Source organism: Thunnus thynnus, chromosome 10 (genome assembly GCF_963924715.1).
Source record: "Thunnus thynnus chromosome 10, fThuThy2.1, whole genome shotgun sequence".
Taxonomy (NCBI): Eukaryota; Metazoa; Chordata; class Actinopteri; order Scombriformes; family Scombridae; genus Thunnus; species Thunnus thynnus.
Window position 1 is genome coordinate 24,003,679 of NC_089526.1, and position 127,669 is coordinate 24,131,347.

The 127,669-nt window shown below is 40.2% G+C and overlaps 7 protein-coding genes across 8 annotated transcripts in view; 4 read left to right on the top strand and 3 right to left on the bottom strand.

Moving 5' to 3' along the window:
• LOC137191782 (eukaryotic translation initiation factor 3 subunit H) overlaps nt 1–1,627 on the bottom strand; it is a 69,413-nt gene extending 67,786 nt beyond the window's left edge. Inside the window, exon 1 of the mRNA XM_067602170.1 lies at nt 1,472–1,627. Coding sequence (XP_067458271.1) covers nt 1,472–1,573 — 102 coding nt within the window. The 5' untranslated portion in view covers nt 1,574–1,627. The remainder of the gene's footprint in view (nt 1–1,471) is intronic.
• Nucleotides 1,628–2,927: 1,300 nt separating this feature from the next.
• LOC137191783 (double-strand-break repair protein rad21 homolog A-like) lies at nt 2,928–12,391 on the bottom strand. Its single transcript, XM_067602171.1, has 14 exons — nt 12,235–12,391; nt 9,045–9,232; nt 8,522–8,651; nt 8,107–8,206; nt 7,853–7,959; nt 7,430–7,627; nt 7,172–7,297; nt 6,814–6,939; nt 6,179–6,402; nt 5,514–5,667; nt 5,182–5,327; nt 4,752–4,934; nt 4,267–4,350; nt 2,928–3,888 (listed from the first exon to the last, which is right to left on the bottom strand). The coding sequence occupies exons 2-14, from the start codon at nt 9,186–9,188 to the stop codon at nt 3,697–3,699; spliced, it is 1,914 nt and encodes a 637-aa protein (XP_067458272.1). The 5' UTR covers nt 9,189–9,232; nt 12,235–12,391; the 3' UTR covers nt 2,928–3,696.
• A 6,341-nt stretch (nt 12,392–18,732) lies between these two features.
• LOC137191784 (exostosin-1a-like) lies at nt 18,733–58,491 on the bottom strand. Its single transcript, XM_067602173.1, has 11 exons — nt 56,464–58,491; nt 29,762–29,855; nt 27,185–27,292; nt 26,729–26,848; nt 24,144–24,276; nt 23,069–23,187; nt 22,109–22,204; nt 20,790–20,879; nt 20,447–20,607; nt 20,143–20,314; nt 18,733–19,562 (listed from the first exon to the last, which is right to left on the bottom strand). The coding sequence occupies exons 1-11, from the start codon at nt 57,414–57,416 to the stop codon at nt 19,377–19,379; spliced, it is 2,232 nt and encodes a 743-aa protein (XP_067458274.1). The 5' UTR covers nt 57,417–58,491; the 3' UTR covers nt 18,733–19,376.
• Nucleotides 58,492–66,610: 8,119 nt separating this feature from the next.
• washc5 (WASH complex subunit 5) lies at nt 66,611–82,033 on the top strand. Of its 2 annotated transcripts, none has more exons than XM_067602174.1 (29): nt 66,611–66,756; nt 67,436–67,679; nt 68,512–68,657; nt 68,914–68,998; nt 69,212–69,312; nt 69,933–70,125; nt 70,318–70,470; nt 70,675–70,788; nt 73,043–73,214; nt 73,513–73,640; nt 74,028–74,157; nt 74,518–74,630; nt 75,637–75,803; nt 76,161–76,236; nt 76,409–76,519; nt 76,996–77,136; nt 77,778–77,858; nt 77,954–78,055; nt 78,439–78,618; nt 78,737–78,861; nt 79,065–79,227; nt 79,377–79,479; nt 79,563–79,642; nt 79,807–79,910; nt 80,279–80,408; nt 80,626–80,722; nt 81,006–81,159; nt 81,338–81,425; nt 81,651–82,033. In XM_067602174.1, exons 2-29 carry the CDS (start codon nt 67,494–67,496, stop codon nt 81,705–81,707), a joined length of 3,480 nt encoding a protein of 1,159 aa, XP_067458275.1. In that variant the 5' UTR covers nt 66,611–66,756; nt 67,436–67,493; the 3' UTR covers nt 81,708–82,033. The 2 variants fall into 2 exon arrangements, with proteins under 2 accessions (XP_067458275.1, XP_067458276.1); XM_067602175.1 differs by having other exon boundaries at nt 66,632–66,760; nt 67,439–67,679.
• A 771-nt stretch (nt 82,034–82,804) lies between these two features.
• nsmce2 (NSE2 (MMS21) homolog, SMC5-SMC6 complex SUMO ligase) lies at nt 82,805–86,759 on the top strand. The gene is made up of 6 exons (XM_067602176.1): nt 82,805–83,143; nt 83,668–83,780; nt 84,095–84,248; nt 85,353–85,444; nt 85,678–85,784; nt 86,339–86,759. Exons 1-6 carry the CDS (start codon nt 83,029–83,031, stop codon nt 86,448–86,450), a joined length of 693 nt encoding a protein of 230 aa, XP_067458277.1. The 5' UTR covers nt 82,805–83,028; the 3' UTR covers nt 86,451–86,759.
• A 3,734-nt stretch (nt 86,760–90,493) lies between these two features.
• Nucleotides 90,494–92,365, top strand: lratd2b (LRAT domain containing 2b). Its single transcript, XM_067602177.1, has one exon. The coding sequence runs from the start codon at nt 90,663–90,665 to the stop codon at nt 91,485–91,487; it is 825 nt and encodes a 274-aa protein (XP_067458278.1). The 5' UTR covers nt 90,494–90,662; the 3' UTR covers nt 91,488–92,365.
• Nucleotides 92,366–118,747: 26,382 nt separating this feature from the next.
• On the top strand, nt 118,748–123,560 carry LOC137191788 (kelch-like protein 38). The gene is made up of 5 exons (XM_067602178.1): nt 118,748–119,163; nt 120,096–121,316; nt 121,471–121,612; nt 121,750–121,855; nt 122,147–123,560. Exons 2-5 carry the CDS (start codon nt 120,097–120,099, stop codon nt 122,431–122,433), a joined length of 1,755 nt encoding a protein of 584 aa, XP_067458279.1. The 5' UTR covers nt 118,748–119,163; nt 120,096; the 3' UTR covers nt 122,434–123,560.
• Nucleotides 123,561–127,669: the final 4,109 nt, after the last annotated feature.

Here is a 127,669-nt window from a genome sequence, read left to right on the forward strand (position 1 = left end):
AAATAGACCAAAGAAAAAGTGGTCATTGAAGAATTTTTGAAAAATCAATCTAGTGGCAATCAAGAGTGATTTTGTGCTGTACGGGCAGAATGAAGTGGGGTTAGCATATCAGTTATATTGATGTGTTTTTTTTAAATTGATCGCTCTAACATTGCTGTATTTGAATGTGTAAGTCCCCCTCCATTCAAAAATGTGTTTTGCTTATTGTGACTCCACTAAGGTGTTTGACCCTCACTGTGCAAGGGCAATGAAGTTGCTCTGTGTTCACCTTAAGTCTGAGTTTTGAAGCCTCAAGTGCAAAATATCTTATGTACAGAAGTTAACCTTTTAAAACAGCATATTCATAGCTTCTGTTTGTTTTTTTTTTACAATTGGAAAAGGATCATTTTAATAATTTTAACTTGGTAATTGAACTTTGCTGTGGAAAAACCATATCAAATTGAAAATATTATCTAAAGCAGATTAAAGCATGCCTGGATGGATCTTTAAAGTTAATCAAAGACTAAGTGTGGAACAAAGCCTAGACCTTCTAATGGATGCAAGTGAAAAGACTACTCCCTATGCTTACCATTTAAGTTAAATTGTGCTCAGCAAGACGCATTCACCTGTAACATTTCTTTAAGTGGGAAACAAACCGTAGCCTATAAGTTGGCAGTGCAGCGTTAACGTTAGCCTATGTTGGGATGTTATATTTATCCTCAATCGGAAAGTGCCCCGTATACAACAAATTAAGCCGTTTGTCATTGTGTACACACAATATGTTCAGTTTGTGGCTAGATATTGTATTGTATTGTATAAACTCTGGTCACGCGGCCAGTAGCCACTCGGTTTGACCAGCCTACCGTCCATTTAATTTGTGACCCATCATCAGTGTGAGCTACTGCAAACAAACTAAGCGTTTCCTCTCAAACAAGCTACAATTTAAAAAGACTAACTTCAGGAAAAATAAGTGAAGAAATGTGAGTGCTTCTTCTTGGCGACACCATTTAATTTACATAAGGTGAGATAAAACGACCATACGAATATACTATATATTGTATTGAACATTCAATTTAAGAAAAGTTAAGGCTTTTAAGAGGACACATACGTGTTCTGTTCGTGTTTTCAACAGCTGCCGTCACTACGAGCAACCACGGACATCAGTTAAAACGGTCACTATTTAAACGGAAACACCGGTCCACTGTTAGCCTACTATTAGCCTGTTACCTAGTTGGGAGGTTGTAAACAGCAAATACAACATATATATTGACTTATTTATTATGTTGATCTATTTTGTCAGTAAAGTACTGGATTAAATACCGTAAAATACATTATAAACATCGGGTAAAGTATTAAAAGCATAAGAAACTGCTTAACATTATCAGTCCGCCGCCATGATGATGCTCACACTTTAGCATCCACATCAAGTAACTCTCAGCATCCTCACATTTCTCTCACATCCGCCACCGAAATTCATCTGAGTGTCACTTACCAGACCCTCAATCTGGATCTGTTTGACGGGAGAGTCCAAAGTGCCGCCTGTAGAAGTCATCACGGTGCTAGATACTGAACCAGAGTCTTTACGTGAAGCCATTTGTGAGCCGCCACACGCGGAAAAAGGGAGGAAGGTTTTCTGTGACGGACGTTTTCCGTTAAACACGGGTCCGTTTTCCTGTCCGTAAAGCAACAAGAGCTGAAAGTGAGCAGTTCCCCCTGTTTGTGTCACTCGTGAATTGTGATTAATTAGAAGCTGTTTGGTGGTTGTTGAGGGTAGTGGTGGAAGAAATATTCAGAAGCACCAACACAGCAATGTAAAAATACTCCACTATTAAAAGTAAAGGTCCTGCATGAAAAATACTACTTAACTAAAATTACTTAAGTATTATCAGCTCGGTGTAGTTTAAGTGTTGCAGTAAAAGTAGTGGTTTGGTCCTTCTGACTGATATATTATTATATATGACGTCATTAGATAATTAATACTGAAACATCAGTGTGTCAGCAGCATGTTACTGTTGTAGCTGCTGGAGGTGAAGCTAGTTACAGTTAGCTAGTTGATGGTTCCCAACCTAGGGGTTGGGCCCCTCCAAAGGGTCACCAGAGAAATCTGGCTTCATCTTGTGTTATATTTTAAAAGTTTTACTATCCATTGTGTCACATCTTCATCTGAAAAGTAACTGAAGCTGTCACATAAATGTAGTGGAGGAGAAAGTACAATATTTCCTTCTGAAATGTAGTGAAGTGGAAGTATAAAGTACTAGAAAATGGAAATACTCAAGTACAAGTACCTCAAAATGTTACCTAAGTACAGTACTTTTTAGTAATTTCAATGTGAAAGCAGCTTTTTGTCATTTATTTTATAGCAGATGTAACACTGTAATTTCCCTTAGGGATAAAAAAAAAAAAAGTATTCTCCATCTATCTACTTCAGTAAACCACTGAGTGAGGGCTTCATTTTCAGTGGAACATAGATACACTAACACTTATAGTAGATATAACATTTCACCATGAAGGACCCAGTTATGATTTTCTTTTTTTTCTCTTTGTCGTACACAACTGGCTGTGCTGGAACTGGGGCCTGAAATCTGCCATCTATTCCCTCACGGAGCTTCTTTATAGTAATCAGTAGTGGACCTGGACTACCACTTCCACTTGAATAGTAGAATACAAGACGTATTTGTATTTTTCCAAAAGTATTGGTGAATGTTTGCATTTCTACAGAATGGGAGGATGAAGGCCTTTTTTCTCCAGTACTGTGGAATCACACTCACAAATACCACCATAACCATTTGAGTTTTGGCACCATTATATTGGGGATATAATGTATAAAATGTAAATGATTGCCTTACACTACACATTGCCAAAAGTCAGAATATGGTTTCTTTAACATCTTCATAACCAGTTTAATAAAGACCAGTGTAAAATAACACTATAAATGAGTAAATATCCAGTTACCAAGTACTTAAAACACTTTATTTCAAATCTTTACAGATGTATCACAACTAGAACTTACCCGAAGACTAAAAAGGTGGGATACTGAACTTAACTGTAACAAGTACATTGCCTAGTTAGATAATGCAAAAAGGTGAACAAGCATAAACGTAAGGTACAAAAGAAAAATATTACATGAAACTTAACTGATAAACTGCCTGAATTATACATCTGAAACATGATATTTAATGCCAGGTGAGATTTACCAATTTTTTGACTGATTAACCTTTTTGTTTATCAAGTGCAACACAGAGGAGGTGGGAGAGGTTACACTTCTGAGCAATAAAACAGTACCTTTCCATAACATGTACAGAGTCAATACGGGATTCCATGTGAAAATACAGGGCAATCTGCAATATTTTGTGAGTGGGGCAATGGTACAAAATTTATGGAATGAGAAGACAATGGAAATTTAACTTACAAAACAAAAAAGGAAACAAAATGAAGCAAAGCTTACAAATTGGTGACTGAAAAATGTTGCTTTATAAATATAATTGTTTAACATTCTTCCTCTCTCCATTTGAACCAAATGAATACTGCATGATTCCATCTGTATTACAGTAAAATGCTTTTTTTTTAAAAGTTTCCGACCCATTCCCCATTAATCCCACCCCTTCCCCAGAGAAAAAAAATGGGCTGACAGGAAAACACAAAATAAAAAGGCAAAAAGTCGAGTAATTAAAAAAGTTTGTCTGTTGCAAGCAGAGTGTTTGTCTGTTCTTCCAATGTCTAAATAAGGTGGAATCTTGGTCCAGCAGTGGCGATGATGTCGCTGTAGGGCTCAGTCTGGGTGACCTCGATGGCTTGCTGCTTCTTGAGGACCAGGAAACTGTAAAACTTGGCAGCTGCCTGCTTCCTGTTGTTGTTCCGGCACAAGTCAAGCAGGCTGACTGAGTCTGCTCCAGTCTTAGCCATGACGCGCTGTGGGAAGAAAAGCTCAAATCGTCAGTTTAAGTACTTTTTTGACCCAAGGTGAGCAATTAAATACATGTAAATGATACGAATTTCCCCTACCTTTTATCAAGAGGGAAATATATTATATTATATTATACACACACACACACACACACACACACACACACACACACTAGGCCAGGTAGCTGGGTTCCCCTAGAAGATGCTTTTCCAGTTTAAACCTATACAGACCTATTTTGTACATGGCAGATGAATGAAAGGAATATAGCTTGTGAAATCTGCACACAAAATTTTACTAACAAATACTATGAAACAACTGTTTCCATGTACTTGAAATCTGTTTTCAAAAAAAAAAAATTGAACATGGCAACAGTATTTTTGTACCTGCAGACCGTGCAGCATCTGCTGGGTTCTCTTGTTCCATCTCTTCTCCTCCTGGTCCTGGTCTCCAGCCTGGCCATCCTCTTCCTGAAAACATTCAGTCATGAGCATCAACTGACCAAGACTCACACAACAATACAATCACATCTCTCTACAGAAAGACATTTCCTTCAGGGTATTCCCATACATTAATTTATTCATATAATTAATTTTTTTAAAATCATAATCTAATTCGGGGGAACACTGTCCTTTGAGTTACTAAATAGCTAACAAGAATTGCCATGTGATATTCTGCTGTTTGATTTTCTTTTGCTGCGTGTTTTCTCCTGTATCACTTTTGTGTTTAAACAAACTGATGGAAACAAGGCATCACTATTACATGACTGCTACTACATATAAAATGACAACATTAAAAGTTGGGAAGAAAACTTTTTCCACAATATAGTTAACTTTTCAGTGTCATAGAAAAAGCAGTTATTTGTCCCCACCTCTTCTTCATCACTCTCATCCTTCTTATCTTTGCTCTTTTCACCAAGCAGGTCAAGTTCAGGAACAAGCTGGGTGAGGTTGATGCTCTCCTCTGGGGGCAGATCCACCTGAGGCATGTCTAACCTCTGAGACAAGACTGAGCGGTCAGCCACCTGTTGTGGCTGCTGCTCTAAGGGAGCCATCTGAAAGAGAAAACATGATCATGAAGGCCATGTCAAGATTCAGTACATAATTTATAACTGTTTAGAATAAAGTCATTTAGTATCCTGTTTTCACATCAGATGAGACCAACATGTTTATCTGCTAGAAATTAAACATTATATGTTACGGCTCTGCCACTGAAGCATAAATCAAATACCATTAAATGCCTTTCAATGTGCTTTGACAAAAGAAAAGCCGAGATAAAAAACTTGGGTGTCAAGTACTCACAGGAAGGGTGCTGTCTTTGTCGAGGGTCTTGCGTTTGACACCGCGGGGAGTGGAGGGAGGAGGCATGACTGTCTCATCCAGGGTCGTCCTACTGCCTTCCATTGCAGAGGCTGCCAGCATACTGGGCTCCTCCATGATAGTCTGGTCTGAGGGACAGATCAGGGAGATTGTTAATAGAATGTAAAAGGAAATGCGAAGGCGGACACAGATTTATTCGCAAACTGATGGTCTCTCAGTTAGAACGTCTGCCATTAGTTTCTTTCTCTCATACACAACTGATGACTGGGATCACCGGGATATGACCTCTTCTCACATCCTACTGCATGACTTACCAATAACATCTCTGTGCTGACTCATGACCTCCTCTCTAGGCACCTCTGGGTTCTCAAGCTCTTTGAGGAACTCATCCAGACTGTCTGCTTCACCACCCTTTCTCCTCTTCCTCAGCTCATCTGGCACCAGAGGCGTCAGGCAGCGTGTGAACATCTGGGAGAAATAAGCGTGAGAGTTAACAGTTAAATTTAGAGAGAAGTTTGAAAAAAAACTTTATGCCCAGCCTGTGATTCAATAAAAATGTTAAGGACTGATGCAAGACAAAAGGAAAAGAGGTCTGTTAAATTATGCATCGACACACTTTTCATTCAGTATTCTGGAGGGGTACATGTAGGTGTGAAAGGATAGGGAAAGAGACAGACAAAACCAGTCATTTCCTTCACCTCTTCTTCCTTCAATGTTCTCATTTTAAATCCTACAACCTGAAGTGAATGTCAATGAAAGATACAATATTATAAGTCTTCTCTCTCCCACTATCATTCACCAGTATCTGAGTCTGACCTTCTTTGAGAATCAGACCTCTAGAGGGGCTTGTTTATTACTATTCTCCAAGCTGTAACATTGCATGTAAGTGATTTCAGACACACAGCCGACAGTTTTAGAGTGGATGTGTGCATGTTTTCCCACAAATACATGCACAAATATTCTATCAAGCATTTGTCACCTTGAGCAGCCTGGCATTCCAGAGGGGCTGAGCAGGAAGAGAGAAGAGTTTCTCCACTCCTCCAGTCTCCTTCCACATCATAAGCTTCTTCGTGGGAGGGGCAAGGTCCAGAGTGGTGACAATGTCTGAGTAATCGGAGAGCTGGGCCCTGATGGTCTTACTGTCCAACTCCTTCACACTGTCCACAATCAACTTCCTCTTACGCTTCGCCTTGGTCTCTTTCACTAGGGATGAGTTAAATAAAAACAATCAAAAAACAAACAAAAAAACACAACTAGATTATTGTCACCATCATTAAAAAAGGTAAGGTTTCAGCTAATATGCTTTAGTCATAAAACAGTGTTAAGCTTAAGGGCTCTGTAGGCAAATTTTATATCAATGCTATGTTGGTCCAATTCTTATGGTAAAAAATTGCTTAATACAGCTCCATGAAATGAGCACACTTCCTTTTAAATGAACAAACTACACAAGACAAAGACAGAAGACTAAATCCCTAGCTGAGATACTGACCTACAAAAACAAGAAAAATAATTAAAAAAAAAAAAAAAATTAAATACAGAATTTTATTTGAAATGGGAAAAAAATGTTTTGAGTAAAGCCTTGCATCTCTACTGAAAGGTGAGGGAGAATCTTACCAGTGATGTCGATGGGCTCCAGGGCAAAGGCCTCCTCCTCGTTGTGAACCAGTGTGGTCTGTTCTGTCTGGTCAGCCATAGCTGGCAGTGGCTCTGCTGGGCCAGAGTCTGGGCTGTCTGGACCCGCTAGACACACAAATTGCAAAAATTGAATTGTAGTGCTCCTTAAATAGACACAATGTGCACTCCACCCGTAATGGCACACGACTGAGCAGGTTTTCCAGGTCATCTCTGCAATGTGTACTCAATTAAACAAGTAGCTGAGACTGTTCTTCACATGAGTTTGGGTACAAGAAAAAAACTGAATTTACTGTTTCATCTCTTTTGTATTTAGGAAAAACAACTTAGCTTTACTTACGTGACTGGAGGTTGTCAAAGTCATCCTCGTCATCTCCATGATCTGGAGGCATCATGACACTCTCTGTGATGGCTGGAGGGTCGTCAAAAATACCACCTCCATCTTCAGAGCTCAACAGCTTATCAACTGAAAAATCATAAAGTCATTTAAAATCAACCATCATTCCTCATTATGTATCAAATATCTCACAGAACAGCTACTATAGTTGTTCCATATAGTCTACAATCAGATTCTATAAAGACATCTTAAACTGCTCACCCAGCATTCCCCCATCACTATTGCCCATGGAGCCGTCCCCAAAGTCATCATACTCCATGTGGTTGGACTTATCAGGGAGATTAGCTGGACCAGGCTCAGCCTCTAGCAAAAGGTTGGAGGCTGTGGCTCCATGCATGATATCCTCCTCAAACGTGCTGGCATCACGCATCATCTCTCGGTCATCCATACCGAAGTCAGCTGAAGAGTACAAAGAGTTATTATTAAACATGAAGAGGATGTCTTTTTTCCTTTTGTATAACAATTATGTTATTGTGTTAATCTGAATTTAACGTTATATCTAAAATGATTCTGCACTTTCACACACTCATGTTGAAATTTACCTTGATATAGAAATGGTTTTATCAACTCATGCATATGTAGTGGGTGGTGTAAGTGTACACATCAGTACATTAGTTGTCGTACCAAAGTCATTGTCCTGCAAGAGGCTGAGGTTGCCAACATCTTCCCTCATGGTGATCTCTTCTACTCTGCTCTGGTTCAGGGTGAACTGCTGGGCCACATCGATATCACTGTGTGAAGAACACAAAAAAAGACAGCATAGTTGGGTACAATGGTATAAACTGAATCACACGCCATACCAGTGTAAGAAGAAAGAGTCTCACCCTACAGACCAACATGAAGAGACAAAATGAGATCAGTAGATGTAATGAACTTACTCCAGATCAGGAAGTGGCTGGTCAAAATCATGGAACTCCTCAGGTAAGGTGATGGCATTGTAGGCTGCCTCTCTGTTTTCCTCAGGCAAATCCACCACACCTGAATACAGATACAAGTAGCACTGTTATACCACTGAATTGTACTCCATGGTTCTATGCCTCAAACAACCATATCAAGTCAGTGCCACTGCAAAATTTAAGAAAATTGTTGAATCCCTACATCACATGTAACACAGCTGGCTAAAAATGGAAAAACCACCACAGCATTTACATATTCAGTTTTTCTATTCTGCTCTCAGCCTGCTCTCAACTGTTTCAGTACAGAAAAACGTACAAACTTCTTTCTTGAAATGAAAAAATTCTGAAAAAAACTTGACAATACGTGTTTTTATTAATGAAGGAAATATCTCCTTACCTGGCCTAAAAGCCATTTTGATCTTGATAAAGGCTTCATTACAGTCAGCAAGCAGGTACTTGGCCTTCCTGTGGTAGATTCTCACCACCCCAAGGAGCAGGTGGCCTGACGTACGCAATGCCATCTTCACCTAAGAGAAAAAAAAAAAGAGAGAGAAATACCAAGAAACTTTAAGTTTAAGATATATTTTCATTGTAACTGTTGTCAGTGCAAACTAACATTATACAGCAACAAAGTTCTTTGAATCAGAGCGAGACACAATAAAAATAAACCAGTTTTAAATAAACACAAATACTGTGTTAAACTGTGAAAGCTGCAAGCCAAAATTCTGTTGTGTTTCTGTTCATCAACCCTGCTTCAGTTGTTGGTAGAAAACATTTTTAATATTCCTGTTTTTATTTATTGAGAGGTAACGATAACGGCGGGGGAGACAAGCCTGCAAAGAGAACACAGCATTATACAGCAACAACGTACTTTAGACCATCATAACCAGAATGCAGAAACTACAGTTTTGTGTTGTTACCTTGGGTGAGATGATGCTCTCCACACTGCTCTCTAAGTTGCATTCGAACACATGGGCCTTGGTCAGCTTCTTGTCCCAATGGGCCGCTAGCCAGATCTTGGCCAGCGGCCCACGTTTGCTGAGGACAAAGTGGGCGTAGAACATTGCCCTGGTTCCCCTGGCTCACACTCACACTGGGGTAGGTTCACCTGGGAAACATAATTAATCATAATTAATCAATTTACAGTTGAGATCAATCATTTACATGCAGTTTTAAGGGACATGTATACTATGGCAAAAAAAAAAAAAAAAAAACATTCACAAATTTGGTTTCTTTAAAAAATACATTGTTTCATCAGAAAATATAAAATATACAAAACAAAACAAAATACAATGGGGTGAAAAATATACAAACAGTCCAGCAAGTATTTGTTTGCATGTTCTTTAGCCCTTTTCACAAACGAGCCTCTGACAGAATTGGTGGAGTTCAAACAAATTTCAGTTTTCTTACATGTATCCTCAGGGCGGACCTCATATTTTCAATAAGGCTGAGTTCAAAACTTTGGGATGGCCATTCCAAAATCTTAATTTTAGCTAAATTTAGACTAAGATTTAAATTTCTAGCTGATGGGTTGGTGTTGTCCTGGGGTAATCTTCATCATTTTGACCACTTTCCACAATCTACTGGGATCAAAGTAGCCCCAGAGCACATTAGTTCCACCACCACGCTTGACAGAAAGTACAGTGTTCTTACAGTTTTTTGCCCCACTTGATCAGCACTAACTTGACTCACACTTTGGAGAAGGGACTTCTTTCTTGCATGGCAATCTCTCAGCCCTTGTCAAAGTGAAACTTGCTTGACTGAAGATGGTGACACCTGTGTTCCAGTAACCTATAAAATCTTGGCCAACCTGTCTTTTGTTGGTTTTTTTGGTGGGGGTGACTCTTAGATTACATCTGATCACCTGGACCAATTCTCTCTCAGCAGAGAGTGACAGTTTGGGTTTTATTACAGACCTTGGCAAAGAAACCACTGTTGCTGGTACTCTGTACTTAAAGCAATTGATTGCACTGATGATCTTGGGATTTCAAGTTGCTTTGAGATGGCCCCAAGACACTCCTGACTTGTGTTAATCTATTATTCGATTTCTCAGTTCAGTACTGATCTCCTTGGACTTAACCATAAAGTTTGTAACTCAATCTAATGTATGCAGTCAAGCAAGCCATATTTATAAAAGGCAACAGGGAAGTTACCAACTGTAATCAATCACAATCACTGACAAGAAGCAATGTCAAATAACATTTTAGAACTTTCTGTGCCACCAGTTAGGGCTGAACAACTAATCTGAATTTTATCAAAATCATAATATGGCCTACTACAATTTTCAAATCACAGGAGGCAAAATATTTGTTAAAGGCGAAGTGTGTGTCAAAATACTGTTTTAAATTAAATATTGTTATGCTGCAGAGATGTCCTCGCCTACACATAATATGCTATAGACTTAAGAAAACATCCTCATTTGGTACAGATCCCTGCAGAAATCACATTATGATCATTTTAATGTTTTTCAATCAATAATGATGTAAAAGTTACCATTCCCTCTAATATCACAAATCATATCAATCAACATAAAAAATAATCGTTTTTTTTTTTCAAAATCGATCAGCCCTACCACCAGTATTTATAATATACAGTATGTACGTTTGACACAACCTTAATTCATCATATTTTCAGAAGAGACAACAAATAAAGAAACCAAATTTGTTTTTTTATGATCCAGAATTAAAGACAAACACAAGCAGAACAGTATCATCTCTTTACCATGGCAGCCTTCCTACACAGATTATCTAGTTTTAAATGCATTTTCATAAAAGCAGCAAGTAACGTCGTGTTTGAAAAACAATCTTGATCTTCAGCAATACCATCTTTCATATCTCTGACTATCAAGAATTGGTTTTAACTTGATTGCTGCAAAAATCAATGCTCTGTATTGATAACAATATAATATTTTCTACTTAAGATGTGTAAGAGACAACAACAATCTTGGCCGAATATCCTGTTAAAAATGCCATTGTTCAGTTAACTGTTACAGTAATCCTGTGGTGAACCTCGCTGGTCCAACATGGCCTGTAATAACCAGGCTATGACATGTTATTGTTGTTATTGTTAAGATAGTTTTTTTTTAAATCCATATATTCTTGGCTGATGAACGAAGCCCAAATAATAAGGTCGCACATGCCTGAACATATCCAAAAGGGCTACACATTGTTGTTAGAGATCTTTTTGGTCTTTTTAGCAAGTTCGCCAAAAACGAAAGATGAGGAACGTTAATCCCCAATTATGCGGATTGTTTTTTATAGCTGATAAATTCGTTTTTTAGTGACATTAGCCTGCAAATTATTCGACAAAATTAACTCTCTTAAAAACTTTTTTTTGTTAATACGCTGGCGTTAGCTAACCTAAAAGCTCCCTTGAAGCACTTCCTTTGCCTTTTATTACGTTAAATTTAATTAACTTCAACCGTTGCTCATCGTTAGTAAGACACGGGCACTAAACACGACATTAGTAAAAGTAACATTTTATCAAAACAAGCGCCGACTTCATTCAAGTTCCGCCTATTTCCCAGTCAGCAGGGCAAACACTGGAAATGCACATGTCTGCTTAACGTAACGTTTTAACGTGTTTCTTGCTTCAATCAATTAAAAACGTTGAAATTTCACAGATATATACAAGTAAGTTAAAGTGAAATTACATAGTTACCTGCGTCTAATACAGAGTAATATTAAAAGCGCCAACGGGTTGGTAAACGCCAGTAAATAGTCGGCGCCATCAAGTGGGATGAACTAAATTAGCCGCCAGCTAGCGTTAACTACAAAAGGAGCAATGAAATCGTGTGAAGCACAAACGTCTACTACGTTACCGAATTAACTTCACGCTACTTCAAAGTAAAATTATACATTCTTGAAAACGGTGGACAGAAATACAGTTCGACCATGAAAAAGAAAGTAACTAAAGCATACAAAAACAAGGCGCCCGTCAAACCTGCTCATACTTTTTTCCCTCTAGCAGCACAACTGTGTTGTTAGCTGGCGGCTAACGGCTGCTTGTACTGTGAAGGCCGCGGCAAATAAACACTAACGTGCATGCTCACTTCATCCTGTAAAATACACCAAACAACGCGCACATAATTCCACTGCAAACCTCACTTACCGGTAGTTTCCCCTTTTTAGACTGAAATTCCAATAATTATGTTATTTCTCCCAGCGAGCTCTCCCCTGCTGTACTCATTAAGACAGCCAAGATGGCGCCAGTCGCCTTCCTCCCGCTCACCGCTGTCCTTTTAAAATCGGCAGGATGTTTACAGTCAAAAATGGCGGAGGAGGAGTCTGCTGACACTGACAGACAGCCCGCTGTGAGCTGCGAGAGGCGACTGGGGGCGCTGTGGCACAGTGCTCACCACAGACACGAAGGCGCCCCACTCATAAATCAGTAGATTTGGTTTTACTGCATTATTGTGAATTTAATAATATTATTATTTAGTATGTGTTGTCTATATTATTTTTTTATATGTTGTATATGTATGTTCATATAGCCTAACATATATTTATAATGTGTGTTTATATTATGTGTCTTACAACCTCTGTTTACACTTTCTTAAAATTAAAATTTGCTTTGTTTAGGCTACATTTTAATTTAAGTTATTATTAAGCATGCCTCTATGTGTGTGTGTGTGTGTGTGTGTGTGCCAGGCATTCCTCATGTTGTGGGGACATAAATCTTTTTACATGTTGTAGGGACTCGCCTCCCTAATGGGGACAAAAAGCAAGTCCCCTCAACGTAAATCATTAATTTTGGGGTGAAGTTGTTTTAAAGTAAAGGTCAGTTTAGGGTTATGTTAAGGTTTGGGTAAGGGTTAGGGTTAGGCATGTGGTGGTTAGGATAAGTCTCCAGGAAATACATGTATATGTGTGAGAAAGAATGAGGTTAGCTGATATCCAATGCAGTGAAGCCATAAAAGTGTATGTTTTTTATGGGGTATGTTTGTCTGACTATTCTACTCTCATCCCCAATTGTCCCATCTGGTTTCTAATCTTTTGAAAACAACAGAATCCATGTGACATCAGTTGTGATCCACGCCTATTGTGAATCATGTCCCCGTACATCACCAGGGTAGCCTAAAACCAACTGGGGTCTCCCAATAGGCCTTTTTTACAGCAGACGTTTTGACACGTCATAGCAGGAAATGCACTGGTGTAATTAATAACACTGATTATTAAGCCCAATTAATACCATTGTGTCCCAGTTCTGGGTATCTCATATTGCGCATGCTGTCTTGATTGGCACAGTTTATAGAGGAACACTCCAATGGGACGGAGCCATCTTTAACATTATTGGATACACCTGTGCTTTCTGGCTGTGATAAGTCAAAATGTCTGCTGTGGGAAAAGGCCAACAACAGCCTACCAAACAAATTCAACCCTTTAAGAAAAAAACAACTCAATATAACCGGGAAGTGAACATCCATGCAGGCAACAAAACCAATTCCCAAACAGTATATTAGATACAGAGATGAGGAGAAACATGCCTGGCAGAAAGACTTTCTCATCTACAATCAAATTGCAAAATTGGTATGCAGTAAAGCGGATTTGTCTCATAGGCTACAGCATCTGTTGCACTGGAACTGCTGCCAGTTGAGCATGTTTATGATTTACCAGCAGCAGGGCTTTGTGTCACTGTTTTGGGGGAGGTGGGGCTGTTAGATAACCGACATAGCACTCACATATCATTAAAGTAATGATAAGTTTTGTTTTTATGATGAGAATGGTTTGAGAATTGATTCATCAACATTTATTACATCATATTCAATGAACATCAATGCATAACTGGATATTTGTGGCGTTGATGCAGATGGAAAACAAGGTAAAGTCACATGATAATAACACTTGCAGTAAGCATTCATTCCATTTAAGAGAAGTAATTCCCTAAATGTGATCCAAATCAGTCAGATCATATTTCTCACACGTATTTCATAATTGCACAGCCTCATTGCAAGACTAATAAATTATTGATCTAGGTCAAATTACTGAATGAAATTTCACAATTGAAAGCTAACAGATGTAAGAGAGACATTAATGAATTTAAAATGGTGTTAAAACTAGAAGGAGACTTTCAACGTGTTGCATCATTAATACATGGGAAAATCAAATCAAGCTTTTTTTTTGCATAGATACCTAATGCAACACACATAGAAACGAGTGTACGACACATTTAGACACAACACTGCACAGCCGTGTCAGGGTGGTGACACAGTTTTGTGTTAAACAAGATCATTTCATCCAGATAGCTGTTTTCTGTCTGCTGTTATCATGCAGCAGATGGTATAGCAACACAATACTGACGCTTTAATGCTTGACATGAGTTACTTTGTTGACGTACAAGGTGTGAGTCACGAATCCTGACCATGCATACCAAAACAGAGGTGTATCATTATCTAACAGCTGTATGAAAGAAAATGTCTACTGAGGCATGCTTATATGCACACACAAACACACTCAGAGGAGATGTGTTTATCTAGGCAAATACTGATTGAAGAATTAGATTCCTTTAATCCTGTGAAATGAATTGTTTCTGGCTAATAGTGCCATAATGTGCCTAATCTTAATGCTTTCAATTATGCCGCCACGGGGAGCCCCTTCTGCTCTTCTGTAACGTAAGTGTCCCCGAGGCGCTGTATGACATTCAGCGGGTCTGTCACTGAAAATGCACTCTTTAAATTCTGTTAGTTACTCAGACCTTTGATACTTAGTGCTCAATAAATATATAATTTATTGATATGTCAGGTATAATCAGAGATGGATTTCTTTTTTTTCATTATTAATCATCATGGTTTGAAAATTTATTTATCTAATGACCTTTAATCCCATGGCAGTCATCATGATACAGTAACACTGGAAATAAGGATTTAAGGTTGTATGATAGAAGATGATGTTTTTCCTCCTAACTGTATGCATGAAGCAATGCTCCAAACACCATTCCAAAGTACACAGGGGGGAACATGTGGTGACAGCATCATCCATCATAGGGTGTGTTTTCAGTTAACATGGTCCAAATAAAGTTAACTCAAACAGACAGATGCTAATATGTTGACATAATGTCCCACATACCAAGGGAACAGTGTGAGTTAGGAGACCAAATGCAGTTGAAAAAAATTCTCTTTCATATGTCTGAGTGTATTTTCAAACATTTCAGTTTGCATACAGCAGTAATGTGTAATGTAAAAATTTAAAAAAAGAAGAAGCAAAGAACATTGTCAAACTTGGCCCCAAGTCACAGCACTTAATCCAACAGTAGGGAAGAGCCCTGACTGCACGCATGCTGAAATCCATCTCCACTGCAGATACACATCTTATCAATTATTAGCATACCCTTAAATCACACAAGCAGACTTTTGGCATTGGATAGGCCCCCCTCTGCTGCAGCAATGTCTCAAAACACTGAGTAAAATCACTTTTGCTCTGTGCAGTCACACCCCTTGTGTTAATCGAAAATCATTTATCTCCACTCACTCCGTGCAATATAGCGTCTGTAGATCTAGCTCTACAAACCATACAGAGAGGAGATGGAGGATGTGGTCTTCTTATGACTGGCCAAATGGTTTTCCTTTTGGCATGACACTAGTACTAGTCCAGCTTTTACATACTGCACATCTTTTTGCTTTCACCAGTCTCTGTATGTGTGTGTGTGTGTATTTTGGGGGTAGCAATCTCTCTCTCTCTCTCTCCCATAGCTGTTGCTCCAGCTGAGTTGGCAGTGCTCTTGCACCATGGGATCATCCTGGATAGATGCTGTTATTTATGCAGCATGTCTAAACCAATCATCCTGACACAGATTTATGTAAACACAGCAGTTTCTTGGCATAGGATGAGGTTCACACATGCACAAGGAGGAAGCTAAAGGTATTATTTAGTTTGGCTCTCCCTCAGTGGGTGCAGGGCATAAACCTAATACGCAAAATATGTTTGGGAAGCCTGAGAAATGGATTGCCAGCAGGTGAGAGAGAAAAACAAGGTGAAATGGGGAGAAAGGGATATTGCTGTACATGCATACAGGCAGGCATGTCTTTCACAGCACACTGAAGACTTTAAGTATGAGATTGTAATATTGGAGAAGTCTAATTCAAATTTAGTTTGGAAGACCACAAGACATTCAGTACCAAAGCATTGTGAAAGATCAAAAACACACAGACACAGTCAATTTATATCAAACATTTTATTTGTTGATTTTTTTTTTGTTTTGTTTTTATAAAATTCTTTTACAAAATTGCGATTTTTTTCCTCTATCTTTCCATTTAATCTCTATAAAATTAGGGTTTGAAGTTACAGAAGAGAGTGAAGGAAGCAGGCAGAGATTCAGTCGAGAAACAATCCTTTCTGATAAGTACTCTGTGTGTGTGTATATGTGAGAATTATGTATTACATGTATTACTATATCTATGATAACCAGGAAGTGGGGCCTAGCAAGTATAGTAATACAAGGCAGTAGGCGTGTGAGTGAGAGTCAAACGAGACCTTGAAAAGATTTTCTACAACAGAAAAAGAAGGAATGTCAGTAACAGATGTGTGTCGATAAGTCTTAGTAGCTTTCCAGTGTTAAACAAAATCATTTAGGGAGCCGGTGGGAGTTACTGGATATTGATTAAGAAAACAAAAAATAACCTACTATGAAATGAAAACAGGGACCTGTTTCTTGGACAAGGCAGATGGAAAAAAAAAGTGTATTTCTTCTGAAGGCACATCAATATATAACCCCCTTGCCCTCTGAAACAACAACACAAGGGAAGAGAAAAGAAAAAGATAGAGAAAATGTCATCTTAAATATTGCACCTAGTTCATTTCTGAAATGTGATTCTGTTTACCACCATATTCACTTGTCTTGATAGCGCTGTGTTTAGTAATACTAGGATTGTTTATTTGCTGTCAGCTGATAGCACATTCTCAGAGGTGAAAAATACCATGCAGCAACTTCCTCACACATACACCCTTTCCCTTCCCTCCCCCCCGTATTTCTCACATATTTTTTTACTTTCTTATATGGACAGGAAATACTTAAACAAACCAAATAAATATGGGAATGCATGGCATTCCTCATATCAGAGATGAAAAGAATATAAAAACAAAACCAGAAACGATCTATTGGCACATATTGGGGTAAAGTGTACAGGATTGCGAGGCTTACCGAAGTGATCATTTGTTTTTATCTTCCACCAATATAAAGCTGGAGCTACCAACGGAGGTGTCATGGCAGGTGTGGTCAGACTCCTCGCTGGCTTTACAGGGATACTTCATGGACAGTTACATCAACTTTAACTTAATGATGCACAGTGATTTTAAAACATGGGTGCTGATTCTAGATGAATCAAATTACATGAAGATTTTCAGACAACCTGATATGACATATCAATACAGAAATATGTCAATTATTCCATTCACCCAGCTGCCAAAAAAAACCCAATTTCATGTTCTCCTGAAACTTGGCGGTCAACGTATAGATTTGCAGCAAATGAGATACGCGTGTCAGATTTAGAGGAGAAACATACAGACACTGATCAAGATGTCATTCATGAGACATACTGAATTATGGAACATATGTCTAAACATCCTGGATTTACATTTTGCCTCTTGAATGTGGCCCAAGTATAATAACACATTGCCAATCTGACTCTCTCAGAGATGAATGGCTGCTTAAATCTGTGATTTGCAGAGATGCAAATGAGCATTCTGCAAATACACAGGAAACTGAAAAGCTTATAATTACATGTATTGGTGTTGAATTAATACCACAAAATGAGAATAATTTCTTCATGGAGCATTAAAAGGTATAAATTTCTGCCCTATGCCTTCCAGTCATATTTGTTCATAGCCAAGTGGGAAAAATATAGCAAAATATGCTCCTAGATGTCAAGTCCTTGTCAGCCTGTGATACTGCCAAACTCATCAGTGGACAAAATGAAATTGGGTTTATGGCATAAAGACAATAACTGTATATACTGTAAATATCCCTCGCTAACCAAGCCCAAAAAGATCAATTTCATAGCTTTCACAGTGGTGTTGTGTTTCAAACAGACCATTGGTTGGCTCAATTGGCAAACTCAGCCTCCCATAACCACCCAAGGCAACTCATATGATCCTCAATTGTTCTTCAGGCCAGCACATATTCAAGTACCAATTGTAGCTTGTCACATAACCCTTAACAAATATAGAGACACAAAAACGGAGAATGAAAAGTGGGAGAATCAGTGTCTCCATCCACAGAATTTGCAATGGATTACAAATTTAGTGGAATCTAATGAGGTGTGTCAGTTGGATTGTAGACAGTTATATATATTTTTTAACCAGGAAATAAGTTGTACAGAATGGCACAGGATAACGATTTTGTTTGTTCATTTGAATCAAAATACATTTTCATTATACTTCAGTGAGGAAAACATGTGGATGCTGACCTGAAGAAAAAGTTACTACGAGATCCATAATTCCATCAATTATAAAGAAAATCACAAATCATGAAAAAACAAAACAGAAAGCAGCAAGATCAAGGTGCTTGTTCTGCACCATGTCTTTGTTTTTTTCCCCCCCAAGACTCCCAGATCCCAACGCCATTGGATAAACTTGAGGCACTGTGAATGTCAGATCAACTATCATAACTCAGCTCTGTGGTTGAGGGGTTGTCATTCCTGCTATTTGTTTTTAATTAAGACATTACAGAGAGTGTAGTGCTGGCCATTCATTCACCATATAAAAAAAAATAGCTAAACACATCCAAAATAGTGTTATCCTCTTCATAGTCATAATTATCAATAATATCCTGTCACCAAAAACTTTCATGAACCTGTGCATAGTGTACAGACAGTCTTTTTCAGCGGGTTGGAGTTGGGAGTGGTTTGCCACTGTGGGGACACTGAAGCAGCAAGCTATGACTTCCAGCTCCATGACTTTGGCCACTTCAGTTCAAAGTGGAGCACTTTTAAGTCCTCAGGTGTCCTTCAGTGGGTGGTAGTCATGGTGTACACAGTAGGAACTGTGTGCTCAGCTACCCCCCCCGCACCCTCCCCAGTACACACAAGAGAAAGGGTAGAAAGGAGAAATGAAGTACGAAGGACATAACAGAAGAGACCAACGGATGTTGTGTCCTCCACATTTGTTCTAGTTTCCTTTTCCTCCAATCTCCCTGTACCCAATCCCAACTGCTTCTCCATTGATCATCCATGCAATCATGGAAAGGCTCTGCGTTTCTTTACGTGTCCGCCCCCTCGCTCCATCTTCGTTGTGTCCAACGAGCGGGGGGGCTCTGGAAGGTTATAGCCTTTCTATGTCCCTGTACTTCTTCCGCAGTATGGACACCTGGTCTTTAAACAGGACTGGGTCCAGCCTCATCTGAGAATGGACCAGGGGCATGGTGCCAAACCAGCTGGCAAACTTGTTCATGCAGGTCTGACGCTGGGCAAAGTGGTCCGGGTCGGCCCAGCGAGACGCCCGGGAGCTCTGGTGGGGTGGAGGAGAGAGAGAGAGAGAAAGAGAGTGACAGAGACAGGGTGACAGGGTCGTGGTAAAGGAGGATGGGGATTGAATGGGAGGGAGGTGAGAGGATAGGCAGGAAGGAAAATGAGCAAAGGTGGAAGAGAGAGAAAGAAAGGACAAAGAAAGATACAGTCAGTGCAAGGAAGACAGACACCACATGAATAATGCATCACCAATTATTGTGACCTTTTAGAGCCTATTGTAATTATTCATGAGGTATTTATTGAAGGCCATATTGCAAGAAAACTAATTTCAATTCACAAATGACTGATGTTCTGTTTATTCTCCTAACAGAAATCACCACTTGGGTCTAAAGGCCATCAGCGGCTACAATAAATCAGGAAAGACATGGATCTCTGTCTGTTCAATACTGACAATCATTGTGAAAAATACAGCTCAAATACAGTTTAAAAGAAAAGGTAACAGAATTCGTAAAAAGAGCAAAACCACATTATTGGATATTAGTAAAAAACAAGTGGATCAACAAAAATCCCTAATGCAATGCCTGTTCCACCAGTTTTACAGCATAAATGTTCTGCCTCACCTGTCCCATCATGGTCTCTTTGTATTGTTTCTTCTGGGTGACCTTGATGGGTGGTAGCTTGGAGACTGAGGACACTAGGAAATTCATCAGAATGTCCTCGCAATTTGACATCTGGTCAACCATAGTCTTCAGACTGGCTGGAAGGTATGTGGTGTACAAGTAGTGGTAGTATCTAAGGGACAAAGTGAGAGTGAACTGTGTTATCATTGAACTAAACATAAACACAATTACAACGAAGAGGAGTAAAACACAACAGAGCAGCAGAGAGGAGTAAAAACAGGAGTGAATAGAGCAGAGTCAGTACTTGTGATAGATGGCAGCCCCAGTCAGCACCATTGAGTAGTCATTGGTCCATTTGGAAGTGTAGCCCCAGCGCTCCTTGTTGCTGTCCCAGAAGTGGCTGCGGGCTGGGTAACCAACAATGCGGTCTGGGAAACTCTGCCACACTGTGAAGGCAAAGTCCACCTGGATCGAGATGAGAGAGAAACACAGAGGGTCAGAAAGTTGGAGGGAGAACATGAAGCTAAGAAACCAGGAACAGATTTTGGGAATTGTGTCAAAAAGGTACATAGATACATAATAGTGTATACTCAATTAACTGATTAAAAGTGCTGTATGTGTTTGCTGTAGTTTTCAGGCAGTCTGACCTCTGTGGTGGAGAGCACAGTGTCCTCATCCAGACTGAGTACAGCATCAGTGGGGATGGTGTCGTAGGGCAGAAAGCGACTGCTTATTACCTGTTATGATTTAGAAAACAGACAAACAAGCAAAAATGTGACAGGTTGCTAGAAGAGAGTAAACAGTTTTACCATGCAGCTCAACAACACCAATCACTGTATAAACAGGTCCCATATGAGCACATGCAAGGTAAAGCTGCCTGACAAGCAGCTCTTCATGTCTGTTTGTGCTTTCATCTCGCTGTGTTAACAGCACAGTCAGCCAAATATACAAGCTGACATAACACCGTTGACAGCAGAAATACACCATTTTACTGATGAGCTAAAACCACGGATAGAAATCTACAAGCAGTGGAGTGTGTTTCCTTCCCCGATGAGCCCCACAGCTTCTGCTTTTTGGCACATATCTATGCAAATAACTCTATTACAAGTGCTTGGGATTTCCGATTTTAGAAATATGTGCACATTGATCCAAATGTCAGTTTCATTTGAAATATGGTGTGTGGGGTTGTATCAATGACAGCAGTGACCTTGTAAATCATACCAGGCACTCAACCTTCAGAGCCTTAGCAAAATAACATTCATCTTTTATGCAGTTTTCTGTACAATTGCAATATGGGCACTTTCTATTAGAAAGTAGTCTTCTAACATTGCTCTGAAAACTCACATGCTTAAGTGTTGATTAAGACTTTTATTGCTGGCAAATGCTACTGATAGGCAGTGACCCACCTTGGTAGCAGCATTTGTACTCCTTTTAAATTACCTTTGAATTCTTTTGCTCATGTCCTGCCAATATTACGATCAGTCTTTCATATTAAAGCGGGGATGTTGTGGGTTAAAATGAAGAGAAATTATGGAACAGGTTTAATCCACATTCTTTGTTTCTGAATTTAAGCCAAGAAAAACTGAATGCCATAAATAGTGATTTAAAAACCTGCAGTGTCTGAACTCCTTTGAGTTAAAAAGGACCTGAAGCTTGGGCATGACAGCATTTGATGTCTGCGCTTTTTGCAATATGAAGAGACCAAAATATCGATATCTGTTATTGCCAATTTGGAGAGAAAAGATGAGAAAAGTACTGGTTGTGCAAGCCACTAAGAAATGGGCTGGAAACAGCAGAACACACCATGCACTTTGACCACTTCAACCACTTGGAAAGAAACTCAAGGCTGCTTGCAGTTTTATATTTTATATTTCAAACTGAATTCAAGTGAAGGCTTCCAACACAGGATGTGAAAAGGCTTCAGTAACATAGTCTAATGAGAGAAGGATACTGCTAAGGTTTTTACCTTGCTTTCTCCTTCAATAACAATGACAGGGACTGAGGTGGCAGGCCAGCGGTGCTTGGCAGGAAGCGGCTTGTCACAGTTCCACAGAACTATCACCTGCACAAAGAAGAAAAAAAGGTAAAGCTTAGTCATCATTCTGAATACAACATGCTCAAATTCATCTTTATGGCTGTGTTCAGTATGTACTCCTAATGAGAAATATATTAAAACAGAAGTCTATTTATGCTTGACAATCCTTGTCTGGCGTAGCAATATATGTAGAGATCAAAACCTACAGCAAGTCCTTGTTTCAATTCAAAGCACCATGTTTTATTTACTTCCAATTTATGTGGAAGACAATAACTTCTTTTATGCTGCTGCAGATCTATTTTCAGAGCTGTCGCAACACCCACAGTTACATGACAGTGACACTTTATTGCTGTAAATGTTAAAACAAAATGTGCTGACACCTTCATGCTAGCAGCACAGTCCTAAATCCAGGGAAACTGAATTCACATTATTAGAGATTTGCAACATGACAGAATAATGGGTAAAACAAATCCATTAAAAAGACAGGATTAACTGTATACATGAAAAGCACTGCTGCAAAACATAACAGAGACCTAGTAGCTAAAAGACTAAACACCATAAACCCACCACTGTCACTGTTCATATCTTAAACAGCTTTTTATTGTATCAAATATTACAATTATTTTGAGCATTTTCAATGTTTGACAGCTAAACAGCTCTGCGTTACATCGTTCCGCCTCTAATATTTCATACATTGTCCATTATTGTGATATAATAGTATCTGTGTGAACATATTACTGCCACAATACTGTAGGTGTCATGGATCATCTCCTCACATCACGTCATTGTCAAGTAGCAGTGACAGCAGATCAGGTCGATCTGACCACAGCGGTGTGACCTGTAGTGTTGTTTAGTGTGTAGTGTAGCGGTGTGTGTTGGGTTTTGAATTACCTGAGCACAGTACTGGGATTTGGCCACAGCCACAAGCAGCTTCATGACTGGCTGGGACTGGGAGACCAGTGGGGTCACCACATGAATGATAGCTGTAAACTTGGAGTATGGCTTGATACCTGCAAAACAGCCAGGAAACATCAACAGGTAAGAAAATAAAGCTATTCAATTCTGTCAGGTAAGATTTCAGTACTATTACTTGTGCATGAAAGTGCACTTAATGAAATGGACATTAATACAAATTCAGCTGCAGTTATATGTCCTATGCAGCTTATAAGTAAGTAGTATCATTCAGTTCTGTTTTCAGACATTGATGTCAAACTTCCGTGCTGCCACAAACTGATGACAAATTCTAAGAATATCCTTCTGTAAGTAACACTTGTTTGAGAGCTGTGAGCATCTCTAAATTTGTGTCTGCTTACTTGGCATACAGTGTAACTGAACAGGTCTAGTTAGGCTTGTTAAGGAAAAGGTGACAGTTAACCAAACCCCAATTTCAACAACAAGCCTCATATATGGCCAATTAACCAAGCTCATATACAACATAGCAGGTCTAATCGGTGAGTTCCTGTGTGACAAACCATGAATTAATAAAGATATATCACACTTCCTGTAAAATCTAGAATAGAATGGGGGAATTGTTGGGTGTCTGTAAATTAAAGAGTACGGTCTTGACCTGCTGTATGTGAAAAGTGCCCTAAGATGACTTTTGTTGTGATTTGGCGCTATATAAATAAAAATTGATTGATTGATTGAATGTATGGCAATGTCACTGATTCACATGTTAGTTTACGAGTTATTTAACAGCTGCCACACACCAGCTGTTCCTGTGTTGTGTCGTAAATGAAAGTCAGTCTATCAAACCTTAGGGTGTACCATCGATGCAGGGATTAAAGCAAGAAAAGATTTGTGAGCCTGAAAAGTCGTCCAGGAGGAAATGTGCACAATGTATTGAATTAAGTATTATATGAATTTAAATCTGCTCTACGCCTGACATCAGGCATGGTGCCTGAGAACTTTAACCCCTGTTAATGTGGTTCTTAGCATATACCGTGTCCAGAAATAATGAACTTACCCAGCTTAGCGTAGTAGAAGGGGAAGTCTCTCAGATATGTTGAGTACTGAGGCAGGGTAAACAGACCTCCAGGCAGACTGTTCCACATGAGGGTACTCCTTGAGGTGTGCTGCAGCACCCGGTCCTGGATGATCTGCACAAACAGAAGAGGAGAGGACATCCAAATTTATGCTGTGATGTTCAATACTCCACTGTGAGTCATAGGAAAAAGAATCACAGAGCCAAGCCAAGAGGCTTTTATTGTATGACTACTGTTGATTGTCAGTGAAATGTCAGTAGAAAATCAGCTTTGTGCCAATATCCTCCATGTCCTTTCACTTAAAATTAAACAATAATTATGCCAGTCCCACATCCTGTTTAGAAACTGAAGGCAGACACAGATCCTCCAGCACTTCCCAAATTAACATCTGAAACAATGAGTCACTCTGAATAAACGGCCGTCCTGCAGACTACAAATGAGTGGTTCCCATTATGCTGTCATGTCTTCTCATTAAACCAGCTAATTCACCAACTAATTAACATCATAGTTTTTTATTTTCTTTTTATTGTTTTGATGTAGAATTTTCTATCATTTTCCTCTCCCATTGATTGATTTCATATTACAATTCACACCACCTAAAAATGTATATTATGTACATGTATTTAGAAATTTTAATTTGTTAGTTATAGATTGAAGCTATCCATGACTACTAAGAATAATACTGACAGTAACAAACTGTTCTTGACAAACCACAGTGCCAAAACACAGCTGCAATATACAACGCCACAAAATCTTTCTACAAGGAGCACAATTTCCTTTCTGAAATGGAAAAATATTTGTCAAATACGCTTTCTCTTGGACTGTGGTGTTTTCAAGTTCCTGAATCTCAACATTAGTGGCATGTCTACATACAAACTAGGAACAGTTACATTAATGCAAAACACCTAGCGTTTGTTTCATATGATCCTGGATGTAATGTGTCTATCTAAAGACATTTATGACTTCAATTAAATGACTCTGGCAGGGCTTATATGGCAGGCATTGCAGGCAAGGAGTTTGCTACAGGACTGCATTCAACCTATTCTATTAAACATTAAGGCACTATGATCATAAGTATTTTACTTTTATAATGGGTAAACACATTTTTTAGTATTTCACTTATGCAGTTGTGTCTGAGTCTGTACATTAAATCAGAACAGAATTAAACTTAATGTCAAATGAATTGGATTGTCATCAGTCAGTGCCTAACCCAAATTTACAAGTAAAATCACGTTTATTTTTTTAACCCAACATCACATTGTCAGCAGGCTTTGCAGAATCCTCTGTTCCCACCACACCAAAGCTCTTGAAGCTTATACAGTGAAAGGATACCTTGATCAAGTATCATTCTCAGTAGCTATGGGGTAGCTACACAGTAAAGTAGGCATAGTTCACTGATTTTAGGATATTGTGGTAATAAATAGATTCTTGAGGTGGAACTTTACCTCATGTATAGTACAATATCTAGAATCATGGTAGCTCATGAATAAATTTGAAGGAAAACAATGACCTCTAACTGGTCTTCTACTATGGTATGTCTTGGAACAGGATTAAGATACTGAGAGTGTAAACAGATCGAAGATGATCTTCTTGGAGCTGTAACTTTACCTTGTTTGCAGAGAAATCCCAGCCCTGCTGTCTAGTGCCCTGACTTCCTGCCTCTTGGGACGAGGCCTGTGTAACACTATCTGAGGACAGCAACTAATGGTGTAAACTGTAATCAGCGACGAGGATTACATGTAACACAACTGAAAATCAGCAGCACTTTTCCTGCTTGTTGCATTAAACTGAAAATGAGGAAAAAAAACATAAAAACCAAAAAGATGTAAACATTCATCCGGCTAAATATATTACAAGCCATAATTTATAGTTCCTCTGCTGTTCTAACAAAGCAGAGTAAAAATAGAAGCTAGTGACTTTGGGGATGCACAAATGCTTATTCATGTCGTGAGCATGGCTTGCAGTGAAAAATCCTGCCTTACACATCATATCCTTTCCTCTGTCTTGCTCCCTCATCCTTTTTCATTCCTCTCTGCGCTCATCTTTGCTTGTTTGTAATTCTAGCCCAAGAGCAGTATGATAGCCTGGTACTCACCAGGAAGAAAACAGATAAATGGACTCTGACAGGAACAAACTACTGACACTATTGATAGCCAAGCCACAGCACGAAACAGCCTCAAAAACATGACAGTAGTGTTTAACAATATATAACATCCTTCTTGGTTTTCAGTCTTGTCTGGAGGAGTGTCATTGTGGGTATTAAGTATACTGCTGCTGCAGGGTCTGCACTTGTGAGCTTGTCATTACAAAGTCAATAACTGGGATGAACAGAATTGGGTGATTTGTTGTTTCTTTTTCTTGTGAGTTATTGTGTGCACACATGTTTAGTTGTTCCCAGACAACAGAAGTTTCAACACAAGTGCAGTTTCACACTATAATATATTAACAAATTGCAATTAGACAAATTAAATATTACATAGCCCTCATATGCGCGTGTATATAGATGCTAGCTGGCATGTACTGTGTATTTGTGTGATTGTGTAGTATTGTATGTGTGTGTCTGTACCTCCAGCGTGGTCAGTACTATCTTCTCCACAGAGTTGAAGTAGGCCTCCCATAGAAACTGAGTCTGCTGTCTCAGGGACAGGATCTTATCCTGGTGGATGCAACGCACTGTTGAGGGGATCTGGGACACAAGTGAACACATGTTAACATATTTACCTCAGATAGAACAAAAAAGCAAAAGACACAGAGGACACATTATACAATAATATAACATAAATATAAATATAAATACAAGGCCATATAGCAATGTTGATTTCAAGAGGCACAGACATCAATAATGACTTTGTACATCCTGGGTCACAAACAAGCAGACTGGAAAAAGACACAAAGAACACCTGCACACTGCTGACAAACATCTATGGTTAAAAACTGAATATGACAGCAGTGTGTGGATATACTTTCCCTTCTTTTTCTTTTACCAGTGTTGACAAAACTAAATCCAACTCTAGGTTTCTACCTGGAGTAGCAGCCTTTCATCCCCAATCACAGCTGCTGTGTTCCAGTCGATGATCTCTGAGAAGGGCAGCTCCCAGCCATTACTTAGCATCACTGGCACACAACCTGCCTGTAAGAGTAGCACACACACACACATAACAGAAAATCATATTAAATCAGTGGTGTGGAGAAGTTGGATTGTTTGCCAGCGCCACATCTCCTGTGACGTCCATTTTAAAATATTTGTATTTAAAGGCATCAACCAGGCATCGCCCTTGTGGGATCATTTGTATTCCTACAGGCAATAAAATGAAGACAGACTGAAGAGGAAAAAATTGAAACAATACCAAATGGTTTATATGTTCTGCAAGCCCATGCCATCACTGAATATGGTCCATTTCCCAAGTAATCAAATCAGGCAGTTTAACCAATAGGGGCAACCCATATTTCAGCACATTTTCATTAACTACAGAACTATTGCAGTACCTTGATGACTAACTTTCAAAGTGACTAGGCAGTGCGGCTTCATAAAAATGATCATTATACTCAGCGAGAACAAGATACACTTCAAAATATACTTGAACAGTAAAGCCCTGAGTGTGAGAGATTAACGGAAACACACTGAAGAGTGTATCCACGTATGCAAGTCCTTATGGACCTATTCACCCAGTTGTGTGTGTTCAAATGTGTGTGCATATTTGTGTTGGAAGTTAATGGCTATATATGAGTGTGTGTGCAGGAGATGGAAAGTACATGCAGCAGGCCATTGTGTGTTCTGAGCAGCACTATAATCTGTTAAGTGGGGTACCATTCACTGATTGGCCTTGGTCACTACACATGCACACTACTGCATCACAGTGCCTGTCTAATCTCCTCGGTATCATTAGCAAATGCAGCAATCTGCACACTGCTTTCCCTACCTATCTGATCCCACAGAGCAATCAACCAAGCCTCCTCTAGCTCAATCCTCTCTCAGTATCACATTACACACACACACACATACACAACGACACACACATACACGTAAAAAACAAACATTCATTAGTAAAACGTCCTGCTATGAATTCCCTGCATTTTACATCTTTTCATATCTTTTCTTCAGTCTCTTGCAGTGGTTAATGCCTTCAGTGGTCCTGCATTACACTCCAGTCCACTATCTCACTTTGTTTCACTGCTCGCTCCCCAGTGGTCCAAATATCTTCCAGTCAGTACAGAGTCACTGCTCATCTTCTATTGTAAACTCAGAAGTCATTCATTCTCATTCTGCTTGCTCATAAATATCTCACTTCCGTAACTATTTCTATGCTATTTTCCCCCGCACTAGTGCTTTCAGTACTTGACATGAACACAACTCCCACAGTGGGAACTAACACCATGTCTTCTGCAGACTTCAGCTTTGATTGCTTTTGATTTTTTCATCAAATACTGATTCTTTTCACTGTTGCGCTCAATGTACTGCTGAGTCACTAGAGGAGAAAAACAGCTAAATATCTAAAATCTAATTGTACACAGAGGGAGCTCCAAATTACTCTCCCTTGTATATTCACTAAAATATTTTACATGGGGGCATATTCTCATACTGCTACCCAGAGTTGTGAAGGCAAAAATGCAGTTACAAACACCCCTTTCACTCCTTTTTGCTGATGTGCCAGACATTGCCTAAACAATGTCATTACTTGTGGCCATCAAAAATGAATTAAGCTATAAGTCAATCAGCATGATCAAGTTCTGAAGCACAAGTGTGACTGCAGTCCGTGGGGAGGAGAGGGTGACTTCACGAGGCGGGTGAATAAACTGAAAGAAATGGAAATATCAGAATCGAAGTGGAAAAGAAGAAAACAACAAGAGAGGAAAGATGGCAGGGTCAGCAGTGAAGACCCTGAGTCAGAGGCAGCTGTATTAACACTGAATGCACAATTACCAAATAACTGGCAGTGGGTGAGAGGGCTACTGGGAGTAACACAGCACATCACTTTTTCCATTCTCCACCACTATTTCATGGCTTTATTGTTTGGTCACCACAGCTTCAAGGCTGACGCACTGCAAGATTTCTTGGACCAGTCCAACTTGTGTTCGGTCATTTGGGTCATTCGCTTGCTGACCCATTTTGACAGATTGTACCTTATTGATGTGGATACTTTAAAACCTGAAAACTGAAGTTCTTTTAACACAGTTTGGAGAAGCTATGTGGGTCAGTCTTTTGTTGGGGTTTAATCACGTCCAAATCTTGTAGTAATTCCTGTGACACAGAATCAGTGCTAGCAAAAAAACCTATTGTGGCTTACGATGGCATAATTTGATTTTGGCCAGAAAAGGTACTTAACATGAATTATGTTCTAATTCTGATGAAGTATTGTGTCGAAAAACACCAAAGATGAGACAAAAATAGTTTCGTCTTTGGCATTTTCACTTCAGTTCATACTGAGGGAAAGGGTATATGGGAGAGAGCAATTAATAATAAATAACACAACCTGGGGGTGGAATCAAATGTTGCAGATACACGGCATGCATATTCTGAGTTACCATGATGCAGCTCCTGTAACAGTTTTAGATTGAATAAAACCTTGATGTTGCAACATCTGTGCGTGTGTCAACTGACCTGCAAAGCCTCTAAGAAGCGAAAGGAACCCAGCCGTCGTCCTCGAGGCACCAGACAGAACGTGGAGTTGTACAGCATCTCTCTGTAGTCATACCTGCAGGATGATAATAAAAGAGAGGAGACATCAGCAACAAATTAAAACTGATCCCTAACATTCATCACCCAGCGCAATGGAACAAAGCGCTAAAGTACCACACCCATATCATTGCTTTTAAGCTAATGCAATTTTGTACTCATAGGTACAGGATACCAACAGAAGATAACTTAATACACATCCAAACCCTCACATTCCATCTGTGTGTTGCTTTGTACAGATTTACCTTATAAAGACAATAAAATCTCACAAAAAAACCTAACTTTAGAAATGCAGACAACTGAAACAGTCTCAGCACAGCAGACGACGGAACAGAAAAGCCACCTCTTTTTAACAATGGAATACCTGGAAAGTAGATGTACTTTCAGGGGGGGAAAAAAAAAAATCCCACACTTTGATCTTGACTCCTCTCTCTCTTCCCTCCTCCCCGCCCATCTTTAAACCCCGTGCCCTCTCACCTGCACATCTCAACATCTCTCGTTTCGTCGTCTCTCCCTCCATCCAATCTAAGCCTCAGTCAGCACTTGCTAGGATTAAGGAGCTGCTTGGAATTCCTTCCGTGTCAATATCATATGTGTGCATGTGAGTGTGTGGAAAACTGTGCGTTTGTGTGTTGTCTGGTTACGCATCGGACTGGCTTTCATTGGAAGTATATCATATTTATTTTATTTATCGTATGTGTGTGTAATACAGATTTATTATACCTGAGGCTGCATTCTTTGGTATTTCCTGTGTACAAACAGCAAGAATTGCAGGAATACCGTAGACACATAAGGAAGACATTTGAATTCACAATACAGATGAATTTACATTAAACAGCAAGCTGAACTATAAGCAGTAAATACAGCTGATTCCCTGGTCTTATTTTCTGAACGCTCTTGAAAATGCATTCAACATTTGCTGAAAAGCACGAGTGAACTACAGAGCTGTGATCATTCTCACATATTTCCATACTCCATATTAAAATCTGCTGGGTTTTGTTTTCTGCTAATGAGTGCCTGCCAAATGTCAAGCAAAGGATTTCTGAATGCATCTGCTAACAAGAGGTTCTATCTTTACCCCCTTTTATTCAACAAAAAAAAAAAAACAAATGATGCCAAGCCAGCTGGAAACCAAGTTCTCAGTAGCTTTTAAATGAATGGTGAATATGCATGATTGGACTGAGTGAAATAACGCTGACACATTGAAACACCGCTAGTTAACATAAAAGTGTTGTGGCAAAGAGAGAAAAAGAGAATAACCAAGCAAAATGTTTTATACATGCACTGACGAATTTCACTTTACTTGTTGCGGTTTGGAAATACATATAGATATTTTGTTGGGTTATAAGTGTAAGCAATGTTAAATAAACAAATATATTTGACAGTGGATGAAACCATTCAGATTTATAAATAATATTTTGTTTTTATTCTGCTGGGCACTGTGCATTGCAATAACACACAAATCAAATGTGCTGTTAAATCAACTTTGGTGATGATGCAACATCTATCTGTATAATCCCACTTTAGACTACACACACCATTTACAATTAAGAGTCACTACAGTTGAGTTAAGAGAAGATTAACGGATACAAAAAGCATAAAAGCTACAGTTAAGCTTGATATCATCTATAGTAATACACTATAATACAAACAGAAATCCACATTCTGGTTGGCAGGCTATGGCACTACAGGATAGGTAGCTTTGATCTGATTCATCTGTCTGTCTCCATCACGGATATGATGGGCTATCATTAAGCATGACAAACAAATAATCCAGCCAGAGGCACGTAACCACTGACCATTTCGCAGGCCCATAAAAACAAAAGTATAGGTCCATATCTGGGCCTGGCTGGGTGTAAATCTCCCATCTATCACATTTCCTGTCAGTGCAAACTCAGAAAAGACCAGATGTTCCTCTCCCTGCATACCTCTATTCTTCTCTTCTCTTCCAGATGGCTGCATGTGGGGCGGAGCGGTCTCACAGTATGCTACCGCATATCAGCGAGACGTTCAGGATGAGTGTTCCAAAAACATCTCTTTCATGAACCAAATCCTGTCTTGGTGTGCATTTTAAGTTTTATTTTATGCAGATTTTTAAGTGCACGCGCATGTAGGTGTTGAGCAGATTGGTGTTATTGTAAAGAAAAAAACTAAACAAAACGGGATAGATGGGATAGATTTTTTTAGTTTGTCCTGCATCTCTCAGAAACATGAGCTATTAATCCTACATAATATGAGGTAGTAAATGCTGCCATGTTCTATATTTTCAGTGTTCAAACATGCAGATGGTTACTAGGGAGCAGCACTGTAGCAGACTGGTCATCACTGCACAGTCACACCGTTATACCATTGCAGTAATGAACTTGAATATGTCTTCTTCTCCACCTCTCTATTATGACATCATTCAAAATACTAGAATAAATAGTGTGATAAAGATCACAGTTGGCTTAAAATCCTTGATTGATAATCTAATTTGAAATTATACTACTGTACTACCCAGTGTATCCTATAGGGGTGGGAATCACAGATGAACTCATGATACAATACCATCACAATATTCTTCCAAAGATAACTATATATCACAACAAAGGCCATTTGGCTATGCACAATATATCACAAATAATCTACAATACATGATATCTGTAACTGAAGAAAAAAGAAAAAAATATTTCAAAGAGCAGGAAATAGTCAGATAATGTACAATGCTTATTAACAGTACATTAGTTTCACTGAAAAGAAATGTAGCCAAGTATAAATATCAGCACACTGATAACTGTAGCCTCAGTTAGTATAAATGTCACAACACTGATAACTGTAGCATTCAGTTTGTGCCTCACACAGAGCTGCTGGTAGTGTTAAAAAGTCTGATAAGAGAACAGAGAGGCGACGTCGTGCAAATAACCCAAAGATTTACTCCTTTTCTGTGGCAGCAAACAACACACGACCTGCTGATAACTAACTGTCCTATATTCAGAGCTTTACAAGATATTCAGGGCTGATAAGCGACGATACGTGCTGACACACACACACACACACACACACACACACACACACACACACACACACACACACACACACACACACACACACACACACACACACACACACACACACACACACACACACACACACACACACACACACACACACACACACAGGAGAGCCTCCGGTAGTAGAGCTGCCAGCTCAGCCACAACACAGGTACCACACAGGAACTTTTACAAAGGGCCATGAATGTGCTTCTAGTGACTGTCAAAGCTGCAGCTGTGTTTCCAGCGCAGACACAGAGAGTCTGACAGCAGCTGCTCATGCAGGGAATTCCACAAGGACATGGAGTGTCTGGGGGACACCTTGACTCTAAGGTTTATCAAGACATGCCACAATGATGGTTTATGTATTGTTTTACTAGAAACATATATGCACTCTTATTAATGAAAATAAGTAAGATTATTTTAAGGGAGAACATGTGTTTAATCCAATGCCATCTAGTTTATGTACCTGCTCTATAAAACAAAAACACATTTGTCTAATTCATGTAGCAAATTATAGGGGATCTAAAACTAAATCACATAAAAATATTACACATTTCCAATTAACATGGCATCAGTCCTAAATTGATATATTCTTCACAGTAGTTAAAATTAAAACCAAATCAAAACTTTAATTGGCAATGTATTCATTCTAATATACTTGATCGACAGACTGACAATTTTCTTCTTTAAGAAGCCTGTCGGTCTGTTGATTTCCTCTACACTCTAGCTTCCTGTTGAGTGGCATCTTTTTTCTCCCTTTTCCTCTCTATTGATATACTCTACACCTACGGGCAGTAAGCAGGTATGATTTAAGAATGAACATTTACTTTGTTACACACAAAGGAGGAGAAAATTACTCAATGACAGGATAACCAGAAATGAAAACCATGAATATATACTTATACTATATATACAGATATATTTGAACATATTACATACTACTGCAGTAAGTGTCATTACATCATATTTTATTTTAGAAACATGATTCGGGGTATCTGACATTAGTTTGCATATTTGGTCAATGGCAAAAAATACAAAAGTGTTTTAGGACATTTTCAACTGTAAAATTACAGTGAATTACTGTGACAAGAGATGGATCTGCTGTAAAAAGCACAATGTAAATAAAGACCATTCCTTCATTCATTAAGCCCATAAACGTCTGTGTGGCATATATAGAAAATGCAGTGCTTTCAGTGGACTTTTTAAACACTTACTGCACAATTGTCAAGTCGCTGCCACCAGTGTTTTTCTAAGTAGCCCGTCTAATGAGGATGTCCCGTCAATGCGATCAATGCAATTCTTAATGTGTGTTTTCATCAATCTCTGCTCTCTACACGGCAAGAAACAAGGTCTCAGCTGAGCACACGCACACACATTCATATAGAGCATGTGGGGGCGGGACTGATACAGACAGATAGGCACGTTTCTCTTTTATCATGCTCGCATTGTTTTGAAGCTGAGGATGGTGGTAGTAAATGTAAACACCAAGTGAATCACAACTTGTTGATGAAAATCATTTTATTAATCTAATAAAGTAGACAGTTTAATCTATTAGAGTAGCCGGCTGCTGGCTGTTTGGTGCTTATGAAAAGCTCTGGTTCATGGCTGGTTATTTTGCTTGCATTTCTTCACTGTCACCTACAACTGCTGTCCATCTGACTGTCACCAGTCTGTCCAGCGACTCCTCATAAGGAGGAGGAGAAGGGTAGTGGTGCTCTGAGCCGTCCTATGTTTTTTTTTTTTAAAAAAGCGTATTGATACTTGGCACCAGTGCATCAATAATGTATCGCAAGTGGAAATATTGCAGTATGTTGCAATATTGATTTTTGGTCTCACCCCTAGTATCCTACTGTAGAGCTGTGTACAAAGCTTCAGCCTCAGAGAATGCATGCGGTGGAAACAGACACGTTCACCGGGGATTTAACCTCAACCAACTGTTCAATCAGACCAACCACACTATTGAGGTTTCCTTACTATCCAGTTACTGTCGGTTACAAACTACCTTCTTTTAGAAATCACAGCTGTTTCATATGACAGCTCTGTGTGTGTGTGTGTGTGAGAGAGAGAGAGAGAGAGAGAAAGTTATGTGAGTTATGGATATAAGAAAAAAGAACGTGAAAGTCCTCAGTGTGTTTTAGAAGAATAATCACACTTCAGTGATTAGCTTTGGTTCAACTGTGAGAAAGAAATCCTGTCTGTACTGTCTTGACTGGAAACACTGTCTGGAAGTTGTGGGTATGATGTAAGAGCAAAGAAACGTTAGGCCCATATACACTATACATATGTAGTATACATATATAGCTCAATGGCAAACAAGAGAAACTAACTATTAACTCTTAATAAGTCAGGGGTCTATAGTAATGTTTGGAAATTATGATTAGCCATGGGTCACTTCTTTCCAGAAAAATGTGCCAAAAGTTATGCATCATCAGATCATTTAACTTTTAACTGGTACCGTATATCAAATAAGGAGTAAACATCAGACATTAAGAGTCAAAATGCAACACTGAAATCCATTAGCAAAGTCTGTAAAAGGGCTACACACTTACTCATACAACCGGAGTTACATCCTGGTATTGCTTTAGCATTGAGATTTAATACCAGAGAAATGAGTGAAGTGAATCGCCTTGGTAGGAATTTCATACACTGGTCTTGGTACATGTCTCAATTTTCAAGATCTCTTGGGGAAAAAGAGAGAATGGAAAGCACCCGGTAGTGAAATAATAAACCATCTACCTTTTGTTTTTTTTAATGCTGTGGGAGATAAACTGTTGTGCTATCTTTATACAAACATGTTCATTCATGGATGTAATTAAATATCATTTATCAATTGCAGAAAAGGAACACAGTATGATTCACAGAAAACTGAAAAGAATAACAGGAAGTGAGCTGGGTCAAGAAAAACGATCAACCAGTCTCCTAGCAACAAGAATAGATGGTATGAAAAAGAAGCACATGGCACACTCTGTCAAGTGCCTGAGGAGACTCAGAAAAACAGCCCAAGTGTTTGTCTCCCATATTCTATGTAAGAGACCACACACATTTGCAACATTACGACTCAGAGAGAACCGCAGTCAAATGAAACACTGCTAGAGCTGCTCTATGACAAGTCAACGTGCTCATGTGGGTTCCCGCAAACTATCTTCTGTCTCAGGGCAGCATGTGGATCCATCTCCTTTAATTAATGCATATTTGTTTGTTCTTTCACTACACACAATGCCATAGAAATAGATCATATCATTTTTATGAATCTTGAAGGAATAATGCATATCTTCAGTATGTTGTAATATTTTCAAAGGCCCAGTTAGCTGCAATGTTCTACTTTGCAACATTTAACACTCTCTGTCCTGACCCCTAACATCAAAAATAAATGAAAATAACAAATAAAAACATTTAAAATAGCATTTCCTTTTTGAAACGAGACAACAGCTAACAGAGGATGGATTCACACTAATGCCTTTACAATGGTAAAATCAAACAATGTCATTGTAACTAAAAACTCTACTGTAAAAATAATGTAATCATTGTAGTTATTGTAATCTAACAATGATCCTATGAAAGCAAGGCCAAGATCATAAGCTGATGTATAACTAACCAGACAAGAGCAAGTAAACGGATCCCATACTGTCAATCATCATCAAAGATGAACAAGGATGAAGACAGAAAGCAACTCACACAGCAGCCAGTGGTTTAGTTGAGTTAAACATCGCTCCTTCAAATGATTACCTGAACAATCAATCCATAAAGAAAAAATGCATAGGCTCTATTCTTTAATATACACTGTCACAGCTCATTGTGTAGCCATCACTCATCTTTGTCAAATCCTCAACAACAGAGAATTCTCTAACTTCAGAGGGGTAAATGAAGGCAGCTCTAGTACAACCCTGCTCTCTCACTCCTCTCCTATCCCGTACAGACTTCATATCTTATTTTCTGCTTCCTCTTTTTTGTCACAGTTGAGCAAAGTTGATGGGCAGTTGGCTGTTGCCAGGACTATGAGTTCAAGCCAGAGAAATTTCATCCTGAAAGACGGCGAGTGAAAGTGAGCGTCATCACATGAGAAAGGGAAAGAAGAAAAAACAGCAGTTGACAACCACACGCTGTATCCAAGCCCCGCGCAGCCAGAGCCACCCGAAGCAAGAATGTCACACGCAACGCAAACACACACATAAAGACTTGTCAACCATTGAAGTTGAGAAACTTCAATGGTTCAAGACACTGCCAGACCCTCGTAGACTTAGCTTCTTTGTTTCCCCTGAAAAGATCGCACACCAGGAAGTGATATGTACAACACACATTGACAGGCCCAGCAAGGAAAAACTAACAGGCTATACTTACAAACACAAAACACACAAATTTGGAATAAATACAAAATACACTCTATTTGTGGGAAGACTTGCATCAGACCTGCATGTAGAAACAAAGATACATGCATGGTGTTTACAGGCATGACAGCAGTCATTACATGACAGTTTAACCTCCATGAGGCAATCAAGCAGCTGCTTGTAATGAGGGGTTAATGAGTGCCCCTCATACTCATGTTACATGGGGATAATTAACCATCAAGATAGATATTAGAAAGCGGGCTAGCCTCTGGTACAGGGAGAGTGAATTAGACCTCTGTAGAAAGTGATCCCTGAGGAATGAGGAAACGTCAGACATTAGCAGGGGTTTTATTGAGCTTGTAGGGATCTGGTACACCAATCCTGCTACAAGATAGCCCTCACACAAAGCTTATTGTGTGTGTGTGCTGTGTTATGTGTGGATTCATATTACACTGTGATATGGGCAAGGTAATGCAGTCAATACTTAAGAACTGCAAGAAATGTGGATACAGTGCAGTGTAGTGGCCAGGATAACTGACTAGCATGACACTAGCACTAGGTGATATATCAATTTAGTTTCATTAATTTGTGCACAAAAGTTTATTTTTGGTCAAAAAGTGACACAGATGATAGCTGGCTACATTAAATATCTTGAGTCACAACAATCCAGTAAACTGTGACTGTTTACGGTGCTGATGTGAATCTATATTTTTTGAATAATCATATTGATGGAAGCCTTGCAGGTGGTGCAGGTCTATTATTATTCTTTCTCAGCTGTCTTGCACATTGAGTCCTAAAAATGATGATTCAATCATGTTTTAGTCGTCCTACGTTTGAAAATCGTGGATTGTCCTTGAGCTTGAAAAAAAAAAAAAAAAGCAATTTTACTTTTTGGTCATATCGTGCAGCCCTACATTACACTGCCTTGCCTAAAGTTATGGAGTTTAAAATACTCCAGTGGCCTCAGGATGGGAGCATTAGAGATTAATGGCCAACACTATTATGAATGAAATTCACTGCACTATCTTGTACTTAATGACATAGTTAATCCTGACTGTTTTACCTGCAGCCATGATGGATGAGAAACTTTTTTGAAGCAATGGAGCTGGCTAATGTTGCCTTAAGCAGGGATAGGGACATGCTACTGGGACAAAAACAAAGTGGATGTCAGCAGAGCTACAAGGAAAACTAAAATCTAATTGAAAATATAGACTGTACTGTCGTATAATAGTGTTGGTAAAAAATACACATATACACTGTCACACAAGCTTGGCTGTGTCACGACACCTCAACGATGAGAGTGCTTGTCCTCAACTTCTGTCTTGTCTTTCCAAATAGAAATTGCTACAAGTCATCCACTGGTGAAGATATTTCCTGTGGTCAGTATATAGTCAAGTCATGGTTTTTGAGAGGTAATCTGAATGAGAGGCAAATAAAGCTTCAAAATGCTAGGTAGAGATTATGGAGAACACATGACGTTTTTTAATTGACGTTTAATTTTTAATAGTAATTATTGTTGATAATTCATGTTTAATGGAGAAAATGTGTTGTCTGATTAGGCAGGAAAAGAAAAATCTGATGCAACTGAACACAGGCATAATGTTTATTTCTATTGGCCCTATTTGTGACAATGAGATGCATTAAATGGACTAATTATTGTTTTTAGTACACCTATTAAACAGATGAAAAGTCATGGTTGTTGCACTTCCTGAGAGAAGAGGACACTTTACCAACAGTGCAAGCATTGACATTGCTGCTTAATGGAGTTTTAAGGAACACTATCTGCCCCACCCTGAGTCAATGGAGCAAAAATAATGGTAGGACCAAAATGGCTGTTTGGAAAACAAAGCCTGTACCCATTTCCTCAAGGCACACAGAGCTCACTCATCTCCTTCTGTTAACGAGTTCAAAGACAGCTTTATAAAACATTTACAGGCACACAGAGGGGGGTCTCAAGCTCCACCATGGTTCTACATGACCCCAGGTTAATTCACCTAATTACTAAGCTTTGAATTTTCTATCACTCTTCTTTTTTCTTGTTCCTTTACTCGGTCTCCATCCATCTTAAGCCCTCTCTCACCAAGGGAATCAGTAAGCAACAACCTCATCTCTATAACTAACCCTCAAAATTGAGTCATACACACCCTACGGTCGGCTAAAGCACGCACATCACACAAACACACGCTGACCATAACGTGCCGATTTATCAACATGCATCCAGAAAATGTTGATATCATAAAAGGGGCTGCTGCATTTCACTGAATCCTTTAGGAGTTTGCAGGAAGCATTGCCCACATCCCTAATCAACCATCCATCAGCCTGATGAGGTTGATGAAAAGGATGCTTTGAAGTGCTCTCCGGATACCATAAACCAGAACAGGGGAGTCTTAGAGATAATGAAATGACTGTTGTTAATGGAACAGCCATTAGCGCTGGAATGTCAGGCCTGACTTGTAAACTCAGGCAACATAAAGATGTCTGATTGGACAATTCGGGTCAAACTGTTTGACTGCAGCAATCAGGGAGAGACTTCCTTCCCTGGCAATAGCTGATGGTGATTGGGAGGTATATAAATTTATTATACCGTGCTTCCAAACAGGCTATTGGTCTGTGTAATATAACATCTCCTTAGATCTAGACCAATATTTATTTCACTGTATCACACTCCTTTGTACCCTTTGCTAGCAAACTGACAAATCTTTGGTCCAGCTATCAAACAACAACATGGCTCTAGTAAATGATCGACTGAATGAATGAATGCATGCATGAATTAACTATACAAGTCCCTGGATGGCCAGTAAGTGTGTCCCATTCGGAACAAAGGTGGAAGTTGAGCAGATTAATCTGAGAGGTCCCTGAGCCTGAAGGAATGCTGTGAAACAGCCAATAGCTGACTTCTGTTGGAGACAGGGCCTAGCTGGTGCTGCTGTTACAGTGACTGCTCTGCACGAGAGATAAGTCCAGGTCAGGAATGTCTCTGTTCCCGGGCCAAACAGGGACGGATGAAGGAAGAGATAGAAGGATGTGAGGAGGCAGATAGTGATGGAGGAGAGGAGAGAAGGATTGAATGACAGAGAGATGGAGGGTGAGGCAGAGGGAGATGGGAAAGGAGAGAGTGATGAATGGATGGGAAGGGAGGGGGGGGGGGACAGAGGAAGAGGGAGAGTGATGAAGGGTGGCGTGGGATGTAGGGAAAGAGGAGAATAACAGAGGCAAAGAAGATGAAAACATGGGAGAGAGCAGAATACAGATGGAAATGTAATCAGCAAAAATGAGGAAGGGAAAAGCAGGGTGAAATTAAATGAACGTACATCCGTACGCCTGTGTGAGTTCTGTGAATGCAGCAGCATGTGGACTGCTTTTTCAAATATCAATTGTTTTATTTTGTTTTACCAGGGCGAAAAATCCTGTCAACTCACAGACAGCCGCCTCCCTTTAATGGCGAAGCAACCATGACAATAGCCATGACAGGGAGAAGGGGGATTTGTAATGTCTCTCTTAGTTCAGAATATGGGATGTTCTCAACTGAGTTTGCTATCAATTCACCATCAAATGGACTTGTGGGCTGTGTCTGATCTGATCCAATATCCATCATGCCGAGAGAGGGATTTAGATAAAGCCTGACTGCTGAGGCCAGGATCTGCCAGGATTGAGAAGTCTGTTTTGGAGCATTTTGTGTTTGGTGTGGGTGTGATTTGGGACAAAATCTGAAGGGTAATGCAACAACAGAAGTGCAGGACCATGTGCGGGAGTGTTTGCATGTGTGAATGTGTACAGGCTTTTTTTAGGACATACCAGGGGACTGCCTTATGCAAGTGTTTCAGGGGAGAGAGACTGCTAGAGAGTAGTGGGGGAAAGAAAAAAGTAGACAGAAGCCCCTTTCACACATGCATTGCAACCCCGAAGTTATCAGAATATTACCCAGAGGAGCTGCATGTGAGAACACAAATGTCTGAATCTGTTGGACCGGACATTAAACGGACTTTAACCTGCCAGCTCCCTAGCAGAAAGTCAGTGTAATGTCTGATTGAGCCCATGTGTGAATACAGCAGGTAATTTTCCAGAGAATTCACAGCGAGTGGGCGTGTCGATGATGTTTCTATAATGCCACTGGCATGAAACTGAAGAATACAAAACACCCGAGGGTGAAGAAGAAGGGTCATTTACACGAAGATGCCAACAAAAATGTCTAACTGGAGAGATGATGAGATTCAGGAACTTCTGTTGGTAAGGACCGACACCGAAATTGTCAGACAAATTCAAGGAACAGCCAGAGACTCTGTTGTTTATGACCAAATTATGAACCAGCTACGTGTACTTTTTGTGGCATGTTCTACCTCCTGCATGCTCTACCCAGGCACCTTACCTTTCCAGTAGGTGAGAACATGTCTGACACAGACAATCTCTTGTTGTGTGCTACATGTGTCAAAGAGCAGCTCCAGACAATGTTTTGACCTGATTCTCCGGACATTGTCTGGAGTTCATATGAGAAAACTGCTAGAGAGTTAAAGCTGTGTTTAAACATGTTGGCCGTTTCCATCTCAGTGGACCTTTGCACTTTTGGACTCTAAGTGTGAGTGTGGCCATGAGTGTGTTTGTGTGCATGTGACAGTTATGATCAAGGACCCAGCAGGGGATGAAGCAAGAGCCGAATATCTCAGGGGGGTTGGATGGGGTCAGGCTGAAAGGGTTTGGAGGGTACAATGGAGGTGATGGCACTGCAAAGCCAGCTTGGATTATTTTAACTGCCCCCACTAAATGTCACAAAACCCTGTGCAGCGAATCAAAATACAGCTTTTGCCCCAAAGTCCAAGCTTTCAAAAAGGAGATCCACTGACCTTGAGACCAAACTGAAACCCTTAGCAAGCCTTAGCAAACAAAATAAACCAGACTTGGATTACCAAAGGAGATATTTTCTAACTTTCCTCTAGTAGATTGGGTTTTATATTCTCAGGTTTTGAAATATCTGTCTGTAAGGGTCTCAACACAATACAATAGAGGTGAATTTTATTTCTTTTGAGGTTATCACATGATTGGAAAAATTACAGAAAAATTCAATAGCAAAATTTCTTTCCTGTCAACAATTTCACAGGTATTATTTCTTGAACACAAATAGTGTGCTGTAGATTAACCAAAATAATCCAGACATTAATCCAGACATTATTTCTGGAAACAGACTTTGCTGCCAATGTTTTAAATTCTCAAATTTCACAAAAATTCCATTTACTTTCGTGGTAAGCAAAAATCTCAGAGACCACAATGTCAAAACTTGGATGACTAAAACCGTGGATGGATACATACCACTTAAGGTAAGTGAGAAAGCATTATTTTGTAATTTGGGTGAGGCAACCATTGAGGGAAAAAAAAAAGAGAGAAAATTGAGTTTATCCAACCTGCTGATGACAACCAGCCTCAAATGCACTGGGAAAAGAATGCCTGAGAGTGCAAAGCCAGTGTGAAGTAATGAGAAGAGCTGCTTCATTCTGCCGCTGAGAGAGTAAATTAGTGTCTCGCCAAGTTGAGCCGCCAAAAACGAAGTGTAAACACAGTCTTTTAGCTCTCAAGAGGGAAAAGATGATTACCTCACAATTACGACAACACAGAGGAGAGAGAAGCCCCATTGCCTCAGTGACAGAAAGAGAGATTACAGGGTGGCAGCAGTACTAATGATGATGGGGAAGGGGAAAAGTACTGCAGTTTATCCCAGAGGATGCACAAAATTGCAGTAACTAGCAGAAATTTGTGGCACTTGGCTGTTGTGTTGGCAATGGTTCTCAGATGAAAGATGAAGAGGGAATGCCTTATTTGTTACATGTTGGCAACTGAGTTGAAAAATCTTTTTTCTCAACACATTGAGACATCATCATCCAGAAAGGCGTTCAACAGGTTTATATTTCAGTAAAGCTATACTGTGTTGCACAGCAGCCAGTGAATGTCAGAAATATTTCAGTTCTACTTTCATGATTGTGTATCTTTTTCAGAGTTCATATTAGGCCTGTCAAATTGTTTAATACATCTGTTTGCCGTCTGTTGATTGGCATTACAAATGTGGCAGTTTCCCATTAATTACCTAGACTGTAGCGGCCTGCCACAGTTTCATGATGAGCTGAAATATTTTTACACTTCTCATAATAACATAAAAGATCTCTTGTGTTTCGCGCCATTGCTTCAGCGATGTTGAAGCTCATGGTACTTGCGATTTTATTGTCGGGTTTGTCTGAAGGTGAGTTGTTTATGTGAAATGATTCAGGTGTGTTGTCACTCAGCTGCCGACACCAGAGCCCCGCTGTGGCTGCATACAGGTTAAATACAGATAGCTTTAGCTACTAGCAACTGCTACTACCTACAGGCATGTTAAGCTAGCCATCACGGCCCAACCTGCACCTGTGGACCACGGTCGTTCTCATTAAGACTGAATGCAGGGCCAGCTTTGCCATACGCCACTGCCTACCACCCCTCAGGTTCTAACCCATCTAATAAATCCTCACCCACTAATGTGATGACAGTGGGGGAGGGTCACCTAATCCTACTCTGATACCATGATACACCACACACACAACCACACCCACACCTACACCATCTACTGTATATTACTGACACTAAATGAGACCCTAATACTGAGTAAGATACAGTCTTAAAACATTTTCATATCATTACATTGACTAAAAAATGCAAAACATATGAAAGTAAGGGGCCAACATAAAACTGTATAGTACTCAGTAAACCAAAACTGCCAGCCAAAAACATGTAAAATGGTTATACTGTCAGCCGCCAATAACCACTTGAGGTCAAGAAGAGGGCAAGGGGAGGATGAATTGGTGGTTTGACAAGGGTCATAATTACTGTGAGTCACTTAAAACATTAGCCTCACCTGTCTCACCCATCACCTCTTATTCACCAGGATATACACACCACGTCTAAAATGTTAGCATGTACACAATCCTGAGTCACAACCTCTTTTGTACAGTCATGCTTCAACTGTCAAAAAGACTGTAAACATCTGTCATAGTCAATTGCAGTTAATATTCTCCATGACTAAGATACTCACAGTCTATTTCATGGAAAAAGACAGTGCAAGAACAAAGTGATTTGAAGCTACGTGGTGTCCTGTTGATATGAAGTCAATCCAACGGATGAATAGCTAGTGAGCTGAACTGACCTGATATTGAATGAGACATGTAGTCTCATTCAATATCAAAAATATCAATCCATTCTTTCCACTTTGGTCAGTTTTGTAAAGCTGACAAAAGCATCTCAAGGAATATTTAGAGTTCAATGGGATGGCAAGACCTTTCAAAAAAAGAAAAACACAATTATTAGGTAGGGTATCACACTGGAAGAGGAAATGCAGCTGCACATCATCACTAGCCTCTCAATGTTACAGACAAGGACAAGTTAACCTGATCTCAGAAAGGAGTGTTGACTGCTCAACAAATAGCTCTGTGAGTCAAATGAATTCCTCTGTATCCTCTCGGACACACTGGCCCAGAACAAAGCTTCATCATCTGTTAATGAATTCCATGGCCAGCATTACTTGCTGCTGCAGGCAGGTAATTAGTTTGAACAGCAGGAAAGATCAAAGACAACACTTCCTGCCTTGCCCTCTGGTTGTGACCTCACAAGGGGAAGTCGCAGATTTCACCAGAGTGAGAAAAGGCACCAAGTGTATGAAGCTTAGCCAACAGGCACAAAATCATAGCCTACGTCATTTCAGCTTTAATTACAGCAGATTTGATAAAAACAGAAACTAGTTTGCAAAGGAAACAGTTGCTTTGAGTCTCTGTCAATATTAATTTGTTCGCCACCTATTTCCCTATTTTGCCTGCATTCAACTAGCTTTTCTTCTTGACGTGATTTGAACAATTTTACATTATTGTCAGTCTAAATGGCCACTTTATCTGTTAAGGACTGCGACAAAGAACATGTTGAATTAGGCCACCATTTTACGGAAGACTTACAGACTATCACACACTCAGGGTTATCATCATGTGTACTGGAGCTTCCCTTTCCTCACAGTGCCAGTTGAAGCCCTTATCTCACAGACTGGAGTCCAAAGAGGACAGGGGTAGATAGCATATCTGAATGTGTGTTTGTATGCCAGTTTTATCTGATGATCCCAGTCACTACCCAGCCAAGCCTCGCAACATGGTGGCTGGTAATATTTCCAGAGTGGTTGCATTATAACGGCACAACATGGTCCCACATGGTGATGATGACATATTGCCAAAGTACCTTTGAGGAGACGCAAGGACAATCACACTCATGAGGTCCAGCTCTTCATGATAAGTCAGTCATTTCCTCTCTGCAAATCTCCGAGAAGGAATACTAAGGCTATTTGTTATTGTACCATAATCCCCTTCTTCTCAATTCCAAATATAATTCATGAAATATTAAAAAATATTTTGTGGCACTGATTCAAGAGTCATAGACATTGAGAGACTCCATATCTGTGTGCCTGGCAGCTCTCCTCTCCACAGTGACTGAAGGATTAAAAACCCATAGGATTTGGCTGGCCTTGGTTTTAGAGTGCTGCTTAATTCTGCATGTAGCTTTCATAACATATTTCATTGTACATGAGGGATAATTGAGAAAGTCCCTGTCATGCCGAGCAAGCAACTTATCTGAGTGTTTGAAAAGACTGTAAATGTGCTTCAGGGGTCACGCTAACACTGGCTTGCTGTATGATGAGTCAGTTCCAGGAAGTTTGATCTGTGTCCTTAGATGCTTTAGATGACTTTGGTAGTGATATCTATCAAATATTTATTTTTAAATCAACTTGCCATTTCTTTTCTTCTTTTTTTATTCCATACCATGTCACTTTCAGATTTGGTCCACATACTTGAGTCTAGATTCGGGTGCTTTTCTCTTCTTTCTTTTTTTTGTGGCACATTCAACCAATCACATTGTTCACTTCATGGGACTGCACCAAAGTTAGATGGAAACAGACCGCACCCAATGGTTTTGAGGTGGACCAGAGAGCAGGCTACACCTACATCCACTATCGATACTCTAGTACAACAGCAGCTTTGATGCTCAAGGGGAAACTCTGCTGATTTTCCACCAGCATTGTATCTCTACAAAGTGGGTATTATATGCAAATTAACAATGTTTAACTTCCCTCTGTGTTGCCTGCAACCAGAGCACCCCACTCATTTGCTGCCAAAAGTCCGCTGGGTGATGCAAAATGCATCATCCAGCAGACTTTGGAGATCTGCATTAAACTACAAGCTACATTTCCTCATTCGTCTCCTTCAGTAGTGCTGCCTTCAAGACGGTCAGAGGTGGGTCTCCCAATACCCTCCTGGCTACCATGTTACACCAGCGATAGAGAAAAGCAGACACTAAAATACAATACTATTAAACACTTAAAAATATCAGTATATTTGGAAGAAAACTAGTTTCATGATACAAGGCTGAATATGTGAGGATCATCAGGAAGAATGGAGACAGACTGAAAACTTTGCTCTACAACAAACTTTTTGGTGCTTTGGTAAACCTGAGTTTGTCTTCTAAAAGAATATTATATCGAACTTTGCCAACCCTGAATACAGAACAGCACATCAGTGACTGTGTTACTTGAAACTTGTGGCTGCATCCAGTTTTGAGCACAATCCGGTCCTGCTCATCATCGTCCAAAATAGGTAAAGAAACCGTGGTTAGATTAGAAACACCAGTACGACATATCCAGACTCAATGAGAAAGAATGTTTTGTTGATTAAACCTCAGTAAAGATACACAACGCTGCTCACTTTGTCTTTGATAACCGGCTGCTCATAAACACACCGTGAGTAGCTCACTGGAAGCTCATTGGACGAGATGCACACGATGCATTCCGGTTGTTGTAGGATCCTCCCTGCGGTATAGGGCTCTACAGCCTTTTTCTCAGTTTTCTTTAGCCATAGGCACCAATTTCAAAAATAATTGCACATTTCTAGTACATAGGTGACCTAGTTTTAAGAAATCATCATATTCACAGCAGTGAATTTTTCCTTTAAGTAAATATACCAAAGTCTTGGAAGAAAAAAAGGCCGCCTGAGGTCTGGCAAAACCCTCTCCAATCAGGCCCCAGTGTCAAAACCATAAAAATGGATTTTACATCAATTATCTGTTACTACCCTTCATGAAGGTCACCCTCATCATCTCAATCACCATTAGGCGCTGCTTGTGTTTCATTACCACTTTAGTTTCACTTTTTCAACACCCGAACCCTCTCAGATCTGTTTGTTTGGCAGCACTTCCTACTTTCTGCCTTACTGTTTCATCCAGTGCAACTCTATCACATCTGTCAGGGAGCATGGAAATGGTGATATGCGCCTCCACATGATGACAGAAAAGCTCCTCCTGCAATGGACCACACTCTGTGCTTGGCACATGGTGATCCCTTTCCTTATTTCACTCTCCCAGCATTCCAAGTGAAATACATCACCTGGACACGGCTGCCAAGGATAAGACATACATCATCCTGTCAGGACAGGAGCCGAGATAGAGAGGGAGCATGGCAAACAAATGGCATTGCCCTCTATCCTGAACAGCTAGCCTCCTAAGAGAGTGCAAGAGCAGTTAAAACCCATTCAAGCGAATGAAGCACTTTATAAAATCACACTATTCACAGGCAGAAAGGCTATAAAATCTACATGCACATCAGAGAGCTGTAACAGCAGACGTGACATGATTATGTTGAATGCAGGACATGTGATATCCTGGCTGCTCACTTATCCGCTTTCCTGTATTTGTTTCCTTGGCTATCACTTACCATAAGCTCTGTAAATGAGCAGTTTATAATCCCAACACTCTATAGGAAACAGTGCATTATCCATCTACTTCAGCCCCACAACTCAAGGCTATGGGCCATCAGAACTATAGGCTGAATAAATCTCTCTTACACAGTAGCCAGGAGATCCACTATGCACATCTTCTGGTGAACCTAATCCACGTACTTTGTTTGCTTTTGCTATAATAAAAGAATATCTCAAAGGTGTCACTATTTTTTTTTTAAAAATCAGTCTTACAAATCTACTTGCAAAGAAGCCATTTAGATGTAAACAAGCCATTCACAAAGGAAAAAATACAGAAAACACAAAGAAATATGGTGAAAATGGATTTGCAGAGGTAAAGATGAAAAAAGCTCAGTATGTCATAGTGACATACATTTCCTGTTGTATTGTCCATCTTCATTACAAAAGATGAACATCAGCGGACAAAGATGTGAAACATTCAGAGGAGCTTATCTCAGCTCATTGTTGCCGGTGGCTGACTGTACCAGCATTTTCCTGTGTGGGATTCAACTTGTTTACATCCTCAGAGACAAGACCTGGGGAAATGAACAGCAGGTGGAATAGGTGTCGAATGATGCTGAATTTATTCCACCGTCAGGTGTGAAATCAGCAACATAAATTAAACTGACAACACAATGTACTGGTGATATGTACAGTATATTGCAAAATGTAGCACAGTCACTTCAATATTGTTTGTTTGATAAGCTACAATACATCATACTGTTGACCTTCACCTGCTCCACGACCAGTACTTTCACATTCATACACTAACTGGCCCGGCGTACACATCCGAAACACCATTTAAAACAATGGCTGTTCCAAAATTATCGTGTGGTCATGTAAGTGTCATTTCTCGGCCTGTGTTGATGAAGAGAAAACATATAATCTAAGTGGACTGGTTTTGTGGTTTACCAACCTCCTTCACCATCTGCTGGATCATTCCACTCTTTCCAGCGAGGCCAAACGTAGATACTTTACTGGCAGAGCTGAGTAGGAAAGGCTGGCAACTGGAGGGCCCTTCCAGAAAAAGGGATCATTGTCTAAACTGAAGTCAGAATTGTCTACTGCAAGGCTTTTTTGTAATTAAGTTACCCAAAACCACTGCATAATAATAGGAACAATGACCTGCAGACTGAATATTATAACGACTCCTAGAACAATGTGATTATCTTAAGACAGAAATTAGACTAGTGGTGTAAAAGTTTCTCAAAATGAAACCTACATTTCAATTCAATCTGGTGAGAAAACACACCATCATGAGAGCACTGCATCTCCTCAGTCACCTTTATTATACAGTAGCTCGATGGTCTACTAGCTTGCCTTAATGGATCTGAATACTGTAACAATGACGAATGATGAAAGAAGAAACAAAAAGATAAGTAATTCAGTCAGTCCAGCCAGGTGCTGCTATGGGCTGTGAAATTCCAAGCCAACTGTCGGCCATTGAGCAACACTGGGCTGTTGTTAAATGCTTGCGGCCAAACATCACCTGTACTTCCTGCAATATGCACAACACTGTTGGCACTAGTCTGCCTGTATGTGTGGACCTTTAAGCCACGCTAAATCAGTGATGGAGGCAGTTGGTGAAAGAGAGCTTTTGGATGAGCTCTTCAGCTCCGTGTGAATCAGATTTGTATTGCTTCCATTTGTTCTTGTCTACCAAGCGCAAGATAGCTGGTTGACAACTCCACACAAAACTATATGTATTTTTGATTTTGGGGTGAACTGTCCCTTTAACAAGTGAGTGCAACACTTCCTGGTGAGACTGTCTGAAAATGTGAACAGTTAATCCCATACTGAAATGATACTGCGTCTTTCCCTTTATACGACGGTTGGTTGTTCACTCTGCCTTTGATTGTGGCCGTTCACAACAACTATAAACACATCTGATTTCCCAAGAGGCTTGGACAATACATTGTGCAAACTACCTCTTTTCTTGCATAATTCTCACTCATATAGACAGGAAACATTCACGTACGGTATGTTGGATGTTGTCTTACCATCAACTGCAGTATGGGTGCTTTGTTCAAGTACAACTTTTACCACAAGACATGACTTAATGCAAACCAATTGATCAGTCTGCCTTTGCCAGCACGAGTTCTTTGAGGTCAGCTCAGTGTCAGGGTCCTAAATGTGATCTATGCTTCTGTGTCAGGGTGTTATGTTTATAGGATCTGTAACTCTACCTGAGGTACCACTAGGGCTTATGTTTACCTTCTCCAAAATGTACCTACACTTTTGGGCTGAGGGACAGTGATACTGCATGGAGACCTCAAGAACTGAGATTACTACAGTGTTTCCCCTATATTCAGCAGCAGTGCACCGCCGCTGCAAAATTATGAGCGCCGCTGCTAAAATTTCAGATGATCATTAATGTCAACGAGCAACTAATGGTTTTCTCTCGCACACTGTGCAACACCCTACGTTATTGTGGATTTTTTAGTCATCCTCACTCTCTCCGTTCTTCAAAGGACATCTACGTATTTTTGCAAGAGTAGCGTTACTCCGTTAAAGTATAAGGCGGTGCGTGTGTAGTTGCGCGAGCGCAGCGGGCGAGCGGCAGAAACATGACGTGAACACGAGCCAAGCAGAGGAAAAGTTTAGCAGTAGGTTGTCAAACTGGCAGTCAATGTACCCCCCCTCGCCCCGCCGCTCCAAAGCAGTCAACCTAGGGGAAACACTGTACTGTGAACATGTTTCTGATGCTGGTAGACTGTTAAAAGTGAAGATCCTCTCTTTTTCAGTGGAGCTATACGAATTTATATTCTGTGATCTTTCAGCACCTTTTCCAGTGCAATGCAGCGTTACTGGCTTTTATATTTGCTTGGCTAGAAGCACTATGAACAAAAGAAGGATAGAAAAATAGGGTATATTCAGGCTTTAAGAAGAAACAAGGTTACAAAATAAACAGTATCTCTAACCAAGTATACTAAGAACCTACCGATTTCATGTGTTGAAACAGTAGGCAAGACTGTGAAAAAAGGCACTTTATAGTTAATGTGCAGGAACTCTGAGATCGACCATCCTCCCCCAACGATTATCGTTTTCCCCGAGCTCGGTAAAGCCTGCATCAAGTTGGCTAGCAGCCCTCTGCCAGGGGCTTTGGCCAATACTGAGGATTAAAACTCTGCAAGTCTATAAATACACCTAGCAGACCAACGTCAGCACCCAGCCAGCTACTGCACTCACCTCTCACTGCTGGATGACTGGCATTTGTTTTTCTTCTTTTCTGCTTCTCTCTTGCCTTTACTTTCTCTCTCTATCTTTCAGTTTCTCAGACTCTCTCTTTGTGTTCCTATTTTCCCTCCAACTCACTCTCAGTTTGTCTCCCACTCTTCTATGTCTTTCCCCTCATCTCTCACTCTATCCCTCTCATACTCTCTCGCTTGGCAGGGCCTCTTAATTGGAAACAAGCTGTGAGAGGGCTTTCAGTTTGAGGTTAAAATTGCATCTGACCTGCCTCCTGCTGTATCTTTTTCTACTCTCTTTTGGCTGTATTACAGGCTTGTACACAGTGGCTGAGTGCAGATGTATGAAGGACAGAGTGTGGTGAAGTGGGAACAGCAGGGACACTGCAGGTAAACAAGCGAAGTGGAGACATATTGTAGCTCACTTGCAAAACACCATAATATGTGAAATATATCACTTGACATTTTAGTCATTGAACAAAATGCCAAATCAATCTCAAGATATTTCAATAAGATATGCAGATAGTAACAAGGAAGTAGCCAAAAGACATTGATGCATCATAGCTGATACAGTCAAAATGTGAAACCTTTTGACAATGCAAGAATACAATAATACCCCTGGACTTAATTGTCCCTACTTAGGTAATGTACAAGTAAATGCTAGAGTCTGTGTCATGTACACAAGAAATATTCATTATAGCAGTAAGGGAGTGCATGGATGAAAAAGAAAAACTTCCTTTCCTGTCCTGTCCCTGAATCCCAAATCCTATCACCGCTAACAGAAACTAAATGAGCTACAAACAGACATAAGTAATGAACTTAAGCTAGTTAAAGGCAGATTGTTTTGTTTGCTTTACTTGTAGTGTACAAGCTATTAAAAGCCATGAGATCTCAAGACTGGATAACAGAGTTAATAAACATTATGCGCTGGCAAAAACACACTAAAATCACACCTGACACAGTACAGTCAGTCAGACAGTATACCATGTACATGTTAAGACATTTCTTCTACAAACAGACCCCACATGTCCTCACACAGTACATCAAAAACACATGATGCATACCAAGCCAACATCTGGAGAATAAAGTCTCAACTATTACACAAAAATTACATGGCCATTACATGGTAATTATGGTGAGAGGCTGCATTCAGTCTGTCACAACTTCCTTGTTGTCAGTGGGAGAGGATAAGAGGGATTTGTTGCACAAAGGGCCACAGCCAGGCACAGAAACTATTACTTCCACTCAGTTAGACCACAGACTGCACTGTCTGACCCATAGGGCTATATAACAGGACAGTGAAACTCACAATCATGAAAAGAACTCAATACTACCTAAAGACAGTGCAAATGATAGTTTGATCATTGCTATATGTAAGTGATACGGTACTGTATTATAAATTCAGCACACCTACAACTGTTAAAATATTTAACACATTTTACAAATTGGCTGATGTCTTAACTCAAGTCTCAATCTGTGTGAAACACAGCTGCTTACTCCAGGGAGATATTCAGCCCATTTCATACTTTCCCAATTTTCAGTAGTTTATTCCAACTACTGTGTTGTTTACAGGACAGTACAAGTCAGAGACATTTTTCATTTGGAGGTCGAGTCATCATCTAAGAACAAATATTGATCTCCTTGGCAACTGGCTTCCATGACTACTGTCCCACCCACATCTTTGGCCCCTCACAGTCTCACTCCCTTGGAAAGCCCTGCACAGCTGGATGCCAGGCCTGGGAAACAGAGCAGGTCTGGGTACGATTACCAATTGAAAATAATTCAGCTTTTGGGAAATGATGAATCAGTCCTGTCAGAGATAATGCTAACCATTTGGATTTTCCCCAAAAGCCAAAACCCCACCCAATTTGCACTCCAAACAGACTCAATAAAATCTCAGTGTAATGATAGGATTTTTCATGGCCCGCTGTACTGGTGACAAGAGCCAAGAATGCAATTAATTAATAAAGCCTAATACAGAAATAAAACCAGGGAAGATGTCATTTGTAAAGACTTCTGCTGTGTGCAATATGCAGAGATCAAGGCTAAATGCTGCACCCATACCACAGTGACTGTAAATCTGTTTCAAAACACCTTCTGGAGGACTATCTACACTGATTACATTAGACCAACCATAACTGGAGTATCCTTAATTTACCAGCCACAGCAGAAAAAAATATCTGGAGAGATAAAATGTGATTGATTATCACAGCTATTACAACTGCATATAGACTGTCATCTGGGGTGATCTACCAAAGTCCAGTGTAGGTATAATATGAACATGTAAAACGTGAAAGTGAGGTATTATTGCAAACAACAAAAAGATCTGAAAGTGGAAAAAGTCCAAATAGCCTCAAATTGGTTTATTAAAAATCACTGTACACTGCAAGATATTTTTACCGGATCCGGCCCAAACAAACTTCTCATAAAAAATGTATAAATATCTGACTGAGAAATGCACTCTTCACTTTGCTTCCTAAATGTACACAAGACATGAAAAATGTGTTTGTAATGAAAACTTTGCTGCTTAATTTCAGACTTTGTGGTGTAGTGCAACAGAAGACTACTACAGTGGACCTTATGCCATTTGTCTATGCAAGAACTCAGTTGAGCCCACAATGCAAACTCTCTGCACTTCACTGCAAAAACCGTGAAAATTTGTTTGGAAATGTGATCTGAAGATGTATTGTCAATTATGTGGACGATAAGGCATCCAGATAATGTTGAGATGGAGATCCAAACACTTTAGGATGGATTTCAGATCATTGGATTATATCGTGATTAGGATCTGATCATGGATTGTACAGACCAGTGAGGTGTTGCAGCAAGATATAAGTCGCACCATGGTCATAGCCATGGTCACACAGGAGTGCAGACCATTAAGTTTCACTCTCATGTATGCCCCAATATGTGCAAGGGCAGCTGCAACACTAGCAGGCTGAGGTGGACAGAACACAGTAGAGTACAGTACAGAAAGGATTAGTATTTGATCGCTTTTATCATAGACGATACCGAACCATTAAAAATATACCCATATCGGCCCTGATACCAATCCTTAGTAAAGGCTCAGGACATCTGTATTTGTTTTAGTAAGTTACAGACTTTGTTCGATGTTAGGGATGTAACACCGCAAGGAGAAGATAAGGTCAGGATCAGTAAATTAATTTTATTTAATTTAGCAGGAATTCTGTAGTGGACTGGGGATCAAGTCAAAGCCTGTTGACTGATAGTGATGTGGCTTACTGAGGATGTACTGACTGAGAACCACCGAACACACTGTAGCTTTGCAATGAAGCTAAGCTGACGAGGGCTAGAGAGATACCCAAAGCCTGCTTTTCCCCCAATGCTACTTAATGACAGGAGGATTAATTTTTCCTTTGGGTTATGGCTCTGATGCCACCCATCTAACTGTGTGAAATCACTCCCTGGCAGCGCTTGGCAGCAAGCAGTGAGCTGGCAGAAAGAGGCAGAGTAAGAGTGAGAGAGTGAGAGAGAGAGGGAGAGCAGATAGCTCATGTCTTATGAGTGATAGGGAGAATGTTATTCTGCTGAGCCAACGAGTGAACCTCCTTAAGCTGAAACCTACCTTCACAGACAGACACAAACATGAGAATCCTCTGAGGATCGACGCGTAACAAACACATTAGACACCCTAATATGAAAAAACACATCAGAAGCAGTTTATGATTTGAACACCTCTCGCTCATTCTCGCTGTAAGCCATCTTACAGCTAGGTTTCATAGCAGACCCCTTAACATACAACTAAATGGTCTGTCACCCAAAATGAATAATTGACAACAACATAGTAAAAAGTTGACATGGGGGTCAATCACAGCAGGTCCCCAAACAACAGAGGGGTCACACAGGACACGGTTTGGGGCCAGGGCATTCCTGGCTCACGCAGTTGGGTTTGTCTGGGAAATGACTGAGCAAACAGGGGCCAGAGTGGCTTCCCCTTACTGGCACCAGCGCTTTGTCCCTGCTAATCCACTCCAAAGAGCCACAGTCAAACACCCAGCGCCATACAGTCACCAGTAACAACACAGCACAGTCTGGGGGGACACGAAATGAATCCCACTGGCCAAAGCACGGAGACAGACGCCAGTTTGCTCATCAGATTTGGGCACAGAAAACAGTACGGCTTAGCCGTAGGACTGATGATGGGTGTGGGTGATGATCACAGAGCAACTTTTCGAGGTAGTGGAGCTGTGCAATATTGCTTGTTACCTGTCTGCATCTTCATGAGTAACATCCATGGGGTTGCATTTTTATATTGAGAGAGGATGACAATTTCTGCCACGGAGTGTCAGGACTCATTATACACTGATATAAAGAAATGTCGAGAGCAAGAGAAGCAGATTTATCCACTGCTGAATAGCAGGCTGTATAGACAGATGGGGATATCAATTGAATTACATTAATATCGTAGCTGTTGTGGCTGACATTAAAGCAAATCCACTTATGTGTGCCTCGTGATGTGTGATTTGGTAAATAAAGTCATATGACATGGGAACTATTTAAAAGTGACAAATCAAATTTGTCCGCCGAAATGTTTCTATTGCGGTTGAGTAAATCAAATGTGCAAAATGAAAAGGAATCAAATCAGGGAAAAGTGGGCTCTCCTAAGGCCACGCTGAGTTTAGAAATACTCCCATCACACCGCCTCATATCTGGGAAGTATAATGATTAAAAAAACAAACAAAAAAAACAAACTTAAGGCTCCTGTTTCTAAGTAATAGAACAGCGCCCTTAAATTTATACAGCACCACATAATAACATCAAGTCTTAAAAGAGAATAAAATACACAACAGCATGGGAACAACACATCAATAATTCAAGAAAACTGAAATACTTAGCAGTGTAATGAATGAGTGTTGTAAGAACATGAACCTGACCAGACTTCTGACGAGTGTGAGTGTGAACTGTGTGAGTTGACTAATGTTATCCATGGTCACAGAGACCATCCTGAAAAATCAAAGCTTCAATCCAAGAAAGAAACAGATTTCCTGTCAAAATGTTGACACTTAACACCCACCATGTCATTGATAAGAGTGGATAACAGATGGATAACCGTGCCAGTTCAACCAGTCAAATGTAATGTAAAACCACCATACTGACAAAACATTAGGACAAGATGAAAAGACAAGACAGAGCGGGAGAAAACGGAAATGAAACAAAACTTCCAATGGGTATTGATACTGTGCATCATCCAGAAAAAAACAAACAAAGACCCATAAATCAACTGTATGGAGTGACATGAAAAGGACTGAGACGTTCTTGCTGTAAAGTTAACTGGATAGTACTCACTTGTCATATTCCGCGTTGTCTTTATCACAGCGTGCATCCTTATGCTTCTGCCAGTCCTTCCCATGCTTACATGTGGTGAGGAGGACTACATCCTCTGAGTTATGAACATGATATAAAGCATTCCTAGTGTCTGAACCTATTCCAGTTAGGTACCTCTTCCCCTTGAAAACAAGCATGTATTTCCTATAAGGGGGAATGGTGTTATGTTTCAGGTAGCCTCTTTCCCCTCCTGTCCTAGGGTGGTCTTTAGAGAAAAGAGGGATGGAAACATCAAAGTTGGGCCGAAAGTTCTCCGTGCTGATGCTGGCTTTGGCCAACATGGCGAGGCCGATGTCGAAGCCAAGATCTTCTGTGTAGTCTGGCCAGGTGCCAGAGTATAAGTTGAAGATGATGTGGTTTTTGCCCCCGTTCCACAGAGGAAGGCTCTGGATTTTTGCTTTCAGGTTGTGCACATATTGGGGTGAAAGCTGGTCCCGGTCCAGAGTGTCCAAACTCAGGACAAACAGACATGCCTGTCCTGGGTCAAGTGTGAAGAACCTGGACCCTTCAATAGAGGACAAAATGTTCTGATAGCTCTCTGACATCTTCTCCCCTTTCTGCTGGGGGTAGATGTAAACTTTAAATCCATTTCTCTCACAACGGGAGAAATCAAAACAGGAGTCCATTCTGCAGCGTTTTCCAGAGTTAACGCCTGAGTTAGCGTCCCTCTTCTGCCTCGGAGATATGTGTCCGATGTGATCGTCGCTCCAGTCTCGCTCCCAGGTGCTGTAAGGCTGCAGTGCCCCCGGGAAGCGACGCCACCGCGCCCCGGGGTGATAACCTGTGAGGCTGCGGTCATCACGCCGGCTGGGACTCCGCCTGGACAGCGGGACTTGTATCCCCCCAAAACAAAACAGCAGAATGAGACAAGCACCGGCGGAGAACAGAATTAAGTACCGTTTTTTGGCCTGCATGTGTACTACGATCTAGGATTTGATGTCTGGCGATAAATCCAAGAAGTCCCCAAGTTTTGGCTTCACCACCTCCTGCGGGAACGCTCCGCCATCTTCCCGCGGGCTGCAAGGATTGTGCGCTCACGTCTCCCACCTTCTGCTTCAGATGCCTTTCACAAGTCCGGGAACTGATCCAACGCATGTGGGCGACTGATAATGTTCATCCACCTCGTCTCCTCGTCAACAGTATATCGATTACCTGGGAAAAGTTTCTCCTATAGGGAGAGTGTCCAGATTTGATTGGCAGCCTACTTTCCTTCGTATAACGTCACCTTTGCTTTGGACTAAACGTACATTTTCACCACATTGTATGTGTTTGTGGTTTACCAAACCCGTACGACCACTAATAACAACACTACGAAAAACGAGTAAAAACTTGAGAGTGTAAAGCAGCACTGTTTGCCAGACTTGTTGCCTGGACAGTTAACAATTGTCCCTAAGTTACTGGAAACTGGCTACCAAGCGGGCACCGGAGCTCTAAACATTCAACACACCCGGTCTCCGACGTTGCCTCGGTTCTTTAACTGAATGTATCGAAAGATAAAACGTATCATTATATCAGTTTTGCTGCCTCTATACGGCGAATTTCTCCAGCCGATTTACGTTAGCTAGCTAGCAAGCTAACTGACTGGCTAGTTTCGGAAAACATTCCCAGTTAGCTTGTTAGCTCATCAAAGTAGCTTTACCGCTGGTTGGAAGTCAAAGACAGCCGGGCAGTCCGTCTTCTCCTTCTGAAAAACATGTCTCTTCGTGGGTATACAACTTGTCTTTGGCTCTTCTCGTGAAACTGGAACTGGTAATTTCTCAGTAAACTTCTCTAGTCATGTGTTAGTGTTCAAGCGATGGCACACACAACACAAAAACAAGAGGTGGTGTTCGAGACTTGGAGCCCGAACAGGAGCAGAGCCGCACGGCAGTCCTCAGCAGGACGACTGCTGATGATGATGTGACCGTTCTTCCACCGCGCACGGTGCGTTACCATTGGCTGCCGTCACATCCGAGGCGGGCGGGTCTTCCAGGGCACCCGTTCACTCCCAGTGAGCACAGAGCATCTCTCGGATTTATTACAGAGCGAGTTGAGATTTGTGGTTTGTCTATTGAACCACATTAGACCATATGAGTACTTTCTTGGTTGCAGATTTTATTGGCAGCCCATGATGGTCAAGTGGGAACTGAGCATTATAGTAAAGTATATATAGTAAAGTATTAAAGAACTTTTAGAGTACGGTAAAAATCAACAACGTTTAACGTAACAATCTCAACTGAAAGTCCACTTTGTAGCTGTTCTAGAGCTTTTGATCACATTACATGATCTTCATCAGCAGTTGTCATGGAATTATGGATGTTAATTTTTTTTTTCCTGAGCACTTCGAGGACTTATTGTCCATGTTGGCCTTAAAATTGACTGTGACGGTTTTCAAGGTCAATAAACTCTGAATTTAAAACAATATATTTTAGAATATTTTTCATGCAAAATCATTTTAGTGGGAATTAAATGCCTCTCAGACTATATTTTGAGGTTAAGAACAATAATTAGGCAACTAACTTAGTTGATTCGTAAGATAAATCAGGTAAGAAATCCCTGTCTGTTCTAACCTAAATCAGAACACCATATTACTTAAAATTGCACTTTTTGTTTTATTTCTTTTTCAAAGACAAATGACCACTAGCAGTTTGCAGGTCTACCAACCACCCATAAACCAGGCAGAGGGATTAGTGGACTGAGACCATGCTTCAAAGAGGGTTTGGGTTAAAGTTGCTGTATGAACAGGTAATTCAGCAGCTGATAGATTTCCACTCTTGTTGAGAGAGCAAAAAGCGGGATGTCAGGCACAAGCCCTGCATCAGCATGCAGTTTATCTTGCTGAAATGCCCTTAAGGAAGACAGTGAATCAGTAGCGGTCATGCTGTGCTGCTCTGTAGCAGAACATGACCTCCGACCTCTTTGTAGAAAGTGTTAAACAACAAGAGAACTGAGCCTTTCAGTCTAATTAGAGACAGAATGTGATAGAAAATGTTAGAATATATTAATAGAATAAAATAGAGTGTTCCCTGAGACGAATTGCACCAGTGAATGAGGACCCGCAGGACAATGGTACTGCAGTGCATTAGCCAGGTCTTTTCTGGCAAGTATTAAGCCATGATGTGTTTTCACAGCTGCTCTGGTCTGAAAGACTAGAAGTGATTTTGCAGAAGCGGGGAAAGAGCAAGGAGGAATGTGAAGCTGCGTTCCTCAGGAGCTGTGGACCAGCTATCTGCACTCCCTCAGTTCCCCATGGACCACTGATCAAAGACAGGGAGGGATATGATGGCCACCTCCTCATTCGCTACCTCCTCCCTTTCTCTTTGTCTCTCCTCTTTCTTTCTCACTCACTCCACTCCTGCCTTTTCCCTCTTACGCTCTCTATCATCCCCTCCGCTGCTCTCTGGCATTCCTTCCATCTCCTCTCCCTTTTATCCTTTTAACCGATTTACAAGGGGAGTGCCGCTGGTGACTGATGTGAATAGATGGATGTTCCCCAGCTTTTGTCACTACCATGATCAGATGTGCTTTGTTTATATGTCACTGAAGTTTAATTCATGCACTTTTATGTGGCATATCCGTGTGGAATTTGTGACAGTCACTTTACAGTCTGAAAATTATTGTTGAACTTCTCTAGGCTTATTTGGATGCCTCCCCTCAAAACCAGTGCAATGACAGAGTAAGGACAAATCAACAGAAAATACAGACAATTGGATTCCATGGAAAACACATATATCTGTGGGTTCTGCTTTTGTCTAGTTATTATCTGCAGCTGCAGTTAATGAGAATGTGGAGATGCTGTCTCCCTGCTGTTGCATTGTGTTTGCTGAGCTGAGCACTGGCAAGATTTGGAACAGCAGGGTGACTGAGCCAGAGCAGCACTCCCACTGTGTAATACATGCAACCATGCCAATATCTAATTTGGATGCACCCAGGTCAGCATAGTTTTTTCCCAGCCAGCCAGTGAGTCAGCCAGCCAAGCAATTAAACAGCCAAATGGAGATTTATTATTTTCTTCTGAGTACATTTAGAGGTCATTAATTTGCGGTTTGTTAATAATTGTAATGCAGTGTGAATGTGTTTTTGAAAATTCCATTTGCATATTCACATGAAAAACATAAATGTGTGGTAAACAGTGCACAAGATGCACGACAACACACACAAACACACGCACACACACATTTGTGGTGCTATGTGTGTGTGTGTCTCTTTTATATAGAGCATAGCCTTGGATGTGATAATTTAGTGTCCCCTTCTGACTGAGACTGACATCCTTGGTGAGGAACCTCATCCATCTGTGTTGATGCTGAAATGCACAAATCACATCTGAGTGTGTCAGGACGAACAGCGAATTGAGGGGTTCATGTGACAAATCGAAGCGTCAGTGTTTCAATGCAGAAAGGGCCAACAGGATCACCCTCAAGGATTTAAATGTACGGCCACCTGATATATTGTGCATAGCAGACTGTTCCCAGGGGGAACACAAAATGTAGATGGATATTTTCTAAAGTCACAGTGCAGTGACTCCAAAAGCAATTTTTTTTAAAGGAATAGTGTCAAAATTGGGGAAATATAAAGAGTTAGATTAGAGGATCGATACCACTCTCATGGCTGTTAAATTTGATGTTACAGCCAGGAGCTGGTTAGCTTAGCTAAACATGCAGAAAATTAGCCAAGAAGTAGTGCATCATATAACCACCTGTGAAACAGTCAATTGTTGCTTTTACACTTAAACAAACAAGATATAATGTGTTAATTTAAGAGCTTTAGAGGTGGTGGTAGGTGGATTTTGTTACCCTTGGACAGAGCCAAGCTAACTCTTTCCCCATGTTTCCAGTCTTTATGCTAAGGTAAGCTTACTGGCTGCTGTTTGTAGCTTTATAGTTAAGTATAACAAACGTATTTCCCAAAATGTCAAACCATTCCTTTAAAACAGTTATGTACGGATTTAGAGGTCAATGAGAGTCAAAGGAACAAATGGGTAGTTTGCTGGCAGTCATCATTGTTCCCATTTAAAAATTCTCATGCCATGAGGGAAATGTTATGTTGATTATAAGTGTGACTGATGGATTCACAGGAGAATTTTAGGTTCAGATAAGACATTGAGATCAGCACAGGATGGCTTCTAATTCATGTAGCAAATGTACATTCCACAATTTTTTTTTGTTTCAAATTTTAAGTCATGAGACATTTCTCAAAACACAAGACTATATTCAATAAATCTCTCGTTCACGGGGATCATAGACTTTTCAAATGATCCTAAATCCCTGGCGGAAACCTTCTATTTATTCGGTAAAAATAATTCTGTGTCTCTTAAAGATAAAAAAAACAGAGATCACCTTATGCCAAAAAGAATATTGTCTCCTTCTGAATCCCATTTCACCCTGTTGACTAATGAGGTTGATTGGTGGTGGACCGATGAGGCCACGATAACAGCTGGACTCCACTGAATTTTGAAAGTCTGCTTCTGTTCTTCACAATCATTTCTGTGATGTGCTACAGTCACAAGGACCTGTCACATAAATTTGAGTGGCAGCTACAAAAAGCTTTCATGACCCTGTTAAAATTAATTAAAAATGAAAAAATGAATTACCATATTCTATAAAAAACTAATACTCAGTCGCGTCTTGATAATGAATAAGAATACAGATACATCCTTGGGCAGGAAGATACAGATGCATTTTGCATTTGCATTCAGTAGTTTGGCTGAAATGTTGATGATTTGCATTTGCATTTCTAGTTTCATCCACGTAACATTCCTTTTTAAATATATTCCTTTTTCTTCATTCTCTTTTTCCTCTTATACTGTTATATGTTAGAAAAAAGAACTGTGACTGTTAATGAGAAGAGCAGAGGAAAAACCAACAAGTCCTCCAAATGTAACGACTACATAGGTTGTTTGTACCACGCACTCCAGAACAACCCATTGGAGTGTAATATACCGCTTTCCAAAACCGTGACAAATCGCTATTAAAAAATTACGATGTTTTATGGTGTAACAACGCTGTGGTTAAGCTCTGGTTAGGTTTAGGCACAAAAACTACTTGGTTAGGGTTAGGGAAAGGTCATCCTTTGGGTTAAAATGATCGCTTGAAACATGGTTATTACTTCCTTAAAGGTGCAGTGTGTTCAATTTAGTGGCATCTAGCAGAATGGACTTGGCAGAAATTGAATATAATATTCATAAGTATGTTTTAATTAGTGTATAATCACCTGAAAATAAGAATTGTTGTGTTTTCCTTACCTTAGAATGAGCCCTTTATATCTACATAGGGAGCGGGTCCTCTTCCACGGAGCCCGCCTTGTTGCACCGTCATGTTTCTATGGTAGCCCAGAACAGACAAACCAAACACTGGCTCTAAAGATGCCCTTTTGCGTTTTTCGTGAGTTTCGTGGCCAGTGTAGGTTGTCCATGCTTTGGAGGGGGAAGTGTAGGGAGGGAGGGGTATTCATTCATCACTAGATGCCACTAAATTCTACACACTGCACCAGTAAACACCACGTTATGGTTTTTAAAAAAATGTCCCGACTCACAGTTGAAAACATGTCGACACTGAAACTGGAAGTGAACAGTGGGCTCCTGCAGCTAAGTCCACTTTTCTAAGTCCACTAACTATCTAGCCATCCACCCAACCCGCCTTCTCCTAATAAGGAAGACACCTGTGTCACTTCCCCAGGTCATAATTAATACAGCCTCTAGATGGCGTCTGTCACTCAAACATATCTATAGGTCGTTTTTGGCAACTGAATTTACGACGTGTAGTGTCATTTTTCTTGGGAGGACAAGCTTGTTGGAACATCTCAATCACAGAGCAGAGATCAGGTTCAATTACACATGCAATAACTTTTAGGTCTCCATAGGCCTAGAAACCATTTATATGCTAATAAGTATGACAGCAGTAATGACTTGCAATAAAAAGACATCTGCTGCTTGATCAAATCTGATATTAGAGCATTACTGCAAGCAGCCTTTGCTATTTGTCCTGAAACCACTTGTTAATCCTGAAACTCCTTGTGGGAAGTGTTTTGGCATGGAGCTCTGGTGATGTAATAACCTTTCTCCTGGCCTTTTCTTGTCTCTCTGCATTGTGTGAAAGTGTTGTATTTGAGCTTTAGCTGTGTAGTCTTGAGGGAAATTTGAAAGTGGACATGTTCTTCTAGAGTCAAGTCAGATCTTATTTAGACTGTGTAGCCCAAAATCACAAATTTATCTTAGAGGGCTTTCAAATCTGAACTATACACTGTACAACATCCTTTATCTTTAGACATAGATGGGAAAAAAAACCTTCCTAAAGGGGATACACTTCAATAGAATGGCAGAGGAAGGATCGATCCCTCTTCCAGGATGGACAGACATGGAATATGTGCTGTATGTACAGAGCAAACAGATGTATTAGTGAAAACAAGGAAGATCAGTGGACATGGTTTCAACTGAAAAGTGATTTAGAAATGCTAGCTGTCAGTTGGTATAGACAAACATTCATGTCCCTCTCAGGAAGAATTGTAATAATAATAAGATTTTCCTTCTAGCACCGCCATCTGGTCCAAGGTTTATGGTTGATACCTGTAAAAATCAGCCTCAGTTGTACTTTGTGTTTAGTGCTAATGAACAAAGGTTAGCATACTAACATGCTAAGTGGTGGTGAACATGCTAAACATGACACAATTCTCTTTGAAATGTAAAATGCATACTGTTCAACATGAAAGAGCTTAATTCAATTCATATAACAGTATCATAAGAAACACAACAAAGTTAATCACATAATCATTATTAAATACCAGCTTGGCAGCTAATTGTAGCTGTGATTAGATTTGAAACATGTCTGTGAAATCTTTGCTGACATGAGAGTGGTGAGATAGGAAGAGAAGGGCAGAGTATGTATCCTGTCTTATTCCAGTGAGAGAAGCCTGCTGTGTGCAGCTCTCACTTCAAGGGCCTGAAAAAGATCAATGAGGAAGAATAGCAGTGGGACTGGACTACAAATTGAGCAGCCTTTAATCACCTCACACAGTTCACAGTGGTGTGAAAGTTCCCGGCCATGAAAAGGTTTAATCACAAGCTGAATGGAGTCAACTTGCTGCTAATAAAGGGCACACAGGGCCTAAGGGGATACATGCACACATGCATACGTTTGCAAATGCACCTTGACACGCACACACACGCGCGGACGTCCTTGCATTTATGCATTCAGACCATCTTTTGCATACACAGCATTTTAAAATCACCTACTTATAACTGCTGCATACTGATAATAACCTCTCGTTTATATATCTCTGAGTCACTCTTTCTCAAACATGTTATCCAAAGTCCTTAATTTGGTGAGTTTGTTAGCACATAAAGACGCTCGCAGGTAAGAGGCAATCATCATATGTCCCATTCAAGGGCTTTTCTGACAAATGACAATTACCTGACCCAGCAATCAATGACCAACAGGCTACTCAGGGAATGAGAAGTGAGATCTGTCAATGCTCTTAATGGGCAGAGATGTTAGGATCACTCTTCAGTCAATGACTGAATGAAAATACACTATGTGTCCAGAGTATCATACTATGGGCTAAGATTATACTACACCCTGTCCTTTAGCTGTTCAAACCTTTGATTCAGTATTTTACAATAACAGCTGCTCTACAAAGACCAATCAGGATAACAAGAAGGGAAAAGCCTTGAGGCACCAGAAGGTTAATAAAGTTGGTGTGTAGTAAGAGACCTCATTAATGAAAACCTTTCATGATGCTTCCCAGGAAGCCCATATAGCTGACCCAGGTGCCGCTGAGAATGTGACCTTGGTGTGATGGCAAACGGGTAATAAATCCAGCGGCTTCAGGGACACAGTGTGTAGTTTGTGGACAGTCGGGTCAATGAGGAGGCAAGCTATGAATCTAAATTGCACCTGTCTGTCTTTCTCCCTTGTCCCCGCTATAAAATGCATTGAAATAATTGTGCTCCAGTGGCTTGGCGAGATAAGAAGCGTGTTATTCAGGACGTTAAACGTAGCTCACCTTGCCATATGTCACACTCTCTGTCTCCCATTTTTCTGTCAATCACCACTCATCACTCTCACCACTAATAAAGTAAAAGCGTTATTAAGATAAGAAAACACTGAAGCCGAGAACCTTATCTATATCAAAGCTAGATGCAATTAAAGTGTTGTATCAAATGATTTACAATATGTTTACCATATGAAAGTTGAATGATTACAGCGGAAAACTATGGCATCAATTGGTACAAGATTAAGACGAAACCTCACTCTGCCACGCACAGAGGTGACAGGTCAAACAAACAACCCTATCCATATTACTGTTATTAACCTCTGGCTCACACTGCTTAAAGGAAGTGCCTGCCAGCGTGTTAGACTTATTGGCAATAAAAGTCCAATTCAATCACAATTTGAAGGAAACACAAGGACTTAAGCTTATTCATCCATGTTGACCACATGTCGGTCATGAACAGTGGGTGGTGGACTCCAGTATTTACAAGCAAGCTTAATTGTTTCTCTGGCTAAATTGATTTTTAATGTATAGATGATTATTAATATTGAGCAATTTGCTGTAAAAGTGAGGAAATTCCCTTCAGAAGTCTCCAAGAATATAGATTTCAGGAGGATATAAGGCTGGAGGATATTACATTTCTTCTCTGTGAATTTATCTCTGAGGTTTTCCACGGCAGGTTGGTTAAATTTCTGTTCAGGTTTATTCTCACTATGACTCAATCCCTGTTGAGCCAGAAATCTGTTCTCACAGACCCGGCAGTGTAGTGGAGCAGCAGTGAGATGGAGAAACTGAGACTATAGTGGATCTTTGTCGCCATCTAATGAAACATGTACACACAACTGATTTTCCTGAGTTGGGCGCAGTGGAAGATACAGTAGTTAAAACCAACACAGCTGAGCCCCTTTCTTATTTCCTCTTGAGTAGATTTTAGTAATTATTTAAGCTGATAAATCTGTATGATTTACATGGAAAACATGATACTGTTTCAGATTTATATATTTGTATAGGTATGATCCTTTGAAAAGGGGTATTGGAAACATTGCTTTCTAAAACATAGCAAAAATTACTTTTAATCGATATCTTCTATAAGCACGGACCAGACTACACTTGTTCCCGTCCGTCTCCGGCGCGCTGAATGATCAGAATCAAACACACCCAGCTGCAGAGTCATGTGGTTGGTCATGAGGAAGTAAACAGGGAAGGAAAAATCCAGAGGCAATCCTTTCTCTCTGTACAGGACTTTGAAAATGAGAAACTATTTAAATTAAGCCATCAAGACGTAAAAAAGTGAGTTTACTATGACATGTTCGCACCTTTACATGTAATGTCTGCAGCATCAAGGCTGATCAGAGTAACTAGCTATCAGGCTACGTGCTAACGTTAGCTTTCTAATGATGCAAGGAGCTTATGCATGAATATAATATCAACACTACTCTAATTCTTCCATTTAGAAACCAAACAGCATGTTTATTGGTAGCTAAACTACTGTTTTCTATGTTCCCTGATGTGTCTTTAAGAAAGCTGGATATTAGGAAACCTGTGGGTGTTTAAATGCTATGAACACATGACATTTTATGACTGACGTTAACATCACGTTAGTGTTGCATTAAAGCATCATTATGTACAGTATTATATTATATGATAGTATTATTATATACAGTATTATATTGTATAACGTTATTGTCAGAAAACCTTAATTCTTATGCATATTACTCGACCAATACATTCGTTGAGTGAAAGTGATACCAATGTAAACTGTCCTCATAGGGAAGTGCTTGTCTCTCTCAGTTCAGGCACCACAGTAACATACAGTAGCAGGCAGTCAGTTTCTCGCTCAAGGACACTTCAGCAGGGCGGATGCTCGCCGTAACAATGATGAAACTCGTCTGTCTGGTTTAAAACAAAAACTTTCTTTTCTTTTAGACTACCTGTTGTTCTCAAACATCCTTTTCTTCTCTTACAACAGGAGTGTCTGAGCATTGTGTGCACTTTATCCTCCTCCTCCTCCTCTTCCTCCACCCGCCATGGTGGACTTTCTGGCGGAGAACAACTTGTGCGGCCAGGCCATCCTCAGGATAGTTTCCAGAGGAAATGCCATCATTGCTGAGCTCCTGCGCCTCTCTGACTTCATCCCTGCAGTTTTCAGGCTCAAGGACAAGAGTGACCAGCAGAAATATGGAGACATTATCTGTGACTTTAGCTACTTTAAGGTATGAATTAGGTCATGGCAGGAGTTACAAAACATTTGTAGGCCTGAAACAGTTTGGTTGTCGTTTAATGCTCATAGTAGCCAACCAACATCATCTATAAAGTTCGATTGTTTAAGCTTCCAAACTACTTCACGTCTCTTCTCAGCCACATTCCAGTAACTACTTAACCTTAGATATCCTTATGTACCCAGTAATCTTGGCAGAATTGGCTTCAGGTACTATACACCTTTTAAATTAACTGCAAACCGCCCTTAAACTAGATTCTTTTATTCCCCTTTGACATTTTAAACCTTAATTATCTGATGTTTCTTATGACTCTTGTAAATGCTTTTATTAATTCTTGTTGATTGTGGCTTTCTGGCTGTAGTTATGTTGTTCTGTATGCTGATTATGCGCTTGTCTGTGTATGCATGTCATTTGTTCTCAAGTCTCTCAGTGAGACTACCGGATTAAATAAAATAAGAAAATAAAGCTAAGAGGACAACCTACTTTTATTCCAAGTTTGTGATCTGATCAAAATACAGTAAGAGCCATATTTGATTGGAGGTACTTAATAGTAACTAAATACTAAATAGAGGTGGGATTTCTTCCAACTCCAATTTCTTTCAAGTTGGAATAAGTACTACATCACCGCATATCCAATAGAGGCTGTGTAGGGCTGCTGTAAACGCAATTGTAGCTCTGTGTATGATTTATGAAAATAATTGCTCTCTAAAGGGAACACATTTGTACTGCTTCTCCCCATATTTGTACTGTTGGTAGCTTTGTGTACAGTACAAAACAAGACTATCAATTTCACCTGCATTGTTACAAAATGTTGCTTCCTCTCCAGGGCCCAGAGTATTATGAGGGGAAGCTGGAAGCCAAACCTGAACTTCAGGACCTCGATGAAGAGTTTAGAGAGAACAACATTGAAATTCTGTCGAGGTTCTATCTGGCTTTTGAGAGTGTCCACAAATATATAGTGGATCTTAACAGGTAAGACAGGGCCGGGTTATGTAGGGGTGTGGTTTAGTTTGCTTGCAGTTCTGATTACAAAATCATAATGTGAGTTTGTCCGATTCAAATAAAGTAATTTATCATTGATTGACTGAATGTATTATGGAAAGGCCCAAACATAGTTCCTGACCCGTGTTTGATGCCCCTTCCTCTGTCTTTTTCCCCCTTTTTAAACCACAAAACCTGGCAAAGACAATATCAAAAGATGTTCTGATACTATTTCTCCTGTCTCCAGATATTTGGATGACCTACATGAGGGTGTTTATATTCAGCAGACCCTTGAGACTGTGCTTCTAAATGAGGATGGGAAACAGCTCCTAGTAAGTAATAAAAATGCAAATCAGTTTTAATTTTGTAAAAATTACAGGGACAAGCTAACGTTATTCTTCCAGATATCTGTTTGTGATGAGTTCACATCAAAATTAATTGTCTGTGTCGCTCATTTGCAGATTGATTTTCATGCCTAGCCCTTAAAATTACACATTAAAGCGACAACACAGAAGTTGATTGTGTGTGTTTTCTTTTCCACCCAGTGCGAGGCTCTCTACCTTTATGGAGTCATGTTGCTGGTTATTGACCAAAAAATTGAAGGAGAGGTCAGAGAAAGGATGCTTGTTTCCTATTATAGATACAGGTGCGCTTGTGACTCAAACACCCACACAAGCAAATACGACATTATCTCACTGACTCACACACTCGATGCTTTCTACTCACTCTTTAGCCAGGGATATCGCTCACAGCAGAGTTGATGAGTCATTTTACTTGACTCATACATGTATCGGCTTAAAATTTTAGACAGAGTAAACATTATAGTTGTTGTACCTGATCTCTTTTTTTTTCTCTCTCTTTCTGCCTCTCAGTTGCAAACTTCCTTTCTTCATGTAAATATGCATCAAAGAAGAAAGTTAATTAGTACAGATGTGGATGCACTTAAATTTTTCTTACTGTTTGAGTTTACATCAAAACATAAGTTTAAATATACATTTATTGCTAGCATATTCACAAATGTACATCTTATTAGTTCCTGATGTTAAGTGTACAGAAAAACACATACAGAAGCAGGATGAATCATTCACTATATCAAATTATTATACCAACGTCAACACCAAGAAACAACATACAGCCTCAGTCTCTAAATTGTCTCCCATAATTTCCCATAACTCTTAACACATTAATTTTTTCTGTGCACTAATGCATCCACTTAAATACATACCATCTTTTGAAACATGCTGTATTGTTTCACATCTTCTTCAGTGCCGCACGTTCATCAGCCGACTCCAACCTGGACGACATCTGCAAACTGCTGCGTAGCACCGGCTACTCCAGCCAGCCTGGAGCTAAACGGCCACCCAACTACCCAGAGAGCTACTTCCAGAGGGTTCCCATCAGTAACACTTTTATTAGCATGGTCATTGGGAGGCTGCGCTCAGACGACATATACAACCAAGTGAGAAACATTTTACCACCCCCTGTTTAATGTATGAGCTGTAACAGATCGGACTGCTGAATATGCTCAACTATTGCATTTTTGCCTTGATTAGACAGTTCAAAGTTGAACAAGGCAGAAAAGAGAGTGTGGATGGATTGTAGCAAATGTCCCAGTCAGGACCTAAAACAAAACTTCTCCTCCTTCTATCAGGTGTCTGCTTACCCTCTACCAGAGCATCGGAGCACAGCGCTGGCTAACCAGGCAGCCATGCTGTATGTCTGCCTTTACTTCAGCCCCTCCATACTCCACACCCAGCAGGCCAAGATGAGAGAGATAGTGGACAAGTACTTCCCTGACAATTGGGTGAGACACTTGATGGGTTTGTTCACTGGTTAGACTGTGCACCATGTGTTAGGCTTGATCTGTACGGATAATGTCATGCAAGTAGATTTCATGATAATATTATTTTCACTGAGTTTATCTAGTCTGTCTCATTTCCTCTCAGTTTTTCATTGGTGTCATTTATTTGTTGTTGTACCAAAGTGTTTTTATGTTGTCTAACTGCAGGTTATTAGTATCTACATGGGGATCACGGTGAACCTGGTGGAGGCCTGGGACCCATACAAAGCTGCCAAGACTGCTCTTAACTACACCCTGGACTCTGCCAACATCAAAGAGCAGGTATTAAGAAAACTGGATTGGCTGTCGAGTTACAAAATCAACTGGTTTAAGTCATCACTACTCCCACTCAACTTATTTCTTGTCCCTTCCACCATACCATCTCATATTCCAGTGGTGACGTCCTTCAAATACCTGGGTGTGAATATCTTCTCCTCCTTGTACTCAGTTACAATTAAAAACTTCAGGGCATCTTAAGTAGAGTGGAAGCTGACATGAAAAAATTCTCTCAGTAGTCTCCCTAGCACATATTTCCATTATAAAAATGGATATTTTACGAAGGATAAACTTTTTTTATTTCTATATGTTACCCCTTTCTTCCCCCCAAGGGTTACTGGGATAAGATCCACAGTCTCATCTCAAAATACATTTGGAGGAGCAAGTGTCCTCGCCTCAAACTGTCAACTCTGCAACGTGGCAGACAGGAAGGAGGACTAGCTGTCCCCAATTTCAAGATATATTTTTGGTCATATGTGTTGCGCCCATTATCATTCTGGTAAGACCCCAATACATCTGTTTCATGGCGGGCTATAGAGGAAAATCTGGCCTCTCTTCATCGTTTACAAGACTTGATATACTCTAATCTGTCTCTTAAATGCTCCAAATGTATAAAAGGAAAGACATTATGGGGCCCCATAATCTTTTATCAACTTGGCACACTGTAGAGAAAGCTACTCATTCTCAGTTAATGTGGCACACCCACAGTCCCATTTTCCACAATTTTGCTCTTCTTAACGGAGGAGTCTCTTTTTCATTTCCCCAATGGAGCAATAAAGGTATCTATATTCTGTCTGACATCTGTAATGAGGAGGGTCTCAGAATGTTTAATGACTTGTGAATATCATTTGATTTACCTGGCCCTTCATTTTTCCTGTACCTGCAACTCAGATCTTCCATGTGTGCTTATGGTGTACCCTTGGGACATTTGTTATACACTCATGAGTGTCATGTCGTGTGGGTGTTCAGACAAGTGGTTTAGTCTCTAAGTTCTATACCTTGTTACCGAACTCCTCTTGTGGGTCTCTCGCTGTTCATCAGGTGTGGGGAAAAAGGTCTTGACCATTATGGTGATGTGGTCTATTGGTTTACTGTCTAAGACAATTTGGACTGCACATCTAAAAACCCTAATCACAAACGTATTTAATTCAATTTTTTACCTCACTCCTAGAAAATGTCACCTGATGAAACTCATAACCTTTCCAATCTGTCATCTATGTACTCTTGGCCTCATGGGCTCATTTATGAATATGTACTGGGAGTACCCTGGAGTGGCTTCATTCTGGAAAGTAGTATCGTCTGCTCTATCAGATTTACTGGGTTTGCATATACCTTGCTGTCCCAAGTTGTTGATTTTGAATGATACCTTATGACCTGATTTGTCAGCCTCCAAATCTCAGATTTTATTTGCTGATCTTACAGCAGCAAAAAAATGCTAGCTCTAAGATGGACTCCTTCTCATTCACTCACCCATACACAATGGCTAGTGTCTTTTCTGAACATACTACACATGGAACAATCTATAGCGAGAATACATGGGGCTAGAGTAAGAACTGTCCATGCGTGGGCCTTTGCAGCAGCAGATGTTTAACAGCTGCTGGCTTGAATATGTACAAGTATGGCATTATGATGTATGTAAGTGCACTTTGCTGTATTGTTGTAAATCTATGAATCTATGTATTAAGTAATATAGAACTATCGTGGGATGGGAGGGGAGGGTACTGGTCGCCACATAGGTAGGAGGGAGGGACCTTTTTTGGTCCCAGTGGGGGTAGTTATACTCTGATACTTTGTGTTGATTATTGCAATGACTATTAGTCTACTTTTTTGGATTGGCTTCGATGTCACACAGTCTTCAGATTCTTCATTTTGCAGTCTGTTAGTGTGGCACTCTATTGTATGCAGATACTGATAACTGTGTTCACAGAATTAGTGAGTCATTCTCTGTAACTGTGCAGAATCTAAATTGAACCAAAAGCAAATTAATGACATCAGTGACTTTTGAAAGACATTGTTTAACTTTTCTCCAAAAGTTTTGTTAGATAAAAAGATAGTGAATGATTTGAACCACAAAAAAAAAACCTGCACTCACATCAGTAATGCACAGAGGAAGCAAATGATTGATCCTTGCTTGGTGACTGGACTGTGGACATTACTATATGTCTTAAAGACAAGTGGGAGTAAATGAATGAATAATTAATCGTCTGAGGAAAGATCAGTTATATATCTCCCAACATCATCAGCATAACTGTGTGTTTAGGCCACTCGTTATGCAGCCAGCATGGAGAGCCTGAGGCCTCATGTGCAACAGCTGCTGAAGGAAGGTTTCCTGAGGGAGGAGATCATCCTGGACAACATTCCCAAACTGCTCAACTGTCTGAGGGACTGCAATGTCGCTATCCGCTGGCTGATGCTGCACTCTGCAGAGTCAGGTGAGAGTGTTAGAGAGATTTTCCCTCAAAGACTAGAGTGTAAATTAGTTAAGAGTAAATAATGTCACTGTTGTCATGTGCCACCTGAATTTTACATCTACCAATTTCTAGCTGGTTTGAGCTGCTTCGGTAGAGATGTCTTCATCTGGAAAAGTCCATACAGTACATTGCTCCAGTGCTCCAATTAAGCCCAGATTTTCAAATCTGTGGCTTTGCCTTTAAACAGGATTATATTAATGAAAATACTTTATATTGTTGATTTGCAGTTTACTTAAATTAATCATCTTCTGTCTCATAGCTTATGACCCAAACAACAAGCGACTGCGTCAGATCAAAGACCAAGTGCTCAACGACTCCAAGTACAACCCCAAGATCCTCTTCCAGCTCCTGTTAGACACTGCTCAGTTTGAGTTCACACTCAAAGAGGTGAGAGTCTCTCTTTAGTACTGGAAAATGCTAATGGCGACAGGGTAAAACATGGAAATAAGAGCAAATTGTCACTAATAGTATGGGAGCTTAATCAAAGGAGGATGAACTGGTGAGTGTTGAGGTGCTTTCAAACATGTCAAGCTTCTTGCTTCTTTAGACAGAGTGAAAGTGTGAAATTAAAGCCAGAATAATTCCACAGTGATGCAACCAACTGTGTTTCTTGTTAGGTGTGTCCTCTCTGTTGTTTATTAGCATACTGTGAGACAACATATGGCTAGCCAGTCTATCATTAGGAGAGGACACAAATTTAATGTTCTCATTACACATCTCATCTGACTAATCCTTCCTCATCGACTCCGCATCTGTGTTGTCCCCCTCTTCCAGATGTTCAAGCAGATGCTGTCAGAGAAGCAGATCAAGTGGGAGAGCTTCAAGAAGGAGGGATCAGAGAGAATGACAGAGCTGGCCGAAGTCTTCTCAGGCGTCAAACCACTTACCAGAGTGGAGAAAAACGGTGAGTTACGCTGTTAGGATGGATAAGATGCAGGATTACACATGCAGGGAGGAAGTGGTACTGAAGCAGCCACAGCTGTGTGCCGTGCATGGATTATTTCAGTCTTGGAGCACAAATACATAAATGAGTTTAAGCTTGAAGCTTCTGAGAAAAAAATGTTGAGGCAGAGAAACATCATGGAAAAAAATCATGAAAGACACACATGCAAGGAGAGGTGGATTAAATTTACATCAGTCATGCTTATTTCTGCCCATTGAAACTCTAGCTCCTCTCGACCCATTTTTCTTAACCACCACTTGTGAGACACTTTGATAACATTCTTTCTCTACTTGTACTGCATACCTGTATTAACCTTCACAGAGAACTTACAAGCCTGGTTTAGAGAAATCTCAAAGCAGATCGAATCTTTGAACTATGAGGACTCTACAGCTGCTGGAAGGAAGACAGTCCAGCTCATACAGGCTCTTGTTGAGGTGAGTGAGATAATGATAATTCATCCTGTCTTTAAATCACTTTAAATAGTGCTTTTCAACAAGTCCAGTTGCCCTCGATTCAACCCTCCTTAGACTGGGAATCTTCACAGATGTATATTGCTTTAGATTCATGCATATAGCTAATAAGGGAATCCAAGAGCAATTCATGCAAACAGTAGCAAAACAGAAAACATAATTAACTGCTATGAAATGCATATTAATATGGTCACATCAGAATACATAATAGAAATGTTTTGTGGCTTGCAATGCCCTCATTTTTATACCTCCTCGCTGGCAATAGCCGTGGCTGAAGGCATTATGTTTTGGGGTTGTCCGTCCGTGCATCTGTCCGTGTGTCTGTCCGTGCGTCCATCCTATTCTCATGAATGCAATATCTCAGGAATGCCCTGAGGGAATTTCTTCAAATTTGGCACAAAGGTCCACTTAGACTCAAGGATGAACTGATAAGAGTTTGGTGGTAAAAGGTCAAGGTCACTGTTACCTCACAAAACACATTTTTGGCCATAACTCAAGAGTTCATACACTAATTGTGACTAAGTTCCCACAAATGTCTAATAAGATAAAATTAAGTGATGACATTTTATATCCAAATAGTACCTAAGTGAAGACAGCATGTTTCTCACTGCAAATTATTCACTGGAATCATACATGTCAATATAGTGAGAATTTCCATTTCACCAGAAAATACACTTGATACCTTTTTATTAGATTCCTTGAAAGTCTTCACTACAAATATTATGAGTCTGGACAGACATGGAGGTAAACTGCAACTTGACTGGTTGGCGGAGGCAATAGAAATAGAAATGTGATTTTGTGCCTAGAATCCTCATATACAGACATGAGATTGTAACACTGAGACAGAAAGTGTGTATATTCTGTAACAGAACAGAATACACACACTTTCTCATTCGAGTGAATAGGAAAGTGTGTCCAAACTTTTGACTGGTACTGTATGTCTATAAAATGTTTTTCCCTTGGTCTTCAGGTCCAGGAGTTCCACCAGTTGGAGTCTAACCTGCAGGTCTGTCAGTTCTTGGCTGACACCAGAAAGTTCCTGCACCAAATGATCCGCACCATCAATATCAAGGAAGAAGTCCTCATTACTATGCAGATAGTCGGGGACTTGTCATACGCATGGCAGATAATTGACAGGTACTTAATTCTGGCTATACAGAGTGATTCATTTGTGCGGTGTCGTATAAATATCAGATATTAACATAACCACGAAGAAACCAAAGATTAATCTTTGATATTATGACCACAATGCAATATTAATAATTGATTGCCTGGTGTGTTTTTCTACTTTGATTGTAATTCACATTATTTTTCTCATTAGCATGCAGGTTGTAGCAAAAGACAGCAACACAGGTCACAAGAAGACCACAGTGCAGCAGTTGTTTTGTCTTTTATTTAACTCAGTAGTGCTTTTGTTTTGTCTGTAGAGCATATTTTTCTCACCAGTTTTTTCTCGAGTGTAATGTTTTTTCATGCTTATGTTTTATTCTGCAGCTTCACATCAATTATGCAGGAGAGCATCAGAGTCAACCCGTCCATGGTCACAAAACTGAGAGCTACATTTCTGAAGGTGAAGAATATTTGTGCCCAACACACACACACACACACACACACGCATGCATGCATGCATAACTTAGCCTTAGTGTAGAGAATTCTTACCTGTGATGTTAAAGGAATTCTGTTTTAACTTGCTTTTGTGTGTGTGTGTGTGTGTGTGTGTGTGTGTGTTTGTGTGTGACCAGTTGGCATCTGCATTGGATCTTCCGCTGCTGCGTATCAACCAGGCCAACAGCGCTGACCTGCTGAGTGTTTCACAGTTCTATTCAGGAGAATTGGTGGCTTATGTCAGAAAGGTACATTGCAGCATATTAAATTCATGTTTAAACCTGAGATCTTACAAAAGTAGCTTTTGTTTTTAGTTGAGAGATAACATAACTTTTTATGTGACCTCATAACTGTAACAAATGAGCTCTGCATGCTGTAAATTATTGTTTGGCAGCTGTACAGTAACAACTACAGTCATGATTCATCTTTCTAAAACCTCCTAATTCCAAAATTTACCCAAAAAGACCTGCTTAGCAGATGTGTACTTTAAGATGCTGTTGCCTTCTGGTGTCATCAGCCACATGCCATGTCCCTTAATACTAGAGGATTTGCTCCTACTAGCTGTCGACAGGATTGTTCATCTACAGTATCTTGTACCATCTGCTTTTGAAGACTAATCTCGACTCTTATTTCTTTATTATCTTTCTATATTCTTTCTTTATTTATAACTCAAACATAGATTGATGTTGATGATCAGTTTAGGTGTTTTATTTCATGTTTCCAGGTTCTGCAGATCATCCCAGAGAGCATGTTCACCTCTCTGGCTAAGATCGTCAAGCTTCAGATCCATGACATTATGGAGGTGCCCACACGGCTGGACAAGGACAAGCTAAAGGACTACTCCCAACTCGGGGCTCGCTATGAAGTAAAGCAGCTGTTCTGTTTGAAATTGTCACAATTTAGTATGTGCATGTATCCATGAGTCTTGTTCAGAATGTCATTGAAGTTTTAAAAAAACATTTGATCTTATACAAAATCAAAAGCAGACTTATCAGAAGAGAGGCCCGAAGTTGTTCTGTTTCGATGTGGACTAATTTATTTGAGTCGGAGGCAATCATACAAGCTGTCATATCGGAACATTTTTCAATCTCACCCACAGCTTTTGATGTGAAATAGAAATTAGAAAAGAAAGTTTGATATGGAAACAAATTTTGCCAGCAGAGCCTTATTTGAATTGCACTCATTTGAATTTGTATGGCAGATAATGAATTGTTGAAGTTCAAATTTAATATTGTCGGGCATATCTGTAATATTAGTCAAATGCCTTGAAATTAAATGCGACCGTTATAGAGTTAAGCTTTTGAGTAGAAATTCAATTTAGATTGTGCTCTCTCAGATATACAGCCTCGGATTTAAAAACAGAACAGCAAACATTTAATCCAGCAGCATGAAAGAGCACACTGTCAATGTAATAAATGCAATGCAATAAACTTGTTCAAATTTAAATTCACTGGATTGTATCTGTCACTGTGTGCCCAAACATCTTTCTGCTTCATGTGATTATAGGTGGCTAAACTCACCCATGACATCTCCATTTTCACTGAGGGCATCCTGATGATGAAGACCACTTTAGTTGGAATCATTAAGGTAGGTGGTGTGATGAAGGGGTTTGGACTTGGGAGAGGGATATAGTGTTGGTATCGTAGTGGATTTTAGTTTACTAACACACTCTGACGTTTTAGGTGGATCCTAAGCAACTTCTGGAAGATGGCATCAGGAAGGAGCTGGTGAAGAGGGTGGCTTATGCTCTGCACAAAGGATTGATCTTCAACCCCAAAGCTAAGGTCAGACATCAGATCTGCTATGTGTCTTACAGATAAATCAAACAGTAGGTTTCTGTACTTGTTCATCTGTTTTTGATAGCTGCTTGTATTGACAATCATATTTTACAGTTCATTATCAATCTGGAGTGAATTTTGGGAATTATTTCATGTCTGAGAAGAGACAAATTATTCTATTTATAATAGAACTGGACATCTTTCTCCAGGACAAACAACCAAAACAATTTACAATCAAGTGGTTTTGTCCAGAATAGCTGGCTCACTATAATGTATATAAAAATTTAACTGAGTTCCATATATTCCCTGCTGCAAGATGCAGGGCTAACACAACTGTGAAATACTAAAAGAAGAAATTAAACAAGAATATATATCTTCCACTCTCTCAGCCCAGCGAGCTGATGCCAAAGTTAAAAGACATGGCGGCCACCATGGATGGGTTCTACAGATCATTTGAGTACATCCAGGACTATGTCAGCATTTACGGCCTTAAAATCTGGCAGGAGGAGGTGTCCCGCATCATCAACTACAATGTAGAACAGGAGTGCAACAGCTTCCTCAGGACCAAGGTCTGGCTCAGCGCAGTATTGTGCCCTTTTACAGTTTTCAATCACTTCTGTGAATAGTGCACTGACATCAGTTCAACGCTCTGGTTGTTGAGTTGATTATTTCCTTGCTTCCAATCAGATCCAGGACTGGCAGAGTGTGCACCAGTCCACCCACATCCCCATCCCCAAGTTTCCGTCTGTGGATGAGTCTGCCACCTTCATCGGTCGTCTCTGCAGAGAAATCCTTCGAATCACTGATCCCAAGTACGTCTCCTTTCATTTAACAGTGAAATTGGAAAAGAGGAGTGATTACAATCCTATGACAGAAAATCCTATAAAAAATTTTTTTCTCCTAAAACTACCTCAGCTTGAAAATGAAGATGAAGATAAAAGCATTGGTCATATTTGTAGGCGCCAAATCTTGCAATATTTATAAGCTGTCTGAAAAATATTGGTCCTTTCTACAGGGTAACATGCTACATTGACCAAATGAACACCTGGTATGACCTAAAGAGCCACCAGGAGGTGACCAACAACAGGCTGTTCTCTGAGATACAGAACACCCTGGGTACATTTGGCCTCAACGGACTGGACCGTCTGCTGTGCTTCATGATTGTTAAGGAACTGCAGGTAACTGGCTTACACAAAAGGTCTCACTGAAATAAAGAATGGTGACAAATTGCTGTTTCCAGCACTGTGAGGGCTTTTATGCCATCTTCAGTGCACGTAGTACAGTAAGTTTATCTTAATATGTTTAACAACGTGTTTCTCCCAATCAGAACTTCCTGACGATGCTTCAGAAGACCATCCTGAGGGACAGGGCTGTGGTGGATGTCTTTAAAGCCATGCTGGGTGCTGTCAACCCAGTTCAGGGCATTGTGTGTGGGTACTCATTTAGGAAAAACTTCTAACACACCATGATCTTTTTACTCCTTGAGAAAAATCTATTTTTCTTTCTGCAACAGCTAATGCCAGCAAAGTGTATGCCACTGCTGTCGCCAAAACCCAGAAGATCTGGGGCGCATACTTGGAAGCCATAATGAAGGTACTGGTCTATGTTATTGTGTCATGATTGCAAATAAAAAAATAAAATGAATGAACTTAAATTCAAATATTTATGGGATGGACTTACTACTCTTCATTGGTGGCAACCTTCCAATAAAGACAAGATGACATGAAAATAATGTTGACTGCATATGTTTGTTGTAGGTTGGTCAGATGCAGATTCTCAGACAACAGATCGCTAATGAGCTGAACTACTCCTGCAAGTTTGACTCCAAACACCTGGCTGCTGCCCTGGAAAACCTCAACAAGTCAGTCTAGTGTCACCACAGAGTGCATACCTTTTCACAAACATCTCTATAATTGTGGTACAATACAATAAGTATTGTAAGTGCTGAGAGGAAGGAATTTTTTCTTTTCAGTATCATAAAAACATACTAACTGCTGCGTGAGGCTGTGAAATGTTGTTTGAGTCATTCCTCTGGCATTCTTGTTTCTTTTGATCAGTATATTAATGATTTTATAATAACTTTTCTGTTTGGTTTTTGATAAAATAAGACTTTCTAAAATTGGATTTTTCAAATTTGCTTTCATGCACAAGTCTTAGTTGATAAACGTTTATAGATCTAATTTTAGCTTTAACTCTAATTTTGTCCATTTTTAATTGTGATCCTGCTAGGTCTCTGCTGGCAGACATTGAGGCCCACTACCACGACCCATCTCTGCCCTACCCTAAAGAGGACAACACTCTTCTGTATGAGATTGCCGCCTACCTGGAGGCTGCCGGCATTCACAACCCGCTCAACAAGGTTAAGAAATTTTCGGTCTTACGGCATAACGATTTAGCCTTGTTCTAATCTCACATTTCACCTTGAATCAATATTAGTCTTTTGATTTTCAGAAACCACCACAGACTGAAGCTTTTTTACTCTGCATTTATCACCTGCGGTCTTCTGTCTGTTTTCTATTTTATTTGGTATATATTTCAGGATATTCAGATCATTTTTTTTTGTTTATGCCTCACAGATCTACATCACCACAAAGCGCCTCCCTTACTTTCCCATCATCAACTTCCTGTTTATTATTGCTCAGCTGCCTAAACTTCAGTACAGCAAAAACCAAGGTATTTTTTTTTTCTTTCATCTCTTTACTTTATTACACATACTGTAATTGTTATTGCACTGTTGTTGGTCCTACAAATGTGAGTGCAACAGGTTAGTATTTCCGAGAAGCTTAATTCTTTTTGTTCTGTTTATCCATCACAGTATCAGAGGTTTTACTTACAAAATTGAAAGAAATCTAGAAGCTTGATGTTTGTAGATGTGAGGGTAGGTCTCACTTTGAGCTTGGACCTTGGTGTCCACGTGGTATACCGCTCATTATCGACGTCTGATGTGTTTTCTTAGGAATGACCTGCAGGAAAGCCACAGACCCAGTTGACTGGCCTCCGTTAGTGCTCGGCATGCTCACCCTGCTTAAGCAGTTCCACTCCAGATACACGCAACAGTTCTTGGCTCTCATTGGTCAGTTCATCCGCTCGATCATGGAGCAGTGCACAAGGTAACCAAACAGACATTAGACTTAGGAATCATTGCTGAAATTACATATAAAACACTTACTTTTCTGTAGTTTAAGTTAATGTCTACAATATTTTTTAATTTTTTTTGTACTGTTATGAAATGATTCCAGTTAAGGCTTTATGAATTCACATTTGAATTTCCATTTGACCTCATTATAGTCAGAAGATCCCTGACATGCCCTCTGATGTGGTGGGAGCTCTGATGTTCCTGGAAGACTATGTGAAGTACACGAAACTGTCACGCAAGGTAGGACAATGCCCACCATAGCACTGGATGAGTAAAGAGCAACTGTAGTGCAGTAAATATGTGCTAAATGACAACAATTTTATAGTGACAGGGCTGGTAGCAAGCTGGATGTTTAATTTCTGATTATTCTACCTAAATATATTATGTCATACTGTATGTATAGACCTGCATCTTGTAGTGTCATGTAATGTGTGTATTTCTCTTTATTTTCTCTGTAATCTACAGGTGGCTGAAGCCCATGTGCCCAGTTTCATTTTTGATGAGTTCAGAACTATACTGTGAAGATCTGGGAGAAGCATTTCATCAGAAAATGATGCTTTTGTTGCCTTTTTAATTTTTTACTTACGCATTTCATTGTTTAGGCTATTAATGTCTTAATGCACTAATAATAGATTGTACATAGATATAAAACTAAAATTGCCTATGACTTGACTTGCCAACTTTGTGTATTATCACTTTTCGCCATTTTCAAATGTAATTCATAAATAAACACAAATGTTCAAATTAATAATTGTAATTGTATTTAATAATTGATAATTGTTTCTACAAAGATTATACTTTGCCTAATTTTCCAAGCTTTAGAAATAAAACTAGCCTATACTTTGCCACTTGGTCCAACTTCTCATTTTCATCACACCAAAATAATTCAGGATTTTTGTGCTGCATTCTTGCATATAAAGTAGCCTACAATAAACCCAAGTGTGATTATCATCTCCCAGGTCACAGACCAAACACACTCTACCTTCCTCACTTACCTACTTCTGTTGCCAGGGATAGGATACCTCTTCTCAGGTGGACATAGCATAGGGTTTCACACCAAAAGGTTTCTGTTTTATCTATTTGAGTATCCTTAGCATGGAAAAGTTTGGGAACTCACCAAACTACATTTCAGCTGGTGCAATCACCGGAGGCAGTACACGCTCATAATTTGGATATATTAGTGTTTGTCAAAACATTAAAATCATTAAAAATAAATGAGGGCCCTATCTTATATCAAGATGCTCATTCCATACGGCCTTACAAGACACACACAAGAATTATTCCATGTACACAGATGCAAGACCAAATATACAAATTATAAGAATACGTTTATAGAATATTATGGATTTACTGGATGGATGGATTTATTATGGGATATTACATTCAGAAAGGAACATGAGCTGACTTTCTAATTCTTGCATGACTGGATAGTGCAAAAAGCAGTAACCTACATTATTTGTACTAAACTAATATAAGACACCCTCAAAACCCATGAACATGCAGTCAGTCCACGCGCTGAGATGGTCATGGAGCTGCGGGAAGCGTGCGTGCACTGCTACGTCATTGACGTCCTGCAAAGCCACGCCCATCCGGGTCAAATACAAAACTTTTTAGTGAGTCTTCTTTCATCAGGCGGGTGATTTGCGTGTTTCCCTGTAATGTAGCGTTAAACTACTTTCTGTCTGTTATCTTAATAGTATCATTACTGAAACACAGTGACACAGACACACATCATACAGCCGCTCTTCATTTAGCTACATAACGTTAAACGAAGCCAGCTAAGCTAAGAGCGGTTAGTTAGCTTAGTTAGCTTAACTAGTTAGCTGAACTAACGTCAAATAAAATGTCTCTGAGCGCCGTACTCGGAATATTATCAAGCCTGAAGTCGTGCCAGGCAGACATCGGGACGGGGATGGACATAGTGACAGATGTGGCGATTGATCTGGCGGAAGCTCAGGGTAAAAAAAAACCAAACCCTCTCAGTGTGTTTGTCACCTCCACTTGCTTTGCTCCTTCTGTTTTTTCAGTCTGTTTTATTTGTTGAGGTACTTCAGTATTTCCACTTAATGCTACTTTATACTAAACTACATTTAAGGTGAAATATTGTGCTTTTTACTCCATATTTATCTGACATCTATAGTTACCAGTTACTTCTAAGATTTGACTAAACATGATCAGTTATGACATGATGCATTGAAAAATAAACTACCCAACTGTTTATTCAATAGTTCAAATTAGCTGAACCAGCTACAACATTAATACTGCTTAACGTTACCTCTTAATGCATCAATATGATCAATAACACAATAGTATAACACTTGTAAGGGACATTCTGCGTATCAAGTACTTTTGTATAGCATTTGTTGCAAATACGTCTGTACTTTTAGATTTTGAATGCATTGAATTGTCTAAATATTTTTACCAACACTTTATATTATCAACACAAGTCTTCCTGAGGTAACTGGCAGCTTTTCTGTCACAGATGGAGAAGGACACCCTGGCATTAAAGACATGGAGGCCATGATTCTCGAGTGTGCCCAGCTGGACAGGGAGATTAACTACTTTGTTGATGTTGTGCAACAAGTCACATCAGAGGTGAGTGAGAGCAACCTGGCATAGTCTAAACACGTGAGTGGAAAACATGTTTACCCTCTACCACTACTAAATGAACTAGCCATCCTTGAGATGCTGGTAGAAGGGCTTCACTTAATGAAAACAGCATAAAGATGACTTCGGAAGGTCATTCAGTGCTCACAGTGGCTGTTGCTGTGCTGTATACACCCAGGTTTTCTGTAATGGCAAGTCTAAATGTCAAGGTGTGAAGTTTTTAACATCAGGGGAAACAATGAAGTTGATTCTAATAGTAAAGGTCAAGGAAATAGCCTTACCTACTTTCTAACTTCCTGTAGGTTACTACACAGCAGCCAGAGGCCATGTTCAGCCTGTCTGACAAAGTGAAGGAGCAGTTTAATGAGAGAATAGCCAGACTCTCTGACACCGAGCTGCAGAATCACCAGAAAGTAGTGGCCTTCAAGGACAGCATCAGGAACTCTCTCAACCAAGGTAAGACCTGTGGAGGAAAATGGTCTGAATTTTATGCACTGCTACACTCAGTGAAATGTATTCAGGACTAATAATAGACTTCAGTAATAGCTTGCAGGAGGGACGTTTAGCCAAGGAGAGGGAGAGAAATTATTGGATGTATCCCTTTTTCAGGATAATTAGCTTCATTTTAAACACACAACTCCCTTTGTTTATTATTGAATTATTATGTTTACCTGTCACCCTGTAGCTGTTATTTTCTGCTTTTTAATTGTTGTCCTCATTACACCCAGATTAAAGAGGTGGGCACACACTGACAATGCCATGCTTTTTAGGTTCTCGGCGTGAAAATAATGTTTTTTTTTTGTCTCATTCCCAAAAGTCAGATCACATTATTCAGTAAAAATGTGAAAGAACATATTTGAGGTGTGAACTTTGTAATCTAGGGTGATCATACAGTATGAGATCATTTCACATGCAGTAATGTATTCTCTTTATGTATCAGACATTATTATCACTTCATGTTCCCATTGAGATGTACTTTTTGAAGCTTGCATCCTCCTCTCATAAAGGCTGAGATGAAAATTCAAAACCTTATTTGCTGTATTGTTATATCGTCATCTTGAGATCTTGAGGTAGTACATGGAGTTTTTTTTTTTTTTTTTTTTTTTAACACCCTGAGCACAGTATGACCTTTGAGTTATTCGATAGTTGTAGCTGCACTGGGACAGCAACAATAGATTTTGTGAACTTTATACTTGAGCTAAAAATGGGAAGATTGCTATATGTGTGGGTGGGTGCGCTGGATTCCTGTGCACCTGTGCGAGTGGGTGAGATTTGTATGCACACATGTAGGTAACTGTACATCTGCTGGTGTAATTTCTTAAGCCTATTTATTTGTAGTTAACATTAATGGTTTAAGCATTTGATAACATCTGTTGATAAGCTCTGAATCTATTAGTAGCCTGTGTGGGACATGTTGCTGTTTTCCATCGTTAAGACTTCATCCAAGTCCATGTCCTTGCCTGCTGGATATTTTCTTGTCAGTGGTCCAGTTCATCTTTTATTAATGTGTTTGGACATTTGGCAGTAAGTTGTATGTATGTATGTATGTTGTGTTTTCAGCCAACCAGGAGTCAGCAGAGAACATGGAGGAGCTTGATGAGGACATTGCTGTTACACAGAGCCAAGTCAACTTCACCTGCCCACTCACGCAGGTACACTACTCCAGCCTGGAGATGTTTTATTTTACTTTAGAGCAATGCATGGTGTCACAGATTTGTATTTCACCCCTTGTTCTGATTTTATACTGCTTTCCTCTCTTATAACTGACAATAATATTTTTTTTCTCAGTAAAACATAGAGAACCACCTTGATTTGCTCTATTAGCAGCTATACCTTGGTCTATGTGTTTGATTTTGTAACACACTGCTATGCATCTGTATTCAAGGTGGAAATGGTAAACCCGGTGAAGAATAAGAAGTGCAACCACCACTACGATGAAGAAGCCATACGGGGCGTGATCAAAGCAAGACACAGCCAGAGAAAGAAATGCCGGTAAGACACTCTCCCTTGGAGAACTGTTAGAGAGTTGAGTCAGGTTTTACAGCAGTAAACAGGACGGTGTGGGAACCAGCCGTTTGCCTTAATTCACATTTTCTTTATTATACTGCTTTGATGTTGGAATCAAATTAAATGTGGCTGGTCCTTGAGGAGGACAGATGAAATCCCAGCGCCGGTCTATGTTTTCATCAAAGAAACCTGCCTGTCGTCGTCTTGAGTCCTGACTGTGGTCATGGCGCACAAATTACATGCACAATTATAGCGGCAATAACCAAGAGTTTCCATATTGTGATTAGGTATTGGACTGATTAGATTTTCTCATACTGTAGCAGTTGTTCATTCAAGTCTTCAATGGTATCAATGCTTTTGTAGAGCAGTTAGGAAAAACATGTACTCCTTGGAAACACATATAAGGATGAGAACACTGGAAAATTTGACATCTGGTAACTAGCTTCAGTTCCCATCAGAGTTGGGTTTGTGTGAAATGGTGGCATGTGTTTGTGTTTGGATGCCCTGTAAAGGTGACCCTCTCTTTCTCTGTCCTCTAGCTGTCCTGTGGTGGGCTGCGGAAACACAGACATCAGCGAGTCAGACCTGATTCCTGACCAGATTCTGAGGAGAAGGATCCAGAGCCAAAAGAGGCAGACCAACCGGACGTAGTACTCAATATTTTAATTTGAGTAATTTATCATAAAGCTCATGCCTTGGTTATTGTTATTTGCATAATAACAAAGGAACATTTTGTTGACAGTATTTTCAGCTAATTGTTTTCATCATCAGTACACTGAAGTTGCTGACCTATATTTGCTGGTTTTTATGGATAATTATTATTTTTTTTCATTTTCTAAGCTCTGCTGTCCAGTTGAATTTTAATTTCAGACTTGTTTGCATTTCAGCTGCAGCATTTTGAGTACTCAAGTCATGTTGAATGTAAATAAAGGCTGCAGATATTTGCATAAAATAATCAAACTTGTGTATGTGATTAGGAGGATGTGTGAAAATATTTAAAATGTTTTTCTGTCTACATGATGCAGTAAGTTGACAGAGCCACAAGAGGGCAGACAATTTCAGCTCCAGGTATGCTGTAGGATTATCAGAATAGTAGTGACCCCCACTGGCGATTATAAAGCCAGGGAGAGCTGATGTTAGTCTTTCTAGTCTTTTAGTCAAAGTATGTGTTTGTGTACTTTTCATACATTTGTATCTGACAGATGAATATTGCAGATGTTAAGTTTTTATATGATTTATGATGCTCTTTTTCAGTATAAGACAGTTTCTCTTTAAAAAAAAAAAACAGTTTCGTGAATGAGATATAAACAAACCATCCTTTCACATCTGAGGGAATGCACTTATCTGATTAAATTCCTCTCTTATTGCCTGCTCTCACTCACTAGTAAGGGTCTTTGTACCAAAGAGAAACAAACAAAGACTGTGTTGAGATGAAACTAGGTGAACCTAATCTTTTAATAACTTTGCATCTGGCATTTTTAAAACATCTCTAATTGCTCTTTCCTCCAAAAAGTGCGTCATACAGCACTAAAAGCATTTCACCAATCAAGATATTAACCAGCAACAAATGTAATGTTGACTCATTCATTTCTCCATTGCTTCAGTTTGAATTACCACTGTCTGAATCTAATCTTGTTTACTGCACAACATGTTATGTCACAGGTAATTTCACAACAGTTCGGTTTGTGGGAAAGGCACGCACTAATGTAAGTCAGCATTGCATTCGCAGAGCCATTAAGCTGTTTCTTTGGAGGAATGCAGAGCTGTAAATATCCTCGGAAATTCAATCACAACATTGTACGGACACGCAGAGCTGAAAAAACCCCCACAATCAATTCCCCATAGTTTTCCTCTGGTTATGTTTGATCTGGAATTCACATTCATCTGTTCAAAAGCTCCAAGATGTAGGTATAATGGCTGCCTGAGACGCTGTAAGCCTCAATATCTGGCTTGTCCAAGGAGGATTTTACCTTGGCTGGGAGCAAACATAGTCTCACTTCCTGGCACAGAAGTCCTGGCAGGGCAGTGCCAGAGCTGGATGGAGAGGGAGGAGATCATGGGTACATTACAAATTCAGGTGGTTTGGTCCAGGTGTCATGCTTTTCTTTCACTGCCTTTTAGGGATAAATCCAAACAGCTTGACAGTCCCCATCACAGAGCACTGTTTCCAAAGTTGACACACTTCTACAGAGTTGTCAAGGAAACTATTCTCTCTGAGGTTCCCCACATGACCTCCCTCTCTATCAATTTTCTTAAGACCAGAAAAGTGCCAAAATCAAAACCTGTACTTGGATGATCGTCCTGCATTCCTGTGCTCACACTTATTAATTGCAAACTGGGAATAGGCCTTTTTCATGGAAGACCTTTTGACATGTTAGAGTAGGGAAAGCACAGGTGTAAATAGTAAAACTAGTGATGGCTGATTGCATACTGTTGCTTATTGTTAATGTTATTAGTGATGCCTGTGCTTTTCCTACTATGACAAGTCAAAATGCTGTGAAAAATACCTACTGTAAAGTTGAATTTAGGCAAGAGTGCATTTCAGAGATATTTACCACCACTGTTTTGATGTCCCAGCTGGCATTACTCATGTGTAGATCTTTAGCTCAAGATGTTTGGAGGCAAAACGTAAAAAAAAATACTGTTTGAAGTAGATGTTTTTCTTGCTGGGAAAACACAGAATGAACCATCTAATTTTGTAAAGTCAGTTTGGATTTGACCAAAAATTCAATGGAAAACTGAATAAAATAAACGCCCTCGGTCCTACAGCACATTTGATTTGATCAAAAACATTTTGTTGTGGTATTTCCTGTTCGAAAGAATGAAGAAAACAAATGTTAATAGCATTTACTCTCGATTAGTAGTATTTTTCAGGTCTTTATAACTAATCCTTAAGTTACATCATGGGTTCATGTACACACAACGTCCATTGCTGAAGAGATTTCATTTTATAATCTGATTTCACTGTTAAACATCTTTCCGTCATACTGTAGCACACAACTTGTTGAATATTAAAGCTAGAGTGGGGGACTTTTACATATAAATGAACATCTGTTACATTCAAGTCCTTGCCAAACAAATTCATGATTTGCCAGAGCTGAAGGGGGGAACAACCGTGGATGTATAATAAAAACTGTATACAGCGTTGGAGGTGGGGCCATGTTCATTCCTATGAAAGTTGCTCAGTGGTGCATAAAGCCAAAAAAGCCACTTCCCGCTGTAAAGAAATAACCCAGATGAATGCATAATGCATACACCAGAGACTTCCGCTGGCTGAGCCAGCTAACTTCCAGTTTAGCCCTCCGCTAACTAAAATGGGGATAAAATGATTCAATGGCTTTTCTAGACTTTCCAAATGTTATCCATCCAAATGGATCAAATTCTGGTAGTGAAACGAGTCATTTTGTGGGGGTTGTGACGCTCAAAAAATGTATCCACCATTTTACAGCCGCAACAGTAGTGATGGAGTAGGCCACAGCAGCTAGGAGGCATAAGCACGCGTTGACTGTGTTTGTGTAATTACTCTGCCAGAGGACGGAGACAAAAGTTCTGCACTGTAGATTTAAAATATTGAAATAATTGTCAGGTAAACTGACTGACTGAACTGTTACCTGCCCTGTAGAAAAATAAAGTCAGGTTGTTGCACATATTTCTTTGGTGAAACTTATCTGGTGTTGATTACATATGACAGAACTTCATGAGAAAGTGGTGCACACAGCCTAGATAGATGTGTTTCTTCACATCCTCAACCATTCCTTTCTTGGCTTCTTTTCCTACAGGATGAGTCTGCTAGTCTCAGTTAAAGAAAATTGTGATATTTTTAATAATTTCCTTGTGAACAGTTTAATAGGATTACAACTCTTTTTCACTGCTGTCATTAAGTAAAAGATTAGGTATAATTCAAGTATACTGTAAACCTTTGTTAATTACACCCCAAACTCATGCATTTATTTATGTATTCTTCTTCTTCTTCTTACTATTATTATTATTACAGTAATAGTAACAGCTCGAATTGTTTAGGATCATTTGCTCCCTTTGAAAAATCACTGTATTGATCACAAATGGACTGTAGTGGAATTATTAATCTCACCTCAATCTCGCTTGGAAGATTGAATATATAAATGAGATGAAAAACGCGTACTGTCGCTTTAAAAGGCAACACCTCCCCGCCGTCACTAGATCCTGGCTGAGTTTCGCTGCAACAAACACTGTGGTTCATACAACAGACAGTCTTTACAGCAGAGCAAACCACACGACCGCCTACAATACAGGAAGGAGTGCAGCTGCCAGCACAGAACCAAATCCTGTTTATTTTACCGATGTGACAACAGAGACAGCTGCTGTCAGGAGCTGAACTACAGGTGAGTCCTTCTGCTGCCCAGTGACTTTACTGTGGACTGACCTGAAGAAAATAGTATTTCTAGAGTACATCTGAGAAAGGCTTAACATGACAGCAGAAGTGTGGATGACATCTTACAGCACTGAGGTGGTGTAAAAAGTAGAAATATCAGTGGTTACATGGCAGAGTTTCGTAGGAAACTATGAGGTCTCCCAACAGGTGTGTCAGGTCACACCTGTTGGGAATGTAGACTACGCCTGCTAGTTTGACTTGCAGATACGCCTCTTTTGACCTCACTATTTAAGCTAAAGTCTTGTTTATTTCTGTACAGGTCGGCGCAGTTGGTGGATGTATAGGCCTATAGCTGGACATGGATTATTGGTGCCCGTCTTCACCGCTTTGGATTTAGTTGAGACACAGCACAACCTGCGCCTCCATCCGTCTGCTCCAAGTGAGGGCGCCAAGAACAGGTGGATCCTGTTTCTGTGTTCAGCTTAATAACCTTACACCCACCTTACACCTTTATGGGGAACCAGGTGGAGAAACTAACGCATTTAAATTACGCAGAGGTGCCAACGTCGGACCCAAATGGGTTCGACCCGGACGACGACGGACCGCGCATAGGCGTCTCTTACATTTTCTCCAACGACGACGACGACGAGCAGGACGACAATTTGGACCACTTTTCATCGGAGAACCGCCGGGTGAACCACGAAGAGAAGCCCTTCGACCCCCAGGACGAGCTGGAGTGCTCGATTTACTACCGAGAGGAGTGCGTCTATGAGAGGAGCACCGGAGCCGCGACGCACTCTGCGGAAAGTCTCCTGAACAAGTGCAGACCGGGAGACCTGCTGGAGTTTGTGGCCACTGGACAGTATCCACACTGGGCTGTTTACGTCGGGGACTTCCAGGTGGTTCATTTGCATCGGGCAGAGATTAAGAACAACTTTCTCACCGATGTCAGCCAGGGCAAAAAAGGCAGGATAGTGAACGGCCTCTACAGGTACCGTGCGCTCCCGCCGGACGTGATTGTGCGCAACGCCCTGGACAACGTCGGGTTGAGAGACAGAGCGCTGTTCTGGAGAAACTCGGAGTGTTTTGCCGCCTGGTGCCGCTTTGGCAAACGGGAATTCAAAATAGGAGTGGAGATCAGGATTGGGAAGCAGCCGTACAGGTTAAAATTACTCTTTTCAGAAAAGAAGAATCATGTCCTGGAGTTTCAGAGCCTGGAGGACGTGATCATGGAAAAGAGGAGAAATGATCAGATTGGCAAAGATGCTGTTCTGCAAGAGCTGGCCAACCACCTGAACACAACTAATGAAATCAAAGAGGATCATTTTGTCAAGTAATAGTGGATGCTGTGGTCATCTGGTCAGAATTTGAGCCATTGAATTCAGGAGATGCTCAGTGGCTCATGCACAGTTTTCCTGCTGAAAAACCGAGCATGTGTGGTGGTGAGGGAGCCTTTATGCCCCCAGTCAACCAGTGAAGAGCTTTGTCTGTGTGCTTGGGTTCATGTGCCACCCTGCAAACAAAAATCTTGAGAGGGGGCTTAAAATTAATCAGAAATCTGTTATTTCTTCAAACTGAGAGGAAAATCCCATGTAAGTTGGCTGACATCTGGGGTGACACTTGACTTTCACTCTCAAGTGCATCAGCAAAGCAGATCACAAGGGTCAAAACAAAATTCCCTCAAGTAAATTTACACTGAAATCAAGTGAAAATGGAACACCCTGCCCCCCTCTTCTCAGAAAAATGAAATTATATGCACTCAACCCAAGATTAAGTGACTTGTTATGATGGATACATTTACATCAAAGCTGCACCCGCAGTCTAATCATTTGGGGATGAAGTCAGAATTTAATTGCCCATAATTATCTTTCTAATCCAATGAATCTTTGCACAGAGGAGCAAAACCTCTCCAATGTACTTCCACCTGACGAGAGCGCTGAAAGCACTTGCTCCTGTACAACTCAGGTGTTGGAGACCAATACAGAGCGGAAGAGACTGCTTTTATTATTGTGTGTCAAAGTTGAGGATACCTGTCTGTTGCTTTATATCAAATCATCACAGCTTTACCCACTCTTTGACTACTTTATGGACACTGCTCACAGCTATGACTGTGCAAATTTATTGATTCATCAGTTAAAACAGTTTATTTTTTTGAAAAAAACAAAAGATGTTTGTATGAAGGAATATGGAAATAAATATATATTTGTCCAGTAAAGTTTTTTTTTTCTTTTTACTGAAGGACTTTTAAATGATTTAAATGATTTATGGGAATGTTGGTACAATGCTTATCAGTAACTTCAAACAATGCATCTCAGGGAAAAGTAGGAGAGTTTATTCTGTAGTCCAACCTGCTTCCTAAACACCAGCATAGTTTTGAAAGCAGCTACACCACCACCACCATCACAAATACTAACTCTCACCCAGGGGGAACCACCTGGGGCTCTACCTGTTCAACTAATAAGATCCCTGCTTTTTGTTTATTGCTATGTGGTGAACAGCCTTGGCTGCCACATAGTTAAAGTTGCTAATGCTGCCAGTTTTGATCAAAATATTTGCCTCAGAGCAGCAGCTCCCTGAATCGACCTAAACACCAGCTTTGTTAACTTGTGTCAAGTTGTATTCCAACTGCGCTGGACATTTTGCTTTGTTTACACCTCTGCCGACTGAAGATAAGTCATTTCTGAAAGTTTTGCCGCAGGCTTAAAATGTTCTTCACCCATATTTGGCGTTACTTCCTTCCCCTGGAATGACAGCATTCATTAAATTTTGGGCAAAGGTGCAGTTTTGTTTGTGTATACCCACAAATAGGCATTTTTTTACCAAGCCAAATCACATCTCCCTTTAGTTTCTTTAAAGATACAGAATTAAAATGGAAATTATGTGTAAAATAAAATTGCTGTTTAAATAACTTGATAAGAATAGAAATGTGATGGGGAAAATAGGCCCTCAGATCATAAGCGGACACTGAGATGTGTGATATCTTAAGTGCAAATATTTCAGTAATGTCAATTGATAAATGCTTGTGAAACACTCTACAGTATGTGCACATACAGAGGCTGCAACGGAAATGATACCAGGCTCTAAGGTTACTATGAGATTTTGTGGTTTTTTTTCTCTCTCTCTCTGTGTTTCAGAGGAAGTTCAAGATGCTCTCAGTCAGTAGATAAGTTACTTTGCCTGTTTGGTTTCCTCTGGTGATATTTACATAGAGATAATGCAGCAGTCATTTTGCTGCAGGTAACGTCCCACTGGACCCAAAGTAGGATCATCATCAGCACTGGTACCAAATAGGAAAGCTGCTGGACACATTAGCATTTCTTCAATTCTCTGTGGTGTATCACAGTGATGAAATATGAATTGTGTGTGTGTGTGTGTGTGTGTGTGTGTGAGTGAGTGATGCATATTTATGATAAACAGTCTTTTTTTTTTTTTTTTTTTTTTTTTTAGCACAAACTGAATCCGAACAGCATTGGGTAAAGAACACAATGTTAAAGCAGCTGCCAGTGCAGTTGTGTAATTGTGAATATTAATTCACATTTTTCATCATGCATGACAATGCTGAAATATAATCATACTTACATTATAGCACATGCAATTAAATTTTCTCTTCTGGTCTCTGCATATGTATGCCAACATTGCACAGTAACTGATACATTATAAAAAAAAATACCAGTAGCCAGTAGAAAAAGCCACCATGCTGTCAACTGAATTAATATAAATTTGACCGGTGTTTTATTGTGATTGGTGGTGGAGGTGTAAAGACCCCCTGTGTTGTTCTTTTGTCAACAATCAAAGGTATATTTATGTTCAGTGTTTCTAAAAAACACACTCTGTATCTTGAGGTCTAGCAAACATGTTGAATGCATTTCCTTCCTCATAAAACATTGCCAAGCAGATTTTTTTGAATACTTCAAATACTGCATTGTTTACATCCATGTTTGCTAGCTTCCAGTCTCCATCTTCACTGCCTTTGTTGACGTATTGCTAAGTTTTTTTGTGTATGTTACTGCTACAAACGGTTGGTCAATGGAGTAGCGTGAAACCATTTGCAGGATGTGTAACTTGTGTACACAGAAATTGGATCAATTTCGCATCCTGTTCTGTAGCCCAAGACAGCTGAGCCATTGTGCATCCTTGATTGAACAGAACAGACTTTAGGAAGAGGTCACTAATGGGATCTGTAATCAAACTAGATTAGATGTGACTGTTTCAAAATAATCTACTGTACCCCCCTCCTAGCCCCATCCCACATTTTGCCATCATATAAAAACTGAAACCAGGGGTTTACTTTTAGTTTGTCAGGTTGGCTCATCCATGTCAGCCTTCTGGCCAGAGAGTGTGTCATGTTTCCTTTGGAGGATTGGAGAAAAGCCCACATCCTTCAGGCAAAACTGGCAACAGTACAGAAGCTGGGGACAAGCCAGCGCTCAAATCAAACCCACCCTATGTTTGCAAAATGTCATTATCTACAAAAACTTCTTCCCGCACGCAAACACGTCTGAAGTTTAGAGGGGTGTGCTTATGAGGAGATTGTATCTGACAGGCCTACATGAATGTGGGAGTGTATTTCAGACATGGCCTGAAGCCACTGCAAGATTGTTATCCATGTGAGACAAACACTAGCTTAAAAATGGATAGTTTGAGGGCTTGTGACAATTTCAGGTCATGTGTTTGACTATTTAGAATTTGAATCTCACCTCAGGGCATTTTTATTAGATTGCCAGTCTTATGTCTCAACTTTTTGTGGCTCAAACAGCATCTCTGAACTGCTGTGGTTTTTGCCAATAGATAACGATTCCTCTTCAACCGGTAAAGAACGGGACTTATGAATGGCTGTTGGGAGAGAGTGTGTGTGTAAGATAAGATAGTAAAACAGATTACTAAGATTACACCAGCCTTTGATTAGCATTATCATGTTGAATGTTTTAAATTAAAATGTGTTTCAAAGGCCCAGTCAAGCTAAGAGTTAACCGTAAAAATATGAATTTGTTTCCCTGCCCGTAAAATCATCTTCCGCAGACAGGGGACATAGAGCTGTGTGGTTTTGTTTGTCAGGTCATTTCCGCTGCCCACTCACCTGAATCATGTTTATGCTCGTGTTTGAAGAGACAGTTCCATTTCCTGTGTTTTAGACAGAGTGTAATGAAACTCCAAAAACCCTTGTAACTCTAAAATTAACTACACCGCATTCATTACCAGTCATCGATCCACAGTGCTGCAACTCACGCAACTTTTTTTTTTCTTCACATTTGCCTGTAAACTTTTCTTTGAGCACCACCTGGTTGTATTGGGTTAATAATTTATATGGAACTCCCACCAGTTTGACTTGGACTGGTCTCTGTTTGCAATTCGTTTCAGACAGGCGCTGCATGCGTTGTGATTCTTTCTTGTCCCGACGTGGGATGACCGTTTGTTTTTTCAGCCGCACAATGGCAAAGTCCGTCCCCTCCCATTTCCACGTTCCAGTTCCAAGGCTGCTTTCCTTTTTCAAAGCAACATTCCCATAGCCTAGTTTTACATTGTTAGCGCTTCACATGCCACTTTTCAACTGCACAATTGGATTTAGTTTGTATGCTGCCACACATACACGCAGCCAAGCAATGTTCCCTTCCTTCCTTTGTGGTTTCTTTCACTTTCCTTGACAAATGTGGTTTTGTAGGACTGAGCGGTAGGCTGTGATGGTAAAGCCGTTGTTAAAAGCTAGAACTGGGGAATTGCTGTGCTCAGAAATGATCAGTTCAAAGAAATCATGACGGTTCAAAGGAAATAACAAGGAAACAAGAATACCAATGTAGCAAGTCAGCCTGGGTGAAGGTACAAGACATCATGTATAAGGATAGCTTTGTAAGACCATAGAAGAAAATCTTTGATTTGATTGCCGTGTCTCCAGCAAGAGTGTAAATTCTTAGACGATAGGAGCTGATGAGGAGCTCCTCAGAATGGAATCAGGCCCTATTCTAGTTTGAGCTGTCGTATCCGGTCAGCCAGGGCTGTCTAGGTTACGTAAGCAGAGCCAGACAACAAGAAAGTGCCCGAGGAAACCTTCAATACACTGACCCTGTTTCTTTGGATGGTGATGGATGAATAAATGAATAAAAGAAAGTAAGAAAGAAAGGGACAGTAGGCATGAGTTATGACCTGAGAGAGCGAGAACAGAAATCACAGCGGTCATTAAACCCTCATACTTGAACTGAGATGTGAGTGAGAATTGTTGCCTTCAAGCACCCTGACCTGTTTGTCACTTCAATTATTTATGGCAGGCTGATTCAATACCTATCAACATTCATCTTATCCTAAGTCATCACAGGATTCCCTGCCCTAAATCTTTCGGCTATACTGACTAACATTGTGCAGGTTAAAAATTGCAAAATCACAATTTAGTAGCAAGTCAATTTATGCTAATTATACAGTTGCAGGCCTTTTTTATCTTAAATTGGAAACATAGGTGGAGAAATTACTCTTTATTTCTCTTTTACTCACTCCATTTTGCTCTTTCTGTTTGTTCTGTCAGTATTTGACTTCTACACAGCTTGTGTTGCATTAAAAGCCTTAATGTCTAGAGGTTAAACAGGAGATTTTTTTATATTTTAATTTAATATACTGTAAATCATACAATCCCTAAATAAATAACCAAGCGAAACTCCTATAAAAACACCAGAATAAGAGTCACACACATTGAAAAGTGTCAGTTTTTGTGTGTGGAGTGTACTTTACCTGGCAGCTGGAGTCCTAATCCCCTGAGAGTCCTTTTTTGGCAATTAATAGAGCCTACCCTTGCGGCTGTCTTTTCAAACCTTCCTCCAAGATCCCAGGGAATCAAATTAGCGCTTATCAACATTCTTGCGCTTCTTTAATTTTAATACCATGTTGCTTCTCTTGTGCACTGTCAATTTAATTGTCAGGGACAGAACTATGTTTTCTTATGTCCTTTACCAAGGAAAAAAAGTCCCTTCCCTCCTTGCTTCCTCCTTTCCTTGCTTGATCATTCACTTCCATCTTGTTTAACTTCTGCTTGTCTTATCTTGAGTAGTTTAGCTGATACATGATGATGTCCAATGACTCAGACATCACCACATCTGCTTTCTGTGCTAACTATGCCTCATTCTTCATTATGAATTACAGAGGTTTAGAGAAGTGCTGTCCCTCCTGCACGCTACACAGAAAGGAGCAGTGCTGTGAACACTGGTACAAACACTTGAGTGACTGTCATTATCAGTTGTGTAGATGAGTGCACATGCAGGCCTGTGTTTGCCCTGACGGTCGTCTAGCAAAGCTTTAAAGGAATAGTTCAACAATTTGGGAAATACGCCTATTTACTTTCTTGCCAAGAGTTAGATAAGAACGTTGATACTGCTTTCATATTTGTCAGTTCGATATGGATAGCTGGCAGCTGGTTAGCTTAGCTTAGCATAAAGGCTGGAAATGGGGAAACAGCTAGCCGGACTCTGTCCGAAGGTAACAAGATCTGCCTATCAGCACCTTTAAAGCTCACTAATTAACACATTTTTTTGTTTTGTTTGTCTACAAAATCCTACATGTGAAAATGACAATTTGTGGTTTTAGGAGGGTTAATGTACCTGACTATTTCTTGGCCAGGAGCAGTGACTTATTGGAGTCTCTGCTCTCATGTCTGTACTCCAGGGCTGCAACTGACTCACACAATTGACACTTTTCACACGCTTTCACACCACATGTCCATTTTCTCATGCAGTGAAAAACAAATTCATGACTGATAATGTCACAGTGCGAAAAGAGAACACTGACAGCGCACGGACAGACAAGACAGAGCAGCACAGCCAACAGCAACGGGGGCAAGCGAGAAATCTACACAAATCTATTTTATTGTAATTTATTCCCATGCAAGCTGCTCAGAGTAATCTCAGTCAGCGGCTCTTCTGGCAGCAGCACAGCGTCTCTCCCTCTCCTCTCACACCGTGCGCATGCAGACGGGAGTGAGTGAGTCACTATGGTTACGAGGACGCTCTGTGTTTTTGTTGCTCTGAAACTTTCTTGCGCTTCCCAGAAATAGGGTTGTGAGGCCATTTCATTCATCCAATTTGTTTGTACTACGTTGCAATTGCTATACTTTGAAGGTGGCCTTGTGAGTAGTGAGAATAGCAACCATCAGGTTTAATTATCCAAATCATATTGTGATGTGTGTAGGCTATTTCATTTATATAAATTGTTTGTCCTTGTTTGACCTTGAAGATGGCCTGGTAGCCTGCAACCTACAACCATTTTAGGCTACATAATGTTTTTATAAATATCATTTTAAATATGAATTACCCAATTATATACTGTTCTTGATGCATTCTTGGTTTTCATATCACTCTCTCAATCTAACTAATCTAGACTAGTGCAGGTTGCTGTTTCTTGACTTAATCTAAGAGGTTAGGTGGTGTAGAAACGCAGGAAATTTGTTTTAAGTTACAATTTTTTTTCTGTGGGCGGAACCCAGACCCCCCACCAATTATGTATCTTCCAAAGTTTGCTCCCCCATTTTAAAACATAGACAGGCGCCCAAGGTGAGGAGCATAGATCTTGCTAGATCATACTATATGTTTTGAAGAACAGTATGTGTAATATCTGGAGTGTATATAAAAAAAATGTTACCCAATAAACACAAATTAGCAAAAAGAAAAAGTTTTATGAAAAAGGTGTTGGTTCATAAGGCCAGAGAGAGGTCGAGTGGGTCAATTGAATATGAATAATGCTAATTTTATTATGAACAAAAATAAGTACTACTAAAGTACCTTCTTGAACCAATGATAAAACATGACTAGTTCTGACCAGAGGCATAACATGCTCATGATACTGTGGCTTGGAATCCAAATGACCTGCGAGTATTATTTCATGCCTTCACCCTACCCTGTACCTATCAATTATTTTCACCTGTCTGTTCTAATCCTGTTTTTTGCTCTTCTGATTTTAAAGATAGCAGAGAACACAGATTTAAACCTGAATCATTGATCCTTTATTTTGTAGGAGTATGACTTGCAGGCATGTCCAGGCTGTGACTAGTGATGCTGAATGAATGACAGGTCTGCGCATTGTTGAGAAAAGGTTAAACACCTAGTGGCATTTTGTGTGTGTACTTCCATGTACATGTATGTGTATATGTAATTTAAGACAACTTAAGCTTTGCTCTGTGCACACGTACACATGTGCTGTGCTTGTGTCAGTGTTCAATAAACTTGTTGCTGTTTCACCGCATTGCAAACAGACTGCGGGGACAGCCTAGGGGGAACGTTTGATGCTCATTCATATTAAATCACTGCTATGTACACAACAGGACCAGGTTCACCTTTTCACTGATGTGCTGTCATTACAAAACCTCGCCACACCCGCTCTCCCAGCTGCCCACCAATGGGAAAAGCTGTGATTTCCTATTCCATCTCCAGCATCCCATCATTCTTTGTGGGTGTCCGCTACTGAAGCAGGTGTGCTCAGTAGCAAGCTGAACATCCTGCTGGCTTAATCAAAGATATGTAAATGGAAGTATTAGAGCGTGTGTGTGTAAGGGATAGTGAGATCACTCCTATATGTGTGTGTCTGTGCATACCTGTGAGTTCAGTGCCTGTGTGTGTGCGATATGGAACTAGTGGGTGGCATAGTAGCAGAGGTCTGGCCCTGCAGGCTAGATGTTGGCTGCTGATAATGAGGCGCCGTTGGAGCTAATGGAAGCAAAGCCAGTTTAGACTCATTCAGCGGCCGTCTGATATAACCACATCAACCAGATTGACGAGAACTCGAAGACGAGCTGTTGTGCATCAGCATTTGAAGATTTGGGATTGCACAGTCTAGACAGCCTTTGAGAAAAAAAAGCCTGTACACAGAGAGAAGTGGCAACAGGACCATAATTTAAAATGAAATCAGAGTAATGCTGATATTTTATGAGGGAATTATTTGGTTCCAAGACCACGTCCACTCCATGAACCAAGCCCAATAAGCCACAAAAGCCTTTTGGTTTAGGCATACTTATACATCCCACACACATTTTGTAGACACAAACCTGAACTAAGCCTGTGTTCTGCATGTTGTTTTTAACCGGAACAGTGAAGAGCTCCAGTTTTGCTTGTGGAGATTTGTCACAGCAACACATCTTAGCAGGGTAATTGCAGTATCCCAGAGATGGATCAGTCTCCCATGTGTACTGCAGTTTATTGCCTTATAATTATGAGACTAATTACAAAGATGTATTACAACCCCCCATGTGCATAGATATATATGTGTACACACAATTCACACAAACACAAACTCACACACACACACACACATCAATCAGAAATACTGTAGCCGATGATTAAAATTTCAATGTGAAAATGGGAGGCAGTAATGATTACACCACTGCCTTTCCTGAGCCTGAGTGTTTGCTCTGAAGCAATACTCAATACTCAAAAACGCCTCACTTTAAGGTCTGAGTCTGAGATCTATAAGCAACAAAGCTGCTGATTCCATTTTTAATAAAGTTAAAACAAGACTTTTGAGTTTAAATAAAGACAAATACATTTTTAACAAAGTGTGTTGACAATAAGATGCAATTAAGCTACATTTGAATTTCTACACGTTGCTGTTATGGCTTTTGAATCAAAACTTTTTTTAAAAACGCCTACGCCATCATTACAACTATAGAAAACCATTTAATTTGGTATTGCAATGTTTCACTTATGAGAGTTTCTTCTTGTAAATTAAGTTCTTGCCAAGTCTTTTTTTTCCTCCTACGCACCTGTCACCAAGATTACTGCAATGTGTGGTACAGCTGCAACAAGAGTACAGAGGCACAATAATTGCAACAACACTGCTCTATGTAATATCAATCAGGATACAAGAGGTACAGTAAATTGATACAACTTCATATACAGACATTATATTATTTGCTCCTCAGGCATAGACATCAGACACTTTGTTTGTTCATAAGCGAGAGAGAGAAGGCACACACACAAACACACACAACCGTCATAGGGATCTCAGGGGATCACCAAGGACAATGGTGGGATAATGTAGACAAGGACAAGGTGTGGCTTCTAACACAGTTGGACTCGAGCAGTTTGCACACAGTAGGGGGACAGGGACTCCTGTGCACCAAATGAATTATTTCCAAAACAACTTGGATGTGAGTCTTCTGGGCATACTGAGCGGGCTGACGGGAAGTCCTCACTGCGAGGAAGAAAACAAGCATAAAAGCTCCACGTAGGATCTTTCTGTTTTAATTTTTTTTTATCTGCAGACGTGACAAAATTGATAATCCACTCTGCACCCATTCTGCGCCCACAGACTAAGATACCACTGAGGGAGCCAGCCAAACAGACCTTACCATGGACGCAAAATTTGCTTTCATTAAACTCTGACTGAAGTTCATCAAAGAGCATTCTGCCCCTTCAGCAAATCCAGTTGTGGTCTTGATCCGTAGAAGCAGACCAATGATAAGAAGTTAACTCTTTCCTGATAAAGACTCCATTAGTGCTACACACACAATGATGAAGGAGAGGAGGAGGAGGAAGAGGACAAGGAGGTGGTGGAGTAGGGGGAAGATGATAACTCCATGTTCCTAAACAACAGGCGGACTTATCTCCCCATGCCTTCCTGTGCAGGATATCCCATTTGGCTCAAAAGTAGTGTCATTATCATGGAACAGGCTACATGAGGGTAATTTTAAGTCCACAGACGTCGCTGATATTCAGCAAACTTTCAGTTTTGCATGGCATTTTCCCAAATCATATTAGGGCCTGTGAGTTTATCTCGTCTTTGGCATGTTGCGAGCAAGAACAAAGGCTATCTCGGTGCCAAATCTTTGCAGTGATTGTGTAGACAGGCTGGTGGGGCTGTGCCTATCTGAAGGCACGGTGTGTTTATACAAAAAATCTCGGCAATTTCCCAAGACACAGCCTTGTGGCCCCTCAAATCACCCCATACCTGGCATCTGAATGCAAAATTTGAGACCTACACGGCTCCCGGCATCACACCCACACGCACACCACAATGAATACTATCTTGTTGTTCCAGTATACTCACACAAAAGCATACAAATATTCAAATGTATGTTTGGCATTTTCACCACGACTTTCAGATGAATAATTCAGGCCTAATCTTCAGAGGGTGGCATGAATTGAATGTACACCAGTCAGCGCCGGCCATCTCTGTCTGGTGTGCTGTGTGTTATGTTGAATGATCAACACACGGGCAGTCTGCCTCTTTGGCCCGCCTTTCATTGACTTTTAATGTATGTACGTGGAATGTATGATCATTAAAAATCTGAGTGGCAACGTAGGGGGGTCAGGCTGAATAAAAGGAAAAAGACAAACCCCCAAGCCCTCGTCTCTCTCTTTATCTCTCTCTCTCTCTCTCTGTCCATTCATTAATGATATCTATAGCCCTTTAAGCCCTTCATGAGTGTTGGTGGAGTGTCGGGAAGCTCTCTAATCCCCGCATTGCTCTTTATTCTGCCCATGACGCTCATCCCCTCTGTGTCAGATCCTGAAACCCCGCTAATCCCCCGGTGGCATTGCGCGCGGGGCCCCAGCTGTCGGCTCCCATGCTGTGCCGCTTCTCGCCCGGCTAATTTGTGGCCCTGCTTGGGATGCTATTGATGTCACCCTGCCCCATCTAGTCCAATAACTTTTTTCACTCTCTTGCTCTTTCCCACTGCTTCCTTTCTGTCTCACTTTCTCACTTTGCCCTCTCTCTCTCCTAGCTGATGATGAAACTCCCAGCTGGCACCAACGCTTTTGTTCCTCTGTTGTATTAAGAGTCAATGTCCGTCTCCTCCATGCCTGCACATTACAAATTTGCCACAGAGCCCCTCCTCCCTTCCACCAAAAGCTGAATGGACGCGCAGCGGAGGAGTTGGGGATAAATTCAGCACAGAGGGCAATTCGGACTAAGCACCCGAGAGCACACAGACTAAGCATTTGAATGATTTGCACATTAAGAATCCTCAAGTTCAATTAAGAGTGCTTAACAATGCATCAGTATGCAGGCTAGCTCTCTCAGACTTATTTTAATGAGAGGAAGGAGGTGGGAAGGAGCAGAGAGGAAAGGGAAGGGCGATGGGTGGGGGTGTGGGTAATGATTAGCACTGTTTTCTTTCTTTCTAAGCTCCTCTGTGCAGCTCAGCGGAGCAGTGGGCTGCAGACAGATTTTGGACACCTTGGTGTCGCCCACCCAGACTAATGCCACCCGGCTGGCGCTCTGGGGGTATGAGGGAGTGTAGAGGCAGAGAAACTACACAGGTGTAGATTATCACCAGTGGTGTGAAAGTTTTCAGAGCCTTATGTAAAAGTAGAAATAGCACAATATGGAAAGCACCCTATTCCAAGTATGTTACTTGGAATAGGGTAAAAAAAAGTGGATAAGTGTAATCAGTAAAATGTACTTAAACATCAAAAGGAATACCCACCATGGAGAATGGCCTCTTTCAAGGTCTTGTATTACCGTTAGGTGTATTATATTGTTGTATTATTATTGTTATCACTGCTGTCGTAGTGATACGTTAACATTTTTGGAATTAGCTTTTTTACCAAGAGTGAAATAAGAAGACTGACTCTCATTACTTTTGAGAGCTTCGCTTTGCATAAAGCCTTTAAGCAGGGAGAAACAGCTAGCCTAGCTCTCTCCAAAGTTCGAAATTTTCATGAGGATCAACAGTTTATTCAACAGGCCAACACAGCAACCAGCTATGAAGCTGGTTGCAGGGCATCCTCACTGTGATGACAAGACTATGAGAAGTCACGGTGCCCGGCTGTTGTTCACCAAAGAACAGCACAAAACTCCCGGTAAAACTACAAACTGTCATTTTTGTATGAGATACGTGTTATGACATGGGGAAGTGACGCAGTTCAGATGATTTCACTATAAGGTGACAAATTTCCATATTTGGAGGTGGCAGGTTGGGTGGATGGCTAGATAGATGGCAAAAAGTGGACTTAACTTTCAAACCGTGAATGTCATGTTTCCAATCGCAAGTCGGGACAGTTTTGTAAATAACTTAATTATGATTGTAGTGGTGTTTACAGTTGCCATGACACCGAAAGTTGCCTAACTTCAAGGAAGTAGTTACTTTAACCCACACCACCTTTAAAGTGATCATTTTAACCCAAACCATGATCTTTCCTTAACCCTAACGAAGTGGTTTTTGTGCCTAAACCCAACCAGACCTTAACCACAGCGTTGTCACACCATAAAACATCATTATATTCTAATGGTGACGGTTTTGGAAAGTACCAACAGAGGCAGCATATTACAATACACTCCCATGTACTCCAGAACAACCAAGTTGATAATTGACCTATGTGGTTGTTATGTGGTTTAATTATAAGGATGTGTTGGTATTTGTGGAGCACAAGTGAGTTTTAAAGGGGTCGTATTTATTCCTGCCTTTACTCCCTTTTACAGGAGTTTAGAACATAGTAGTGAATTTGTGAAGAGTTTGGAGAGCCTGAGAGAAGAAAAATACAAAGACAGGGGTGACAGATGAATAGTGTCAACTGTAGAAAGAGTGGAGAAGTAGAGGGAAGAACAGTCAAAGTGAAACACAGGCAGATTAGAGAGGATGAAAAGACTCAGACAGAGGCTGAGAAAGACCAAACAATTGATAGCAGTGAATTGGAGTTAGAGCCCCGAGCAGAAACACTGGGAGACAGGATGTGGAGCTGACCCCATTCCCAACTTCTCTTGGCGTGGCCTCATCGATGTGACATGCATTACCATCGCAGCTCTTGTCTCTGGCCCTGCCGTCCCTTTCCTTCACTGTTGTCTCTCGACTGCCAGTCATGATCACAGTCTCTCCCTAACACGAAGGGCCAACACTCCACGCAACTCTCTCTCTCTCTCTCTCTCTCTCTCTCTCTCTCTCTGTCATCCCCTTCTCTGGACCCACTGTCACAGAGATAAATAAGAAAAAGAAGTCAGTGAGAATTTTCCAGCAGTCACTCTTTCCCAGCGGATTTTGCTACAGTTTCTTTGCTCTTCTGTGAAGCTGCGGGATTATCTGGGAGGGCTGTCGGGCTATTCGAGGTCAGGACGAGTATTAACAGGTCTGGTACACAGTGACAGAACAGTGTGGAAAAAAAGTATTAACAAAGTGTCACAAATCAAATCAATGTGAGTTGAGTTTGTGGAGTGTGTGAACCCTGACACAGGTGTCTTAAGTGTTAGGTCCCATTCTGATGAAAAGACTATTGCTAGAGAGGAGGCATAGATGGAGTTGAACATCAAGTTGATTTTCCATCCAGTAATGTTGAAATGATTTAAATTACACAACTAAGAGAGAAGAGGCTAAGAGGGTTTTCTTCGTTTGTGTGTACTGTAGGCTCCTACAGTCATGCCATTAAACTCTAAATGTTCACTTTTCTCTTTATACACAAGTGCCACAATATATTGCATCCTGTGCATAAACGATAAAGATAAAACCCACTTATGGGGCTTGTCTTCGAAACCAGCTCATGGAATTGTAAATTGCCAAATTATGTCTCCACTTCACATTAAAGTGTAAGACTGTAATTTCAGCCTATCACTCTATGACAGATTTTTTTTGTTTTCTTTTCTGTCACTTTGTTGGAAGGAAATACCACCCCCAACTGGAAAATGGAACATACTCAGTGTTTGTTGACACAAGTTTGTAATTTCTATCGGGCGGCGTGCATCTGTTTTTGTTTGACAACCAAAAGCAGCAGTCCTTATGATCACAGTCAGAGTGGATTCAGATAGAAGAACAGAACGCCTTAAACAGACATGACGGTATGAGGAGAGGCTGGCGGACTGAGAATGAGAGAAAATGACTGGAGGAAGAAACTGACACAAGAAAGTAGAGAATCTGTAAGAACACTTTTCATTTTCCCATCAGACCGCAGTCACTGGGTCATTATAGTGTGATATTAACAATAATTTGCATTTATTCTCTCAGTTACAAACAATGTATCGGTATCTATAAAAAGTTTGATTTAAAGCCTAATTTTCTGGAAATTGTATTCCATCTAGGAGTGACTCATCTATATTCATCTCAAATCAAACACAGCTTTGATTACAGGTTCTGTCAGCGTTTTGGGTGCACTTTGACATCACACATCTAGTTTGCTAATGAGGATAGAGCAATGTGTTGTGGTATGTTGTATACAGTATATATGCTGTATGTTTACCCCCGTCTTGAGAAGGTCCACACCACTTCTGTCAGATATGCAAGTATCAGGAAATTATACGGAAACAAAATCTCAGAGGGGTGGAGTCCCTGATATTGTGAGCCTTTATTTGGCAGTGTGCACTGTAAAATCATTTAAAAAAAACTCTGCTTTGTATTATTGTTCCAAATGCCATTAACTCCTGAATGAAGGTATTATGGGCACAAGAGTTCACACAAAGTTTGCAGGAGAGATTATGGAGGAGGCTGAGAGTTGCAGTGCACAAGGTTATGAGCTAATTCCTCAACAACAGTGAGCCCAATGATCGTTGCTGGTGCTGTGTAAGCAGGCAAACAATATATGTGTGTATTTGCATTCATGCAGCACATGGTTGTGGAGTCTCAGTGTAGGTACAGCATGTGCACATGTACACGTATGTGTTTAGTTTCCCAAAGACTCGATGTTCCACATTCCAACAAGACGGCGTCCTCCTCCTCCCTGCGCTCTTTGTATGTCTTTTCAGCAGTTGATATATAGCAACATTGTGCAGCACAAATTCCATGAATATGTTGATATCCAATTACAATGTGACTTGTAAGGAGCTAATACGTGGATTTGGCGCTGGAATAAAATAAACTAACTGCATTGATAAAATACTCATTTGACTGAGAAGCAAAAAGCAAAAAATATATCATACACTCTAGTTGTAAACACACCACTAATATCTATTTTAAGTGAAAAAAAAAGCTTTGGAATTAATTTATTTATATGAACAACGGAGATCTTTCACACTAGAGCTCTAATGACACACATGGGTGTTGCACCATTGCTGGTAAAAGATCCCCGGGGCAGGCTTATGCTCAGGATTTCTATGGGGATCTCCAGTAGGGTGCAATGGGTGATTTGCATCGCCCCCTCCAGGCACTTTCATCCTGACCCGGCAGCACTGCGCACGTGGTGGAACGGTAGCCAGCGCTGTTGCCTGGACAACTGATCGCTGGATTACAGGTGGGAGAAATGGGAGAAAGAGGGAGACAAAGCGAGGGAGAGTCAGTAAGTGTTGCATCAGTGGTCTTCAATCCCGGTCCTGCTGGTTTTTCATTTTGTCCAGCTAATGAAGGACTGTTTTTAGACCTGGGACTCAAGGTGAATGCAATTAACTGGCTGGTTGGAAAGAAAACCATCAGTGCTCTGTGGGCTGAAATTGGGAACCGGGGGTTTAAATGGACTGCCAGAGAGTCTTCTTACAGAACATATACGTATGTAGCTTTAGTCTGTTTCATCCACTCTTGAACTCACAACACTAAGTGCCATATTGCATCACGAAGAAAAAACTATGATTTTTCTTGACTTGTGGTGCCAGGTTGGGTGGTCTTCTGCCCAAGTGGGCCACTTTTTATTTATTTGGGTGAGTAACATTTGTTTTGGGTGGCTTGTGATAATCTGGGCAGCTTTCTGTACCATTTGAGTGGTTTCCCCTGTTGAAAAGCTAAATCAGCCCCTCCTCTACTCTGAGTAGTATGATTGAGGTTGACAGGACATGAATTTCAGTAGGCTTGACCCAAATGACTGATAACTGATGACTGACAAAACCAAATTAGATGGAAATGTGGTTTCCTAATCAGATTATTTTTCAGTCATGGCTCTTTGACAAAAAGCATACGTCTAATGACATAAGTGAACACTTCAATGTTTAATGTACCATTATCCAAAAGACTTGATAGAGCTCCTTTTTTATCATTGTAAGTGAGTATTTTGGGTTTCACTAACCTTATAAATACTAATGAAACTGAAGCGCCTCCAAGAACTGAAAATGATATATTTCTTTTTGCACTCATAATCAGCTACGTAACACAACACAGAGGCTCTGAGGTTCTTCCCAGCACCCATTGTATGGACAAAAAACCCCCCGCTACTAAATGAAAATGAAAATTGGGCAACTTTAATTATGATTGGGCGGGTCAAGGCTCTGATTGCATTACTTTGTGTCAGTTAAATCTCACAAAACTATCTTACATTGTTCTCTGACTGGTTCTGACAAGTTTGCCATTAAGTGAAATCACATATTTTGGAGTCCGTTGGATCCCAAGACAAGACCGCTCACATGTGAAATTAAAACTAGGTAAATTATACAGTATAGGTGCCACTGAAAAGCAGAAGAACTGTAAAAGTATACTGCTCTGCCTCACCCTGCATAACTTTCCCCAAAATACAGAAAGGGGCTTCTTCTCATCTCTTTTTCCATGTAGACTCGGCCATCGAACTATGGTGCTCTCTAATCAAATGCCTTCAGGGGAGAAAAAAACTTCTACTGCTGCTGCCTATTAAAGCATAGCTATTTTCTGTGAGTGTGGCATGTCTTAATTCAATATCAGGGGCTCTACAGAGACGTGTACAGCTTTAGGCTGGCAGCAGTGCGGTTAGAGTGTGAGTTGCTATCTGACTGACTGATCGTTTTTAATAATCCCCCCCCACAGTGCTCACATTTGTTCATATTTAACTAGGGAGATGTTAGAGTGGACAAATGTTTCTCTGTTTTTCTATTAACTTGAAATAAGGACAATGGTCATAACTTGTGTCACAAGAGGAAGGCCTCCCTGTTTCACCACCAAAATGCCCTCTCAGGATCGGACATCCAACTTAAGCAAGAAATATACTACAATATATATATATATAATATATATACTACTATATATTCTACTACCTCACTCTCCATTGGGCTCCTAGATCCTGCAAGCAACTCGCCTGAGGTATCAAAAGTCGCTTGATGAGCAATCCAGGAGTTAGCACATGGTCCACCTCTCCACCCATTTGGACAGTAAAGGCAGGGGTATGCAAACAAACTATTTTGAACACAGTGACAAAATAGGTTAAAAGTTTGTATAGAATAAAAATGAGAACATGAGAGAAGTTTAAATCCTGCTTACTTTCTCACTTCCACACGCCTGGCCAATCGCACCATGATTTTGGTGTGCTTGTTGGATTATTGGTTACGAAAAATTACACAAACCTTGATGTTGATGTCAGTAAGGTGTGTGGTGGTGGTGGGGGGGGGGGGGGGGGATTTCAGCTGCTGTTTGGCAATCTGGTCTGCACTTTGTTTGAAGCATACTGAGGCCTTAATGTTTCTGCTTCTGCTAACACTACCATCATAATTGTTGGTAGTCATAATGGTTAGCCAAAAAATTTCTGCTGATTGGATTCTCCATTTCCATTTTCAGCTCCCTGAAGGTCTCACTCTTTGCTTTATGGGTTTTAAAGTATCTGATATTTTTGCACAGATTCCTGGTCCATCTGCCTCCTTCTCAGAGGAATGTCAGAAGTTTGCCCTTGTCTTTGTAGAAAAGCTTAACTCTATCCGTATGATCCCTCCTGTTGACTCACACATTGACATACCCCACTCTTTCTCCAAGTTCTGTCAACTATTGCGTATTTAATTGCAGCATCTTATTATCTCTGCCAGGCGTAAGCCTGGAGGAGATTATGTGTTTGGTCGTGTGTGTCCGTGTGACTGTGTGTCCATGTGTGTGTGTGTGTGTGTGTGTGTGTGTGTGTGTGTGTATCTGTCCGCAGCTAATCTCGCATACTACTGGACCCATCAGCCTAATATTTTTGTACATATTTATGACTGTATGCTCAAGGACCTCTCATGGTTGCAGTGATTCAAAATAGTTGTAAACTTATTTTATGGCTCAAAAACTGACATCCATAGAAAAGTTTGGTCTCACCTTGAACCAGAGCATCTGCAGATTAATTCCATACCCAATATGTTATGATCCACTAAAGTTGAGCATGATATAAGATGAATAAATCCCTGTTTTTGTTAGCTTCACCACCATCTTGACTGTAAGGGAGTTGGGAGGGATGACTGAGTGAGATTCAACCTTTCTTTGATCGGGAGAAGAGAAGGAAGTAGGGAGGAGTTTTATTTGTGTGGTGTGTTACAACAAAATGTTCTAAATATATATCAATGTTTAAATTGAGAAATTTGGACCTATCCTATTTATTGTTGCCTTATTAAATTTATACAGTTAGGTGAACCTAGGAGGACACTTGGTTACAATACCATTACACTATTCTATGCATCTTAATGAAAACTGAGACTATACATGCCCCGACACACCTGGCAGAGATCTGCACCCTGCCGAGTGCACTCTCCCAGTTGACATTGTTAACGACATGAAAAGCTTCTTTAGTCCTGTGGATGATGTGTCAACTCATTATTTAAAAGGAGCATTGGCCCAAATCTGCATATAATTATTGACAGCTCTCTTTCCCTTTCTGAGAGTCCCCTACTTCACATCACAAATGACATTCTTCTTGATGTAGATGTCAGTGTTGTTACTGTTAGTTTTAAATGCTGCTTTGACTATAAAATATTAATTGATAGACACAAGCAGTGGGGCAGTGTCAGGGTTTTTGTACTTTCTGTTAGAGAGGGCATTTTTATTATCGTTTTTATGCTGATGATACCCAGTTACACCTTTTTTTTTATCCAAATGATCTTTTTAGACTCTTTTACATGACATAAAGCAATATACAGCCCCAAAACTTGTGGAGATGAATGTTGACAAAAATGAGAAATTATTTATGGGCTCTGTTCCCATCGCTGATTTTCAACATTCCCTGCATTCCCTACATCTAACAACATTATACTTGTGTGCAGGAATTTAAGATTTTATTTTGATTTGTATTCACATTTTAACATTCACATAACAAATTGCTCCAGTAATGTTTCATTAATCGCAGAAAATATGCAAAAAAAAAATTAGATGAGAAAAACATCCACACCTTTGTGACAACCTAGTTATTACAATGCACGTCTCACTCACATCCTGTATCAGTCTACAATAAATCACCTCCAGCTTGTTCGAAATTCTGTTGCCAGACTTCTAACAAAGACTAAATATTCTGCTCACTTTACTTTAGTTTTACCCTCATTAAATTAAATTGGGTCTGAGTGAGCTTTGGAATCAATTTAAAATGTTAATTTATTACTACCTATGAGGTATTACATGACACAGGTCCAGAGTAAAATGTAATTTTTAAAACCATATTATCTACAAACAAATCTAATTTACATTCTTCTCAACTTAGCCCTTTAAAAATCATTTTGTTTTTTATTTTTACATTTTTAAAATTTTTCTACCACCGCCATCTGTTCTTTTAATTTGTTCTTTTTATTGAGCACTTCACAGTTTTCTGATTTTGAAAAAATGCGGTATAAATATAGATTTATATGAGCTCATTATTTATGTTTATTATTCCAGTCATTATCTGAGTACAGTCGTTGTGAATGAGACAAAAAGTGCAAAAATTACATTACAAGGAGTTAAAGTACTGTCAATATTTACACTAAGTAACCCATTGCCAAAGAAGTGTGACATTATATAAGTGTTTAAACTACAAATCTCAACCCATAAACCTCTTATTGGTGATGCTGAAAAACACACTTCCATAGTGGTCCTTCTGTGTGAAATGCATTTGCAAAGCCTCATTCAGATTTAAGTGGCTGAAAGGACTTCAACAACAATATAAACGTACTAGTTATGTAAACCGTATCTTTGTCAAGAAAAGGCCCGTTCTTCCATCAGCAGAGTCAAGGTCAGGGCAAAGCCAACGTGTTGAAGGGAACAAAGGAAAATTGTTATTTTGTGTTATTAAAACCTGGCATTCAACACAAATAATGATTATATATAATAATAATTCTTTTAAAATTTAGGCAGATAAATATACATGTTCAATAGCCTAATGTTTTCTTAAGTAGCCCAGTCACACAGTCAATTACACCGTTAGGAGTCAGGAAGAAATAGACTACAGTGTGGATGGGACAAAACTGCAAATGTAGGTCTACTGATACACTTCAGTGAGCTGACTGCACTCAATGAAACAAACTTGAGAACAGCTCCCAAGGCCATGGAGGCTGATGCTGAGCAAAACAGAACACAGGGTCGTTTCTTGTATTTCATTGCGAGAAATCCTTCTTCTTTTTCTTTTTATATTGATAAAAACTGCTATGCTGATATCAAATAAAAAACAATATTTGGGTGTTGAAAGTGAGCCAGTACATTAGCTGTCACAACATACAGTCATTCCAGGTGAGAGATACATGTGGCTGAAAACAGATTTAGGGCTATAAAGTACTTAAAAATGGGGGCAAGCTTCATTCATTGGAATGTCTGCTCCAGATAGTTTCTGTCTATCAGTATTTAGAAGATTAGCTTCTGATGTTCCTTTTAAGTGAAGCCATACACAGGCATCGAATGGGTCTGGTTTGACAAAACACTGCCATCTTAGACAAGGTCAGAACACTCATCCTCAAGCTGCATTATCTGCTACTAAAGTACATTCCATTAATGTCTTTGGAAATGCGAGGGAGGGCAATGAGGGGGAGGAATGAATAAAGAGTGTGAGAAGAATGAGTGGGGAGAGAAGAGGTGTAACAGGTTTCCAGGAAGAGTGGGGAGGCATAGAAGAAGACGAGGGCACTGAGAGTACAAGACTGATAAGGCAGTGAAACTAACAGGAACCTAAAGGAAAGACAGATGATATGAGGAGGATGAGAAGGACAAGGAGGAGTTCAGAATAATGAGGAGTCCAGTCTGAGCTGAGAGCTTGGCATTCTGAGGTTTTCTTTCAACAAAAATAAAGTTCTCTCATTCTTGTCTCCACTAACTCCCGAAGGAAATATAAGGCTCTTTAGCTGCTAAATTCTCCAATATATTGAAAAACTAGTTGCTAGCTTTGTCTGTCAGCTATTTGGTACTGGGCAAATAGTGTACAGTTATACCTTTAAAAAAATGTTTTAAGTGCTCATAGCAGTTCAATCAAAAACAAAAGAAAATATAAGAAAAGTAAAAAAAAAAATGTAGGTACAGTTTTTAGAAAAAAAGTAATTTAAAAAATACAAAGGAAAGAAAACCTTTGGTCCATAAGTTCATTAACATGGGACATGACCAGAAAATGTAAATAAGTTTGCAGATTGTTCTCCACACATCCTCCAGCAGGCTCCTGTTAGTTCCAGTTTTATTTTTAACCATATCTGTTTAGCATTTGCAGAAACATTCTTGTATTTCACTCCATGTGTCATTCTGTTCTCAGAGCTCAGATTCAATTTCATTTTTTAAATATATATTGTCTTTTGTCATGAAGTGGCCATCAGAAGCAAATTAAATTATAATTTAAATTATAATTTAATTTGCTACTGATTTACTGTTTACAGTAATATTCGCACTGAAAGCCTTTTCACAGTGTGTCTGGAAACTAATGAGAAAGTGAGTCAAAACAGTAAAATTGCAGGCTGCAATGAACTGAAAGGCTCTAAAGCGCTCCGCAGAGCTGAGGGGAACTGCAGAGTCGGGTGATAATTGTCTGCTGGTTCATCACCATGAACCAACACAACAAAATACCCCTTTCAGATTACAGGTAGTCATTTGATAAATTTTCTGTGTAAAAACATTGATTGGAGCCGCTTTAATAATCCTGGTAATTGAATTCCACTTTGTCATCAGAAACTTGTTACCACCCCTTCAGAGATTGGAGCTTCTTGTTCTTGCTCTCCAAGCACCAGTTGTTTACCTTTCAAAATAGTGTACTTTACAAAGGCTGGCTGAAAACAGTGTGTTTACCTGCTGTTTGAATCACCACACAAGCACCAAAGGAGTAAAAAATACCACCGGGTAAGGTATGATAAGATCAGTGTAGACACACAATCAAATCCCTATAGGAATGTTACAGCATTTTTTAAATTGTCTGTTTAATGGCTGACCACACTGCCTGTCTTTGTGAATTACTCTTTTGTGTTATCATGGACTCGCTGACCCGCGCTGCACCTTAAAACCACTCATTTGCTCTGTTTTGAAACCTGACATTTCCACTGCATCCACCACTCCCTCTGTGTCCATCTGTTTCTCTGTCTATCTGCCTGTTGCCCAGAATACAGAGGGAGACGACAGTCATGGAGGCCTTCAAAGACATCTGAGTAATTTCACCTCCAGAAAACCCGCCAAAGTGTTCTTTCTCTCCCACCCCCTCCCCCCCCCTCTCTCTCTCCCTCTCTGTAGCGCTTTCCTCTCTCTGTGTCTGTCTCTTCATCTCCTCTCTCTTTGTATTTCTGCTGTCTTTCATGGCTTCTCTCTTTATATATTTCTATCTTGCTCCCTTGCTCCCGTTCCTCACTTGCCCTCTCTCTTCTGTACTTCGGGTGCACCTGGCTGGCTGCTGAGGCCTGACACTTTAAAGACATTGGGTTCAGCTTCTGCTGCAAGTGGAATATCAATATCTGCTGCACACACACACTCAAGCACACACACTCACCACTCCCTCCCACACATGTAGCAACATATAGCACACATGAAGGCGCATGCATATCCACAAACACCCCTAAACGACACACTGTGTGGTTGACTCTATTAGAGCAGACATAAAGGGAGGCTGTCATGTCTGCCATGTTGCACAGTGACGACGCCATACCAACAAGAGACGAAGCTTGGGAGAGCTACAGTCGAGGGCACAATGAGTAAATACAAAGCATTTCCCTCCCTGCACCTCCACATTTTATGTTGCTACAAAGCACTTTTTTTTCTCCAAATAACATGTCCTGCGTGTGTTGGTTACATCAGAAGAATTTTAAGCAGCTAACTGTAAGCCCTTTAAGACCTCATCTGTGCTGGAGCATGTGTGTACACACACACACACACACACACACACACACACACACACACACGAACACACACGCATACACACACACACACACAGAGTCATGTTTCCATCACTTCAGAGGACATTACACTCATTTCCTGGAGACTTATCGTAACCTTAACCATAACCACTATTTGCCTAACCCTAAACCGTACCCTAACCTTAACATAATCCTAAACTAACCTTAACTTTAAACCAAGTCCTCACCCCAAAATGAAAGAATTATGTTAGGGGGACTTGCTTTTTGTCCCCATTAGGAAGGCAAGACCCCACAACCTGAGGAATACCTGGTACACACACACACACACACACACACACACACACACACACACACATTTACCTTCCCACCACACACCGCCCTACCATGCTCTTTCTCTTTGTCTCTGTAGGCTTCTTCTCAAACCTCTCTCCCTTGCTCTTTGTTGATCTAAGTGTGAATGTCTCTCCATCAAAGCTAGATTATTGCTCTCAGTGTTTCTTGGCATGGATCTCTTTACACCTGGGAGTAATACCCCACTGCAGATTGACTCAAGAGGTTATCACATGATTTTCAATGTATGTGTTTCAATTGTTTTGGCTACCTGTGCCTGAGTAAATGACTGTGTTAAATTTCACACCATATGTTTGCAGCAGTAAAAAAAACAAAAAAACAATTTGAAGATATCTGGGTGGATTAATAGCTTCATTTTCTTTCTTTATATCTATAGGAAATGATCTCTTGGGCTAACCTATAAATAGCTAAAATAATAGGAGAACAATTCTCATCTCACCAGCCAGTTTATGCATCTACTGTGTTTACTCATTGACTCTTGAGTTTAACCTTTATAGCCTCTTGGAAATCACAGGGGACAAAGTCGGCTTTTCATGGTTCTGGTGAATTTGCATAACGTTGGCCTGACACCTAGTGGATACAACAGTGTTGATCTGAAGGGCTATCAGTGAGAGACTACAAAATTACATTGAATTCCTCATCTCCAACTGTTTTCCTAAAATGTTTCACTTTTGCTGCTGTTTACATTTCAGAATGGGATATAAATGTTTAGTTAAGTCCATACCAATCATCCAGTTGATTTAATACATTTAGCTTAGTGAACATCTGAGCCAGAGACATATCAACTCACAGCTCTCAGGATAAACAGCTCTCAGCCACCACCTAGCATCTACAGATGAATAGCAATGAAGAAATCAGCATTTAACAGCTGAATAGAAGACCAGAGCCTGACCTAATGACTCAACTCTAAGTGTTTATAAAGCTTTATATCGAGGCTGTAAAGCTCTGATAGCAAGTGACAATCTATTTTTTTTTCATGAAAAAGTCAGTGGCACAATTCACGAGCCCAAGCTATAGCTTTATTCGTCTCTGCAGTGGAAACAAGGATGGTTTGGGCTGCAAGATAAGTCAAGCGCAGAATCAGTGCCCCAGCGCTAGGGCAAGATATCTAAACAGACATGACAAAGTGACAAACCATTACACTTCAGTCCAAGCCTGACATTTATCACAGAACAACACAAAAGAGATTCAGGAGGAAATTTTCAAAAGAGGGATGGAAACATACTGAGTCAAATAGAAAATACAGTTGGTTTCATGGGTTTTTAGGGCAGGATAAATTGCTGAGGACACTATAATCTCAAAAAACACCAACTGTCTGCAGAATATCTTATCGGTTTTTAACTCTTCCCTGTTGGGACTGTGGGATATCATTGACCAGCACTGATACAAAGGGTCTCATTGACTTTGAAATTGATTTAATAAAAAAGGCCTTAATTGAGCAAACACAGATGAAAGGGAATCATTATATGGGCTTGTTTAGGGATAAGTGCTACCTTTTCCCCTATTTATACCCAGTGCTCTTTGTTTTCTTTAGTCTATGTATCATGTAATTTCAATACTCAAAATTTATGGTCAAGAGGTGTATGAGTAAGAGCTCCATGCAAAAACCTAAATTACCTGATGTCCTGTGCTGAGTAGAGTGCAATCAAATGAAGTCAAGTACAGAACAGAAAATAAGCCTCATTGTGAACTCACTGTCCATGTCTCTTATTTGTCCAAGGACAGCTTTCTGCCCTTTACACACACACACACACACACACACACACACACACACACACACACACACACACACACACACACACACACACACACAATACTAATCAGTGAGATCTAAATCCCCTGGGTATAGGCTCTATTAGACCATGTGCTTATGAGAAGATAATCATTTGCTGATATGAAGACACAGCATCAGGCGGCTGATGGGTGGCAACAGTGATGTTGCTGCATGAAAATGTTCTGCTGCAAACTGTGCACCAAAGCCTCAACTTTTAATATAAGTTGTTGCCTAAAGGCAGACATTAATGAGTCCTCTTTTGTCAAGGTGAAGGAACAGAGATAGCAGACAATGTGCTTCACTTTAAAGGATGCAATCACATCTTTGAATATAAGAGTGTGGATTATAAAATGACACTGCAGGATTCTGGGCAGACACTGATTAAACGTTTGCCCTTGACTACACAGATCTGTGAGATAATTCAAATGTCAGCATCCAGCAAAAAGTCCAGATATTCATTTTTGACATTTTGTCATACGATATAGGCAAACTTGAAAAAGTATTGACTAATTTCCTTACAATTTAGCTGACCTTTAATGTGTATTTTCCTTTAAAAGAAACCTGTAACAAAACTGTGAAAAGTCAAGGACACATAAGAGTTAATGAGAATGGGAGCTGTTTATTTTTTCTCATTTGTCAAATAGAATTTTTACATTCTCAAACACTAGATGGTGCTGTTTAGTTTTCACTGCTTGCAACATGACAGCAGCCATGGTTTCACACATTGGCAGACTGTGATCTCACAGTGCAGTATCACACTTATACTTTCAGTCTGCCTTGATGTACAATCTTTTGATGATTACAAATGCTGCTGTGCTTGTATTTGCTGGAACAAGTCGACAAAATGACAAATTGTTCTCTGGGATGGTTTATAAGCATAAGTAGTTTATGGGACTAAGTTGGTGATTAATGTTGTGCAGTCCACACTGAACTGAGCTCTAATGGTCAGTGTAGTTCAAGTAGCTGTTTAGGTCTGATTTGCCAAGCTCTGTAAAGGGGCCAAGTTCCAAGGAAAAACATGTCATCTTGACTCTGATGACTGAAAATGGAATGTATTCTAGTTTTGTTGTTTTGTGCAGCCACATTATATGAAAAAGTCCAGCCTGCTTTCTTTGGCTGTAAGGAAAGGGCAAACAATCTTATTGCTACCTTCTGGGATGTACTTCGCAAAAGCTGGTATTGCAGTGAATAAGCTTTTTTTGGTTCAGCGAGTGTGAGAAGCAAATGAGATGGAAATGAGCTTAACAAATATGGAACATAGGAAACACAAGCATCTTTTGTTTATCTGTGTTAAATTAGGATATCTATTTATGCTTTAAGGATGAGTAACCTTTAAGCTTTAAGAATACCAAAAACTCTTCTCGTTTTTCTCCCTTAAGCCGAGCCTCTGGCTGATGTGACTCATGGTGACTTATTTGTATTGTTAATAGTCAAAGACAGTATGTTCTACATGTGGTTGTTCGTTTTCCTGTTCATATTTCTATGTTTATGTTGCTTCTACAGTAGCCAAATCCTGTTTTTATATCTCTGTGTGTTCAACCAGCCAGCTGACAATGTGTGCAGCCAACAAAATGAGTGTTATCAAGTATCAGTGCTGTTTTTACTGCTACAATCATGTGGCAGACAGAGACAGACATAATGGAGTGAACAGGAATGCGAGCTACAGAAGAAAAGAAAGGAGAGATATTTTCAGGAGGAATAAGCGGACTGAGATAGGAAGATATTAGAGGAGGAGGGACAGAAAGATAGAGACAGAGAGAAAGATAAAGATAAAATTATGGAGTCAGACAGATACTGAGAAAACGCTCTCTCATGTCACATGCGAGTCTACTGCGGTGTTGCCAAAGAGGGGCTCTATTTTTAGGGTAGGAATGTACACAGAGGCCTCGTGGAAAGAGACCATAACAACAAACAGCGCAGAACACGCTCCTACAAAGAGACGTCCCCCTTTGGATCATACAGTCACACAGCATCGACACGAGAGAAAATAGGAAGAAAGTACAGGAAAATGTCAAGACATCATATTTTCTGCTGAGCTCTTGCTTTGAAAACAGAGCGGGACCCCAAGAAAACACATAAAGAGAGACGAGGAGAAGGTAAGAGATGGATTCCAGCAAGTCTTCATGAACCACAAGCAACATCTTTGTTGTGTCTAATGTCTGATGTTGACGTGGCTTTAAATAAATTTGATGGAAATATTGATCAAACATAAGCTTTACCTTGTTTTATACTTAACTTAGTCAATTGTTAAAGCTTTGAATGTAGAGTAATATATTTATTTGTTTTATCTTTTTACACATTTTGCTCTTATATCTAATGCATGCATTAGATATAAGGATAAAATATAGTCCATGTTCATCCAGTTTAAAAGCCAAAATGAAACAAAAAAACATTTCAGAGGCTCAACATAAAACACTGTTACACAACAGAAGCACCACTGGTCCCATGACAATTTAACAGAAATAGTTGTGCAGGTGTTTCTGTAGTAATCTGCTCAGAGTAGTCTCCAAAATGATCGGACAGACATAGGCCCTGTTTTAGAAAGTTCATGAAATATGAGAGTGCAGCAGTGGTGAATTGGACCCATGTGCCCAAGTAAATGTTAAAGTTATGAGTTTATCAGGTTTCAAATTACTTGTACATCTGAATCATAGACATTTGGACTGTGGGACAGTGGGAGAAAGTTAAATTAGAATATCTTCTACTACTATCTAGTCTACGTTTCAGATAAATAATACAGGACGGTACTGAGTTGAGTACTTCTAACCTGTGTGGTAATGTGTGTGTGTGTGTGTGTGTGTGTGGATTTTAATCAGTTTGAGTGATAGTCAATCCTAAGATGTCTTACCAATGGAAAAGAAAATACATAACCTTTTGGCGCTATACTCATCTTTATTCATTCCTGTAAACAGAAAGGTCCTAAGATAATCTGAAATTAAATCTGGTTTTGGTAAACTGGATCCCACATAAAACAGCTATATATACAACTATATTAAACAGTTGCCTCTAACATGATCTCTCTCTTCAGCATGGACCGACCAGCAGTTGAAATCTTTCACTACAAAGACAAAGAGCAATCCTCCAGCCTGCTCCTTCAACTCAACAGACTAAGACAGGAGAATGTCCTGACTGATGTGTTACTGTGTTCAGATAACAAAGAGTTGCCATGCCATCGCAATGTCCTGGTGTCCAGCAGCCCCTACTTCAGAGCTATGTTCTGCCACAACTTCATGGAGAGGCAGCAGACCAAGATAAACTTGAAGGGCATCACGTCAGCCATTCTTAGCAGTATCATCGACTATGTTTACACTGGACTTGTTAATATCAGCATAGATATTGTGCTGCCTCTGATGCAGGCGGCTTCCATGTTGCAATATGGCCGCCTTTTTGAGGCCTGCTCAAGCTTTCTCCAGCTGCAGCTGAGCCCAGACAACTGTCTGAGCATGATAAGACTCTCTGAGATCATGAATTGTAACAGTTTGAGAGACAAGGCAAAGGAGATGGCTATGAAGAGTTTCTCTGATGTGTCTACATCTGAGGATCTGTGTGAGCTCTCCTTACCAGAGCTCATGGGATACCTGGAGGATGATGGTCTTTGCGCAGAGGAGGAGCAGGTCTTTGAGACACTTGTTGCTTGGATCCACCATGATCCTTTATCCAGGCGTGGTACCATCAGCGACCTTTTCAAGAAAGTTCGCCTTCGCTATGTCCATCCCACCTACCTCTTCCAATTCATAGCCAATGACCCTCTGATCCAGTCCTCCACCCTCTGCACTGAGCTTATTGATTCTGTGAGACGCCTCATGTTTTCGGTCAGCACAAAATGCTTTGGCGACATGGCTGTCGACTTCAAACCTGTCTGGGTTGCACCGAGGCGTTACACCTACCATGACAAGTTGGTGGTGGTAGGAGGGAGAAAGAACAATGAGCGGACATCAAGGGAAGCATTAGTCTTTGATGAGATGAGCCAGAAATGGCAGTCGCTCGCCAAGCTGCCTGTACGTCTGTACAAAGCCTCCTATGTCGCCCTCCACAGTGTGCTGTATGTCATCGGAGGGCTGACCACAAACACAAAGTACAGCCAAGTCAGTACGAGCGTCTACACCCTCTCCCTCAAGACCAACCAGTGGCGGACAGCAGAGCCCATGCTGAAGCCACGCTTTGCCCACCAGAGTGTCTCCTACCTCCATTTCATCTTCGTCCTGGGTGGCCTCGGGCCTGACACACGACTGACAGACAGCGTGGAGAGGTGAGGTGGGATGTTATTGATGTTGCCCATGAATATCAATTATGAAGAAAATCTGTTAGAAATAGCTTTGATTGTCTGCCAAAAGGTCAGATTGTAAAATAAGCAAATGCACGGATACAGCAGATAATAACACATCTCTTAACAATGCTATCAGGTACAACAGTATGTTCAACCAATGGGAGTCAATGGCACCCATGCCCGAGGCTGTGCTGCACCCTGCAGTGGCTGCAACTAACCAGAGGATCTATATGTTTGGAGGAGAAGATGCAATGCAGAGCCCAGTCCGACTAATACAGGTAATACTCAGTGTTCACCAGTCACTGTTTGTATTTGCAGTCATTTGTGGCTTTATTCATTTACCTGCCCATCCATTTCACTTTTCCATTTACTCAATCTGTTTCTCTTCACCCCTACCACCTCTCCCCTTCTGTAGGTGTATCACATTGCCAGGAACATGTGGTCTAAGATGGAGAACAGAACAGTGAAGAATGTGTCTGCTCCAGCTGCTGTTATGGATGAAAAAATATACATTATTGGAGGTAGTTGCAATAACGACTAACGATGAACATGCAATGCACATGCATCAATCATAATTGCATTTTAGAACAAAACAATGAGTTCAATAGTATTTTTAGATTTCAAACTGTGACATGCAGCAAGAAATTCCTAAATTCAGTTTAGGAATCTCGAGAAAAAGAACCATATTCTCTTCACTGCTTTTCAGTAGTATTGATTTATTTTCTGATGAATCAGATTGTTGAATTACATCACTGCATTCTGCTAGAGCCACACGTGCCACCCGCCTCATATTAATGTCCCCCTTGTCACAGGATACACTAGAAGAATGATCGCATATGACACCAAGGCCAACCGATTCATCAAGTGTGCCAACCTGAAGGAGAGGAGGATGCACCACTCTGCCACGGTGCTCAATAACACACTGTACATCACCGGCGGACGTTATGTCAACGGCCATGACATCATTGAGGACTCTGACAATTTCGAGCGCTATGACCCAAAGACAGACACATGGACGTCTAAGGGGACTCTGCCGTACAAACTGTTCGACCACGGCTCCCTGACTGTGACGTGTGTCTCACAGATGTGGGCAAAATAATAGCTGAGAGAGCGAGGGCAGGATTCGATCTTTCATGTATTACAGGACTGATTCAAATTTTAATGATAGTCATTTGAAACCAATTTATTTAAAAATATAAGACTGTCATTTAAAAAGTAGTCATGCAGAGAAAAATGACTAATTGCAGATACAGTGATTTCATTTGCACTTTCATGAGTGATAGACTTGAATACATGAGGTAAAGCTCACCTCAAGTAATTCAAACATTCATGTATATGAGATATTTTAGTCATTTTTCTAAGTAAAAATGTACTTTTCTATGGTCCATGTCTTTTCTACATTTTTATTTGAAACCCAAACCTATGAAAACAAGTTTCCCTGCTGCAGAGCTCCTTCTTAACCTGTCTGACTTCACAAAGGGTGAAAGGGCTATTTTGAGCCTGCTCTAAATCGTGAGATTTCACTTGTCATGTTTAAATCCTAGGGCTGTGTACTGTTTGGTGCAAGTTAAAGCTATGCTCAGCTGTTAGGTCTGAACCTGCTGCTGCGTCTAGTTAACTTTCAAATCATTATCTGTTTCGTCAATGCAAGATGATGATGAAATTATTGTGATAGCCTTGTTAGCAAGTTATTTTTTTATGGTAAGGTATGCTTTGGACCCATCATCAAATGCATGCATGGGCAGGGCAACCTGCTGGGGGGCTTTGGGGCAAACATTTGCTGTTGGCCCCGTTAACCCCCAATGACAACCCTCTGTTAATTGTGTATGTACAAATCAGTACTCCTGTTTTGAAGTAATATTCCCTGGTCCAAAGGTTTCTGTGCATCAGTTAGTTTGTGATAATTTGACTTCAAATAACTCAAAATGATAAATATGTTAAATTACGATCTTGAAATTTTTTGACACAGGGTCCCTCTACAAGACAGGACAACCTGCCTTTATTGATTTTTATTGTACTTTAGAGGTACAAATTTGCAGGTAATCCAATTACTACCAGGGTGAGTTTCCCATTTTGCTCACATAACAACCAAACCTTGCTAGCATGCTGTTATACTAAGCATATTCCAGCATCATCATCTATATTGAAATACTAATTGATATTTTGATACATGAACCTATGTTGTGTGTACTGTATTGATTTGCTGTTTTTTTTTGTTCGTTTGTTTGTTTGTTTTAATTTTTTAGGCTAATTTACACAATAGCCAAAAATTTTATACTTTTATTCACTTTGACATTCTTTAGTTGTTTATTGTTGTTTTTGCACTGATTTTTCTGGGTTGAGTTTTTCCTATTACTGTTTTTTTAACCTCAATAATAAAATGTTAAAAACAATCCTTACATGTGTCCTCTCTACATCTCTCTTACTATCTGTTCAGTATGTCTGAACGGTGCTTAGTCAGTTAACAGTGAATGCAATCTGAGCAGCACATGTGTCCTCTGTGTCTCATCATGTGTCTTGTTTTACCCCACTCACACTCCTGTCCACACAGGACCTTTATATGCCCAGACAGGTTCCTGGGATCCACACACACAGGAAGACACAGAAGATAATATAGAGAAGGTGTCATTTTACAAAGAACAGCTTTAAATATTATCCAGTAAGAACATGTTGAAATTCATTTGCTCCACCTGCTGCAGGGAAAATTAAAACTAGGGGTGCCCCAAGAAGTCTACCGTGTGTTTTCATGAGTCAAAAAGCACATGGACAGGAAAATGGGAGACAGATGTAGTAAAGACATGAGAGCTAGATTTAGTTGCCTGTGTAGCCGACAAGACGGAATATCTCTAGTGAGATAGTTAACTGTTCATGGGAACATTATTTTTAGAGTTGGAATGTCTTAGAAAATGACATTTAATATTAATATGAAGAGATGCTGGTTCAGATCTCTGTAAATAATTACACAACCCTCTTTAAAATGATTCCTCAGAGTAAGGATCAGCAACAGCTAAACTGATTACATAATTTCATTCATCAATAACATTCAGGGAGCAATGTCAGCTGAATGTGTGAACATAGTGTGACCAGGAGGAGTGTTTGTGCAATTCTTTGAAAAAAAAAAAAAAAAGTCACTGGGTCAGATGTTTCAGTTGCTCGCTGCCAGCGAATGGAGTCTAGGGGACAGTGGGTGGAGTGGGTGAGAAAAGGTGGGGGACTGGAAAAACTATAGGTGATCTGATGTTATTTTGAGAAACAAACAAGGGGGCAAATGTTACACCACGTGAGGCATGTGGCCCCTGCGGGTTGCTGTGCAAGCTGGCAGATGTGAGCGCAGACTAGAGAGAGCAAGAAACTGATGACCTGGGTTTCACAACAGAGAATCTGAGCGAGTGATGAAACTCATCCAGGAAGAGCAGCAACAGGTGTGTGTGTGTCTGTGTGTGTCTGTGTGTGAGTGTGCATATGTGTGTGTGTGTGTGTGCGTGTGTGTGTGTGTGTGCGTGTGTGTGTGTGTGTGTGTGTGTGTGTGTGTGTGTGTGTGTGTGTTTAAGGTTTTTAGAGGGTCAAGCAGGACTGACCAGCTGTCTCGTCTGGTCACAACATCACAACAAAAACAGGGATGATGGACAGAGGAGAGGGAGGAAGAGAGATGACTCACTAATAGCCTTTTAAATCTTTCTAATGTGTCCATGTGTCTGAAAAACACTGACATAAATATGGCACAGATTTATACTTAGGAAGCTTTTTCACCTAGACATGAGCACTTTATGCTAATTTTATCTTCCTACTGGCTAGACTAACACTAAACAAAGCTCATCTCAGAATCAACACTGTTTGTGATTCACTGAATAATCTTTAGGGCTTCGCTTCCTTCTCAGTCAGACACCAACTGACTGAGCTGGGACTTTCCGTGTAATCTTGTAGTTTGGTCTACTCTAGAAATAGAATTCAATACACTTCTAGGACTCACAACACCATACACATCACAGTACATCCCTTAAGTTTACACCATAAAACACTTTTAGCCATCAAGTTCCACTTTTTACACACATGGTGTACTGCTGTGGTTCTGTATGGTTACCCACATTGGGGAACTGCTGAACTGTTTCAGTTTGGGTCACTCCTCCTATGGCTGCAATTGTAAGGCATGATCAATACAAGCAGTTAGAATGCATCTGCCTAATTTGCCTTCATTAATCTCATATATCTCATATAATCTGATGTTGACGGATTTTAAAATGAAGGGTGTGTGCAGAGCTGTTTGACCTTTTGCATATATCAGGGTGTTACATTAAAACCTCAGACATGAAACCACAGATGCACCTGTTCTAAAAGCTTCAGCAACACAAGATCTGTAATGAACAGTGCAGTGATAATGTTTGAATGATTAAACTGAGACTGAAAAGCATTTGCTGGCTGAGAACCTTACAGGACAAGTTATTATAATGGTTCAATCACAGTGAATGTCACAAAACAGCAATAAAATGAACGAAAAGTAAAGCGATCAACAGAAACATTGTTGAAAATCATTTGAACTTTCCAGCATTACAGGGCAGTGTGCACCCATCAGTGATGAGTCCACAGCTCAAAACACTACACCAACATACCAACAAGCCCGACCATGCGACACACACAGGATGTGTCCCACCACAAGCGTTAGATGAGCTGAAACGCTGGCCTGGTGGTTCTTGGAAGAAGCGCACGCTTGTTGTGCACGATGTGCTGCTGTTGCTGACATGTTTTGCAGATTGTATAGTGTGTCATGAATTATGGGTCTGCTTCCCCCCCCCCACCCTCCCCTCAATGCAGACACACAGCAAGCAACAGTAAGCAAACACTCACATGCACATGGAAACACATGCACAAACATGCGCACTCACTGTGGGTTGTCACTGACAATGAATGCACAGTGTCTTTCATGCTGCAGGATTTTTAGGAAGTTAACTTCAACCCTTTACATCACCGGTCACGTGACATCGGTGATCAGACTGTACCCAGTACTTCCTCACTGATCCCTTTGTTATCATTGCTACTGTATGCTGATGACAGATCCAATACACAACTTATCCTGATCTTTCACTAGCACAATGAACATGGAAACATTTGTGTTTTGAATGAACTTCCTGGTAACTGCCTTTGAATGCACAACGTTAACTGACATGAGAAAGACTATTAAAGCCATAAACAAACAGATATCAACTTTGAACTCTATTCCCAAAAGCCTCACAGATGAGTGTGTCATATGTTCAATGAAGCTGATAAGAGCTGACCCAGTGGCCTGGACAGACCTGGTTACACATTATCTGTAATGGCACAGTCCAAAATAAACAAAATAACCTCATTCAGTCCTCACGGATCAGTTGGTGCTGTTTCAGGAAAATTTAAATACAACGGTAAATCCCCCTGCAGACACACACACACACACACACACAAACATGGGGGTGTGCACACGCACACACACACACACGCACGCACGCACACACACACACACACACACACACACACACACACACACACACACACACACACACACACACACAGAGTCTCCCACACAATCCACAATGCAATCCAATACTCTGGAGGAATCCAAAGGACAACTTGATCTATTTATAATACCAAGAGTGACTAAGAATCAGGGGACTTTACAGTCATGTTACTGAAATGTTTTTTTCCTTTATATTTACATTGACATAGAGCAAGGTTTTTCAAAACACTTCCTGAACAACATTTACTTTTTTTTTTTCAACTCGAATGCATACACCATAAAAACTAGAAGTGAGTAGTGATATTCAGCTTTATTGTAGACCAGTGGTTCCCTATAGGAACCATGTGGGGTTGGTAATGGGGTCTGCAGAAAAATCAGACGTAGGCTGCAGTTTTATTTCTCTATTATAGCACACACACATGAGAAAGTGTATAGTGACGTGTGTAAGAAGTATCATTCGTCATCACTGAATCCTAGTCCCAGCTAGTGGTAGAAGAAGTATGCAGATGACTCAGACCACAATGTAAAAAAATTAAAATTCTACTTGAGTATTACTACAAAAATGTACTTAAGTCAAAATTGAAATGGCCCCATTCAAAGTGTTAAATTTGGTAGCAAAAGTTGATGTTTTTGTTGTCTTATGGGCAAAGATAATAATTTGTGCACACAGATCAAAAAGACAATAACAATTTTTGGGGACTTTAAAGGCTTTCCTGCTAGTTTTTTTTCCAACAAGTTACAACTGAATCATTCTTATTACTACATGGTGACCTCATGTAAATCCCAGCATATGTAGCTTTGCACAACTCCAACCTGTGTAGGTCCAACGCAGGGCCTTTAATCTATAATA

Coding starts and splice junctions, on each gene's coding strand:
- LOC137191783 (XM_067602171.1), bottom strand. CDS start 9,188: ATGTTCTACGCCCACTTTGTCCTCAGCAAACGTGGGCCGCTGGCCAAG. Junction 8,207..8,521: donor CAAAATGGCTTTTAGGCCAG/GTAAGGAGATAT, acceptor ATCTGTATTCAG/GTGTGGTGGATTTGCCTGAG. Junction 7,628..7,852: donor CTTGCAGGACAATGACTTTG/GTACGACAACTA, acceptor TGTACTCTTCAG/CTGACTTCGGTATGGATGAC.
- nsmce2 (XM_067602176.1), top strand. CDS start 83,029: ATGTCTCTGAGCGCCGTACTCGGAATATTATCAAGCCTGAAGTCGTGC. Junction 83,144..83,667: donor TGATCTGGCGGAAGCTCAGG/GTAAAAAAAAAC, acceptor TTTCTGTCACAG/ATGGAGAAGGACACCCTGGC. Junction 84,249..85,352: donor CAGGAACTCTCTCAACCAAG/GTAAGACCTGTG, acceptor TTGTGTTTTCAG/CCAACCAGGAGTCAGCAGAG.
- LOC137191784 (XM_067602173.1), bottom strand. CDS start 57,416: ATGCAGGCCAAAAAACGGTACTTAATTCTGTTCTCCGCCGGTGCTTGT. Junction 23,188..24,143: donor CTTCTACTACGCTAAGCTGG/GTAAGTTCATTA, acceptor GCTGTTTTGCAG/GTATCAAGCCATACTCCAAG. Junction 19,563..20,142: donor AAGAGACCATGATGGGACAG/GTGAGGCAGAAC, acceptor CCACCCCACCAG/AGCTCCCGGGCGTCTCGCTG.
- LOC137191788 (XM_067602178.1), top strand. CDS start 120,097: ATGGACCGACCAGCAGTTGAAATCTTTCACTACAAAGACAAAGAGCAA. Junction 121,613..121,749: donor GCCCAGTCCGACTAATACAG/GTAATACTCAGT, acceptor CCCCTTCTGTAG/GTGTATCACATTGCCAGGAA. Junction 121,856..122,146: donor AAAAATATACATTATTGGAG/GTAGTTGCAATA, acceptor CCCTTGTCACAG/GATACACTAGAAGAATGATC.
- lratd2b (XM_067602177.1), top strand. CDS start 90,663: ATGGGGAACCAGGTGGAGAAACTAACGCATTTAAATTACGCAGAGGTG.
- washc5 (XM_067602174.1), top strand. CDS start 67,494: ATGGTGGACTTTCTGGCGGAGAACAACTTGTGCGGCCAGGCCATCCTC. Junction 68,658..68,913: donor TATATAGTGGATCTTAACAG/GTAAGACAGGGC, acceptor TCCTGTCTCCAG/ATATTTGGATGACCTACATG. Junction 70,126..70,317: donor CAGACGACATATACAACCAA/GTGAGAAACATT, acceptor TCCTTCTATCAG/GTGTCTGCTTACCCTCTACC.